Below are 143,491 nucleotides of genomic sequence, written 5' to 3'. Positions count from 1 at the left end.
GCAGAGGTGCCGCCACCGTGGGACCCACAAGGACTGCCCCTCGTGTGGACAATGCCCTTCTCCAGAAAGGCTCCGTCACCTGAAAGCTCGCCACAGCACGCTGGACTTCATTCTTCTGCCCTTTCCCTTCACTGTCTTTCACTCACATTCCGTCTTCTCCAGGAAACCTTTAACACTTTAATATCAAATAACATGATATGACATAATTAATATACCTCCATTGCCGGCCCTCTTTACACCAGCAGATCACAAGGTCACAAGCCCTGAGGGACGTCCTGATCCAACTCTTTCATCCTTTGACAGATGAAGAAACTGAGACCCAGAGAGGGGAAGGTGAGGAACTCAAGTTCATGAAGCAGTAAATCTAGGCCCTTTGGACTCTAACTCTAGTGGGCTCTCCACCACTATGCCAATCGTAAATGGTCCTTTATTAAAATCCATTTCATTTTTGGAAAAATATTTATTAAGCACCTACTGTGTACACTCCTCCACGTCCTGGGAGATACACAGAGTTTAGATAAGAGGCAGTCCCTTCGCTCCTAGAGCCCATGTTCTAGGTGGGAGATGACTCACCAATGGCTCTAACCCATGGCTTATTACTGATGCTCTGAACTCATTGGAACCAGGTTCCATCTTGAAGCCTTCTCAAAGTTCATGTTCTTTGGTTCATGCCACTGGGAACTAGCTGGCACCCAGGGGATCTAGTTGATAGATCGAATGTCGCCTCAGACACTTACTAGCCATGGGAACCCGGTCAAGTCCCAACCTTTGTTTGCTTCAGTTTCCTCATTTATAAAGAAGATCATAATACATACTTCCTTGGATTGTTAATCATTTGATCTCTTTCTACCTTAATTTCTCCATCTATAAAATAAGGATAAATGTAGTACCTATCTCTAGGGTTGTTAGTCACTTAGCTTCTTTCTGCTTTAGTTTCCTTATCTGTAAATTAAGGATAACAATAATAATATCTATCTTTTAGGGTTGTTAGTTTAGTTTTCTTATCTGTAAATTGGGGATAATTAATTTGTTTATTTCTAAAGCATTTTGAAAAATTTCTATTGCTATAAGCCAAGTATTTTATTATTATTATTATTACTATTATTACTATCTGACTAGTTACTAGCTCTCCTTAAGGATATTCAGTCCCCCAGCAAGCAGTCTCCTGATCCCCCCCCCCAGGCTGGGGTTAAGTGACTTGCCCAGGGTCACACACCAGGAAGTGTTAAGTGTCTGAGACCAGATTTGAACTCGGGTCCTCCTGAATTCAGGACTGGCGCTCTCTCCACTGTGCCCCCTAGCTGCCCCTGTGAAAAATTTTTAAAAAATCATTTTTAACTCATCCAAGTTCATATCCCCATTGAAAAATATAAATGGGTCTCTGGGGGAGGGTTTTTTTTTCAATAGTATTTTATTTTTCCAAATACATGAAAAAATAATTTTCAACATTCATTTTGGTAAGATTTTGTGTTTCGGGAGGAACGGGCAGCAGAGGCGCTGGACTTGAGAAGATGGCTCCCTCTCCCACCAAACGTAAAGATAGAACAGATGACAAGTCAAAGGATCGGTCTGAAGATAAAGGGGCCACTAAAGAATCAAGTGAAAAGGATCGTGGAAGAGACAAAGCTCGTAAGAGGCGCAGTGCCTCCAGTGGTAGCAGCACCTCCAGGTCTCGATCCTGTTCCACTTCCAGCTCTGGCTCTAGTACTAGCACTGGCTCTAGTAGGGGTTCCAGCTCTTCTTCTGCATCTAGCCGGTCTGGAAGCTCTAGCACCTCCCGAAGTTCCAGTTCCAGCAGTTCCTCTGGATCTCCAAGTCCCTCTAGAAGAAGGCATGACAATAGGAGGCAGTCCCGTTCCAAATCAAAACCACCTAAAAGGGATGAAAAAGAACGGAAGAGGCGAAGTCCTTCACCCAAACCCACCAAAGTACATATTGGAAGGCTTACTAGAAATGTGACAAAGGATCACATCATGGAAATATTTTCCACTTATGGGAAAATTAAAATGATTGATATGCCTGTAGAAAGGATGCATCCTCATTTATCTAAAGGCTATGCATATGTGGAGTTTGAAAACCCAGATGAGGCTGAGAAGGCATTGAAGCACATGGATGGAGGACAGATTGATGGTCAGGAGGTAACAGCCACTGCAGTGCTGGCCCCCTGGCCCAGGCCCCCACCCAGACGATTTAGCCCACCCAGAAGGATGTTGCCACCACCCCCAATGTGGCGTAGATCACCGCCACGAATGAGGAGAAGGTCCCGATCTCCTAGGCGCAGATCTCCTGTCCGCCAACGATCACGCTCCCCAGGCCGTCGGCGCCACCGCAGCCGCTCTAGCTCCAATTCTTCCCGATAAAGCAGGGCAGCGCTCACTTTGTAACTTAAATTTGATTCAATACAAACAATATTGGAACATTTGTACTGAGGGTAGGGGAGAGAAAAAATGGGAACCAAGCACTGACTAGCAAAGGTTTAATGCATTGGATGTCTCCCTGTCCTTGAAAGCTTCTAGACAACAAATTTAATTGATTTCTTGGGGCTGATTTTGGCTCACAGGAATATTGAAGGTTCGGAATTGCAATCTAAATACTTTTTTTCTGGCCCAAACAGAACGCTCAGCTGTTAACTTCTGAGAAAATCAGGAAAATAGCAGAGCCAGATCAAGCAAAGAAAAGATCAAGATGCTGAAGCCCTGTCCACCCCAAAGAGGCAGTGTTTTGTGTGTGTGTGTGTGTTTCCCCCCCCTTCTCCCTAAGTAAATTTTTGACAAATATGAAGACTTGATGCTTGCTTTTTGGCCAGGCTGATGTCCACTTTATCTCCTGCTAAAGCGAGGCCAACAATCAGTCTGCTGCTTTGAAATTTTTTTTCTCCTGATTTTGAGGTCCAGAAGACCCTGGGAAGTATGGATTTTTTTCATTTCACTCCTTACTCATTGCTGTAAGTGGTTCTTTACACACACCAGTGACCACCTCTCTCAAAAATTAGTAAACAGATTATAGGCCAACCCACTGGTGCTGCCTCATCAAGGAGCCAGCCCTTTGAGGCTGTGGCCTCTTGAAAAACTAACAGGTTAATTTTGCAAATGTAAATTGCATTCTTGGCTTTTATTGTACAGTTGATACTAGAAAATTTCTGTTGAGTTTTGTATCTTTGTAGTATTTTAGATAATGTGTTTGTACTTTTGTTGTGTAGAATGGAATAAAATCGTATTGAATAAACCTCAAGGGTTGAAATATGAAAAAAAAAAAAAAAGATTTTGTGTTTCAATTTTTTTTTCTCCCTGGGAGAGGAGTTCTGTGGACCCAGGTTAAGAAATACTTCCCTAGGACACTGATACATTGTTGGTGGAATTGTGAATACATTCAGCCGTTCTGGAGAGCAATTTGGAATTATGCTCAAAAAGTTACAAACCGTGCATACCCTTTGACCCAGCAGAGTTACTACTGGACTTATATCCCAAAGAGAACTTAAAGAAGGGAAAGGGACCTGTATGTGAAAGAATATTTGTGGTAGCCCTCTTTGTAGTGGCCAGAAACTGGAGACTGAGTGGATGCCCATCCATTGGAGAATGGTTGGGTAAATTATGCTTTGTGAATGTTATGGGATATTACTGTTCTGGAAGAAACGACCAGCAGGATGATTTCAGAGAGGTCTGGAGAGACTTACATGAACTGATGCTGAGTGAAATGAGCAGAACCAGGAGATCATTGTATACTTCAAAAACAATACTACATGATGCTCAATTCTGATGGACGTGGCCCCCTTCAACAATGAGATGAACCAAATCAGCTCCAAAAGAGCAGTGATGAACTGAACCAGCTCCACCCAGCGAAAGAACTCTGGGAGATGACTATGAACATAGACTTCCCAATCCCTCTGTTTTTATCCGCCTACATTTTTTATTTTCTTCACAGGCAAATGGTACACTATTTCAAAGTCCAATTCTTTTTATACATATATTATATTTAAAATATATTTTAACATATATAACATGTATTGATCAACCTGCCATCTGGGGAATGGGTGGGGGAAAGGAGGGGAAAAGTTGGAACAAAAGGTTTTGCAATTGTCAGTGCTGAAATATTACCCATGCATATATCTGGTAAATAAAAAATCATATTAAAAAAATACTTTCCTAGGTTATCCGAGGTGGCTGTCCGGGGCTTTAACATTAATTGTTGATAACCCACTTAATATTGAGTTCATACATGGCTCTCTTCAATAGTGAATTGATTCAGACCAGCTCCAATTGTTCAGTAATGAAGAAAGCCATCTACACCCAGGGAGTGGAAACTGAGTGTGGACCATAACATGGCATTCTCACTCTTTTTGCTGTTGTTTGTTTGCATTTTTGTTTTCCTTCTCAGGTTGTTTGTTGTTTTTTCTTTTTCGATCGAATTTTTCTTGTGCAGCAAGATAACTGTATGGACATGTATACATATCTTGAATTTAACATGTATTTTAACATGTATTGGAATACCTGTCATCTGGGGGGGGGGAGAAAAGTTGGAAAATTACCCATGCATGTTTTGTAAACAATTTAAAAAATTAAAAATATATATAATAAAAACTGTGCCAAAAATATTGAGTTCACAAATTGCGTATTTAGGTTTAGAAAGAAAAAATGTGACTATATTATATCACTTGATTCTTATCACAGCCCTGGGAGGTAATATTTGTATTTAGCAGAGTTTGGCATACAGTAGTTGCTTAATCATTGCTCATTCTCTCCTTGCTGTGTTTGCTCTCTGAGGCTCTAGAAGCTAGTGTAGGGCTATGGGGGGCCTGGGAGGAGGGGCTTCCTCAGTCTCCACCCTGACTGTGCTCCTGGAATTCGAGGAGACTACAATCAGTAGGAAGGGGGTTGTGGGGTGGGGGGAGCTCTGAGGCTGAGAACTTTCCAAGCTTCACTGGAAAGCAGCTAAAATGGGGGCCCAGGGCTGGAGTAGGGGCTTACCAGGGGACAGAGGCTTGATGTTAGAGCCTGAGACTCAGTCCCAGGGCTTAGTCCCAGAGACAGGGGGTTCATGGCTGGTATGAGAAAGGGAGAGGAAGTTAGTGTGGGGCCGTGGCAAGGCTCAGGGGTGGATTTGGAAGCCCAACGCCAGTGGGTGGTGGAGAGAGGGGGAGCTCGTGTGGCTGAGAAGGGCCCAGCGCCAGGAAGAAGACCTCAGGGGAGACATGGGAGCTCAGCACAGAGATCAGAGCTCAGTGATGGGGCCATGGGGGCTCCATGGGGGAAGAGGAGCTCTAAGAATGGAAAGCTCTATGGAGGGCCTGTCCCAGGTCCTTCCACTGCCCTCACTCTGGGCAGGTTCCCAGAATCCGGTACAAGGTGTTATTCTCTGGATCGTGGGAAATGCCATCTCAGCCCTGATGCTCCTTCCTACACCAGGGTCCCCAGGGCTTTGGTTGAAAAAGGATCCCTCCTTTGAGCCGGTCCTCTTCCTGAATAACAAGGCCTCTAGTGCTTCCCATTATCCCAGATCAGTGTGGGGCTCCCTCCTCTCTCTGGGGGTGGGGATGGGGGCTCAAGGCTTCTCTTGGCTTCCCATGGGCCTGCTCAGTGAGGGGAGGCTGGCTGAATTCAGCTGAATCCATAAAGTCCCATTCCACCTTCCACCCCCTCCATCACCAACCCTGGAACAGAGAAGTGGCAAAGGAAGAAAAGGAACTTCTAGCCTCGTGGAGGATGGAGGGTCTCACATAACCCTCCGTCCTCCACGAGGCTAGAAGGACCTCAGCAGCCATTCAGAACAACTGTTTGAAAGTGAGAAAACTGAGGTTCAAAAAGCATCACAACCAGCAATGGAGGGCCTGGAGCTCCCTCCCATGTCATCCTGCCTTGGCTCAGCTGTACCTGGGCACGAGACCACCAATGACCCACAGGCAAGAGGCAGCGTAGGGGAATGACTGGGAAGGAAGGAGGTTTGGGATTAAGAACGGGGGGCTCACAAGCCCATGGAGCACCAGCATGCTCTGCAAGGATTGATGGGAGGAGATGGACGAGAATCTCACAGGTGGAGAAGGCGTGATGGGCTGCAGGGAGAGAGGGAGAGAGACCCCCCCAGCTCTGGAGCACAGATCCCCGCCCCAGCCCCTCCACTACCCCAAGGCTTTATCAGAGGGGGTTTGAGCTTGGGATATCTCTCAATAATATCTTTGGCATTTGACCCCGCCTGGTTTCTCCTGGGAAAAACAGAATTTGCTCCTGTCTAAGTCTCTCTCCCCCCACTCAAAAAAAGTGAAAGGTCCCTTGAAAACTCAGGCTAGTGAGCAGTAAAATTCACAACCCTTGTTGGCAAGTCTGGGGAAGTACACGGGGCTCGTTCTTGAGAATTAATGCATAAGATAGAATGCAGAGTTACTAAGGAGACCAATTTTATTGAAATGCAGTCATCAAAATATTAATAAAAAAAATTCTCCAACCCCAAGTTAAGAATCCTTGGAAAACACGGGTGGGCTTTCCTCCCCCCAAACAAAATCCAGGGGACACACACAGGAGCCCATAAGCAGATGGGACAGTGATCACTCTGCTGCCTTCCCAGGTGCATCCCTCAGCCATGTATTAGCCCTGGAAGGCAAAATAACTCAGGATCCACAAAGAATTGATCCCTTCCCCCTCCTCCAACCCAGCCCTTCACAGAGCACACAACTCACAGCGTCCATCCGCCACAAGCTCGGATTTGACTCTTGCGCACTCCCGGCCCCTTTGAGATCTCCTTGGCCTTTTTGGCTCCGGAGCTGACTGTTGCTATTTATTATGGCCATGAGCTTTGCGGGAATGAGGGCAAGGGAGGGCGGCTATCACTGACAATCCCCATCCACTCTCCAGAATTAGCTCCTGCGCTTCTCTCCAGCAACTAGCCTTTCCTTGCTTCCAGCTCTTACTTTCTTTCTCTCTATTTTTTTTTTTTTACACTTCATTCATTTCCTTGTAACAATTCTCCCACTTAATAATTCATGTTTTATTTCTCTCTCTCTCTCTTTCTGTCTCTGTCTCTCTGTTCTCTCTGTTCTCTCTCTCTCTGTATCTCTCTGTTCTCTCTCTCTCTGTATCTCTCTGTTCTCTCTCTCTCTGTCTCTGTTCTCTCTCTCTGTGTCTCTCTCTGTTCCCTGTCTCTCTGTCTCTGTCTCTCTTTCTCTCCTCTCTTTGTCTCTCTCTTTCTTTGTCTCTCTCTCTCTTTCTCTTTCCCTCTCTGTCTCTCTGTCTCTCTATCAATCTGTTTCTTTCTGTCTCTCTCTGTCTCTTTCTCTTTGTATCTCTCTGTTCTCTCCCTCCCTCTCTCTCTCTCTGTTTCCTGTCTCTCTGTCTCTGTCTGTCTCTCCTCTCTCTGTCTCTCTCTTTCCTTCTCTGTCTCTCTCCCTACCTCCCACTCCTCCCTCCTCCTCCTTCTCTTTCTTCTTCTTCTCTCTCTCATTCTCTCTTTCTCTGTCTCTTTCCATATATGTATATGTATATATATATATGCAAATACACATCACATATATGTTATATATACACAGAGAATAATTGGGCAAAATCAGTGTGCACTTCACTATAGGTCACTTCCCATATCCATATAATCCATAACCTCTTTGCCATGAAAGAAGGAAAATATGTTTCATAAGCCTCCACGCCTCCCTTAAAAGACCAAGTCTGAGGGAATATGTAGCTCAGGTGTTAACTTCATTGGCAGCGAGGCGACAACTGAGCAGTGAGAGACCTTGAACTTCTTCATGAAGGTGGGACTGATCCAGTTGTGTCCAGGACAAAGTGAGCTCACCGCCCGGCTGAGGGCTGGCCCAGGCAAGGGGATTTCACACCCCATTAAGTAGATGTCTCTGAGCCAAAGGGAAGCCCCCTCACGGGCCACTCTGGCCCCTGGCACAAGGTGTTTCCTACCCAGCTCTAAGACAATGTCTGGTACATTCTGTAACATATATATATATATATATTTATGTGCGTGTGTGTGTGTGTGTGTGTGTGTGTGTGTGTGTGTGTACTCCAGGACTTTCTAAAACTCAGAATTTCAGAAGAGAAGGAGGGACTTCCCTCTTGTGGGAGTTCCCCATGTCAATGGCATCATAGGCCCTGGGCCAGCTCGGTGGCCCAGTGGTCAGGGCACTAACTTTGGAGTCAGAAGGACCTGAATTCAAATCCAGACTCAGACACTTCCTGGCTGTGTGACTCTGGGCATGTCACTTAACCCCAACTGCCTCGAAGAAAAAACCCGACAAGACCAAATCAGGCCAAGACCAAGTCAGGCGGGGTCCCTGTCCCTTGGACCACACATAAGGATTCTTGACTTAGAAAACCGCCTTATCGCTGATATTTTCCTTCATTTTGGTAGCTAGAATTTAATCTGTTTTTGCCCAGGCTTGGTGCAACGGCGGCCAAGAGTCTGACTCTGCCTTGGGCTGGGGGCAGTGGCTACCGCCTTAGCAAAATGTCCCCGAGTCATGACATTTAAGTCCTACTTTAAAAGACACGTGGCCCCGCCCAGGTGTCCAAGCTCCCCGGGCCCGCTGGGCAGTGGGCACAATGGGCACTGGGCTGGGCAGCGGGACCTACCTGGGCCCCGGGGGGAGGGGGGCCGTGACCCCGGGAGCTGCCGGGCTCTAGGCCGAGAGGGCGTCTGGGAGGGCAGCGCTCTGAGGGCAGGGCCCTGGTGCGGGCCGGACAGGTCCGGGACAAAGCTGACATCAGCGGGCCTTGCCCTAGAGGCTGGGGAAGGGTCCCGTTGGCAGACCGCGGGCAGAGGAGAAACAGCTTTCCTCGCCCTCCCCTCCTCCCCTGCCCAGTACAGGGCGTCACCCACCGGGAGAGTCCCCTTGGAGGGGAGCCCTGCCAGGCGAGGACCGGCCAGGAGGCCGGGCCCCGAGCCTTGGGCATGATTCACCCCCAGGGGGCTCTTAGTCAGGCCGTGGGCTAGGGATGGGCACGGGACGGGGCAGGAGCGCAGGGAGAAGGGCGCCCCCCCCTCCCCGCCCCTCCAGGAGGCCCGAGGAGAGCCCCCTAACACTCTCCCCACAGCCGCGCTCCCGCCCCGGGCCCCAACCTGACTGTATTTGTTTATTTACTTTGGAAAAGGCCCCGAGCCCGGGCAGGAAATGGGGCTGATTCCATGAGGCTGCTGGTCGCGGCCGGGAACAAGGAGCCGCATTGTACGGCCCGGCCCGGCCCTCCCTCCACCCTGGGCCTGCCTGCGGGAGCCCCACCGAGGGGGATCGGTGCGGGGGGATCCTGCGGGGGAGAGAGGGCCGGGCCGGGGGGGCGCGGGGAGGGGCCGGGACGAGGGGCTGCCAGTGAGCGGAGCCAGCCTGGCAGAGGAGGCTGTGCGGAGGGAAGCCATGAAAGGCCCTCTGTCTGTCCGGGCGAGGGGCCCGGCCCGGGGTTCCAGCATCCCTGCAGCCCCCTCCCCCAGCCCAGGGTAGGAGCCGCGGAGGAGCCGGGCATCCAGGCCAGGGAGAGTCCGCTGGGGAGGAGCTCTGAGCGCGCAGGGCCACATCCCGGCCTGCTCCCTCCCTCTTGTGGCCCCTCCCCAGCCGGTCTCTCTCTGGGCTTCAGCCCCCCATCAAGGGCCAGGCCCCCACCAGCGGAGGGACCAGCTGCCATTCTCCCACGGCCCTCGGGACCGTGATTCCGGGCCTTGTGATTCCAGGCTAGGACAGAGCCGCGCTGCCTTAAGTGTGTGTTGGGGGGGGAGTCCTCTTCACTCTCCAAAGCCCAACACCCCAGTTCGGATGGCTCCTCCCGCGCCGGAGCGCTCACCTGGACTTGTATATATACATACTCTGGAGCAGCAGCCCTAAGTCAGGAGGCCCTGAGCTCCAGTCTGGTCTCAGATACATTACAGGTCCATGTGCAAGTCCTTTAAGTCACTTCAAGTCACTTCATCCCAATTGCCTCAATAAAAAAAAGCAAAAAATAGTATATATATATATATATTTTTCTGATAAGTACCCAAATCAGAGAGATATAATTAGCCAAATTTGGTTCTTTAAGAAAAAAAAAAAATATATATATATATATATGTACATATATATATATATTCTGATAACTGTATTTCAGTATAATTACTTGAATTTGATTTTAAAATATGTATATACATATATATGCATATATATTCTAATAACTGTATTTCAGTATAATTACCTGAATTTATTTAAATATATACATATATATATTCTGATAACAATTCAATATAATTACCTGAATTTGAATTTAAACTATATATATATATATATATATATATATACACACATATATTCTGATAACTGTATTTCAATGAAATTATTTGAACTTGTTTTTTAAATATATATTCTGATAACTATAATTCAATATAATTACCTGAACTTATTTTTATATATATATATATTTTTTTTTTTTGTAAAATATGGGCCAGCTCCCTGGAGGGCCTCAGGGTCAGCCAGAGTCAGGATAAATCAAAGTCCTTGGTCTTTAGGGGGAGAAGTGAAGGAGGCAGGAAAGCTGCCACGGGACTTGCCAAAGACGAAGCCTGGATTCTTGAATCTGGAGTCTCCAGCCTCTCTCCTCCTTGTCCTGCCACCACGTGACTCTGATTTCCCTCCCCCGCCCTCCAATCCTTGCCTATGATTATCTTACTACCAAACATTCAGGAAGCACCAATGGAAGGAGAGCCATCATCCAAGTACATGTTAATAGAGCCATTGTCTCACATGGACTAGGTAACCTTAAGTGCTCTCTTGTCTCTGATAACTAATTCAACATAATTACTCGAGCTTGGTTTTATATATATATATATATATATATAAACTGTATTTCAATAGAATTACCTTTCTTTTTCATCTTAAATATTTTATTTTATGCATTTAAAAAGCCTTCTCCTGGTCCTGTTAGGTGGTACACTGGGATACAGCACTGGCTCTGGCGTCAGAAGGATCTGAATTCAAATCCAGCCTCAGGTACTTAACTAACTTATGTTACCCTAAGCAAGTCACTTAATTCCAATTGCCTCAAAAAACAAACAAAACAAAATAAACAAAACCACCTTACTCTTGGAAGGGTTCATAGGCTGCACCAGACCATGACACACCAAAAGGCCAAAACCCCCTGTCACCTGTTAGAGTGTAACCTCCTTTTAAATTTAATTTATAACCCCATTTATTACCATATCATATATATATAATACTACATATAATATAATAATAATATACTACTAATAATATAACAATATAATATGCTGATATAATACATATAATACCATTATAACCCCAGGGCTTAGTACTTGCAACATAATAAGCAGTTAACAGGTCCTTTCTGATTCATTCATTCCCTCACTCTGAACCACTATTTGAAAAGAAATTTCCTGCCACCAGATTCCCACCAAAGGGCCTATGTCCCCATGCCATCCATCACTCACTACCTATGAGGCCCAGGGCAAACTCCTCCTCCCATCCACTCTGGGCCTGGCTCCTCTTTTGTAGAAGGAGGGTTGGGACCCCTGGGCCCTTTCCAGCTCTAGGACCTTGAACCCTTCCCTCACTGCCTCTCCTCTCTCCTCTCAAGAGCTGAGAAAGGACAAGTCTTCCCTCCCACACGCTGGTTTTTGGCTAGTTCTGCCAGTAGTCACAGGTGATTAACCCTCTCTCCAAGGTTATCAGGGTTTGATCTCCATGCCAATCAACTCACCTCCCAGAGAATGGAGCCCATTTGTCAGAGGGCAAATTGACCCTGATCCAAGAAGCTCTGAGTGCTAATCCAGACCATCCACCCAGGGATCCTCTCAGGAAAGGGCTCATCTCCTATCTGGGCTACAGACAGACCCATAACCTTGATCACAACTTGCCCTCCACCTCAGCCTGGCCTCTGACCCTAGTGGGCACATGGAGCCTAATGACATTGCCACAGACGACCCCCTCACTCTAATCCCAAAGCTAGTTTTTTTCAAGGCCATTAATCATATGAGGAAAGAGTCTTACCTACTGTCCCTCTCCACTGATGAAAATCCAACCTGTATTCAAGGTTTCTCTTATTAGAGCCTGAGAGCTAATTTTTGTAAGGAAGAAATGCAACAATAGCCTTACAATCTGCTTTTATCCAATCAAAATATGTGTTCTCATGCTGTCCTTCTCTCCCAAAAACCAGATTCTAATGAAAATGGAATAAAAATTTAAAATGGAGACCCGAAAATCCTAGAACAGTTTCTACCTGTCACTTCACTTTCAGCAAGTTCTTTCCCCTTTCTAGGCCTTGGTTTTCTCATTTCTAAAGAGAAAATTGGACAAGATGTTCCCCCGAATCTCCAGCATATTTTAAAAATTAGAATATAAAATTATGAAAGGAATATTTTACAGATTTAATCAAGCTTCACATGTGAAGATCCTTATTTATATAGAAGATAAATTATCAACATACAACTCACTTTACAAAGAACTTTCCACAATGTTATAAGTTTCCTTTGTTCTGGATTTCCTCTTTTGTGGCCACTCTACACCAGACAGATCCCCTGAAGGGCTGAACTTTTAGCATTCTTGCTTATGAGCCCCCACTGGTGTGTTTCCCCTTAACAAACTGCCAGTAGACTTAGTTTTTAGTAGGAGCATTTACTAAGATTGTCTAGTAAGAATAGTTGGTATATAATAATGAATTCCCTCTTAAAAGCCCAAGTCGTACTGTACCACAAATATATATATACAGATCCCCGGGAAGAACGGATTCATATGTAGAGTAGAAAGATAGTGAGTCACGGATGTAAGATACACATGTGACAAAGGAGCAACTCACAGCTTCTTTCCTGAGTCCTCTCTATTGTAAGAGGTCATTTTCCTTGAAGTTACTTCTCTCTATGGGTGATTTTCTTTCCAGTGTTTTCCTCAGTGTATCACTTTGTTTTAGTCGTCTCCTATTCTTCCCAGACATAAATGGTCTGCTGCTAGTTCAGTCTCTCATTTGACATGATCAATTGGAGACAGAGAGAGACAGAGACAGAGAGAAAGACAGAGACAGGCAGAGAGACAGAGAGAGAGAGAGAGAGAGAGAGAGAGAGAGAGACAGAGAGAGACAGAGAGACAGAGACAGAGAGAGAGAGAGAGAGAGAGAAAGAGAGAGAGACAGAGAGACAGAGAGACAGAGAGACAGAGAGACAGAGAGACAGAGACAGAGAGAAAGACAGAGACAGGCAGAGAGATAGACAGAGACAGAGACAGAGAGAGAGAGAGAGAGAGAGAGAGAGAGAGAGAGAGAGAGAGAGTGAGAGACAGAGAGAGAGACAGATTCTCATGGACTCAGACTTCAAGCCTCCAAACTGAATCCTCTACCACTGAACTAGTACTGAAATTCTTCTAACTTTTTAAAACCCCCAAAGGCATGGTTAGTTTGTTTGGTTAGCCAATTAACTATTCCTTTCTTGACCCAATTAAAGAGGTTCACACCTCATAAAGAAATAACGGGGTATAAACCATCTTGTTTACACATTTAAAACTCCAAAATACTCTTATACTGATTAATTGAGGTGAGGATGTGGAAGTCCCTCCCTTATAGTTAAAATCCGATTTTATTTGACAAGATTTTACAGAGAGTGCAGAGTTGTGGGTAGGGAACTAGACCCAGGTGACTCTGGAAGAGAAAGTAAGGCTGGTGACTTCACACACTTAAATCCAATTTACTTCGTGTCATGGCCTCAGCTCCCTGATATCCCGCTCCTATTCAAGAATAAGGGACAGATCACAACAATAGCCAGAAGGAACTAGGCTCAAGTCCTATCTCTTGACCTGTCGTGACCTGCACAACACAGATGGGCTAGTGGTGGTTAAAAATAAGGAGTCGGGGTTGCTGATAATTCATCAGAGCGATTTATTAAGAGAAATCATTCTGCTTCTATAGCTTAAAACCATATGTTATTATGAAAGGCATTGTTCTGTGACTAGCCCTGGTTTCTGTTTTCTATGATCTAACTCTCTGAAGTATGTTGTTAGTTCCTAGGGACTCAATCTTATGTAAAGTTCACCATGCCCCAGTAATTGGGCCAGGACCTTATGTTTTCCCATGATTTCAAGCTTAAATGCACTCTCGATTAATCTTAGGAGGAGGGGAGCAGGGTACAGAAGTTTCTAGCTTCCTAGGAGTTCTCTACATTGATCCACACAGGCCAAGTGGACCTGAGAAAGTCACTTAATGTCTCAGTACACTAGGCAACTCTCCTAAGAGTATAAAAATTACAGAGAAGTTGCTAACTTGCATTGATGGAAGGAGTTTCCTCATCTGGGAATTCCCCATGCAGTGAAATAAACAGTCCCGTTCTTGTCCTTGACCAAAAAAAAAAATAACATTTTTTAGTTTTCAAATTTTTTTTCAAGTTTCAAGTTCTCTTTCTCCCTCTAGCTACTATCCCACCCACTGAAAAGTAAAGAAAGATGATATCGATTATGCATTTGGAATTATACAAAAATATTTCCATATTTGCCAGATTTCATTAAAAAAAAAATAAGAAAGATAAAGTGAAAAAACATGCTTCAACCTGGGGAAGTCAATTAATGTCTCAATACACTGGGCAATTCTCCTAAGAGTATAAAAATTACAGAGAAGTTGCTTACCTGCACTGATGGAAATAGTTTCCTTATCTGGGAATTCCCTATATCTGTGAAATAACGGGTCCAGTTCATAGCCTTGACAAAAAACAAACAAACGAACGAACAAAACAAAACAAAACAAACAAACAAAAAAAAAAAACTTACCTTTTTTAGCTTTCAAAAAACTTTTGAGTTTCAAGTTGTCTTTCTCCCTCTAGCTGCTATCTCACCTTTTGATAAGTAAAGAAACATGCTATCGATTATGCATTTGAAATCATACAAAAATATTTCACATTTGCCAGATTGAATCAAAAAAATTAAGAAAGATAAAATGAAAAAACATGCTTCAATCTGCATTCAAGTTCATCAATTCTCTCTTTAGAGGTGGTTAGCATTTTTCATCATGAGTCCTTTGGAATTTCTAGTGATCAGAGGAACAGAGTTTTTCACAGGCAATCATTATTCCTATAATGTTATTACTGTATACAGTGTTCTAGTTCTGCCGATTTCACTTTCCCTCAATTCATATAAGTCTTCCTAGGTTTCTCTGAAATTATCCCGCTTGTCATTTCTTATAATACAATAATATTCCATCAAAATCATATACCACAACTTGTTCAGCCATTCCCCAATTTCTGGGCATCCCCTCAGTTTCCTTTTCTTTACCACTACAAAAAAGAGCTGCTATAAATATTTTTGTACATATGGGTCCTTTCCCTTTTTCTTAGACTTCTTTAGCATACACCTAGAAATGGCAGAAGGTATATTGAGTATAGTTCCAAAACGTTCTTCAGAAAGGTCAGACCCATTCCCAGCTCCACTAACACGGCATTAATGGTGTCCCTGCTTTTCGATATCCCTTCCAACATCTGTCATTTTCTTTTTCTGTCATGTTAGCCAATCTGATAAGCATGAGATAGAACTTCAAAGTTGTTTTAATGGGCATTTCTCTAATTACTAGAGACAGAATATTTTTTTCCATATGACTATTGAGACTTTGATTTCTTCTGAATATTACTTCACATTTTTTAACATCTGAAGAAAAACTTTTAAAGGGGCATGTATTTCATATAAAGTGAATCCCTTGGATTCTATTTCTCTGAGGTTCACTGACTAATTCTATTAGTTACAGAATTTTGGGGCTAGTAATCTTTAAAGGATGTCTAATCTGGTGTTCACCCTTATAATATCATCCACAAATTGTCACCAAACTTCCACTTTAGAGGCCCAAATAAGAAATAGTCCATTGCCTCCCAAGGCACAATATTTCATTTTTTTTACTGTCCTCTTTTTTTTATTATTAAAACTTTTTATTTTCTTTTTTTGAGGCAATTGGGATTAAGTGACTCGACCAGGGTCACACAGCTAGGAAGTGTTAAGTGTCTGAGGTCATATTTGAACTCAGGTCCTCTTGACTTCAGGGCTGGTGCTCTATCCACTGCCCCACCTAGCTGCCGCACAATATTTCATTTTTGAACAACTCTAATTACTGGGAAGTTTGTCTTTACATCCAACCTAAATATGTCTCTGAAATTTCTACTTTTTGCTTCTTGTTCTTTCTACTCCCAAGCAAAATAAGTCTTCAAGTAGAGACTGATATACCATCTTCTCCTAATTCTTCACTCTTGACGAAGCATTCACAGTCTCTTCAGTGGCCAAGTCTTCATTCTCCTGGATACCCTTCTCTAGAAATATTTTGTCTTGTCCTTCCTAAATATGGTACCCAGAGCTGGACTCATTGACCTGACCAGGGCAGAAGACACAGGGGAACTGCACTGTGTGATGTGCCCTTCAGGGCAGTCCAAATCAAATTAGTTATCTCAGCATTGTAAATGAGCCTCCTGGTTCTGCTCACTTCACTCTGCATGAGTTCATAAATGTCTTCCCATGTTTCTCTGAAAACATCCCTTTTGCTATTTGTAATATTGTAATACATTAATCTGCCATGATTTGTTTAGTCATTCCCCCATTGATGGAAACCTCCTTACTTTTTGCTACTTTTTAGCATTTATTAGTACTATCTCTTCTTTTTTTTCTTTTTTCTTTTTTCTTTTTTTTTTTTTTTTTTTTGACTACTACCAAAAAAGCTGCTATAAATATTTTTATTTATGTGGGCACTTTTCCTCTTTACTTTGAGGTAGAGTTCTAGTACGGTCAAAGAGTAGCCATAGAGTAGGTATTGCTCTTATTCTTAAACATTGAGGTTACTGAGTTCACTTCTGTGTGCCTAACATGTTCGACTATCTGACCTTTGCATTTCTTTTGTTATTTGGTCATTTCAGTAGTGTCCAGCTCTTTGTGACCCCATTTGAAATTTCTTGGTTAAGAGTGTTTTGTCATTTCCTTCTCCAGCTCATTCTACAGATGAGGAAACTGAGGCAGCAAACAGGGTGAAGTGACTTGCCCAGGGTCACACAGCTAGTAACTATCTGAGATGAGACTGGAACTCCATCCACTGCACCACTTAAATACCCTATGTATTTCTCAACCAGTAGCAAATTGTTTTGATGATTACTGCTCTGTTGGATAGCTTGAGATCTGGTCTGGTACTTCGAGGCCCGTATCCTCCATCTTTTTCATTATTTCCCTTGAGATTCCTGGCATTTTTTTCTTTTTCCAGATGAACCTTGTTCAATCTTTTCTACACAAATAGGTTTTTTTTTTTTTTTTTTTGGGGGGGGGGTTGTTATCAAGTACTTCTATGTTGACCTGTGTATGTATTACTTCTAAATCTAGATAAAGATTTGCTTTGCCTGTGGCATTTCTCTCCCTCCTAGTCTGGTATCCCTGTCAAGACTGATGTGTTATGACCTTTTCTTGATGAAGTTCATGCTGGTTCTTCCTTTATAAATGCTCACAACATGTGATCATTTTTGCCAGAAATCAAAGCCAGTCTTGCTGGGTTTAGAGTTTATAAAATCTATCCTTTCTCTCCTTTATCTTTGGAAAATTGGGACATTTGACTGTATTCAGGCCTCAGAGTCTCTCCATGATTTTTCATACATCACCAATAACAGATCAGCAATCCCATAGTTATTACCCTAAGGCTTGGTCTATCTGAACTTGGTCATCCGAAGCTAGTGGCAATGATGAGGGGCTCTCTTACTCCCTATGTCTTGGGCATCTTGGGTTTTTAACTCACCAGTTATCATTTGTATTCCATCCTTCCCAACACCAAGGTCCTTCTCTTTGGAAGAGGAAAAAATAAAAGGCAAGGAAGCATCGAGTAGTTCAGTCTTTTTCTCAGCCCTCCTTTTGTTCTCAACTTAACACCTAAAAAAACAAACCAAACAAAAAACAACCTAAGTATCTCTGTTTACAAAGTAAGGCACAAAAGTAGGATAGTACATGAAACTCCAAAACTGTATTCTATACTGCTTCTTTTTCTGAAAACAAACAACAAATTCAGTGCATTATTTTCTTTTCTTTTATTTAGAATTTTTTTCCACAGTATATATGCATGAGTAATTTTTTAAAATAATATTATCCCTTGTATTCATTTTTCCAAATTATCCCCCCTCCCTCCACACACTCCCCCCAATGACAGGCAACCCCATACATTTTACATATGTTACAATATAACCCAGATACAATATATGTGTGTAAATCCCATTTTCTTGTTGCACATTAAGTATTAGATTCCGAAGGTATAAGTAACCTGGGTAGATAGACAGTAGTGCTAACAATTTACATTCACTTCCCAGTGTTCCTTCTCTGGGTGTAGTTGTTTCTGTCCATCATTGATCAACTAGAAGTGAGTTGGATCTTCTTTATGTTGAAGATTTCCACTTCCATCAGAATACATCCTCATACAGCATTGAAGTGTACAGCGATCTTCTGGTTCTGTTCATTTCTCAGTGGATTATTTTCAAAACTGTCCTGATTGTCTGTGCTTCCTTCTCGGTTTTATGCACTTAAAAAAAGTATTTCAATGACCCTCCTCTTTTTTTCTTCTTTATTTTTTTTGGGAGGGAGTGAGGTCATCCATTATCATTATTTCCTTCTGTCTTGCCCCATACCCACCTCCAAATTAAAAACAGAAAAAAAAAATCCCTATGTACAATCAGGAAAAAAATCCAACCATTGGCCATATTAAAAAATACACATCTCCTTCCACTCGCAAGGTAACTTCTCTTCCTCCATTATTTTTGTCCCATCTAACTAAAATTCCAGTGCTGTCCTTCTAAGCTTCACCCTGCCCACGATACAGCTAGAAAAAGTCTTCTTGTCTTTATCATTCATCACTAGCCTCAGCTCATTCTGGACTTTGATGCTCCAACTGGATCCTGACAGTAAGGATCACACCATTTTTTTGTATGCCTTCTTATTCTTCTTGGCCCTAGTGACTGCTTTCTGGATGAGAAAATGTGGAGTAGTAAACAGAACTGGCCTTGGAGACATTCCACATCAGTGGGAAGTCATTTTCCCTCTATGGAATTTATTAATCGGAATTTTTAAAAAATTAAGGGTTGGGTTCAATGTTCCGTAAGGTCTAGCAATCAATCTATGAGCCTCTGTGTGTATGTTTTAAATCGGAATTAATTAATAAGTTCCTGATGTCTCCACATCAGTCTCTTTAGATAAATCCCCTTTTCTTCAAAGGAACCATTTCTGTCTGTGTCATTAGAATTTCAGTCTCTGAGTTTAGGGGTGAAGTTGGGCGCCAGATGGCAAGAACACACTCCTGACCACGGTGACGTCCTTCCCTCAAGTCAAAGGAGCATCTTAGCCCTCCCCTTGTACCTTTGGCAGTCTATCAGCAGAATCAATGGCACCACAGTGTCTGAGATCTTCACAAGAGGGATCTGTGAGATGCTCCCAGCATTCCCTTCATAAGAGTCCAGGAACTTCAGCCTCAACGGGGCAAATTGGTTTATCTCAGTCTAGCAAGCCAACCTTGCCCCAATTTTTACCTTTTTTCCTCTCCTTTCCTCCTTTTCTGCTTTATTGCATTTTTGTTGATACCTTCTAGGGTCATGAAACCTTTATTTCTCAATCAAGCCCTACCCCCACCTCTTTCCAACAAGCTATTTTTTTTTTTTTTTTTGCAAATAAGATTTTAAAAGACAGAGAAAACAAATCAGCAGGGTAATAAGACCAGCCAACATTTCATCAGCCATGAGTCCCAGCTACTTCAAAGAAGGGAGAGAGGGAAGCAAAGAGGGAGAAAGAAAAAAGTGGAAGAGGAAGAAGAGAGGAAGAGAGAATAAAGAGAGAGAGAAAGCACTTATTAAGCATTTCCTCTGGGTTAGATACTGTGCTAAACATTGAAAATATAAATACAGTCCCTGCCCTCAAGGAGCTTCCATTCCAAAGGTGGAAGTCATCAGGTCAAAAACTCAGCAGCGGCATCTGCCAGACCAGAGTGTGATAGAAAGAACACTGAAGATCTGGAGCTAAATCTTGGCCCTGGGTGGTGTTTTTCCCCCCCTAAAGACTGGGTCTTTCTATCTTGCCCAGACTGGAAGTACAGCAGCCGCCCCTGGGCCATTCCCACTTTGAATGGCACAGGGCTGCCATTTTGTCATCTCTCCCTCCTCTTTCAGATTTCTCCATCCTTCCCCAACGGCTTCTTCATCATTTCAGCTCTGGAAACCTCCCCTCACAAAGACCCTTCCCTTGTCCCCCCGCCTCCTATTGGATGTTTCCTCCCAGAACCTCTATTTCATTTCCCATTTGGCTGCATTCCTCCAACCCAGCTGAGATTATAGAACAGAAATTGGTGATGAAGCCCGAAAATGGAGTTATCGAAGATTCTCTCATGGTGTCTAGCAGCATGTGAACAGCCGTGAGGGAAGGGGAGGGTGGAGCTCACCCAGAATTGGGTTTTAGCAGAATGCCAATAACAGAAGGAGAAGGGGGACAGGAAATCTCCTGGTATGGACAGGAACCAGTTTCTTCCGGGTTAGAACAGGGATGATGGACTGAGAGAGCAGGGAAGGAGAGACTTGTGGTTCCGATGAAGAATAGGGTTTGGAAGATAATGTAGTACAATAGAAAGAGCATTGACTCTGGTCCTGAGTTCAAATTCTGCCTCTGATGTTTACCACCTGTGGGACTCTAAGCAAGTACTACCTACATGGGCTACGGTTTCCTCACCTATAAAATAAGATTGGACAAGATGGAATCTGGGGGCCCTTTTGGCTCTAGACCTATGGTTTTATATACTTCAAAAAAAATTGAGAATTCTGATCAAAGCAGTGCCCCAATCATGACCTCAGAAGACTAGGGATGACTCTCAATAGAGGGATGACAGTGTATCAATGCATCATGGGACGTGCTTTTTTAGACGTGACCAATGCACTCATTTTAAAAAATTTGTACTGCTTCATTAAAAGGGAGAGTTTTATTGGTAATGGGATACTCATTGGAGAATGACAGTGATATAGAAACAGAAAGGAGTATCCACACAACATTTAAAAAGAAAAAAAAAATTAGAAATGAGGGCAGAAGGAAATAAAAAATTAAGTGGATGCCCATCAGCTGGGGGATGGCTGGTTAAGTTATGGAACAGGAAAGTAATGATATATTGTTGTTCTGTAAGAAACAATGAGCAAACTCATTTTAGAAAAGCTTGGAGAGACTTACAGGAACTGATGCTGAGCGAAGTGAGCAGAACCGTGTTGCACATGGCAACAATAAGATTATTGTGATGATCAACTGGGATGGACGTGGCTCTTCTCAACAATGTGGTGATTCAAGGCAATTCCTTTAGACTTAGGGAAATGCCAATCGCATCCAGAGAGAAATCTATGAAGACTGAATGTGCATCGAAGCATGACAAATATGGAAATAGATTTAAATGATCGCATATATTTAACCTTTATCAGATTGCTTGCTGTCTTAGAGAGAGGGAAGGTAGGGGAAGGAGGGAGAAAAATTTTAACACAAAATCTTATAAAAATGAATATTGGGGACAGCTAGGTGGCACAGTGGATAGAGCACCAGCCCTGAAGTCAGGAGGACCTAAGTTCAAATCTAGTCTTAGACACCTAACACTTCCTGGCTGTGTGACCCTGGGCAAGTCACTTAACCCTAATTGCCCCAACAAGAATAAATAAATATATTTTTAAAATGAATGCTAAAAACTATCTTTACATATTAGAAAAATAAGGTACTATTAAGTCACATACACACAAAAGAAATAAGACCAGATGAGAGATGGGAAGACTGGAGGTTATGGTCAGAAAGAAGAATTTAAAGGTTCTGGGTTGTAAACTTTAGAATGATGATGGTGCGAGGTGGGGTTGCACATTCTTATGTGCGGCTAAAGTGGGAAGAAAGGGAAGTGACAGTAAGCCTGGAAAGCTAGCAATAGATGGTGGGAAAAGATACAAGAAATCAATTTTATTTTCTCCACCAAAAAAAAATATATTTTTTAAAGGGGAAAGAACAAAATGGCTAAGATGGAATTTTTTAAAAGATAGAATTAAAATCTTCTTTAAAATAAATAAAAATAATTTTAAAAAAAGACAAACTCCCCTTCTCCCCCTCAAAAAGTGAGATGCTAATGAGAACCTTTAGCTCTTCTTAATTAATCTAATGGATGATATCACAAAGTACTAAAAGTCAAAAGAAATCATTAACCCACTGCTGGTGATGGCTGGAATGGATCATGACTCCTGACTAGAAGTGAGCTTAGAGACATTTGGCAGGAGGCCAAATGGTCAGAGCTCTGAACTTGGAATTGGGAAGACTTGTCCAGCCTTAGGAACTTACTAGTTGTGTTAGTGACTTCTGTATGCCTCAATTTCCTCAACTGTAAAAATGGGGATAATAATGACACCTATTAACCAGGATTGTTGGGAGGATCAAATGAGATAATATTTGTATAATATAATATATTATGTATTATATAGTATATAATATATTATATTTCCCAGGATTGTTAGGAGGATCAAATGAGATAATATTTGTATAATATAATATAATATAATATAATAAATATCATATAAGACATATTATGTTATATCATATTATATATTATACATTATATAATGTATTATATAGTATCTGTAAAAAGGGGGATAATAATGGAGCCTACTTCCCAAAATTGTTGGATCAAATGAGATATTTGTTCTCTTTGCAAACATTATCAAAGTACTATATAAATGATAATTATCGTCATCATTGTTATCGTTCTTTTCCCCCCTGGGAAGGAGGGATGTTAAATAACTTGCCCACAGTCACTGGGATAGCATCAGAGGAGATCCAGGACTCCCAATCTCCCAATCTCCTGAAAAGAAAGTATGTCCACTTCAGAGTGGTCTATGACTAGAAAAACTGCCATGGATTCCTAATATTCAAGGGACAGTTTAGAAGCAATTAGAAAGGAAATAGGTGAGCACTGGGAGAATCCAGGGTTCATTAAGAATGAGTCATGTCAGATTAAGCTCATTTACTCTTTTGACTTTAGTACCGGAAGGGTAGATTAGGGAAATGCCATGAATAGAGAATATTTTCATTGCAGCAAAGGCGGCTCACAAAGTCTCTCGTGCTAGCAGACAAAATGAAGAGATGTGACTTGTATACTAACGGGATTTGGGAATGTGAGACCCCATTGTCTGAGCAGACCCAGCAAGGAGTGATGAATGGATGACTGTTGATTTGGAGGGAAATCTCTACTGAAGTCTTTCAGGAGTCTTTCCTGTTCCTGTTTCTGTTCCACATGGAAACATAGAATCATGGACTTTAGAAGTGGGAGAGACAGTATAAACTCCTTTCTGCAAGCCCAGAGGCAGTAGCATGTGTGGTCTTTGGTTACACTCAACAAAGTGTCTTTTCTAGAGACCAGTAGTCCTTCCCTACTCAGACAGGTCAGAAATTAATACTGGGGGGGGAGGGAAGGATAGCTAGGTGGTCCAGTAGATAAAACCAGCCCTGAATTCAGGAGAACCTGAGTTCAAATCTGGCCTCAGACACATAACACTTTCTAGTTTTGTGACCCTGGGTAAGTCATTTAACCCTAATTGTGGAAGGAAAAAAAGGAAAAGGAGGAAAATCAGACCTGGATCCAGTCCTTTGTCTGTCCCCCTTCTGGGGCTTCTTCCCATTCCCGACATCAATCATTTATTCAGAATCCACACAGTACAAGCATGTGCATTCCAGGCCCCAGAGGTATAAAAGGTATAAAAGCAGACATTCTCCCAAAGGTTTTACATTCCCGTGAAGGGAGTACATCACATAGTGTGTGTGGGGGGGCGGGGGGGGGGGGAATCTGCAAAGGGAAAGAGCCTGAACAACTCAGAACATCAGGGAAGACTTCCTGTAAGAGGTGGTCCAAGAAAGTGGCAGGTGCTAAGGGCTAGGAATACAAAGATTGGTACTCCACCAATATGGATGAAATGTCTACCGGATGCAAGGCAGACTTCCTGCTAAACTTTTCAAGCTAACCGGGGTCCTACCATGTTGGAAGAGCCGTGAGTCCAAACTGGACAATCAGTTATCAGATAATAAGCCTCTGTTGTTGGAAGTGGTTTTCAGAGTGGCGGATTTTTTGGCCACAACATTTCTTGAAAACCTTCTATTAAATCATAGAGAAGTCGTGCTCTGCACCTTTGGGAAGACTCCCATGAAGCCACAGGTTGTGTCAACACTGAAGAAGCATTGACAATGTGATAGAGCAGTCAGGGCTCTGGGTTTGGAGACAGGCAGACCTTAGTTCAAATCCTGTCCCAGACACCAACGGCTGTTATTGGTTGGGTAAATCACTTAGTAAGGAGACAAAAAGTCTACTCTAAACTTCTCAGAGACTCACCTCCCAAGTCAAACAGGGTTTGGCATCTTCCCCAGTGGAGGGGCTTACATGATGGCAGAGCGCCCCCCGATAACCGGATAGGGTAGGATGAGAGGGATGGGGTAACCCAACAAGGGATCCACATTGGCGAATGAGCGTGTGTTGGGGAGAACACTTCCAGCCGAGGGAAGACGTCATCAAAGATGTGCACTTAAGCCAAACATTGGAGGACTTCCCAGAATCTGACTTTCCATCTCCTACCTCCACACCTTTGCATCTGGGTGCCTCCTCCTCATGCCCGAAATTCCCTCCTTTCTCCTAGAATCCTGCCTTCTTTCAAAGCTTAACTCTTGGACCACCTCTCACAGGAAGTCTTCCCTGATGTTCTGAGTTGTTCAGGCTCTTTCCCTTTGCAGATTCCCCCCACACACACACACACTATGTGATGTACTCCCTTCACGGGAATGTAAAACCTTTGGGAGAACGTCTGCTTTTATACCTCTGGGGCCTAGAATGTACATGCTTGTACTGTGTGGATTCTGAATAAATGATTGATGTCGGGAATGGGAAGAAGCCCCAGAAGGGGGACAGACAAAGGACTGGATCCAGGTCTGATTTTCATGACCAAATGGTCAATTGATAATGAGGAGCCTAGGAGCCTGGAGAAGGAGAAGTAGAAAAAAAGGGGAGGAAGAGGAGGAAGAGGGGAGGAGGAGGAGGATAAGAGGAGGAGGAGGAGGAGGATAAGAGGAGGAGGAGGAGGAGGAGGAGGAGGAGGAGGAGGAGGATAAGAGGAAGAGAAGGAGGAGGAGGAGGAGGATAAGAGGAGGAGGAGAAGGAGGATAAGAGGAGGAGGAGGAGGAGGAGGAAGAGGATAAGAGGAGGAGGAGGAGGAGGAGGATAAGAGGAGGAGGAGGAGGAGAAGGAGGAGGAGGAGGAGGAGGAGGAGGAGGAGGAGGAGGAGGAGGAGGAGGAGGAGGAGGAGGATCTTCCCCTCCCTTGGCCCTCTAGGTCTCTACTAATAAGACCCGAATCTGGGGGAGGACCAGGGGCAGCCAAGAGTAACGGTGACATCTGAAAGTGAAATTCACCTCTGGCGCTACCCTGGGTTGGGGAGGGGAGAGGGCAGACCCTGCCTCATGTGAAGGGACTCGGTCCAGGCCAATTGGGCCATGGTTATTGGTTCAACCTCCGAGCAGACACAGGGGCCACTGCTGGACCTCCCATCGGAGCACAAACTGGCCTCTAACCCCTGACCCTCCACCCCAGCCACAGTGTGACACAGGCCCATGGCCGGCAGTAGCCTCCTAAGCACATGCTCAGACAGGGGTGAGGAAGAGTGGGGATGAACGCCTGCAGTCCCTCCCCTAAGACAGAGGCAGCCCTTCCGCCCCTGCTGATGGAGGACCACTGAATGCAGAGAGAGGGGGCCTGGAGGAGCCCCCACCCTCCGTGGGGGTGGGGGCGGGCCAGGGGGCTGGGGCCAGGGCTCCCCTCCCCTTGTGGCCAGCCGAGTTATTTTGTTTTCCCTCCACCGCTGCTGAATTTTCCTTCAAGTTGGATAAATAAGTGGCAGGTTCCAAAGTCAACGAAACAGGAGCTCCTGGCCCAGCATCTACAAAGCGGCTTTCAGGAGGAATGGGAACCTCGGCCCCCAGCCCTCAGCTGCGTATGGGAGGGGGACTGGGCCTTGGAGGCTCTTCCTCCTGCAGAGGCCGGAGAGTCCTCCACTCATCCTGTAGGCCCAGCAGACTTTCCCACTAGTAACCCGCCCGGTCCACCTTGACACGGGCTCCATCCCTGGGAAGGCAGCCCGGTCCCCTCAGACGGAGTCACAAAGCAAGGCTGGGGGAGCTGAGCCCCATCATCTTGCAGAGGAGGCATGGAGGCTCAGAGGCGGAGGCCACAGAGACAGTGGGGTGGGATTTGGCCCCGGCTGTTTCTTTCCCAGGTCCCCCAGGACTTCCCCAAGAAGTCCTCCCAGGCAGGGACATGCCCCCGCCTACATGCCAAGGCTAATGGGGGACGCCTTGTTCCCCCAGCCCCCGGGAGACCAAAGATACTCCCACTGGGGCGACTCTTCCCTGACAGAGAGGACCGTGCTCTGACATCAGTGGGACTGAGCACTAAGGCAAGAGGCTGGAGCTTCCCATGGGGGGTTGGGGGGGAGATACAGGGGAGAGCCAGGGACTGGGGAGAAAGCCTTGGCCTGGAGTTCAAATCCAGCCCCAGACACTTCCTCGATGTGTGACTCTGGGCAAGTCACTTCACTCTGCCTCAGTTTCCTCGTCTGTCAAAGGCGCTGGAGAAGGACGTGGCCAACCACGCCAGTATCTGCCAAGAAAACCCCAGGGGGATCTAAAGAGTCAGCCACGACTACTGAATAGCCCAGGATCCCCACTCCAGAGTCTCAAATCTGGAGTCAAGGGACTTGAGTTCAAATCTTGACTTATTACAGGCGTGACTTTGGGCCCTGCTCTAAAGTAAAACGAGGGGCTGAACTTGGGGGGCCTTGGCTCCTGCGATGAGGTCCGTGAAGATTTCATCAGGGTGCGGAGCTTCTCCTGGGAAAGCTCCTTCCAGGCAGTTTGTCTGGGGCTGGGTGGGGGTGGGGGTGCCAGGGGAGCGGGGTCTGTGCAGGTCAGAGGGGCCTCCCCGAGCCTGGGCGCCGGCCTTTCCTCCCCCTGCGAATGACTAGTGCCCAGATGTTTGTCAGCGGGGACGTCCTGCCCGAGGCTTTCGGGGTGGGGGGCTCCGGGCCGGTCATCCCGCCATTAGTCCGGAGTGAGACCCTCGGAGGCCCTTCTCCTCAGAACTCAGCAGGTGGAGGGGAACAAGGAGAAACGGGGGGAGGGGAACGCCACTGACAGAGGAGCGCCCCACCTGAGTCAAACCTAGCGTTAGTTTTCTCATTCTTAACCTTTCTGGGACAGTGAGGCTGTCTGGGGAAGCCCCCTCGGAATCGTGCTCTTAAATGCATAAAATGAGACATAATGATTTACAAAAGAAGCTGCTGAGGTTGGAGCATTTACCGAAATATTAAAGAAGTTCATGGAGCCCCAGAAATCCAAGTGTGGGTCTCTTCAGTGGCGGCTCCGAGACCTCAGGTGCAGAACTCTGTACTAGGTGGAATTTGACATTCTCTCTCTCTGTCTCTCTCTCTGCTCTCTCTCTCTCTCTCTCTTTCTCTCTCTCTCTGTCTCTGTCTCTCTCTCTCTGTCTCTCTGTCTCTCTTCTCTCTTTTCTGTCTCTCTCTCTCTCTCTCCTCTCTCTCTCTCTCTCTCTCTCTCTCTCTCTCTCTCTCTCTCTCTCTCTCTCTCTCTCTCTCTCTCTCTCTCTCTCTCTCTGTCTCTCTTTCTCTCTGTCTCTCTCTCTTCCTTTCTCTTTTCCCTCACTTTCTTTTTCTCTTACTTTCACTTCTTACTCTTTCCCTCTCATTATCTCATTCTCACTTTCTCTTTCCCCCTCACTTTTTCCCTCATACTTTCACTCTTTCTTTTTCTTTCTTTCACTCTGTTTATTTTTTCTCTCACTCTCTTATTCTCTCTCTCACTCTTTATCTCACTCTCCTTTTTTCTCTCTCTCTCTCTCACATTTTCTCTCTCTTTCTTTCTTACTCTTTCTCTCTGACTCTCTTTTCGGGTTTGCAGGTTTAACCTTAGTCCAGGTGACTACAACATGCGCCTGGGGGGTTGGGAGGCTTGCTCACACTTTCCGGGCCTGAGACCCCGACCTAGAAGACTGCCCCAAACGGGGCGGACAATGGGCTCTCTGCTCCAGATTTGGGCCGGACCAGGCTCGTGGAGCCCTTGGCCTGGGCCAGTAGAACCGCCCGATTAGCCCTCTATACATCAGGGGAGAGGCTCCCTGCCGTTTTCCAGGTGTCCCCCAGCTCCAGGTCGGGGATGCCGTGAGTCAGGGCTCTCAGCGCTGTGGCTTCGAGTCCAGCAGCCTTCAGAGGCTCTGCCTTCCAAGGGGGGAGGCCGGGCGTTTCTGAGGGGGGGGAGGGCCTGAGAGTCACGTCTGCCCAGGCCCCTGGTTAAGCTAACTCTTGGGCTCTGTTCCACCTGGGCCTGGATGGCGACCCAAGTCCCCCAGGAAGTGGGGCTGGGGGGGTGGGGAGCCTCGTCTGGGAAGGAGGGGAAGCCATCTTGGTTTTCATCCCCCTCCCTCTCCACCCCCCTCCATAGTGTCCCTTTCAGCGAGAGCCACGGTCATTGTTCCCCCTTTGTGAGGAGAGGCAGCGAGGAACAAAGCCGGGAGGGAGAGGGAGAGCCGGCTCAGAGGGATCCTTTTCTCCTTTCCCTCGGAGTCCGCCTGGGCGAGGGGCCGTCCCACCCCCCAGAGCTCTTCTCTCCTCTTGTCTTTCCTGGGAGTGGGCTCAGTGCCATGGCAACAGGCCCCGGGCTCGGGGATGGGGCTGGATCCGCTCCTGGCTAAAGGAGCCCGCCCGTCCTCCCCACGGCCCTCGATGGCCCCCGCATCCAGGGGAGACCCCGGGGGGGCCGGGCCCGACCCTTGGGCGTTCGCTCTGGTTGCTAGCGACCATCTTCAGCGTCTCAGGACAGACTCCTCCACTTCCTTCTGGAAAGCCATCAACAAGCACCTACTGGGTGCCGGGGGGAGGGGGGTTCCTTTTGCTGGAAAATACTCTTACAGGTGTAAAATACACAGGCTTCTGGGAGAAACCAGCTCTATCGACTTTAGTCTCTTGGTTTTTGTATTGGTTTTAATATATTTAAAAAGTTACTAAAATATAAAAAAACCCAAAGCCCCTGGTCAGAGCTCTCGGGTTCAAGGCACCCGTCAGAGAGAGAGGGGCCACTGGGCCTAGTGTGGGCCCCTCAGCTCCAGGGGCCCCGAGGGGACAGAGTCACGCAGCAAGTCCCCATGGGAGGCTGGGCGGGGCCCACGTCTCCTGGCACCCTTCTCTACCCAGTAGGGCGACGGCCTTCTCTCCCCGACCGCTTCTTTTCATTCTGCAGAGAATAACAGGGTTTTTTTTTCCTGAAAAAAGTGGGAAAATCCCCATCAGTTGGAATATACATCCTATCTTCCTGGGACCAGGAGAGCAGTGAAGGTGACTCTTTTGAGAAAGCACCAAAGCTTTGGGAAGCAGATAATTCTCCTTGCTCTATCTATTGGGAGGCTCCTCCTCTGACTGTGTGTGTGTGTGTGTGTGTGTGAGAGTGTGTGAGTGAGTGTGTGTGTGTGAGTGTGAGTGTGTGTGTGTCTGTGTGTGAGTGTGTATGAGTGTGAGTGTGTGTGTGAGTGTGTGTGTCTGTGTGTGAGTGTGTGTGTGTGTGAGTGAGTGTGTCTGTGAGTGTGTGAGTGTGAGAGTGTGAGTGTGTCTGTGTGAGTGTGTGTGTGAGTGTGTGTCTGTGTCTGTGTGTGTGTGTGAGTGTGTGTGTGAGTGTGTCTGTGTGTGTGAGTGTGTCTGTGTGTGTGTGTGTGTGTGTGTGTGAGAGTGTGTGTGTGTGTGTGTGTCTGTGAGTGTGTGTGTGAGTGTGAGTGTGTGTCTGTGTGTGAGTGTGTGTCTGTGTGTGTGAGTGTGTGTGTGTGTCTGTGTGTGTGTGTGAGTGTGAGTGTGTGTGTCTGAATCCAAGCCAGCAGCAGGCTTTGAATCAGTGCCCACAGCAATGATAATGAAGAGATTACTAGCAGGAAGCCAGACTTGGAGTAACTGAAAGACCAGAGCAGACCCCAGAGAGAAAACAATGATTCCCCGGGGGGCTCCGGGGACGGTCAGTGAAAGGCGTGGGGGGCTCCTCTTTTCCCTTAAGCCTTTATTTTTGTCTCCAGGAGAAGCTGGGTTCCAGAGGAGGATGGGACAGGGACGGGGATGAAGAAATGGAGACTGGCCATCCAGGGTTTTGTAAAGACCAAAGTCATGGAGGAGACTCATTCTTAAACACAACCGCCAGTGTCTCTGTGTCCTTTCAAGCGTCAGTCAGTCCCTCTGTCTCTCCCAGGGTTGGGGCTGGCCGGCTGCCCACAGACGCTCTCTTGGCAAAACAGTGGGCACAGAGGAGCGCTTCACTGCGGCCTGGGATGAATCCTGGCTTTGGTGCTGCTGGGAGAGGGGGAGGGATGGGAATGTTGGGGCGGGGGAGGTGGGGAGGGGGTGGTGGAGATGGGGCTGAGGCGGTGAGGGATTGTGGGAGTGGGGGGGCTAAGATGGGGCTGAGGATGGGGTGTGGGTGGAGGAGGGGAGTCAAGATTGGAGTTGGGGGCCATAAGGAAAGGAAGAGAAAAGGAGGGGGGAGAACGCAAGTGGTTCAGGGTTTTGAGTCAGGATTCGGCCTACATACATACAAACAAAAAAAGGCTGTCCCTGTCCTCAAGGGGCTACAGTCTGTGGGGAGGGACAACCCGGGAACGGGAGCTGGGAGGGGGTAAGGGAGAGGGGTCCAGGGGTGGGGGCAAGGCGCCCGGGGAGCTCGAGAAGTTCAGCAAGGAAGGAGGGGAAATGTGGGTGACTTGCTCACGGTCAGAGTGACTGACAAAAGCAAGATTCGAATCCAAGACTGGGAAGGGATCGCTCTCTGAGTGCTCCGGGTGAGGGCGGTGATCCCAGGGGGCTGAATGCTAAAGGTGGGGGCCGGAGATGGGGACCGGAAAGGGCGAGGAAATGAGACAAAACACGGGTATTGAGGAGATCCGCGCTGGAGGAGAAGGGTGAAGGATGGGCGCGGTGTGACAAAATATGGCGACTCTCCCGGCTCCCTCCCGGAAAATGAAGAGAAAATCACAGATTGAGGAGAGGGCAAAGACAAGTCTCCCCACCGGCCACAAGAGTTTGTTGGGCTCTCACGGGGAACAAGCGCTTGGGCCTCTCGCGTCCCAGAACCTTCACCTTAGCACAGGGTCTCCTCGTGACCACTCAGTAACTAGTGATAAGGGCCGCGAATCCCCGTCGGTGCTTCTTCATTGGATCCTCGGAACCTCCGGGGACTAATTAGGAGCCACTAGATCCCTACTCGGAGATGGAGAAACCGAGGCTTGGGGACTTGCCCAGGATCACCGAGTCTGAAGCCGGGCGGGAGGTCAGGCCTTCCGGAGCCGGGCCGCGCGAAGGAGCGCAGCGCTCCCTCCGCACCCCTCCGCCTCAGTTTCCTCCTCTGAGGCCTTTCCGGGTCTAGAAACATCAACTGGATAAAATAGGGAAAAGGAAGCCCCGATACACTGGGACAGATAGACAGGGAGACAGACAGACACACAGACACTAGATACAGACACAGACGCTGACACAGTCCTCTCCCCCTCCCCCCGCCTCTCCAGGTGCGAGCGCCAGCCCTCCACCAGGCGGTGCCCGAGCCGAGCCGGGGCTGGAATCGAGCGCGGCGCCTTTAAGCCCCCGACCGAGGGCGTGTCCTGCGCCCCGGCCCCGCCCAGGCCCGGCCCCGCCCCCGAGGTGGTAGCGCCGGCCCGGAGGGGGCTCGGGCGGCTCCTGGCTCCCCGGCTCGGGCGGTGGTGGCGGCTGCTCCTGCTCCTGCTCCAGCTCTTGCTCCGGCTCCGGCTCGGGCTCCGGCTCCGGCTCCGGCTCCGGCTCCGGCTCGGGCAGCTCCGGGCGCGGCGGTTCCAGCGCGTGCAGACCCAGACCCGGAGCCGGAGCCAGACGCGAGCGCGGCCGGAGGCTCGGGGCCGGGTCCAGCCGGGCCGGGTGACGGCGGCGGAGCCATGGGCGGCCCCGCGCGCGGCACCCCGGGGACGCAGTGAGCCGCGCGCTCTCCCCCGCCGCCGCCGCGTCCTCCGCGGGGCGGCCCCCGGCATGGCCCCGGGGCCGGCGCGGGCCGCGCTGCTCTGGCCGCTGCTGGTGGCGGGCGCGGCGGCGGCAGCGCTGGAGCTGGGGCCGGACGAGGCGGAGCGCGAGCGGGGCCGGGGCTGGGCGCGCTGCCAGGCCGTGGCCATCCCCATGTGCCGCGGCATCGGCTACAACCTGACCCGCATGCCCAACCTGCTGGGCCACGAGACGCAGGCCGAGGCGGCGGCCAAGCTGCACGAGTTCGCGCCGCTCGTGGAGTACGGCTGCCACGCGCACCTGCGCTTCTTCCTGTGCTCGCTCTACGCGCCCATGTGCACCGACCAGGTGTCCGCGCCCATCCCCGCGTGCCGGCCCATGTGTGAACAAGCCCGCCGCCGCTGCGCGCCCGTCATGGAGCAGTTCAGCTTCCCGTGGCCCGACGCCCTGGACTGCGCGCGCCTGCCCACGCCCAACGACCCCCACGCGCTGTGCATGGAGGCGCCCGAGAACGCCACGGCCGGGCCCGCGCCCGCCGCCCCGGGGGGCGCCGCCCCGGGGGGCCACGCGGGCCACCAGGGCCTGGGCATGCTGCCCGTGGCGCCGCGCCCTCCCCGGCCCGCGCCCGGCCCCGGGCCCGGCGCCCCCTCCTGCGAGAACCCCGACAAGTTCCAGTACGTGGCGAAGAGCCGCGCGTGCGCCCCCCGCTGCGCGCCCGGGGTCGAGGTGTTCTGGTCGGGGCGCGACAAGGACTTCGCCCTGGTGTGGATGGCCGTGTGGTCGGCGCTGTGCTTCTTCTCCACGGCCTTCACCGTGCTCACGTTCCTGCTGGACCCGCACCGCTTCCAGTACCCCGAGCGGCCCATCATCTTCCTGTCCATGTGCTACAACGTGTACTCGCTGGCCTTCCTGATCCGCGCCGTGGCCGGCGCGCAGAGCGTGGCCTGCGACCACGAGGCCGGGGCCCTCTACGTGATCCAGGAGGGCCTGGAGAACACGGGCTGCACGCTGGTCTTCCTGCTGCTCTACTACTTCGGCATGGCCAGCTCCCTCTGGTGGGTGGTGCTCACGCTCACCTGGTTCCTGGCGGCCGGGAAGAAGTGGGGCCACGAGGCCATCGAGGCGCACGGAGGCTACTTCCACATGGCGGCCTGGGGGCTGCCGGCGCTCAAGACCATCGTCATCCTGACGCTGCGCAAGGTGGCGGGCGACGAGCTGACGGGGCTGTGCTACGTGGGCAGCGCGGACGCCAGCGCCCTCACGGGCTTCGTGCTGGTGCCCCTGTCCTGCTACCTGGTGCTGGGGACCAGCTTCCTGCTCACCGGCTTCGTGGCCCTCTTCCACATCCGCAAGATCATGAAGACGGGCGGCACCAACACGGAGAAGCTGGAGAAGCTCATGGTGAAGATCGGCGTCTTCTCCATCCTCTACACCGTGCCCGCCACCTGCGTCATCGTCTGCTACGTCTACGAGCGGCTCAACATGGACTACTGGCGCCTGCGGGCCACGGAGCAGCCCTGCGCGGCGGCCGCGCTGCCCGGGGGGCGCCGGGACTGCTCCCTGCGCGGCGGCTCCGTGCCCACCGTGGCCGTCTTCATGCTCAAGATCTTCATGTCCCTCGTGGTGGGCATCACCAGCGGCGTCTGGGTCTGGAGCTCCAAGACCTTCCAGACTTGGCAGAGCCTGTGCCACCGGAAACTGGCGGGGGGCCGGGCCCGGGGCAAGGGCTGCGGGGGCGCGGCGGGCTGCGGCCGCGGGCCGCACTGCCACTACAAGGCCCCGGCCGTGGTCCTCCACATGACCAAGGCGGACCCGTACCTGGAGAACCCCACGCACCTCTAGAGTCGGCCCCCCCCCCCCCACTCCCCGGCGCGCGGCCTCCCGGGCCCTCCCCGCCCCCTCCGGCGGGCCCGGCGCACACGCTGCCTGCCTTCTGGGACAGCTGAAGTGGCCAGCCAGCTGTCGCGGCCGGCAGGGCCCGGGCCCGGGGGGGGGGCGGAGGGGGGCTGCCCCGGAGGAAGGCGCCCCGGAATAGGGGGACGGAAGCTCCGTGTCCCCGGCCCCCGAGGCTGCGGAAGAACCCGGGACGGAGGGGAGGGCAGAAGGCCGCGAGCCGGGCAGAAGTTTATTTAATGATGTAATTTATTGTGAAGTTCCTTTGGAAGCATGGACTGGAATAAACCCCCCCGCCCCCACCCTGTGTGCCCCCACTTGCCTGGCCCGGTCTGCCCCGGGGCTCGAGGTTTGGAGAAGGGGGGAGGTGGCCCGGAGGGAGGCGGTGGGGGCGGGGCTGAGGCGACAGCTGCGTTTCTCACGGACCCTTTGGGGCTGGGAGTCCCCCCTTTCTTCCCTGGGACTGCAGAAACGGAGGTGCCGGGCCTGCCCCCCAGAGGTCCCGTTGCCTCCAGGGGCCCGTTAGGGATGCCCCCCCCCCCACGCGGCTCCCCTCCTGTCCCATTGGAAAGGACACCAGGGCCCCTTCACTCTCTCGCTCTTGGTCTGGGGAGGGGGGAGAACAGCTCCAAGTCAGACTCCCTCCCCCAAGGCTGTGGGATTCCCGATTTTCTGGCAGGAGGAGGGGGCGGGGAGCCCCCTGGGGTTAGGTCCATGCGCCACGCGGGGGACCCGGGCTGCCTGCTGGCCCCTCCCCAGGAGGACGTGGGAGCCCCGTGCATGGGCTTCTGCGTGGCCTGGGCTGGGGCCACCCCCGGGGTCAGAGGGCACCGGCTACTAGGGAGGGATGAGGTTTGGTCTTGGGACTAGGAGACCCGCTTCCCCTCCGAGCTCTCCCGGGGTTCTGGGCGTGGCAGATGGGGCTGGGGGGGGCTCCCTTCTTGGGGAGATGGGACGGGAGCAGTTACTTCCGCTGCCTCTTCCTGCTCCTCCTTGCCCCATTCACACCCAGCATTTGGAAAAGGTCGGGCTAGAGGAGGGGGAAAGGAAATGCATCTCCATCTGAAGGGAGGGATGGAGAGGGACGATGATCCCCGGGAGCCCTCTCAGGGCACTTGGCTAGATAGGGGCACCCCGCTCCGGGCAGTGTCCGGTCCAGGAGTACATCCCCATGTGTGCTCCCTACCCCCGCTCCCCTTTCCTTTGCCCTATTTGTTCCAGGGAAACAACTCCAAGTTCATAGATTGATGATTTTTTCAATGAGGATGAAGGGGGGGTGATTATGGTCAGTGGAACCCCTGAATCCTGGCTGCTGTCAGGCAGGCCCTGGGCTCAGGGCAGATCTAGCTTTGGAGAAGTGGAACCGTAAAGATGTCTTTCCCCTTGCCCTCCAGGGTCTGACGATGGGGTCCCAATGCTGGAAGCAGAGTTCCGCTGGGAACCTGCTGGACCAAGGTGGAGTCAGTGCTCTGCCTGAGGCTGAGGGTGAGGGCAGGGTGTCTGGAGCCTTCAGTCCCCTTTCCCAGGTTCCCCATTTGTGCCCGCTGAGCCAAGGTGGGCTCCAGTGCACCCACTCCCAGCCTGGCTCTCCCAAGCGTCCTCCCTACTCAGGACTTGCTCATCCTCAGCCTTGTTTTGGGAAGCAGGAGGCACCTTGGAGCGGCTCCTGTTACCACCTGGAGACCTTTTTTCTCCTACTTCAAATGAATAACCTGGTGGCCTAAGGTTATATGGAGTTAAGGCTGAGCACAACGGTTAAGGGTAGAACACCGCAGTGGCCCCAAGCCCCTGAGGGGGGCACCAGTGGGAGTCCCTCACTGCTGAGGGTCAGCAGCATGGCCGCCACCCACAGGGTATCCCAGAGTGGGATCTCGCCACCTAACGTCAGGGGAGCTTAGAGCGGACTTTCTGGCCCCACCGCATGTTCCACCAGGCAGGTGAGCTGTACACAACAGGGTGCCAGGGCAGGCAGGGCGCCCCAAGTCCAAATTTAGAGCTTTGTGGGTCTTGGTCCTCTCCTCGGCCCAGATTCATTTCATGGGAGGTTGAGGGAAGCACTTTGTAAACTTTCTGGGCCCAGTTTGGTAAGAGAATCCTGAAGGGGGGGGGAGCACACCTTCCCATCTGGGGGAAACCGCTCCTCCCAAACTCACCAATGCTCTGTGCCTAAGGCCAGGGAATAACTTCCATCTAGAGAGCCCCGACCAAGAAGACATGGCCAAGGACACCTCCTGAGGCCTGTGCCTTTGGTGAGTTATGCCTGAAGTACATTATTTTCTTAAAGTGAAACTTCAGGACATCGCAGTGAACGGTTCACTGGCTCACCATCCTTGCCCAAGCCCGACCCGTGGCTAAACCGGCAGAAGACATCGCCTCGCTGGCTGCCGGGCCAAGTAGGGCCGGCCACTGGCGACCAAGACCCAGAAGGGACAGCCGCAGCCGGCCACTAGCGATGACCCCTGGGGTGCCCAGAGTTCTCTTTTAAACAAACACAAGCACATGACGTTTATTGTTTGAAATTCCGATTTATTACAAGCCTGGTCTTTGGCAGACCCTTTCCCTCCTGAATGACAATTTTTAAAAACAAAGAAAGGCAACATACAATTCGGACGTCACTGAAGCAACATCGGGCGCTCACTAAGGAACAAGGATTGGGCCTACGGGGGCAGAGGGGAGCGAGGGAGCCGCATCAGCCACCGGCGGCGCGCTCCCCAGCCGTCCTCTGCCACCAAGATAAGACGTACGGGGACACACACCTTGCAGTTTAGTAGTAAAGGTTTTATTCTCAAATCCTAGGCGTTACATCGCTTCTGTGGGTGTATTTAAATAGGTACATTAGAGCTGGCTGGCTCAGTTTCCAAATTCAAACTTGATAGAAAAAATTTAACCCTGTTCTGTATTTTTTTTTTGTTTTTTTTTTTTAATCAAAGTTGGCCATAAAAGGGAATCAGGACTACAAACTTTTGCCTAAATACAACAACTAAGGACTCACCGAGGAAAGGGCTTCTCCATCCGAAGCCACTGAAACCCTCTCAGATTCTCCAAACCAGAATCTGGGGCCTCGACACTTGGCAAGAGGAGGGAGCTGGGGTGGGGGTGGGGGGTGGGAGTGGCGCTGTCAAGGAGCCAACACTAGCCCCTCCCCCCATCCTTCTGGCTTTCAATGAGCTGGGGGGGGGGGGGGGGGGAGAACAAGGATTAAGCAAACACAGCTTTCATATAAATTGTCCTGTACATGTGCCAAAGCAAGACGACAATTATTTTACAAGGTGTCCTTTATACAATATCACTGCTGAAACAAGCAACTTTTAATAACTAGAAAAATCAATTTTTAAAAAAAGTTACACTTTCAAATTCTTCCTGCTTTGTTCTGCCCTCCAAACCTTGTCTGGCTGAGAGATGGGCTGAGTGCCAGTGTCCCTCCTCTGGCCAGAGTCATCCAAGGGAAGGACTGGCTGGCTGCATGATTATAAGCCAACTAAGGGAGCAGGAACCTCCAGTCTTTAATAGTGAAGTGCCTCAATTGGATGGGGGGAGGGGGCGGCGCAGGGTGGAAGGGAAGGGAACGTGCCCTCGGACCCACCAAGATCACCTCAAAGCCAAATTGTCTCATGATGCTGGTGAAAAATGAGGGGGGATGTACCCATTTTTACTGGGAGCAGGAGAAAGTTTTTCCCCAAAAAAAATCAAGACCATATATAAATATATATATATATATATATATGTATGTATGTGTGTATATATATATATTTTAAAATCAACAGCCCATTGGCCTGGTTACTCTTGGTCCTGTGTGGCAAAGCAACCCCTTCCCTGGTGAGAGGGAGGCGTGGGCTCTCGGGCAACCCCCCAGGGGCTGGAAAGGAGGAGAGGAGAGAATTCTCAGCAAGGGGCAGGGTGGAATTTCCAGGGAACTCAGCAGCATTTCACTGACTTCCTAACAATTTCAACATGGCGGCAAGAGCGCCCACCCCCATCCCCATTGCAAACCTCTTAAGATCACTCCGGGCACAGAAGCCAACCTAGTACCAACATTGCCTAACAATATTTATTATATCGGAAGCAGGCGCTCAGTTCTCTGCAGCGGTGGCGATGAGGTCTAGGGAACGGGGCCCGGAGAAAGAACACTCCCCCCCTTCCCCCCAAACCACCCCTGGTAGGCCTGCCGGGGGCTCTCTCCCCACCGCCGCCGCCCGGACGCCGGCCCCGGCCTCCTTTTATTTCTTCCTCTTCCGCCCCCTGGAATGTCCCAGCGGCTCGGGGTCACTGTCCCCCGCTTCCCCCTCCAGGGGCTGGTCCGGGAGCTTCTTGCGCTTCCTGCGGACGTACGGGTGGCCCGGCAGGTGCTTGTGCACCAAGGCCACGAGGCACTGTTCTGTCTTCGCCAGGCAGGTCAGCACGTGGCTGCCGTGGCAGTTGTAGTGCTCCGCGTTGGCAAACACCTGCTTCATGTCGGACAGGAACTCCTGCACCGAGCGGTAAGCGCCACACGAGCATTTGTTCTTCATCGTCTGGAAGTCCATGGGGTGGCTGATGACGTCAAAGTAATCTTCCGCCTCCTCTGTGGTCACCGGCTCCCTGGGAAGAAAGGCCCGGAGGGGGAGGAAGTCAGCCTTGGAGGCCCAGGGATGAGCCTCTTCCTCCCCCCCCCACCCTCCTGCGAGCCCCAACCCAGGGACAGGCCAGGGAGAGCTGGCTGGGAGGGGACAGGAGGCCAGAGAGAGCAGGCATGGGGTGCCCGACCTGAAAGGCCAGCTGAAGCGGAACTTGATGAGCTTGGTGAGGATTTCTTCACATTTCTGCAGCTCCAAAGTCTGCCTTCTTGAGCCTCTTTTGGTCTGAAGCACCTGTTTCCGAGCAGAGGAAAGGAGGTGACTCTTAATGAACCCCGAGCATAGCATGGGAATCGGGGGACCGGACAGAGGGACAGACACGGGACAGCAAGCTCGTCCCAGATGAAGCAAACGCCAGCACCGAAGGCCGGCGGGGGCTTTGGGGGCACAAGAATCCTAACCAAACAAGTGAGGCATCTGGACAGAGGCCTGAAGCATGGCCCCGCTTGGCCACAGCCCCATGTGCCTTTACTCAAATAGCTGGACTAGGGTAAGAGTCAGCTTTTAGCAGGGCTCAATGTGCCATTCCAAGCCGTCACCATAGCTGCTGGACCCTGGGCCTTGGCTGTGATAGGGAGAAACTCAGGGGAAAAGCAGAGAGTTGAGGGGAAAGGAGCAACCAGCGGTCCTCTGGAGCTGTGGGGCAGAGGGGAGTGGGGAGCAGAGCAGGGCCTGGACTCTGCTGCACCAAAATGCCGCTGCCAGTTCTGACCAAGGCAAAGGGCCATGTATGTAAGAGCAGGCCCTACAGGGCCTGGCTCCCTCTCCTCCTACCCAATCAGGCCCAGTGCCACTGATCCAAAGCTGGGGAGGGCCCTCTCGGACAACTGTCAGAAAAAGCACTCAGGCAGCCGGCGCAGCTCTGGCATTGCTGGCATTCTCACACTCACAAACCCCGGCCCTCCGACCCACCCCACCCTCTGAGACAGAGAGACTATTTAAAACCAAGCCGCAGACAACGTGTGATCGCGAGTGCTGAGGGATTCCGAGCATAGCTGGTCCCCGGAGGTCCTGCGGTCCCAGCTGGCTTGGGCCCGCTCTAAGTCCCCTTCCCCCAATTAGATGGACATGGGGGAAGGGGAGAAGGGGAGGGGCATCCCCACCTGTTGCCTGAAGCAATTCCAGCTTACCAGCTCATCCACTTCTGCCTCATCGACTGGTAGAGCCCTAGGCCGGGGTCTCCGGGGAGGATGGAGCTTCTTGCCGGGACGCCGGCCCTGCCTCGTAGAGGAGATGCCCCCGTGCTTGCCCCGGGCTGGTTTTCGGGGCCGTACTTTAGGAAAAGAAAAAACAGGAGTGATTTTAGACCAGGTGGGCAGGCGGGACCCAGGCCAGCTTGAGGGTCCTGACCCAGCAGGGTCCCAACAGCCTCAGCCACGCCCCCCCCCCTCCTGGATGGGATGTCCAAGCTCAGGTACTTTCAGGTACAAAACAAACCAAAGAGGAAAGTGGAGGATAGAGAGACCCTGCCAAAGTCTCCCCCAGCCCCCATCAGACTCAAAATTTCAGGAAATCACAAAGCCATCAAGAAAGCAAAGAGCCATCTGGAGGACTCTTGGGTAGGTACCAAAAGGTCCAGAATTCAACAGAACTTTCCAAAGAAACATAGGTCAACCAGATGCTGGGAGGTGAGGCAGGCATCTTCTGCAGAGAGCCCAGAACATCAGGGGCCGATTTCCGAGCTCTGCCTTCACCCCGGCCAGCCTGGGAGGTGTCCATCTCTGGCTGCTGGGCCCACCTGGGCCACAGAGCTCGGAGAGGAAGGTTCTGGCCCAGCCCGAGTCAGGCCCGCAACAGAGCCATGGCCTAGCATTGGTGCCGAAGCCGCCCATGGGGGACACAGACACAAATGCTCCACAAAGAACTAAGCTCTGGGCCTTTCCCACTAAACCCAAGTCTTGCCACAATGATTTTTCCAGGCTCACATCCTGAATGCTCAGCAGCTGAGATCCCAGGCAGGGGGCGGGGAGCCGAGGCAGAGCCTGGACAGGCGACATCTCACATTGTATTTTTAGATCACAGGCCTGTCTTCTGCTATTGTCAGAGCACTGGGCTCAGGGTGTGGCTACTCCCAGAGGTCAAGAACCCCAGGCCAAAGCAGAGGCCTTGAAGGCAGAGGAGTGCCAAGGGAGGCCAGCACAGGCTAGGCTAGCCCCAGGGGACTTCAGGACCCAGTCCAAACTGTCCCACGTGTCTTAGTGAAATCCAAGCCCAGAGAACAGCGGTGGGGAAGACGACACCAAGACGACGTGGGAATCATCTGAGGAAGCTCCACCAGCCACTTCCGGAGGCCCCGGTGGGGAGCTGGTTGTAAAGAGCTAGGAACTGGTTCGAGTTCAAAGCAGACCCTGATAGAGGGTTCAAGTGACTAGAAGTGGTTATGGGGGCAAAAGGTGATCACAAGTTCATAGAACTTTCACATGAATGGCAAAAGAATGGGGAAAAGCCTACAAAATCCACTCCCTGACACCTCCCCCCTCCTCGGGTTGCAGGATTTTTCATTCTCTTAATAAAAGGGACAACATTTCTGGCTCGGGCAATTCTGTCAAAGATGAGACATGGAGCACAAGCCTTTCTGATCATTACAGATAATTATATGGAGAGACAGTTATAGCCGGTCCAGCTGACCACCTTCACCCTCCAAGCGAGGCTGCCCTGTACCTTGAGTGCAAAGAAGAAAGGACAGACTAGAGGGGGCTAAAATCATCTGGACAAACCAATGGCTTCCAAACCATCTAGAGCAAAATGATTTGACCCTGAGTGTCCTACAGCTGACATCCGTCCAGGCTGTGTCTGAACTAACTCGGAGAGCCATGACACGCAGGAAAGTAGGAAGAGAGAGCCCAGGTAAAAATGAGAAGCAGGCGCTCCCTGCAGTCTTTGGCTATGGGAAACTACAACTGCACACCAGACAAGCCAGGTTCAATCAAAAACTCACGTCGTAGTCCAGCCACTTCATAGTCTTCCTCCTCCTCTTCCTCCTCCTCTTCTTCCTCTTCCTCTGAATCCCCCTCTTCCCCATCATCCTCATCATCTGAATCTTCAGTATAATTCCTAATTGGGAAAGAAGGGGATAAAGGAAGACTGACTTGGATCCTAAATGAGTCCAGAGGACACAGGCCGTGGCAGTATCGGCTCCACATGACTAAGAATTCAGTTTGCTCCAGGAGGGCCAGGAATGACCCCAACTAAAGCCAAGAAGGGCTCTTCCCCCAAGAAACAAAATGGTGATCCACCCCCCTAGCCTTGGCCAGCTCAGTATTTTAAGGGTGAACCAGGAGATCAGCAGCCGACAGGTGTTAGTTCACCTGATGGCTCCATTCCAGGAGCTGAGACAGCTTGCAGGTGACCAAGACATCAAAGCCAGTGGAGTTCTCCCTGCACCAGCTGGCTAAAGGCCTGACCTTTTGGGAAGAGACCGGCTCTTCCCTTTTGTTCTCTAACCGTAATGAGATGGAGCAGGATATAACTTTATGGGGACAGGTAGGACAGGCTCACACATCTCTGCCCTCTGCCTCCTCCACAACTCACAAATCCTCTCAACCTTACCAAGGCCATAACAATGGCATCAAAACTGAGCTCGGTGAGAATACCCCAAATGTTGGCTGCAAGGGTCTACTTGCCAGGCTGCGAAGTAAAATGAGACTCCCTGCTTCCCTCCAGGCACTAGCTCAGGCTCACTCACCTGCCCCTACAGCTCCGTCGGGAGGTCGCAGGCTGGCAGGCTGGGCATTGCCACTCTCCATCTGGAATCTCATACAGTGCCGGCCTCAGACAAAACAGGTGGAAGGCTTTATTGCACTCATCACATAGGATCAGCTTGTCATCTTCACCTGCAAAACCCCGACCCCCAACAAAAACAAACCACCGCAGTCATGTTGTCTGCCAGCACAGCAACAGACATTTGGGCTCCGATGGAGCTCCTCGGGGAGACTCTTTGGGGCCAGAACATTCTACTGGGCGACTGGGCAGGAGCAATTGCCCAAAGCTCAGCTAACTCTCATGATGTGGCGATTCCTCATAAATTTTTTTTTTAACTCACAAATTCATGGAGTTAAGGGCTGAAATAACTTTAAGCTCTCTGGCATGCAGAAGGACTAAAGTGAGACTTATTTTAAGTCATTTATCATTAGTTTCAAGTCCTTGGGATTTTTTTTTTCTTCACCCATATATCATTCCCTAGCATGGAACAGAACTTTTAAGAAAGAAAGAGAGAACCAGCAGACAGGATCTGGTAATGAGACAAGTGGGCACAACCAAACCTGCCCTTGCAAAGGTCAAGCAGGGATGACTGGCGACTAGAAAGGGGATGTCCAAAGCAACTGAGCTTTGCCCCTGGACTTGTCTCCCCAAATTCTGTAGCTAACCCTAACCAAACTAACAAATGCTAGTATTAAACAACAGAAACACCTAAGAGAATCTGTCATTCTAAGTGGAAAGGATTCTGGATCTCAACCCTCAGAACCCAGGGATTCAATTTCTGTTTGAATGTATCGCCTATGTAAGCCTGGTCAACTTGTGGGTCTCAAATCCTCATGGGAAGAGTATCGGAGGGGTAAAGGGGGAGAGGGCAAGAGCGCTCATGCATAAAAGCATTAACTAACAGGACTTCCTCATACACATAAAAGTCACTGGTCTGGGTCAAATAAAATTCCTTTCCTATCACTCTGAATACCAGCTGTATTGAGGGAGTCAAGTCAGGTGATGGCTTACTGTCATTAGTCCTCTGGTTCTGAAAGACACCCAAATGGACATGCTAAAAGAGCTTGCTCCTTAGGCTCCAAGAGTTGAGGGTAGAGTATGTGTATGTGTACATGAAAATGACCCTCACTGTGAGAAGTATTTCATTTTCCAGGTGATCAATTCAATGAAGCCTGTATTTCAAGTTAGTGAAAAAGATCTTAGATTTGAAAAAAAGGACTTCCTGTTTCAGAAAGCCTTGAAAAATCAAGGATTGTTTAATTTAAGCTTTCAAGTTTTCTTACTTGGTATCGTAAGCTCAGCTATTTCTGGAGTATCTAGTGTGTGTGTGAGTGTGTGTGTGTGTGTGTGTGTGTATATATGCTGGTGTCAGAGGTGACTACTTTGAGTAAAGAAATCCTAAGGATGATAAAGAAAGGCTTAACAAGGGCAAACTCCCACCCTCTCTATGCACGGCCCTCCTCAAAGTGGCACTCATTGTCTTACCTTTCTTCCGACACACTTTGCACCGGGCATTCTCTGCAGACATGTCCCATTTGATGCAGGCATCAAGCATCCCAAGAAGCACATGCATTCTAGAGAAGGTCTGGGCCTCTCGGATGGCTATCTTCCATTTTTCCAAGGCTGAAGCAACCTGGGGAGAAAACAAAGTGCTCTATGGACTAGAAGATGAGAGTCTTACTTGGAAATCTTGCTGTGGTATGAATAATGACATCTCTCTGTGCAGGAGAATGAAGCAGAAAAAGAGAAACACAAGGAAATTACAAAGGCCATTCACTTTTCCCAGCATGCTTTAAGCAAACCAATAATAAACCCATGGCTATACAAGGTGCTCGGCCTCCTGCCAGTACCACAGAGCCACTTCCCTTTAGGGAGGCCTTCTTGGGGAGCTCAGGGAGTCCAGGACTACTCCATTTAGAGAGCATCACATTTATTCATTTTTTTCCACTAGCTCCATCCTATCTAAAAAGCCATCTGAAATTCTGCCTTGACATTTTATCTGTACTGTGGCAAAAGAAGGAAGCCTTCTCAGCTTGAGATCCTGTGATCCTCCTCCTATCTCTAGAGCTTTCCAAATGAATGGATGGCATCCTCCTGTCCAGCTGCATTTAAGGTCCAAGTCCTGTCCCTCCTTAAAGTACTCACAAGCTGTGGCCTCCAGGACAGTAAGCAGGACCAGGCCAAGCTTGCCAGTCTTTCCCACTGGTGTCTCACCTCCCCGCCCTACCCCCGATGCCACTATTAGTGCTTTCCTCTCCAAAATCTGAGGGACTGTTCTTAAAGAATTAAGAACTTCTCTCCCTTCACCCTTCTGCCCCAGTTTTGAGAAGGAGACTGAAACAGGGTGCAGTAACTTCAGCCCGTGTTCCATGGCCTGCACCACATTAATTTCTATGTACCTTCCTCAACAAAGTAGAAGCTAACCATGGGCAAGAACTGCTTCACTTCTGCTTTTGCAACCCCACAGACAACACAATCGCTGGCACAGAGAGCTCTGTTAATGCCCATAACACATAGTACAATAGATATAAATGCTTCTTGAAAAAAGGGTAAAAGGTTCCTCAGATGCCAAAATTATCTCTAGCTGAACTCTTTACAGCAGAAAAAAAGCAGACGCTTATTCACAAACTGTAACGGGGAGATGGGGAGGGCATAGAAGGGTGACTCGAGGCCCTTGGAATGAGGGAAGATCCGCACGAACTGATTCAGGGCAAAACAAGCAGAGCTGGGAGAACACAGAGCCACATATCAAAGAGTAGAAGGCAGGACCCTGGCATTGAAACTGGACATCTCCAACCAACCCTGGGCAAAGGCAGGTCTATTTTAAGTGGTCCTACCCTCCCCCTCGTGGAAGACACTCTAGAAGTCAATTATCCTGCAGGGCTGCAGACCTTAAAATAGAGCTGTCAATGGCTGGGGTGGGTCATCGAGAGCTCTAACCCTGGCTGCTATGTGGGCATGGATATGCTCCTGGGCAGATACGTGCCCACATAGAGAGCCACAGGAGGAGAGGCCTCTAAAAGGCCGTACTACAGCCCCCCTCCCCTTCTGTGAAGCTGGCTGCATGGCAGGGGCCACCCCACACATGGGAGAAGGTCCATGTCCCCGTAACCCCCCAGGATAGGGCCACCAGGGCCACTCCCCGCTGGACAGACCCCCAGTCACGAGGTCTAATGGGGTAGCTAGAGAGCCAGCAGTGCCCTCTGGTGGCCGTGGGCCGGTACTGCATGCACTCTCTCCCCAGGGCCCTCCTCCTCCACTGGCCCATGTCACTGGGACAAGGGGCTGGCCCAGAGCTATATCAGGACGAGTCCAGGGAGGGGGTCCCGGGTCAGGAGTTGAGACCACCCCCATTGAGGGAGTCTGCAGGCTTCCCCAGTCCTCCCCATCCTAAATCAGAGGTTTTGGTCACCCTGCAGCAGGCTGGCCTGGAGTGGATCACCAAGGCACCGGGAGGTGTTGGACAGAGTTCCTGAAGGGGCAGCCGCATGCAGGAATCTGCCACCACTGGGCTCCGTGACCGAGGTGACTCAGAAAACGATACAAACCTCTGGGCCCACTCACCTCTCCCAGAGCAGCCAGGGAAATGACTGCACTTTAAATCAAAGCTCCCTCCTCTCTTCAGATACATACTATTTCTATCTTTTGACTGGGAGAAGCTTTTCCCTGACATTCATGTCAACATGAGTCAGAAAGCCAGCCGCAAGGGAAGATTGGGAGAACTGGAAGACAATTCACGTTATGAGTCTCTCTCAAAAGCAGGTGAAACAAAAGACCCGGTGAAAAGTACAGGAAGACAGCACATCTAATCACACTTGTTCAATCCCTTCTTTGACACCTGATCAAGGCTCTGCCAAGTCCATAACACAGTCAATGTATTCTTTCTCCTCCCAAGAGAATGTGGAGAAAATTGAGTTAAGGAGCCTTGAGGGAGTCACATAAAAGCCAGGATTGGGCCGGACTACCCCGTCAAGGCCCCTCAGGCAAATGGCCCCGTGCTACGGAGCAGGAACCAGCTGGAAGGAAACAAAGAGCTGCCTCTGTTGTCTTGGGTGGGGAGTGTAGGGAAGAGCAGGGATCTCAATGTACACCACCATTGGAGGAACTTGGTGACAATGTTTCTAGTTTTTCCACTAAACTCTCCTCCGGATCTTGCTCCTGTGCCAGGTCTTGGCCCCGATGAGTAAAGCCCAAGAGGAAAGGCTCTCTCCTCTTCCCCTATGGCCCAATAGAGGCCCTCTTTGCTCAGCCCTCCCATCCTGCTCCCAAAGCAGGCTCAAGGAGGATGCCAGATCAAGGCCTCGGCTTCCCATGGGCTGGGCAGGAGGTGGGATGAGCTTCTAGTCTCTCGCATATGAAACCCAACTGAGAAAACAGTTCTGGGGACTCACCATTGACAGGAAGCCCCTCAGAACACCCCAACAGCTTCTCCCACAAATCCAACAGGGCAGGGAGAAGCTCTCACTCAATAGGATTAAAAATCACTGATGTAGTGACTGTTAACAGCACCACATCACCACCGAGGAGGGGATGGGTGGGTAGTGTACTAATTATTTCCATCATATAGCCCAGAAAACCAAGGGAAACAGTTCAAGGAGATAAAAAAAAGTCTGTCAAGGCCAGTCTTTTCCCTGACACTTGGTTGCATCTCACAAGCAGAAGGGACTAGCTATTTAAAAGAAGCCAGGTGGTCTCTCAGACACACCAACGGACTCTCCCCTTTATCCTATACAAGCGCCTAGTGCTCTGTTGTGACTAAAGTAGCCCACTGTAAGAACATCCCAAACTACTAAACCTAACTTGCTTCTGCACACTTCTTCCTCCCCTCTAAGCAGAGGACGACGATAGAGGCAGCCTTCTGCCCTCAAATGCGCCTCCTGCCCACCTGCCTGCAGAGCCCCCCCTGCTCAGCTGCTGCTCCCTATCTCAACCTGCCTGTGGCAACTCTGACTGGGATCTTGCACCACCTACAGCTGGGCCCTTGTTCTTCACATCCCACAGCCAGTTCCCTGCTGTCCCTGAGATGACATGACCTGCTGTTTCACTTCCATCTTGAAAACCTCTCAAGCCCGGGCCTGCTCCACTCTCAGCAATGGCCACCCTCCTGTAGGTCCTCGATATCTCTGAACTCTCTAGAGGGAGGCTCAAAAAGCCCAAAAGGCAGGGGAAAGAGTCCTGAGTGCCCTCTGTAGACCTCCTGTCTCCTAGTGACACAAGTGGGCAACAGGAGTAACCTGGGCTGAGAGGGGAAGTTTGCCATTCTAGATTCTATCTAATTAAATATCATTTTAAATAAACTAACAAAATCGATAACAAAACTGTCATGGTGTGTGAAGGCAGGGCTGCCTGGTCCCACCTGAACATCCCCCAAATCTGGGCAGCTAGTGTTGGAATGGGGAGAAGCCTGAGAGAGCACTGAGAGGGAATGACAGCAGGCAGCCAAGCCAAGCCAAAAGACAAGAAAGAACAAGATGAGGCAAACTATCAAGGACTTGAGGAGATAGCATTGGCCAGAATAATGGCAAACAAAGGTGAGGGGCTTTAAAACTTCAACCACAAAGAACAAAACAAAAACCCCTTCTTCTGTCTAGAATCAGCAATGGCTTTCCAAGGGGTGGATACCTTTGCTTCTTCCGCTATTTTCTTTTCTTCATCTATTTCCTCAGTCTTCGCTATTGAATCTTCTTGGTGTTTCCTTCTCTTTTGTTTTGGAGCCATGAAACCTTGAAGAAATTTCTTGATGACACTGGCCTGGAGGGAAATCACACACTCTCCAAAATCCTTTAGATTCTCCAGGGAGAAAACCTGTAAAGAACCACAGAAAGCCAGGGTGAATAAGGATACATTATTGTCAATCAAGGCAAGTTCGGTTTAAGGCAAACATCAATGTTCTAGATGCTCTTCTGGAAGGGTAGTTTTCTAGGAAAGCTGGAAACCCAAGAGCAGTCCAACTGGTCCTGATGCCATGTTCCATTTACATACAACTTCCTCAAAAAACAGAACCCCCTCCCCAACTCATCAAAAATGCAGACTTAAATGTTTAAGTATATCTTGCTGATGGTGTAATACTTCTCCAACAAGTTGTTTCCTAGAATAGGGATCTCCTTAAAGCAACCTGGCAGGCTCCCAAGTATCTGAGCAGATCCAAGAGGCAAGGACAAGTCTCACTTGTAACAACTTAGTTTCTGAAGGGAAAGCTGACAAGGGCCCAGAACATTAAATGGCCTATTCTGGTCCACCTGCTGAAGTCTCATTTATAGGTAGAGAAATGACCCAGGGTTTCATCCTTCTCCACATACACATAGATACGCATAGCAAACCCTCTTTCTTCCTTCTCCATTCAGCAGCTCCCAGGGTGTCCTCTCGGAGGACATCCCTGTGAATCAAACGAAGCCTCGACAAGTTTGTGGATACAGAGTCACTAGTTCACAAATTCAAGATTCCAGGTAATGAGTCTTTAGAATTTGATTGAGCCTTGAACCCAAGACCAAGCACACATGTCACTTTTGGCCTTTAGGGCAGTTACTTCAAACCAATAGTTCACTAACAGTTTTAAGTGTGAAAACAATGCTCATTCTATCACAACTTCTCTGGTGGCTGGCTATAGGAAAAGCAGGATACCCCAATGCATGCTAAATGTGATGAAGGCAGGCAGAGAGGATTTCAAAACAGAAAACTTCAAGCCACACAGATCTAGAAATTGCTAAGAAAGGAAGCTTGATGAGCAGACACTCACAAAGGCCAGGCCTTTTAGACACCAGCTAGGAGAGGGAGAATCCATGAACACATTCAGGGACATTCGTAACAAAAGGCTGGTCTCACATTGGTCTTTTCTTGCACATCTACATGCATGGATCATAAGGACTCTCAGTGTCTGTCATCTTTGAAAAAGGTGAAACAAAAAGAAAAAGGAAATTCCAAGCCAAATTTTTCAAAGCAGAGACTGCTTTCCAAGAAAAAATGATTTCCTGCCCGCTCTCACCCTGGCTTCAAACTCTGATGTCTCCTCAACATAACCAAGGCCCCCTTTTTGCAATCGAGTCGCCACCTCAATGAGGTCACTGCGGAGGAAGTTGAGGAGCTCCTGATTGCCATCACAGGATTTCAGACCCAGGTTCTGCTTCCGGGCCAGATGGATAGAATGGGTGATGTCCTGGTATCTGGAAAAGTGGAAAAAATATGGCAAAACCCAAAATATTTAGAACAGCAAGTGTTGTCTGCCACAAACCTATACTAGTATTCAGGTAAGAACTGGTCGAGATGGAGCCTTTCAGCTATTGACACATGCCTGGAGAATATACCCTAAAAAGTGAGGCGACTTGAAACCTTTTTTTGATAATGCCATGTGCTGGCTGTCTTGCTCCATTCTTGCTCCATCTAGATATGTCAATATTAGAAAAGAAGCAATTCCTCTATTTTGCATCCAGTTATAATATCATCTCCAGTCAACAAATTGATGTATGTAATCAGCTGGCTGATGGAGCACTGTGGGAGTACAGATTTAGTTTTGCAGAAGGTCTCGAAATATGGTAAGGCACAGGGGATGGAATCCCCTATCCAGAAACTCAGTGGGAGGGCCTACCACAGGTTATATACAGACATAACCCAGACATGTATATGGATGTAAAGCAAAGAAGTGATGCTACTATATCCCCAAGAAGATAACCAGTGCTCCAAAGAAAAGCTCCTGTGGTTAGGTGAGTGTGGAGTCTAACAAAGGGGTACTGATGCTCATTTGGGCAGACCCAAACTTCCCACAGCAACAATTTTTGAAGGAAAGCCCTCTGTCAGGCTCCCTGGGCAGAGATGATAGCACTCTGAACCTGGCATTCAATGTCCACTGAATGGTTCTGAGAACAGAGTTTAATGTGCCTTTAAATATCCATAGGCATGGTTCTCTGAGATGAGCAATGAGGGGTTCAGGACAGAACTGGCAGAGCTCCCAGCTCGGCGTTGGTGGGCAAGGAGAGAGGATCCAGAACCGGAGGGGAGGCCCGCTCTCACCTTTTCTGCAATCTCTCCTTCAGCTGGCTTTCCCTTATTCCCTGAGGGTGAAGGCAGTTCAGTAGCTCATCCAGTTCCTTTTGGCTATCACACAAAAACCTGCAGGACAGAAAAAGCCTGAGTCCCAGAAAGAAGTGGGGCTGGGAGGGCCAAGAACCCACCCCCCATGACAACCAGCCAGCTGCTACCCTCAAGTCCAAGCCAAGGGCTATAGCCAACTCCATTCTTCTTACTGATTCTCTAGGGACAGCTGCCTTAGCCAGCAACAGCCTCACCCAACTCTCATAAGCCCCCATGTCCCTAGGGCTCCCAAAAGGGAGCGGGTGCAGCTGCCACTAATTCGTCATTTTTTGTTAAGAAAATAACAACGGGGGCAACGTGCTCTCCATCTTACCACAGGTTCTGTCCTTGCTTGGGCACAGTGCTCTCCACGGAGCCTTCGGCCACACAGCCAGGGTGAGAAGGTACACCTGCATTCTTCCCAAGGCTTGCTTTCTTACCTAAGAAAAATGAACACAAACAGCATGGACTCTCCCATTGTGCTCTGCTCTACAGTGCGGCCCACCAAGCTGTGCCATGCGGAGAGCATTTCTATATTCAGGTCCATGAACTAAGTGACAAGGTGGAAAGAACAAGGGTTTTAAAGAAAGAAAACAGTAGAGAGTAGGGTGCCCCTCGGCCCCTTCCTGGTGACTCATCTACACAGCAGGAGCCACATCCTTGTGCTGTCTGCCTGCCAGGGAGAAGGAAGCTTCAAACACCAGTGGGTAGTTCCTGGTAGTCATACACCGGAGTTGCCCTGAGTCAGGAGAAACTATAGTACACTTATATCTGGACCTGTGTAGACCTGGAAATGGCTTTGTTCATGTGGCCAAGGATGAGAAAGGGGGTGGGATGTGGGTGAGAATGGGAATATCTGAAGGTAGGGATCCCTGAAACGAAGGAGCTGATCATTCTAAAGTTAAAAAAAATAATAATAATTTTAAAGGGAAAATGAAAGAAACTGTCTTTTCAATTTAGAACCCTGAGAATGACACTATCTGGGCTGCTTATTCTGGGGCCAAGGTGAGAGATGATACAAAGATGCGATCCAAATCATGCTATGATGGGTGCAGAAAAATGAGCCCAAATATAAACTTCTATTTCTTCATTATAATAATATTCAGTTTACCAAGAAAGAAAAGTCTCTCCTTCAACCAAAATAAATATTTCTGGTGAAGGAAGCTTTAAACACTCTCCAGAGCCAAGGTTAAATCTTCAAAGAATTCTGATTGTGAAGCTGTTCACCTTTCCCTTCTAATATTTAAACCATTTAGAATCAATTTGTCCTTCATCTTCAAACATCCTGTACTGGCTCACCAAATCCCCAAGGCTAATGATTCTGCCTCTACCTTTTCATCTGTCACAAAATCCAACTTTATCATCACTCCTGGGACTTTCACAAAACTTAAGAGATTTTGCCCTCAACATATAAGATTTACTGTGTGTGTGTGTATGTGTATATAAAAAAAAATGTTACATGGTGGCATAACATGACTTATTTTAACTGGAAAACACCTTGAAAAAACAGCATTTTGGAGGTAGACTGAAATCAGTTTCCTAACTCAGTTCATTGCTTTTTCTATAGCATCATGCTTCTTATTCCTAAAAGAACAGGATGATCTTTGAAGCTTGCTAATCCAAATTCCCTTATTTTAGAGACAAAGGGGGATGATGGACTCCAAGAAGTAACATGATTCACTCATTGTCACACAAATAATGAAGCACCCTGCAATAGGTATCAGAAGAGGTTCTATTCTAGTGACAAACTTGGAACAGCTGCCAAAAGCCCCACACAGACCAAGGACTGCTCACGATAAAGGAATAAAAAGAGGAAGATGTAACAACAATTATGTTGGGCAGCTATTATTTCTGCTTAACCTAACCCCCCAAAAAAGGCAAGGGATCTGAGGGGTGCATTTACTTCGGGGATTGCAATCCTCATCCAAGCAGTCGGGCCGTTCTTTTCGAGGCGGAGTATATCGGTAGTCTATACTATCATGGACCCAGCCTTTCTCGATGAATAATCCAGGAACTTCATCTGAAAACAGCCAGTACCTGAAAACCAAGCACACAGTAAGGCAAAGAACAGAGAAGTATTAACAACCTGATGGGAAAAGGCTTGACAAAAGACCAATGAACATTCATCTCCTCACTGCTAAAGCATTTCCATTTTGCTCAGAACTCTAGAGAAATACTCCTCAAGGGGGCGACAAAGGAAACCATAAAGGAGCTCCTAGAACTCGATTTCATGTTCTCCCTCCTCCCCCAAGGTTCTTGTGAAATTATCAAAAACGCACTGTGGGCATTGGAATTTTTAAAAGACTCATTTCTAATCAAGGAGAGAGAGTCAAGGCTCCACATTTCCACTCATTCTCTCTTGAACAAGCAGGCTTATCTCAAAAAAGAAACAAAATCCACTTTAGCAATCCTCACTGCCATGAAAGACACTGTTAGCCCACCTGTTGTGGTTCCGGTCTGTGCCAATGGGAGTCCTGCGCATGACCAGCTTGGCTTTGGCAATTCCCTCTTGGAAAGCCTTCTCAGCAGCCGCTTTGTGCTTCCGGATTCTTTCCTCTTCCGCTTCTCGCTCTAATTTTACTATTAAGAAGTAAAAGTGGATTATCTAGCTTTCTTTACACATCTATTGTTTGGAAAGTAATTCTAACAAGTAGTGAAAATTATTTTATAACACTACGTAGAACAAATTTATGCTGGATTCCCTCTCTCTCCAAAAAATGTAATCAAAATAAAAACTTTCTAAAAGAACATCCCAAATATATCAAAATTAAGGTTCTTCTGCCTATGGAGATAGCTAAAAAGAAAGCCATCGTGTCAAATTAAACAATCTCTCAAACTTGTGTGAAAACTTCACGGGAATTTTTTCATACCAGAAGTGAACTAAGTTTACTGATCCTGAACACAAAAGTTGAGTTACATAGTTGATACTTATACAAGGTGCACATATTAGGTATTTATTTGTTAATACTAGGGCAAGGCGGGGCAGCTAGGGGGCGCAGTGGATAGAGCACCAGCCCTGAATTCAGGAGGACCTGAGTTCAAATCTGGTCTCAGACACTTCCTAGCTGTGTGACCCTAGGCAAATCACTTAACCCCAGCCTCAGGAAAAAAATAAAAATAAAAATACTAGGGCAAGGCAAGTAAAAGACAAATGGCTCTTCTGAAAGCTAAAATAATTAACAAATTATTGATTCTAGTAAACTGAAAATTAAAACAATCATTGAATTCATTTGTCCAATTTGTTTTACCTGAGAAGAAATATGAAAAAATATCGAAAATCAAAGAGCCAAGTTACTCATTTCCATAAAAGAAAACAAACACCTATTAATTTTAAATCTTTTCTCTAAACTTTCAACTTTAACTTTGAAAATGTAGAAATGAGTGCACTCATTAAAGGCAATACATTTAACCCTGGTTCTAAACCATATAGTACTAGTGAAAAGAACATTAGTAAAGATCTGGAAAAACTGAGGATTCCAAAATAAGACTTGAAAACAAGTGAAGGCAATCTTCATCTTCTGTTTAAATGTCCTGATGGTTTCTAGACCGAACCAAAATATACATTTGGAATCATGTGAGCAAAGTCAAGATTGGGAGGGGGGACACTGAGTGCCACCAGGGGGTATGCGCATCTTAGAGCTGACCTCCCCAAAGGGGCAGGAAAAAAAGGATGAAATACAACATCCTGTTTTGCACCAGACAATAACCAAAGTTCTAACTCTCCATTTAGCATTAAATTTCACATGCACCAAGGCCTGTATCAGTTCTGTATCTTGGGTTTTCCCCAATTTCTTTATTTGCAAATTCTCAGATTAGTGCTTAGAATATCTGTTGGAAAAGGACCATTACTTTTTTAAAGAAAGCAAGTATTTTAGGAACAAGGCCTTTTTTCACCCTAGGTGCATTTTGTGTAACACAGTCTTTCTAGGTATTACAACAGCTACCCTCAACACCTTACTTAGCATGATAAATGGAAGTTATTTCATTTCAAAGATATAGAACCTGAATTACAGAGAGCCTATAACAAGTAAATAATTGGCCATTTGTGACTTACTGTACTTATACAACATAGGAGGTACTTTCTCTGACTCAAGTCTCTCTACACAAGTAGAACTGAGCTAATTCATTCAAAAGCCTTGAAAAATATCTACAACATGCAAAATACTGCTTTTCATCAGAGTAGGACCTGATTATTTGTTAATCACCACTTATCCAATGCTATTTGAGGGCTCAAGGATCCTGACAGGCCCAGGGTGCGGGAATCCAAGTGCAGCCAAAGTCCGAAGGTTGAAAGGTTACCTTTCAGCTGGCGCTCCTGGATCTCTCGCTCCTTCTTGGCCTGGATGGCCAGTAGCCGCCTGCTCTTCACGGCACTGATCATGTCCTCTGCTTCCACTTCCACTGGGGGCTCTATCTTGACCACTTCTTTTTTCCTGTCAGATTTGGCCACCCCATTCTCCTCCTTCCCGTTTTCTTTGTTTTTGGCTTCCATCTCTTTCCGCTTCTGTTTCTCGGCCCGTCTCTTGTCGTTCTCCTCCTTCAGCACGGCAAGACGCTCCTTCCACAGCTCAGCTGACATCTGCTGCTTCGCCTCCATGTGGTCCTGCACAGAGTAGGTCATGAGGATCCTGTGGCAGAGGGCAGCTAGGATCTGCAGCTTTTCTTCTGATGTCAGCTCAAAGAACTCAGAGGTCTCAAGCTTCTCCAGAAATTCATCCTGGACCTCATTGTCCTCAAAGGAGGCTGCATCTTTGCTTTCATCCACCGTGTCTGAGCCTTCACTCTCCTCAGGCACATCCGTCCTACGCAAACAAAGGCGCACAAGCTCAGAGACAGAGTGCAGGGTCAGGGGAATCTCTGAGAGTTTCATGCCCAGCTCCCCGTAGTCCTCGGCAATCTCGTCTTGAAGCAGAGTTTGTAGCAGGATGACCAGTACTCTGTTCAGATACAAGAAACCCCCCTTGTCGGCGCTCAGGGCCTCCATTAGGGATACTGCAGTGATGGGGTACTGGGCATCAGGAAGAAGCAGCCCCGAGTAACAGCTCAAGAACTCGACCACCATGGCGACGTCCCCAAAGAGGGTGTTGGGGAGCCCTTCGGGAGTGTCTACCAGCCGGAAAGAGGGCAGGCTCTTGCCTGTCAGCTCTTGGTCCTCATAGCGCCTCTGCTTCTCCAGTCTCTCCAGCATCTCCTTCTCCTTGCGCTCCTTGGCTTTCTCCTTCAGCTTCTCCTTCAGTTCTTCCCGCTTCTTCTTCAGGTACTCCTTGCGCTGCTCTTCCGACATGGAAGCCCACTTCTTCTTGTGCTCCAGAAGCTCGTAGCGCTTCTGGACCAAGACCCGGAGCTCCTCGGGAAGGCGGGCTCGGTCCTCATTAGACAGCAAGCGGGCCGTTTTGGAGATGACACAGGATAGGGCGCTCTTCTTATCCTCCCGGTCTTTGTTCTCCTTGTAGTAGGCAATGAGGTGGAGAGCAGCGGGAGGGAGGTGCTTATGAGGCTTGTTGGAGGACCGGGGTGTGCCCCCAGAGCTCCGCGGAGTCCGAGTCATTTTCTGGGTGCCCTTGGCCATGTCCAGCAAGGTCATCTGCTTCATTTTGGTTTTAGGTGCCTTCAAACCCTTTTTGGGGGATTTAGACTTTCCTGGAGATTTCTGTCCATTTAAAATGCCTTTGCTTCTACCCTTGGTTTTCAAGGGTTTGTCCCCATTCTTCCCTAATTTTTTGGAGATGGGGCCCTTTTTAGGAATGTGAAACGTGGTATTTAATTTGCCAGGAGACATAATCTTCATCATCTCTTCTAGCTGTTCCTCAGGAGACTTGGGATTCTTTGAGTTCTTCATTTTTAGGGGAGAGCCATTCAAAGATTTCTTTAGGTGAACATGGCACCATAATGTAGGATTCAGCACCTGGTTCACTGAAGAGCTCTCCGTCTTAAGCTTCTTAGAGGGCTTTCTATCAGGAGACGCAATGTTCTTCCTCTTTGTTGAAGGATTGAGCGTCATGTACTAGAATTAAAGAAGAGAAATGAAATTAATACTAGAATAGCAGTGATGAATAGCTAATGTATCCTCTTAATTAACTATTCTGATGTGGTTAAATTATTTCTCTTCAGAGACAGAGAGCCCTGACAAAGCAATAGGCCAATGCCAATGTTCCACAGAGTCTGCCAGGGAAGGCTTTCATCATGTCTAATGGATTAACTGTAATTACTTTACAGAGCTAGAAAAAAGTTATAAATTCATCTGGAAGAACAAAAAGCCTAGAAGCTAGGCCACTTTTTTTTTTTTTTTAAATACAGACCAGACCTAAAATTATATTTTAGAGCAGTGGTCTATCAAAACCATTTGGTACTGGCTAAGAAATATTGTAGTTGATCAGTGGAATAGCTTAAGTTCACAAGACACAGTAGTTAATGATTATAATAATCTGGTGTTTCATAAACTCAAAAACACTCCAGCTTTTGAGACAGGAACTCATTATTTTGACAAAAATTGCTAGAGAAACTGGAAACTAGGCATTGAGAAATCCAAATACCAGAAGTACATCCAAAGACACTGATCAATTATATGGATCTTGAACAATCTACTTACCTTCTCATAGCCTCAGCTTCCCCAATAGTAAAATGAGGGTAATAATAGCAATTTTGTCACATTTGAGGATCAAATGAAATAATATTTTCAAAGTGCCTGACATATACTGATGCTACATAAATGTTTATTCTCTTTTCCTTCCTTTAATATTTAATTAGTCAGTTTTGCTTAACCATTTGTGGAAAATGAACTTTTTATCTGGGAGTAAGAGAAAAGGAAGAAGGATTATTTGGGTGCTGATTAGAAAACATCTGCTATGAAATTAAGTTAACTCTGAGGTCCCACTTCACACCTCACAGATTGGTTAAGATGACAGAAAGATGATAAATTTTGGAAGGGATTTGGGAAAAGTGAGACACTATATTACACTGTTGGTGGAGTTATGAACTGATGTAATCACTATAGAGAGCAATTTGGAATTATACTGAAAAGGCTTCAAAATTGTGCATAATCTTTGATCCAGTAGTGCCTATCCCAAAAAGATCATTTAAAAAAGGGAAAAGAACCTTCATATGCAAAAATGTTTGTACCAGTTTTTTTTTTTTTGTTGTTGTTTTTTTTTTGCAGTAGTAAAGAACTGGAAATGGAGTGGATGCCTATCAATTAGGAAATGGCTGGATAAGTGAAGGTCTATGAATGTTATGGAATATTATTGTTCTGTAAGTAACAACCAGCAGGATGATTTCAGAGAGGCCTGGAGAGATTTACATGAACTGATCCTGCGTGAAGTGAGTAGAATCAAGAGAACATTGTACACAACAACAAGATTATTATAGTCAACTGTGATGGACATGGTTCTGGACAGTCAAGTGATTCAAGGCAATTCCAATAGATTTGTGATGGAAAATGCCATTCATATCCAGAGAAAAAATTATGGAGACTAAATATGGATCAAAATACACTATTTTCACCCTTTTTTTTATTGTAGTGTTTTTTGCTTGTTCTTTTCTTTTTCTCATGTCCACCTTCCCCATTCCCTCTTTTGACCTGGTTCTTCTTGGGAAACATGACAAATGGGGAAATATGTTTAGAAAACTTGTACATGGCTAACCTATACTGGGTTGCTATCTAGGGTGGGAGTGAAATGAGGGAGAGGGATAAAAAAATTTGGAATACAAGATTTTTCAAAGGTGAATGTTGAAAACTACCTTTCCATATATTTGGGGAAATAAAAAGCTGCTATTAGGAAAACAAACAAATCAAAAAATTAAAAAATTAAAAAAAACTTCAGAGCACTATGCTAGCTACTCCATTACTATACTCTCTTCCATCAATACTAAAAGATGGGACAGTGTTATATCCAGGCAAGACCAGGAGGTCTTTGTGGCTGTATGACTGTGGGAAAGGCATATTCCCTTCTCTGGAATTCAGACTCTTCATTTGCAGAACAAGAAGTATGGAGTTAACAACTTCTTTCATACTCTAAAATTCCATGGTATAATTTCTTCTTTGTTCCTAAAGACTGCACAGAATATTGGTATTACTTGATATAAGTCTTACTTATATCAAGTAATACCAATATTACTTCAAGGATGAGGATCACAGTACCACTCTAATAGCTCAGTGGCCTTCACCATCATGAAAGGGGTTCACTGAGTACCTTGGTTTAGAATTATAATCTTTATGTTCTGAAACTACTTCTATTCTAGTGTAAGAGATGCAACCACACTGTTAAAAGACTAAATCATGCTCTAGAGATTTACAGTAATATTAATATATTTGAGGCACATGAACAATGAATAAATTTAAGAACGACTTCATTTTTTAAATTGTGCTATTTAAGCCCTATCTGATAAAGAGAAGACTTCATAAAAGCAGCAGTAACATCTCATGTATCAGGATCAACATAACATCACAATTTAAATGAGTATCATTAAAGTACTTGAATAATCAAGGAACAGAATTAAAACAGACAGTTTTGATTAATGTAAAATTTAAAAGGTTTTTTACAAGGAAGATCAATACAGCTAAAATCAGAAGGGAAGCAGAAGATTTTTTTCTAGAGGGGGGAGCAAATTTGATTATGTTCATTTCTAAGAAAGAAGGAACCAATTCAAATTTATAAAAACAAGTGCCATTCCCCAATTGGTAAGTGGCCAAAGGTTATAAAAAAGAGAAGATGTTCACTGGAAGAAATCTAAGCTCTTTATAACCTCTATTTGTAGAAGTACTTTTATTGTGGCAAAGAATTGGAAACTAAAGGAGTATGCATCACTTAGAACAGGTTTAACAAATTATGATACAATATAATGAAATATCATTGTGTCGTAAAAAGTGAAGGAGTGGTTTCACAGAAACTTGGGAAAACTTTTATGAACTGATGCAGCATGAAGCAAGCTGGGCCAGAACAATTCACACAATGACGTGAAAACAAACAACTCGGAAAGTTTTAAGAACTCTGATCAACACAATGACCAACTGTGATTCCAGAGAGTAAATATGGAGGGTAGAGAACTATTTTTTATTTTATAGAATACTACTCTTTGGAATTACAAACCCTAACCTAATTTTATTTGTGTTCTATATGGTCTCTTTGGATAGGGAGTTCTTTATGCTGTCCTATTTTGTCCTTGAATATCTTCTTTGGTTTCAAGGGGATTTCCTAGAGGCTGCTAAGATGTCCATGGATAGAGCACTGGGCCTAGAATGAGGAATACAATCTAGCCTCAGATACATACCGATTATGTCACCCTAAAGGCAAATTTTCTCCAACTTTATAAAATGAAAATAATAATAGTATCCACCAGGGTTGTGAAGTTCAAATGAGATATTTGGTTTAGGCCAAGGCCTAACACACAGCAGGCTTAATAAATACTTGTTTCCTTCCTTCCAATATTCGAATATGCTTAAAATACCATTTTGGAACATTCTTTCTATATTCCTTTTAATTTTGGGGCAAAGTACTTTCTAACACTTAGCTGTGCAACAAGGCAAGAAATTTAGCTGCCTCGTGAGATTCAAACTAGATGGGATAATCATTTTTCAGGGATACTGTAGGATTTCTGTGTGAGATTAGATGACAATGTCCTTCCTGGTGTTAAGAATCTATTAATATACTAATTGTATAGAAAATACTGAACAATTTCTATGTGTCTCATATTCAGAGAAATCATTCAAAATGCTTTAAAGGTGGAATCATTAGTCAAAAATCATGACTGCTGGGTACAGTTTAACAGTTTTCTATTGTTTATAAATAAATCTCCCATACATTTACAGCTACAATTAAAAATATATTCTGACATCTCCAAATATACTAAAACTGCTAGAAAAAGATCTTTTGTTACAGACTTCACACACACATTAAAAAAAAAAAAAAAAAACCAACTTGTGATATTTGGTTTTATGTCATCCATATTTCTACTTGAAGCCTAGCCCCTCTTTTCCCCAAAAAGCCTTCCTGTGGACCAAAGAATATACTTTAAACAGAAGAAAATGAGCAAATTATATTCCATATTTGTGATTGAGATTTCTAAAAGTTTTCCATTCGGAGGGAAAAAAATAATCCAAATTAGTTGATTGAAAAAGACACTCTTGCATAAATCAAGAAATTCTTAATTAAAAAAAAAAAAAAAAAAAAAAAACCACAGAAATGTACCTGAGAAATTTCTGTTTGAACTGTTACTGCATATATTTCAAGTCTACAGCTATATAGATTGGAGCAACAAACCATAAAGAGAAGAATACAATTTAGACAAAGCAATTGGGTGTTTCTTGGCACAAATCTGATTTTATATGGCCTTTGTCTTTATACTTTTGTATAAAGAGCTTAAAACTTAATTATCATGTCATGTGTCAGTTATGTCTCTGGATGATCATATAATATTGCTGTTCATATCAGTACCAAAACATTAGCTGATTACCAGTTATGGCATATATTTGTGATGGAATACTATTGTGTTCTAAGAAATTACAAGGGGGATGGTTTCGGAAAAAGATGGTAAGACCTATATAAACTAACACAAAGTGAAGTAAGAACAATAGAACACAGTATACATAATAATATCAATAATATAATGATAGTAAAAGATTTGGTAATAACTGATCAATATGATGATCCACCATTGACTCCATAAGACTCATGATAAAATATGCTACAGACTTCCAAACAGAGAAATGATGGATTCAAAAGGGTAGACTGAAGCACATCTCCCCCACCCCTTAAAAATGGGGGAAAGATCTGGGGGGGGGGGGAGTCAACGTTGTAAAATTACCCATGCAAATATCTGGTAAATAAAAAATGTTATTAAAAAAATGGGGGGAAGGTAGTTTGGGGGGAACACAAGGCAAATTCAGATGTTTTGCATGACTGTATACATATGAGTATTCTGTTCATATTTCTTGCTTTCTTAATAGGTAGGTGATAGAGTAGACAAAAATAAAATTTAAATTAAAAAAAAGCAAAATAAAAAAATAAAGGCTATGAACAAGTAGCTCAAGAGAAGGAAAGTGAGCTACTAATAAACAATCTGGGGAAAATGTTCTGAATCCCTAATATTAAGAGAAAAGCAAAACAACTGAGCACTAATGAATTAGAGAAGGACCCCCCTCCCCAATCTAGCCATGACTATGGTGCTTAAAAACACTAAACTTCAAATTGGTGAGTGTGACCACTAATTTATTTTTTTTTTTTTTTTTTTTTTTTGCTGAGGCAATTGGGTTAAGTAAGTGTTAAGTGTATGACATCAGATTTGAACTCAGGTCCTCCTGACTTCAGGGCTGGTACTGTGCCATCTACTTGTCGCCACTAAAGGAATTTTTAAAACCATATTAAAGCATAAAATTAGTGGGTGAAACAAAGCTTGTCACCTATTAGATAGCAATCTGGAAAATGGGGGACTTCTTTGGAAGGCCTGGAACATGAACCTCTAGGGACACAGCATTTAAGGTACATTATCTATACCTCCAACTCCAAAGTTTCCTGTTACTAATGGCACCATGACCCTGCCCTACCTTTGCCCTTCTTGAGTCATCCAAGCTCAAAATCTAGTTCCTTCTTTTCCTTCCCACTGTGACTAATTAATCTAAATTCTATAGATTTAAAAGAATATCTTCTTAGTGCCACTCCTTCCCATTCTTAGTAACCCAGTCTACTAACTTCAAGCCTGAATGATTATGTGACAGATTCCTGAGGTCTCCCTCCCTCTAATCTCCCTTCTAATACATCCTGTAAAATTCCTGCCAAGTCAATCTTATAACAGTACTCATTTAAGCAAGAATCTTCATTGGGTTCAAAAGGCCCAAAGGAAAAAAAAAAAAAAAACTATTCCTGACATTTTAAGTCTGGCAAATAATTCATGAGGCTGGACCATACTCAAATCCTCCTACACCTCTGTTCTTCTAATCCTTTCCCCTGGAATAACTCTTCAAACATTTTCCCTTGAAAGCTCAGACCACTTCACACTACAATATCTAGCATCACACAATACTGTCTTTTAAGTTAGCAAAGGGACTCCCTTCTAATTTAAAAGATTGTATTATCTTTGATAATCAGATCATGGAGTAATTATGGACTTATTACAGAAGATGGTGTAAGATACTGGTCTAAGGTTAATTTCTGCCAACTTGCTTTCAGGTTTTTCCAGCAGCAGTGGAAGAGCACAAATAGGAATGGAATGAGAATGCCAAACGAAGAGAGGGAGAAAGTAAAATGATAACCTCAGTTATGCTTTCATTTTCTTCAAGAAAACTATCTTTAACTAAGAACAAAATGATTAACAGAAAATTGAACTTCAAAGTGGATATGACCTCAATACTAAATATATAAAAATATTAAAAAAGAATCAAATCATATACTCTCATAGCTAAGGACAGGAACATTCTTAACCCAAAAAGGGATACAGGAAATTACAAAAGACTAAACAATTCATTCTGATTACAGGAAAACAAAGTTTCTACGCAACTAAAATTAATATAACTAGGATAAAAGGGAAGAGAGGTTGGGGGAGGGGGAAGGAGGAAAGTAGATTCCTTTTAGCAAATTTATTAGACAAATTTTTGTCATAAGATATATACAGACACTAACAGAAATAAGATCAAAATCTGTCTTTCGATGTAGGTAAGTGGAAAAGGATACAAATCACTCTCAAAAGTATAAAACTACTAACGACTATAAAATAAGGCTCTAGATCTCTATTAAGAAAACTAAAATCAAAGAAAATAAAAACCTTGGCAAAAGGTGGCTTATTGAGTGAGGAAAAAACTGGGAGAATATAGGTGGAAAAAGTAAAAAGATAGCAAAAAAAAATTTTTTTTGTTAAAGAAAAAAAACTTATAAAAGTGCTTTATATCCAGATCTCATCTGACTTGTACACTGGGATGAAATAATATCATTATTATTTTTGTGTTGGAGATAAAGAAATTAAGTCACCAGTAATGAAATGTCACACTCATGGTTAACTGAGAAAGTAATCAGAGGTAGTACTAGAGGTTTACTCTTCCTGGTGAGAATGTAAGCACTCAATCCACTAGGCTAGGTCATCTCTCAAAGCAGTATACTGAAGTAGAGGCAACAATCACTTCTACCCTGGGAAGCTTAAGGGAAAAAAGAGACCTCTATTCTCTTCTGTACAAATTTTAGGAAAATGAACCACTATCTTCAACCATAAGAAAGGGCAGCGATGTGGAAGTGCGCCAGACGTGGAGTCAAGGAAGCTTATTTTCTGAATTCAAACCTGGCCTCAGTCACTTACAAGCTGTGTGACCCTGGGCAAGTTACACAACTGATACGCCTCAAGTTTTCTGATTTGCAAAAAGAGTTGGAGAAGGAATTGACAAAACACCCAAGTAGCTCTGCCAAGAAAACCCCAAATGGGGCCACCAAGAGTCAGAAAGGATTGAAAAAGTAAAGGATCAGAGGGCTTAGATTATATTCCAGAGGGCAAAGAATCTAGGACTTCCTAGCTAGCAAAAGAAAAAAAAAAAAAAACTTTCAGGGAAAAACAATGGACATTTAATAAAAGAGAGGACTTACAATTGTTCCTAATGAAAAGACCAAAGCTAAAGAGAAAAGAGCTGACAATCAAACCGAAAACTCAAAGCATAAAAAAGAAAGGGTTTACATGAAATCCTAAGGGATTCAAAGTTAAACTGTTTAATGCCTATATATTATATGGGATGATACAATAGTACTTCTTAAGAGTTACATGTTATACATATATTGTATTTAACTTATACTTTAACATATTTAACATGTATTGGTCAACCTGCCATGGGAGGGGGGGTGGAGGGAAAGGAGGGAAAAAATTAGAACAAAAGATTTGGCAATTGTCAATGTTGTAAAATTACCAATACATATATCTTGTAAATAAAAACTATTAAATTAAAAAAAAAAAGTTACTTGTAACAGAAAGGAGTCGACAGAGAGGATGTATGTTGTTCATTTTGGTATGATCTCAAAAAAAAAAAAAAAAAAAAAAAAAAAGCACATAAAAGTAATAAAAAAAAGTGGAAAGGAAAAGATGGAATAGGGAAAATTTTCTCCCATAAAATAAGGAAGAACTTTCTAGTGGAGAAGGAAATGAGAGGATAGAGGATAGGTAATGCTGAAATCTTACTCTCATTGGACCTAGTTCAAGGAGAGAAAATCTATTATGTATTATAATCCTTTATTAAAAAAAATTATGTTTAACAATATGATATGTAAATGTAACATATAACAGTTATATATTTTACACACCCTATTGAATAAAAAAAAATTATCTTAACCAATAATAAAGAGGGAAGGGGATTAACATTAAAAGGATAGGAGGAAATGATAAAAAGGAGATCAAATAAGGGCAGGCAATGGTCGGAAGCAAAAACAGACTTTTGAGAAGGGACAAGATAAAAAGAGAAAGAGCAGGATAAACCAAAGAAACTTTGATGAAGGGAAATGCACAGGTAGTGATCCTATCTGTGAATATGACTGGGTTGAGCTTACCCATAAAATGGAAGCAGATAGTAGAATTGATTAGAAACCAGAATCCAACAATATATTGTGTACAAGGGACACTTCAAATAGAAAGATAGATTCATTGAGTTAGAAAAAGCACTGGAGAGGAGTCTATTATGCTTCAGCTGAAGTAAATAAAAAGCAGGAATAAGCACAATCATGATCTCAGAGAAAATAAAAGCAAAAATAGATCTAATTAAAGGAGATAATCAGTGAAACTATATTTTCCTTCAAAGGTATCTTAGAAGAATGAAGATAATCAAAGAATTTTATATAAAGTTTCTTGGATAAAGAATTCCTATCTTTAAATTCATAGGAAACGCAATCAAATTTATAAAAGTAAAGAGCCAGTACTCAGTAAGAGATGAAAAGAATAACACTTGGTTTCCAGGAAAAAAAAAAAAAAAAAAAAAAAAAAAAAAATCAAAGCTATATATAAAATCATAAGTTCTAAATCACTACTGACTAGGAAAAAAGAAAAAGAAACAATACCACCTCATACCCACCTATGAGAAATGGCAATGCTTAGGAGAGAATGAGGAAAAATAGGTACGTTAATGAACTCTGGTAGAGTAGTCAAGCGGTTCAACTATTCTGGAAAACAAGCTGAAATCATGCTCAAAGGGTTATAAAGCTATGTATACCCTTTGACTCAGCAATACCACTACTAGTTTGTACCTCAAAGAGATCAAAGGAAAAGAACTCATGTTCAAAAATATTTATAACAGCAATTTGTGTGGTGGCAAAGAACTAGAAATTCAGGGGATGTTCATCAATTGAAGAACAGCTGAATAAGCTGTGATATAAAACCATGATAGCATACTACCATCCTATAATAAATGAGCAGGCTTGCTTTCAGAACAACCATGGGAAGACATGAACTGATGCAAAGTGGACTATGAAAGCAGGCGAAATCATTGTGCATGGTAACAGCAATGTTGTAATGAGGGTCAACTATAAAAGACTTGGCAACTCTAATCAATACAATGATCCAAAACAATTCCAAAAGACTCATACTATCCACCTCCAGAGAGAGAACTGATAAATGAACTCTCACTGCAAATTCGAGTATAATTTTCTCACTTGTCAATTTTTGTGATACTTCTAATATGAAAATGTTTTGCAAAATTTCGGTAATGGGGAGAGACACACTAGAACTCAAATTTTAAAATAAAGCTACCCCTGGCCCCAAATTAATATCACTTGATAAATTTTTCAAAGTTGATATCAGGTTTTCCAAAGTCCAGTTTTCCATTCTAGCCAAGCCTAAAATGTTTCAGAGTTTTCTCCAAGGATACCAGAGCTGCTGGAGGAGCTTGGCTTTGAGGGTAAGCAAAATTGTCCAATAACCCCTTTTATTTAGAAGGTGTGATTTTTTTTTTAAAGCCACACCACATATTTTTAAAAAGCAAAGAAATGGACTCACCCAACCCCCTCCCAAATGGCCGGCTCCCTGGGTGAGCAGAGTCCTTCAGCAGCTGGATCATCTCAGCATGGGGCATGCTGGGCAGTCACAGCCGAGTGGGAGCCGGCTTGGCTGGACTCAGGGGTATCTGAAAAAGTATAAAACCACCCCCCACTTAGCATAATCAACTCATTGGGAGAGGTGGGGGAAGGGAATTCCTACCTGATTGCTTGTTTCACACTCCCAAGAGAAGCTTCTCTAACCATACCAATCCTCAAGCCTCCTACTTCTCTTCCACTACTTTACCCTCTCTCAAGCAAGGACTTCTCTTCATTAAGAAAAGTAAGGCCAACAGCCTGAACCATTTTGTCTTCTTTACTCTTCTCAAATAACGGAAAGCACCTCCAACTCTCTCTCCTTGGAAAAGGCCCTTCATTTTACCTTGTACTTGAACCTAACCCCTCCCTCCACCTCCAGTCTTCACCAGCAAACTAAAGCCTCAATTATCCTCTCTAATGTTCACACTTTTCCTAATGCATCTATCACTGCTGCCTTCAGATAGTTCCAAGTGATTTCAGAAAACCTGGAGACACTTACAGGAACTGATGCACAGTGCAGTAAACTTAAATCAGAACTTTATACACAGCAACAACAACACTATTGGAAGAAGTTGCAAATGACTTGACTATTCTCAGTAATGCAATGATCCAAGACAACCTCAAAGGACTCATGATGATACATCCTGTCCGCCTACAGAGAAAGGACTGATAGTGTCTGAATGTAGATTGAAACCTGCTGTTTTTTCCTTGAATTTGAGTCTTCATGTACAAAATGACGAACACTGAAACATACATAAGTGCACATGTATCATCCTTATCCTACTACCTCAGGAGGGGAAAAGCAAGAAAGAAGTCAGAGAATCTGGAACTCAAAACTTGTTTAAAACCAATAAACAAAACCACCACCTTCACTAGATCCTGCTTCTCCAAGGTGGCATTCTAAAACTTTCCTCCCTTTCTCTGCCACTCTCTAGCTCCATTTCCTCTCATGTCACTCCTCAGCCCTTTGCAATCTAGATACTGACCTTCATGCAAATGAAACTGTTCTCCAAAGTGACCAAGTTCTCTCAGTTACCAGCCTGTTGCTCCTTCTCCCTGCTCACCTTATTGCTACCCTAGTTCAAGGCCCTCATCAACTCCCGCCCTGGGCTCCTTCTCCCCCTCTCTCCAAGCCACCTTCTACTCAGCTGCTAAGGTGGTTTTCCCAAAGAACAGAAATAGCTGCATCAACCCCCCACACACACTCCATTGCACCCTAACATATCCAGGATCAAATTAAAAACTCTTCTGTTTGTCATTTAAAACTATTAACCGCCTCAGCACCTCCTTCACTTCTGTCCTCCTATCTTGCACTTGTGCCCAGAATACTCCTTCTCCCCCCTTCTAACTTCCTTCCCCTCTAACTTCCTTCAGGAGTCAATTCAAACCCCACAGTGAAGGAGGCTTTTCAGATGCTAGTTCTTACCACCTATACCCCAACTACAATGCAGGCTCCCTTAGGGCAGAGGCTTTGGTTTTTCTGGGAGTCGGGGTTTCAGTGGTTGCTGGTTGGCCTCTTCCCCATCCATGTCCTTCCCAAATACCCTTCTCTTCCTGAATCTTCTCCCTCCTCTGTGGGTTTCCTTGACCTCCCTCTTCCCTGGTTCCCTCCTTCCCCATCTGTCTCAGAAGCCTTTGGGTTGCTCACCATATTTCTTTTCCGGGCTCCCTAGATTCTCTCTTCAGTTCCTATAAATTTAATTCTTGCTTTCCACAGATGACTCACAAGCCACCACTCGCCTAATGGACATTTTCAGCTGGATGTCCTAAAGACATTTTCAAAATAAACATATTGAAACTACCCCCCCAAAACTTACTCCCTTGACAATTCTCCCAGTCTGGGACTCTGACATGATTTCTAAGAGTTCACTCATTGGAGATGACTGGTCAGTGCTCTTGCTTTGGTTATCCCCAACCTGTGGAGTGCCCTCCCTCTCACAGAGCCCCCTCCTCTTTCATGAAGCTTCATAAAAGACCTTGTGGTTTGCCATTTTGTACTGTCTCTTTATTCCAGGTATTGATGGAGTGCTTATATCTTTACTGTTCCTTTTCTTTGTAGCCCCAGCACTTGATGCTCTGACATGCCTGACACACAACAGGTATTTAATAAATACTTGATGGTTTGTTAGTAATGGTCATCATATAAGCAGAAGCTGTCCCTAATATCTAGACACATGTTTTAGCAATCTGGATCACACTAACAAGAAAAGCCAACTACCTCTTTCACCTGCCATAACCGGCATTTGCTTCAAACTAAAGTATGTCCTTATTAAATGAATTATATCAATAAAACCACTGTTAGTACTAGATTCACTTATGAAATTTAACTTATGACATTCACTGGTCATTACTTTTGTTGCCAGTACCATCTCTTCTACAGTTTAACTCACGGGAAAAAAATAAGATAAAAAACTAAGAAAATCATGACACTTAACTTTTAGAGATTAACATCTCCTAACACAATTCCCCCAAAAACTGGCAAAAAAAACCAACAGAGTACTGCCCAGGTTAAGGTAAAAAGTGATGTGCTAAATGGAGCTCCATACCAAGTCTGTAGGAAATATGAAGAGACCGGGGTGGATGAACTGGGAAGGTGACACAGAAGAGCCAAGCCCAGAGCTAGGTCCTAAAGAAAAGTATTTCCAGAGACAGAGATGAGAAAGGAACGTCAGCTGGACAGAGGGGCTTAGGAGGGCAACAGGATGTAACCAGAAACCAGCTACTGCAGAGCTCCAGAAAGTGCCCTGCCAGAAAGACCTGAGGGGGTGGGAGGTGGGTGAGGACAAGCAGAGGATTCATCCTAGACAAACACTCCATTCACAGACTACCTTTAGCGTCCCCCAACACTTAGCTTTGAAATGCTGCCTCCCTCAAAATACTTTTAAATAAGCCTGCCCATCAGTGGACAAGGTGATTCCAGAGGCCTCACCAATGGGGTTGCTTTGGGTCAAAGAGAATGTGAGGACTTCCATGATGACCACAAAGGACAAAGGGTCACCTGGAAGTCTAGATCTGTCAGGATCGAAGAAGTGCTGGGGGCTGGAGCAGTGAGAACCTAGCACTTTATAAGGAAGGTGGGGAAGCATGTGGTTCTGGGCTTTGAAATTCAATCCCTCTACCAGGAAAGTTTCAAATTAAAATATAATTTGGGCACAAGAAAGGAAGAACTATAACAAAGGCAAGTGACCTAAAAAACATCTAGAAAAATATTTTTTTACATGATTGCAATCCCTAAGGAAAAAAAGCAGTCCAGATCACTTAAATTCAGAATGCAAAGTAAACATAAAAACAAATTCATCAGTCACCTGAAAGAAACCTAAAAGTGAAAATTCCCAGGAACCTCAGCTTCTAGAAAACATGAGAATTTCACCTAACTTACACTGAATACCGGTTGCCTCTTGGAAGAACTGCCAATAAGTGATTTTGTCTGATTCACAGAATTGGTTTTTTAGAACCACAAAGCACAAGAATGAGGAAAAAAGACAATAAATGTTGCTAAAGGCATTGAATGAAGGAATGTTTCACCAACTTATTTGCAAATCACTACAACATATAAATTCAGTTTTTACATTTAGGAAACCTTTTAAAAACCCCAATGATGACTGTAAAATAGACTGAGGGACTTATTACAAAAATGCAATATAAACAGAACAAATGATTTAACTTCCTTTTGTTTCAGCAAAAGATTCACAGATGCTGATACAAAATACAAACCCTAATGAACAAGTATTTTTCCTAACTAATGATGTTTCATTGGGAACTTCTAGCTTTAACCCCAGAATACCAGACACAAATTCTCAATATCTCTTTTCCCAGTGGGGTATTATTAGTTTCAAAAGTTTCGACGCCTGAATGTCATCCTTGCTGCAGTAACTGCTCCTGTTGTATTCCCCCTACCCCTACTCCCAAGAACTTGACTTAATGTTCTCTGTTCCACAACCAAGAATCCTTACCTTGTATGGATCAAGTAAGAAGTCATTGAACTTGCTCGGTAGGGCATGCTTCTTCACCAGTTCATCCTCTACCACCCACGGTGCATTTTCACCTGTGCCGGCACGGAGAGCATTATGGCGGATAAAGTATCTTAGAATCTCTTTGTTGGGTGGCCGCTCAGTGCGAATCAAGCTATCTGCAGGGACATTGCTGATGATCTAGAAAGTCAAAACAAAATTCGTTATTGGGGCATAAACGGGATTACCATGTAGAGCAAGAGCAACATGGCAATTTTGAAAAGAGAAAAACGGCTCATTTCATGATTCTGAGACACAGGTTATTCTCAAAGACTTAGATCAAGGGTCTCAGACACTAGATATCTAGTCTCACCCTAATCCTAAGACCTACAATGCTGGTGATGGGGGCACTGGCCCCTTTAAGATTCTTTTTCTGATCTCCAACTTCTTTTAGGACTGACCTTTGATTTACAAGATTTGGTCAAAACTACCCTTTTGTATTCCAAGGGGAGAGATCCGTATCTGAATTAATTTGGGCTGTACCCAGCCCCCATTCTAATGATCTGCTCAGGTTTCCCCAATCCCCACTTGGTGGGTTCTAGCCCTCAAGGAATCAACCTGGAACTCCATCCTAGGCCCCTTCAAGCAAATAAAAGAGCCAAGCTGGAATCATCTCGGGGCAGAGAGTTGAAACATGCAAGCAACATGCTTTGCATCACAGACTCTCTGTTCGCCACTATCTAAAACCTTTTACTAATCAGACTTTAACCTTACTTCCAAACCCTACAATAAACCTATTTTTATCAATCTAGGTTTTTGGGCCTGTAAATTCATTTACAGGGGACTCTCACCGCCACTAGACCTCATTTAACTTTGTATCCTTGCGCCGAATCCAAAGGGGTTGCAGGGAAGCTCTATTTGACTCCCTTTACCCCAAACCTGCCACTAGGCTTCAATTAATCCTAATTTCATTTAGGTATAGACTTCAACATTTGGTTATACCTCATCACTGGCAAGTGGTCATCAAATATCTGCATGAACAGGCAACTCACTAAGGGAATGTCTATTCCAGTTTTAAGCAGTTCAAAATATTAGGAAATATTTCTCTATACCGAGATCCAGGTCCATTCTCCACAACTGCTCACTTGTGATACTCTGTTGTCTACTCTCTGGAATTGCAAATAGCAATCCTTTCATGAAAATCCTTCAACTATGTGAAAAGAGCAACCACATCCCTATTTTTCCTGTAATTTGTTATTCTCCACACAGACCCTAATATCATCTGTAGAACATTATCAGCTGACATGGAAGAACAAAATGACAAGTTTAAAGATAAAATGTCATCTTAAGTCAAGAAAACTGCCTCTCTACTACAGGGATTATATATTTAGCAATAGCAGAAAATTTCCAAAATTCAAACCATCAATCCCATTATTTACTATTTTAAGAAATAAAATTTGAAGTAGAGTGATTCACAACAAAAATCCATAATTTGATAAAGGCTATGCTTATTTAAGTTACACTTCTTCCTCTTAAGTATTTTAGGACAACAGTTATCCTGATGCAACATGGACCAAAGATAAGTTTTCAAAGGTGGGACCTCTTAAAAGAAAAATCTTACCAACCTAAAAGCAGGATTGGACAAAAGGTTCCTTTTAGCTCTAACATTTATTATAGCCTTTCAGAAAGAGGGGACTATATGAACAATCCATAAATGGCTATTTTAGATCAGCTGTTCAATAAAAGACTCAGCAATGTTGGAATTGAGATCTTGGACCTCTTACAAGTTATCATCTATTTTGATTTGTTCCATTTTAATTAAGGATTTTTTTCCCCCTAGGATTTCCAAAGATAATCCTTTAGTATTAAAGTTCAATAGAGAGAGCCAGTATTTGTTGGATGGAAAAATATTTGTGGAGCCAAACAATGAGATGAGGTAGTAGATTGTAGTAGAGCATTGGCCCTGGAGTCAAGACCTGAATTTAAATCTGACCTCAGACACTTAATAATTGTGACTCTGAGGAAGTCACTTTAACCCTGATTGCCTCCTCCACCCTCACTCCCCCCAAAAAGAAAAAAAGAACAATGTCTTTCCTGTTAATACAAAAAATAATTGGGTGATTATGTATGTGTATATGTCATGTCACATGCACATACACATAATATACATATACATTTTTTCTTCTGGTTCTGCTTACTTCACTTTACAACAATTTCATCTTCTTATCCTTATTTGAATCCATTATGGCCAACATTTCTTACAGCATAATATTCCATCACCAATGGATGGGCTTTTATCACTATCCAGTTCTGATCCCACTCAAATACTAGTAGATAGTTTTATTCTTTATACATATCCTAAGTATTTAAAACATAGTAAATGCTTAATAATCAGTGATTGGTGTCCCTGGGGCACTTGCTATTCACTCCTAGAATAAGGAGTGCCTAACAATAGAATTTTAGCTTCTTTTTCTAATTTACAAACTGCATTGTGGAATCATCACTCCAATTCACAATCCAACCAACTCTGTGTTAGTCTTTTTACAATATGACCAGTTGTATCTTGTTATCTTTGACAATTTGATATATGAACATGAGAATAAGTTTGATTTGCAGTTTTTAGTAGCTGAGAAACTTTCTGAGAACTGTTCATTCATATCCTTTGACCATCTATCTAGTAAGGTTTTTACTTTTACATATCATGTGCTAATATATCTTCAGATGTATTGACATAAAGGGCTTCCTTTCCAGAGTTAATCCCTTCCCTTCTTAAATTAGTTGCACGATTTTTGTTTGTGTAGATTTCAAAATTTCTTACAGCTAAAATGCCCAGTTTATCTTTCATAATTTTTATCTCTTTGTTATACATTCATCACCAGCCAAGAAAGTGGCTAATTTAAATGGCTGAATAAGTCATGGTATATCAATGTTTTGGAATGATTGTTCTATAGAAAACAATGAGCAGGATGATTTCAGAGAGGTGTGGGAGAGATTTGCATCAACTTATGGTAAGTGAAGTCAGTAGAACCAGAAGATCATTGTACCCAGCAAAACAAGATTACAAGATGATCAATATTCTGATGGACGTGGCTCTTTTCAACAATGGGGTGAGATTCAGGCCAATTCCAACAGACTTGGGACAGAGAAAGGCTTCTGCATCTAGAGAGAACTATGGAGACTGAGTGTGGATCAAGATAGTCTTTTCCATCTCTTTTGTTGTTATTTGCTTCCTTGCTTTTTTGGTGTTGGTATTTGTTTGCTTGGTTTTTCTTTCTTAATGGTGTGACCTTCAGTATCCCAGTTGAATAACCACTGGGTTAAATGTGGTTATATGGTAGAAACTGTTCATCTAGATCTAATTTTGTGCTTTCGAGCTTTCTTAGACAGTTCTATCAAAAACTGAACTCTTCCTGAGATCATTCTGTAAAGTGAATCTAATCCGTTGTAATGATCTACTGATGAATTTCCAAAACCAGTACTACCAAATAGTTTGATATATTGTTGGTGGAGCCATGAACTGATTAAACCATTCTAAAAGACAATTTGACTACACATACCCTTTGACTCAGCAGTGTCTCTAATGGAATACAGATACATCATAAATCATAAAATAAATCATAAAAAAGGAAAAAAGACCCACATGTGCGAAAATGTTTGTAGTAGCAAGGAACTAGAACTGGAGTAATTTTTGTTTTGAGGATTTTTTGTGTGTGTTTGTTGCTAGGTAAATAACATTTCTTTCTAGCATTTATGCTCATATAGCACTAAATTTCTATGTTAATTATGGTAGTATTGTCATGAACAGGCATGAATATGAATATCTTTCACAGTTATCTTATTTCTTGAAAAAGCATTTTTAAATTATAGAACTACTGAATATTTTGGATACATGTATGCATTTGATAATTATAAATAGGTCTTTTGTCTTTTTATTTCCTCCTAGATTTTGTGTTGCCATACAAAAATGTCATTTACTTTATAACCTGCTACATATTACTGAAACTATTAACTATTTCAATTAGTTATTTTGGTTTTTGTTTTTTGTTTTTTTTGCTAATTTCCTAAGTACATTGAGGCGAACTTTTTCAATGTAATTAAATTTTACTAAATCATTATTTCTCTTTCTAAAAGGAAGGTTCACTGACATCAGAAAGAATACACTGGTAAATTCAGGCAAAGTAAAAAAAAAAGATTCAATAAAAATATACTTTAAAAAGTAATAAGTTAAATATGTAAAATTTAAAAAAGATACTGATGACAATAATTTTGTTACAGAGGAATATTATTAATTTCTACTTATAGTCAATCCCTTTGTAAAGAAATAATACCCTGAAATGAAGCAGAAACTCCAGTTTCCTGCAGCTGCCAGCCTCCCTACCTTGTGGTTGGGCAACTTTACCCCCTGTCCTCCCATTTATTACTATAACTTTCTCAAACCTCTGATGTAGTTAAATTAGGACTGTGTTAATCATTCCTACATTAAATAACAGAACTCCTTTCAATTTTCAACTCTTTCAATTTTCCCTGATACTTCTGAGAAGGAAGGTGAAGAATCAACATACCTTCTCTTCATTTTGAAGTTTCACATCATATTTGTGAGGCAGAAATTTTGGAGGAGCCCATTTCTTTTCCCCTTTCTTCAGTGAGGTGGGGAGTTTTCTAGGAGACCTGCGTGCCCTGTCACCTGGATAAAAAAAAAGTTAAGGAAAAAATAATAGAAAAATAAATCTCAGGTCTGAAAATCACACTGTCCTATTGATCCTAGGCTACTAGTCTAGAATACAACTCTTTCCCCCTGAAGAATTCAAGTATTTATTACCTGACTCCTATTCATATGATAAAAATACTTCCAAAGAATGCTTAAATTTAAAATTTGCCAAAGCCATGTAAAATATCATGTAATAATTACCATTACTATAATATCCTTATACAAAGCACATATATCGGCATGTTATTGTCGCATGATAATTCTAATTTTTAAGACAGAACTAAGTTATTTAATTTTGTAAGAAGAAACATTAGAATCTAAGGGCTAGGGGCAGCTAGGTGGCACATTGGATAGAGCACCAGCCTTGAATTCAGGAGGACCCGAGTTCAAATCTGGTCTCAGACATTCAATACTTCCTAGCTGTGTGACCCTGGGCAAGTCACTTAACCCCAGCCTCAAAAAAAAAAAAAAAAAAAAAAGAATCTAAGGGCTAAGTTGTTAATGTTTAAATGAACTGGTCCCCCCAAATTAGTCTATATTAGAAAAAGTTGGAAAGAATATCCCCCAAAAAAACTGAGTCCTAATTTCCTAAACTTTAGGATATTATAGCATTTTTAATATTCTGAAAGATCCTACATAAAAGGGATCAAAACAGAACAGTGGGGATGGCTGATAACTATTCAAGTCATTTACTTATTAATTTTATTTTATTATTTATTGTTTATCAATTTATTATATATAATTTTATATCATATAGGATATATTTTACATTATATAATATTATATATAAATATCATTTATTATTTGTTTTTATTTTCTTTTTCAATTAAAAAAGAACAAAGCCTCAATTAAAAAAGATTTTAAAATAAAATAAAAAAATAAAAGGGACAAAAAAGATCATGAGTTTATGCCATGATGAATATATTATTCAAGAATTTAATAGGTTAATAGATGAAGTATACTTTATGATGTCACTCTTTCAAGCATATGCTACTTCTAGCTTCCAAACTTATTTGTAAAAATACTTTTTCAGGGACAGCTAGACAGCACAGTGAATAGAGCACTAGTCTTGAAGTCAGGAGGACATGAGTTCAAATTTAACCTCAGACACTTACTTACTAACATTTAATCTCAACTGCCTAGCCAAAAAGAAAAAAAATTAAAAAAAAAAAAAAAAAAACTTTTCCAGAAGTAGAAAAGTTAAAAGTAGTGTTAAATATTACACTTGAATAAAAATGCTCATAAAAATTAACAAATTTGTGTTCTTTTAGTGGGAAGAGGAGAAGAAGAATAGTTTGCCTCGACAATTTTGATTAACAACCACTTAGCTGGACTGGGAAATGCTGGTGGGAAAAGGGAAGCCCAATTTAGTTTGTACCTTGCTCAAAAAGAGGAAAAGCTGAATTAAAGTCACAAATGGGAATTCCCTGCTAACTCCTATCTTGGACACTAATTGCAGTCTCCTAGGTTTCAAATCAAAACCAAAGACAGATTTTATTAAACCATATACCACCAGGCCAAGTTTTTATCAATTCACGAAAACTTTATATGCCAAAGAGTCACAAAAAAAAGTGAAAAAGACCCATTTGTTTACAGCAGCTCTTTTTGTGATGCAAAGAATTGGAAATTGAGGGAATGCCTATCAATTAAGGGAACAGCTGAACCAATTATGGTATATGCATATGATGGCTCTATTGTTCTCTAAGAAATGATGAGCAGGATCATTTCAGAAAAACTGGGGAAGACTCACATGAACTAATGTAAAGTGAGCAGAAGATCACTGTATCGGGAGGCAGAAATATATGATCAATTGTGATTGATTTAGCTACTCTAGTGAATGTCAACACCTCCAGATAAAGAATTAATAAATGTCTAACTGCAAATTGAGGCATGTTTTTAAAAAACTTTGTTTTATATGTGAATTTTCTTTTTTTGCCCAAGGCTAATATGAAAATATGGAAAATTTGCATGACTTTACATATATAAATAATACACTGCTTGCCTTCTCAAGGAAGGAAAGGGGGCAGGAGGAAGAGAATTTTTTAACAACATTTTTTTTTTAAAGTCTTCTTTGTATATAACTAAAAACAAATTAAAAACTTTAAAAATTTAAAATTAATAAATTTAATAAAAATAATTAATAAATTAATAATTAAATTAAAATTTTAAATTAAGAAATTAAAAAAAACTTCTGCCATTTAGTTACATTTTTCTTTAGTTGAGTCTCATTCTTTTCTTTAGGGCTTCCTTAGCAATTGAGGTACTCATACATTCACAAAAACACAGGAAATACACAACAAATGGACTTCAGGGCTGCCGCCTTGTTCAATTGCCCTAGGAAGATTTAAGTGTCTGCTTCTTGTTCTATAAACTCATCCCGGAGGTTAAATGACAAACATTTCTGAATAGCACAAAATGAACTGGATTTTGATTACAAACCCTTGATTAAAACTAACACCATACATACTAATACTATCTTTCCTGCCTTCATCCTCTTTTATGATGGGATCCTTCTTCTGATGATCCTGGGCCACCTGACCAGAGTTCTCTTTGTCACTTGATGGAGAATCACAGGCACCATCAGATTTCTTCTCAGTGGTCTCCTCATCTACCTTCTCCAAAGGATGAATTTTCACAATCTTTACTTTCAGCATTTTTTCCTTCCCAACCTATGAAAAGAAAACCAAAACAAAAAAAGAAAAGGGTCTAGTAAATAAGATAGACACAGCTTGTTACTGAATTAAGTCATAGCACCTGAATATCTTAGGTGTTTTCACAACAGAAATGGAACTATATCCTGGAGGGCAATACCTTTTGTTTAAGCCCCTAGAAGCTTTTTCCCATACTTCAGAGGTAAGCTGAGCCCACTGCACACCCCCTACCTGGACACCACAGGAGTAACTTCAGCAGCTTCAGACCCAAGCAGATACTCACCTCAAAGTCACACTCCTCACCCACAGCATACTTGGTCATGATCTCAAGCCATGCAGAATCGACCAACTTCTCTAAGGAGATTGTGTTGTGGTGGACCATTTCCAGCACAAGCTTCTCATACCAGGCAGGGAACTCCTCCTTCAAGCTAAGCAAAGATGTCATTATTAGTTAGAAGAATGAAAATTTAAAACGACTGGCAACTTCAGCCATTTGGTCAAAGTAATGCTATTGGCTAGCACTCAAGTTAGACCTGTGGCCTAAATTACCCCAGTCAGAAGTATCCTTTGCTACTTAGAAATTAACAATCCAAAGTCACTTTCTATCACAGCCGTGTGAAATGTGTACAGTCCAATGCTTAATAGCTATGAAATTCTTAGTAAGTCATTTTGCAAAATTGTTATAAAGGACAAGTTAGAAGACAGAACATCAAAAATTACAGAAAGGGTTTTACAAAAATTAACGATACACACAAGTATTCCAAAAGCAATCTGAAGACCACTGGGTAGATGGTTCAACAACAGTCAGCCAAACCAAAAATGTCCTTTTGTGGGACACTGAATCCTATAGCATTCAAGTTTTATTACCGGAGTCTGGGAAAACTTAGGATCCATGCTCTCATTCCTAACCTGCAAATGGGCTGCTCTCTTCCCTAGGGTCCAAAGTTAGTTTTCAGGCTGGAATGTGTAGAGAGATCTAAGGCTGACCAGCCCAATATTCCTATCCAAGTCTATAAGCTCAGCCAAAAAGAAGCTTTAAAACAAATAACAAATGTCAAAAATTGGGAACTTGAGTCATCAAAAAACATAAAATTAAATTCAGAGTAAAAATAAATATCTAACTTATGGTTTCTTTAAAGTTTATGCAACATTTCATATGCAATAACAGCTACTTACAAAAGAGAAAAGAACACGAATCATACTATATAGAAAAATAGAAAATTTTCTAAAATAATAAGTAACAATAGCTAAAATTTAGAATTTTTGGCATTTAAAGATTTATCTTCAAGCTATCCAGAACTACCCAAAGGATTCTGATACTACCAGATGTGATTCAACTTCCCAGGCTTTGGAAGGTTGGAAGTTTCTGAAGGAAGAAGAGAAGGATTTGAGCTGAAGAAGAAATCAGAATATAGTCTTGGAGGGAGAAGCTCAAGACCAAGAATCAAGAAGGATAATTAATAAAAGAGAATATCTTTGCCAAGATAAAGATGGTGGGTGAAGGAGGTGGGGATGACTTACTAACAGCAAATAAAGACAATGACAGCACAGAAAGTAAAAAATCCCCCCAAAGCTGCTTGCAACAATAGCTAGCAGAGAGAACACCCAGAGAATGAGAACTAACGAGGATCACACTTTCAGCAACTAAAGATGAAGATGCAAGGACCAGTATCCTTTTAGGCTTGAACAGTAAGTATCTGACACACAGTAGGTGCTTCTTGAGAAATGTTTGATTAGAAAAGTAAAACAAGCTTAAGAAACAGCTCTTTGCACCCTGATATTAAGATGAAGTTGTTCTTAAAACACCCCCCCAAAAAAAAAACTTCATACTTGACATCTAACACTTCTGATGTACTAGTGAGCAGTTTTTTCTTTGCCTGAGTTCTAAGTAGTTCATTCAGAGAATGCAAAAACAAAAGACATCACAAACAGAAGCTGAGACTTAAGGAGGCTTGGATGTAAAAACAAACATCAAAAGAGGCAGGAGAATCTTGACCATGATGACATGGGAAGGACTGTTAGAACTAAGAAAAAAATGAGATTCTTTTTGAAGAGGAAAAATTATGTCAATTCTTGGGGTCTCTCGGATCAAAGATGATCCACAGAGGGTCAGAAGAATTGTGCAATGGGGACTGGTAATTTCACACAGTCACATTGAAAAAGTGATGTGTTGTTCTCATAGTAGGAGAGGTCCCCAAATGATCAAAAAATAATAATAATAATAATAACTAACACAGAAGACATTGTCAGAAGAAATTTAGAGAGTATTAATAAAGGTTTTGAAATATGGAGCAAGAAAATGAACATATAATTGTATAGATAAAACATTTTGGAAGTGAATTACTAGTTAAAAAGAAGATATCTAAGAAAAAGATTTGAATTTGGAAGCTCTAGAATAAAATTCAAGACAGTTTTCTATCCATGGAAGCAGTAAATAATGACATGAGATGGAAAGATTGTGTCTGCTTAGTCTGGCAAATCTAATCAAGGGGCCTTTAAAACTAAAAAGAATAGTGGAAGTGTGTATATATTTCACCAAATTAGGAAGCAAAAGAAAGAATACATCAAATAGTAAGATCCAACTGGATTCATTTGTCTCTATAAGATTTAAGAGTATGGTTAGCTAGCAAGTAACAAAGCACAAGTCCGCAAATTTGACCTCAAACCCCAATATATTAGAGAGTAGAATACCATAATTACGATACATTCAAATAATCAGAATTTTTTTTTATTTGACAAGAATTGCTGGGAAAACTGTTAGAATCAGGTTTAATCAGACCAACAAATTGCAGGATATGTAGCAATAAACTCAAAATATACATATAACCTGAACAAAAAAAGATCTTGACACATCTGGATCAGGTATTTTTCAGGGAAAGGAAAGTATGGGGGGAGGTAGAGGAAAGGGGGGAGACAGCCTTTCACTGAAAAAAAAATTACAAAAATATTAAAATCAATGTTCATATGAAATCAAAAACCTTTCGCATGAAAAAAAATACAAAAACAATGGAAGCAGTTGAGAATATTTTTGCAAATATTTCTAAGGGATAACAAACTAAATCAGACAAGATCAAAAAAAGACACTCCCTAATAAGTGATCAAGGGACACATTTCTCAAAAGAAGGAAAACTATTAATAATTGCTTCAAATGACTAATGCCATCAAAACTGAATTACATCACATCTAGCAATGGAAGAGGGACTATGGAAAGGATATACCAATACCGCTGAGGTTTTTAATTGGTCCAACCATCCTATTAGATTTGGAGTTACATATGTTAAGTAAATGATTAAAATGTTCATATTAAGACTGCTCTTCTCAGACCACAAGAGAAGTCAAAGAAAAGCCCAACATACATCAAAAACTTTATACTGGCAAAGACTTGGAAACAAAGTAGATGCTCATCAATTGAAAAACAAATAAACAATTTGTAGGATGTGAATGTAATAGAAAATTACTACGCTATAAGAAATAATTCCTGTGATAATGAAGTATGAAAAGAGCTATACAATGTAAAAGAAAGAAACCCCCCCCACATACACACAAAAGGTAAATATAACAAAATTATAAAGATCAAAGAATTCAAATGAAGATATAAGAAGAAACGCTCTACCCATTACTTTGGGAGGAAAATCCAAACTACTCAAAGCTGGTTTTCATTCCTGAATTATAAACTACCGATAAAGGTATATGCCACTCAAGGTCCAAGAGATGAACATAGTATATATTGTCCATAAAAATATCATTGGCAGTTTTCAATGTGGCTCAGTTTTACCCCTCAAGTTAAAGATCTGTTTTTTAACAAAAACTTTAACCAGCCTCATTCCAATTATTCAGATAGTAATAATCTCATAAGAAAACGATCAATACTTCTTACCAACAGTCAAAAAGACAGCCCAATAATTTAGAAACCATCAGCTGCTTTCTGGCACGGAAACCAGAACAAACTCGGAAGCATTTGGCTTTGTGGGTGGCTCTGTTGGTGACACAGGAGGAAGATGACTGCATTTGGAGGTAGAAGCACTGGGTTTGAATCATCTATCTACCACTTAGTACCACTGAGCTACATAAACTTAAGTCATTTGCTTTACTCTGATAATCTATAATCCTCTTGGGGGGAAAAAACAAAAAAAAAAAAAAAATGTAGTTGCTGAAAGATCTCCCTCCAGCTCACCCTAATATTAGGGCACCTTTTGTTCAGCAAAGACCACCAAAAGACTGAGAGAAATGTTTTTTTCCTACGGATGATATACACCATACACAAAACCATTATTTTATTTGATTCAACAATTGTTTTTGTCTCCCACTTCAAAAATGAAGAAACTAAGGTTCAGGAGACTTTGTTAAGATCAGGAATTAATGCAGGAAGCTACATTATCTGCAATGACACCAAGTCAAGAACACAATAACTGAAGGAGCCCTTCCGAAACCCCAGACAAGTGTTCCAATCCAGGAAAATGAAATTCTATTCACTGACCAAAAAAAAGAAGTAGAAGGAACAATTTCTCTTCCATCCCAGGGTGGGGTTCAAGATTCCTTCACTCTAAGAAGCTTCTTTACCTTTTAATTCTACCTTCAAATTCCAAGTATCAGGGGCAGCTAGGTGGCGCAGTGGATAGAGCACCAGCCCTGAATTCAGGAGGACCTGAGTTCAAATCTGGTTCTCAGACACTTAACACTTCCTAGCTGTGTGACCCTGGGCAAGTCACTTAACCCCAGACTCAAAAAAAAAAAAAATTTCCAAATATCTTCTTTTAAAAGGCAATCACAATTTTAGAGATGGAAAGGGCCTGAGGGACTATCTTACCTAAGTCTTTTGAAGAGGAAAACCTAAGCTCCCCCACCCCCTTTTCTTTTCTTGGTCTTCTGGTGATAATTTTCCGAGTGGTGGAACAGTCAATGAGACCAATTCAAGCCTGGGATGGACCCACCCATACAGCCACAGGCAAAGTTCAGCAACTTTCAGCCCCTGCCATTGGAAGCTAAGATGAAGCTGCAGAGCAGGTGCTCATCCACACCTGTAGGAGCAGTTTCCTCCAAGACAAAGGAAAATAATGAGTGCTATTTTATACAATAAATGTCAAGAAGCACAAGTAAACTGATATGAACTAGGATAAAGGGAAGTAAGCAGAGCCAGGAAAACAGAAGCCATGTCTCCAAGGAACAACAGATGCATCAAACCAATATCAAAATTGAATGCTGTTCAACAATAATGAGCAAGGTCTGTCCCAAAAACTATTTAAGGAAGGTCCCGGTTCCTCCCTTCTTTGCAGAATTTGGTGAAATATGGATGTGAAAATACTACCACCCAAAATCCCACTATTGAATATTATCAATTTATTGATCAATTCTACTGAACTTTTTCTCTTCTTCTGTTATAAGGGATAACTCTGAGATGAGGATGAGGAAGAAAATGCCAGGAAATGCTGGTGATGTAAAAGTAACACATTAAAAAAAGAAAGAAATAGCTAAACAATTATTACAGCCATTCTTCAGTTTGTATTCTAATGATTATGTTCCACATTTCCTAACTTTACAAGGAATATCAACAATATGAGTCCTTTTATTTGTCTTGTACCAAAGTACTTTCCTGAACCATGGAACAAATATCAATTCTTTGCCAAGAACTCCTGGTTCAAACCCTGGTTACTTTCTAGATGTGTCAAGCTGCCCTCCCTAAGTCTGTTTCCTTTCTTAAGGATGTCACTACATCTCACTTACCTAAATGTCATGAGGTATGTAAGTACTCTATCATGCCAAATCATCATCCCTACCTTACAAATAAGGAAACTGAAGTCGGATAAGTAAAACATTATACTGCTCTACATAGAACTCGCATTCCTAAAAATGACATTTTTTTTTAAGAAAATGAAGTTCAAGAACTCTCCTAAGTTCTCAATTCCTGACTTTTGAACACCTCTGTACCTACACATGATTGACTTAGGCTGTAGCAGGGATAAAATGGAGCTACCTACACAGCCTCAAAAGCCAGTAATGGATACTTCTTACTTCCCCATCTTCCCATGTATTTTCCTATAGAAACAAATGTTTCAAATGATGCTTAAGTTCCCAGGCTTTAAGCCCTAAAATATTGTTGACACACAATATAGCCCAAAAGTAATCATCTGTAACACTGTTTCCAGGATCCAATATTTTGATGAATAAAACAGCTTATCTATAAGAGCCGCTTTCCGAACCCATTTAAGCTTGCATTTAAGCCTGAGTAGTCCTTACAACTGAAAATATAGAGAACAAGGTTTAGCAGCAGGAGCAGAGTCTGCTTTACTTCACACCTGGAAAAGCGGGGTAGATGGGAGTTCAAGCCTCAGGGCCATAAGGATACCAACTTTCAAATGTCAAAGAGCATTTGTGAGATTAGTGCTGGGCCCCACTTCCCCTCTGAACCCCGAACCCCAATGCTACTTACAGTTCAGCCACTTCCTGCTCTTCCTCCCAGGCCTCCTTGTGTGTCAGCTGGCTGCTCCCAGTGCTCTTACACGTCCAAATCCGTTCACTGTATCTTTCCAGGCGGGCCTCATACTCTCTGGGGTGGCCCAAGTTCAGGAAAATGACATCAAATAATGATATCTGCCTTAATTACAAGAATCACAGAGAGTCCAGGGCATCCTGACCCAAATATACCAAGCTAAAGGGGCTCCAGGGTCTTGAATAAGTACAGAAAAGAGCTGGGGCACAAAATCACCATTAAATGACTCAGGCTTCAGTCCATAAGCACAATACTCCTTCTGAGTACAGGTGCCCTTTTAAAACTACTAAACCCATCACAGAGGAGCAGACAGGCTCAAGCAGGTGCCTTATAAGACCCTGGTTCAAGTCCTAAGCCTGGCACATGCTTGCTGTGTGATCTTGAGCAAGGAACTTCATTTTAATGCCTTAAGCAGGGTCAAGGTACAGAGCTAATGTCTCTCTGAATTGGTAGAAGTTTCCTGGGACATAGAGTTCTGGTCTAGGGAAAAAAAAAATCTACCAACCTCAGGCAAAGTAGAAGTTACTCAGGACCCCAAATGAAAGCTCCAGGCTGTCTTTCCCAGAACACATCCAGAGGGCAACTCTGGCTAGAGGCCAAAGCTCAGCCTCAGGGAGAAGTGGAGAGAGAAGGAACAGCCTGAGCAACTCTTGTTTAAGGAGAAAAGCCAGTCAGGAGCCAGATGTAGAAGTCAGATAATACTCAGACTTACAAGGCTCCAATCTTTATGCCTGAGAGGAGGAGCAACAGCATGGTGGAAAGGATGAGAGATTTGAAGAGGGAAGAGGAAACACAGTTTCAATCTTGAGGCCAAATGACCTTGGATACCTCAGTTTGCTTCTCTAAAATAAAATCAATCCCAATCCAGCTGACTTTAGGGGGAAATGCCTTAATCTCCTTGGATTAAATTCCTCAACAGTAAACTGAGGGGAATCGAACCAGAAGACCTCCCCTTTGATCTCTTAACTAGCTAAAAGAGGAAAAAGGGATTATTTGAAAAATGTGAGATGAATTTATGAGCAACTTGCAGTGGGAGAAGTTAATTCAATTCATTGACTTTGTACTGACAGCTTTATGCCTGGAAAAAGACCCACAGAATCCTCCTGGAAATGAAATCTCTCTTCAGAAAGCTGCTAAAGAATCTTCTGAGAGCCAGTTCACAATAATACCCTCTCTCCTCATCCTTCTGGCTGTCTGCAAAGAAATGACATACTTTAGCAACAACTTTTTAGAAGCTAAGCAAGAAAAAATTAGTTGAAGTTTTTTTTTCTTTTTAACTCTTTCTATGCTATCTCAAGGCCAAGTTAAAATCATGCAGCATATGCAAATCACAAGCTATCCATGGCTGGTAACTAATATACTTATAACTTATAGCAACATAAAGTACCCCTACAGTCACCTTCTGCCAACCTCAGTACCTTCCAAGTGACTGCTTTAATAATGACGGGATAAAAACCTCTCTGTGAAACTACCAGAATGTAACTATTCCCTTCCAGTCAACAACTCACTTGATTAACCAGGCTTATAATCATGAGAATCCAGGAAAATGGGCAAATCAAACTAACAAAACATAAAACTATGAGGGGTTCAACAGTTTCTATTTACTCCCTGATTTTTCTGAATAATCTGTAACATTTTTATTTTCCTACCACTTCTGACACTCTGACTAACTAAAAATTAGTTAGAAAAAAGATCAGAGATGGAGAGAAGCACTATGACCCACAGGTCTCATTTCCATGCTAGGCAAGAGATCCAGTGACCAGAAGTCAGGTGACCTAGACAGGATCAAGGCTTCAATACCTACTTAGCTATGTGATCATAGACAAGCTGTCATTTGCATCCAGAAGAAGAGCTATGCAGACTGAAGGTAGATAGAAGTTTAGTATTTTCACCTTCTGTTTGTTTTCTTTCTCGTGCTTTTTCCCTTTTGTTCTCACTTTTCTTGCACATGACAAATATAGAAATATGTTTAAGAGGATTACATATATTTAATCTATAGCAGATTGCTTGCTGTCTTAGAGAGGGAGTGACAAAAATTTGGAACTCAAAGTCTTGCAAAAATGAAATGTTTAAAACTATTTTTGGAAAAACAAAAAATTACTGATCATAGATATGTCACTTAATTCTCAATTTCTTCCAATGAACAATAATGCTTAAACTACCTACTTCATAGGATTGTGGAGAGGAAACCCTTAAAAGTGCTATGCAAATTTACTATTAATCAATAAACAATTATATAAGGTATGGGGAGACAAGAGAATATGTATGCAGCTCTAGAAAGAATTTCTAAAACAGTCAATGGGGGGAGCTGTAGGGCAGAAGGCTGTATCTACTATCAGACACTATATATCAGCTATGTTTTTTAAAACTTATTTTTGGTTCCAAGGATTTATTTTTGTGTGTGTATAGAGAAGCATTTCTTGAAATATTTTTAAAATTTTTTTTAGAGTTTACCATCTATTGCTATTCTAACAAAAAACTAAATTGCCATAAGATATCAAAGGAAATACTATTTCACTGGTAGGAAATAAAGGGATATCAAAATTACAAATCAAAACCACAAAGACTTCTCCTAGAGAGACTTATAGCAATTCTTTATACTTAAAGGAGCTGGAAGAAGTTACATGTTGGTTGGTGAAAAGTCAGATTGATCAAGGGCAGTCAGAAAGAAAAAAACAAGAAAACATCAATAAAAGATACAATGTACAGTGAAATCTCCAAATGACATCAAAATTTTCAGAGAGTAAAATGGCCAAGTCAACAGGAAAGATCAGGGCTTCCAACAGAACAGTAGGTGAGCTTTATCTGGGCAGGTATAAGGTAATCCATTTAGGATAATCCCTACTATGAGAAATAGCACAGCATGATGTATGTACAGAAAGCAGGCCTCAAGAGTAAGAAAGAGCAAGGCAGGTTCTGTCTGACTCATATGGACCTATGCTTTCAAAGCTGTAAGGGCCATCATAACCTGTGATCAGTTACTGATCTGAGCTGGGGAAAAAAAAAAAAAAAAAAAAAGTTTCTTCACTGGGAATTCCTTATACTAATGAAATAATAAGAGCAAGAGGAAAGGGTGGGTAATTCTGATAACTCAACATAAGCAAGCAGCCAAACTAGAGGGGGAGGAAGGAGGCAAAGATTAGCTTTCTCAAGTCTAGAAAGATTAAGAAAACCTCTTGAGGAATGGGACAAAAATCTACAAAAATCTACAAAAATCACAAGGCCAAATTTGGGTTGGCTAACTATAATCTGGCTCAGATACCAAGAGAACTGGAATGAGAAGGTCCTGCTTGAAGTGCATTTGTCCAAGTTTTCCTCCTCACAGATACTAATTCTTATTTCAAAAGGCTAAAAATGTATGACATGCCAGAGGTCCCTTAATAGTTTCTTTTGGGATATCTTCTAAAGATTGTCAGAAAACAATCATGTCTTCCTATAAAAGATCCCTACTTTACCAGAATGGAACTAAGTTATTCTGCTAATTGCTATAAAGAACTGCATATTACAAGTTAGAAGGACTTGGTGTGCTACACCAGGGTCATGGGGTCATGAAGAGTTGGACATGACTTGAACACATCAAGTGCCTGGTAAATACAAAAATGTCAACAATAAAACATAGTAAAAGAAAAAACAAACAATGGCTGCTCTTAGGGATACTGCATTCTTTTCATAAGAAATTGTGCTCCTGCTAGGAGAATGAAGCTAGGGGTTCTAGAATATGGTGAGTGGGAAATAGCCAGAGCAAAGGCCTAAAGCAAGGAGATGGAACCTGAGCAGAAGAGCATCGAGCAATTAGGCCAGGATGGCAGAAAAGCAGTTACTAGGAACAATCCTGAAAAGAAAGGCTGAGAAGGCTATAGAAGCCAGGGGCCAAGCATTTACTTGGCAATTTAATCTCCATCAATTCAGTGTTAAATAAAAAACCAAATAAAACATCTACCAGTATTCCAAAAGTTTGGAAGGGGGGCAAAATGACTTCAGCTACATCCTGTCTCAAGGCTGATAGGTTTGGTTTTTGGTTTGTTTCTTTTTGTTGTTGTTGTTGTTGTTTTTAGTTCACTTTAATAGCAGTAGGGGAACTAGAAGAAAAAATGAAAATGAAAGAAAAATATCCATTTGGCAGAAACTGTAGCTATTTCAGATTTCAATTTTTCCAAAATAAATCTACCTTTCCAAAAACCACTCACAAAATCACAATTTGAAGTTGCCATGTTTCAGTGATTCCTCCACAGGCAGTAAAACAAAATCTCACAGCAACATCCCAGCCCTTTAGTAACTACTAGTGAGAAACAGGTTTAAATACAGAATGATTTTTAAGTGCATTTATGCTAAGAAAGGCCACAATTGGCCTTCCTGCCACTCAGCCTTTTGGGGGGGCGAGGGGGGTGGAGTTAAAGAGCCTTTGTTCTCCTTAGCCTTGTAATGTGATTGAGCTTCTTTCAGAAGAAAGCTTGATGGGAAGAGTAGGGTAGGGAGAGTGAAGGAAAGAGGCAAGCACAGCACACCTTATCCTCAGTCAGAAAAGCTGAAACTGACATTTCCTCCAGCAACAGAAAAGCAAGAAAAATAAAGTGCTGCATTATTAATGGTGAGGAAAAATAAAAGAATTTCTAATTTGTCTTTTTATCTTCTGTGTTCTCACTAACCCAGTTCACTTTCACATAATCTTATACTTCAAATAAATTAAAATATTAAAGTGAGAAGCCATAACAGCTCAGCATTCCAACTGCCCAGTGCAATTCTGGCTGGTAACTGCAACTTAACTCCATCTCCAGCTGCCTAGCTTTCATCAAGACAAACCCGGGGTCACATTCTTGTGCGGTGCAACTACAGATTAACATTCAAAGAGTCCTTGCTCCTTCCTTGTGCCTCCTATAGCTTCCATGCACACTTGGAAAAGTCTACGGTTTGCAAAGTGCTTTATACTTGAATGTTTACTTAGCATAGAAAAAACCCCAGCTGAAACCAAGCAAAAAATGATCATAACCAGAAAATTAATCTGACAGGTTTATTTTAACGAGCTCCACGGGAAAAACTAAACTTGTTTATATACAAAGTTCAAAGTAACACCCAATCCTAACCCAACATATTCAAATTCAGGAATGATTCTTATCAGCGTTTTTTTTTTACAATTCTCAGTCTCAAACCACACCTAGTCTGCTCATTTGAGTTAGATTTCATATAAATCACCATTACTGACAGGAAAAGTCAGTTATATAACCGAAGAACATTATTCACAACTATCTTTTTGAATTATAAAGAAGCTGAAAGCTCTACATCTATATATTTCAACACACACCAACAACAGCTATAAATGAAGTGTTTTGGACTATTTCCTATGTGGTCTATACCAACAGGTAAAGAAACTAAAAACCAAAAGTAGCAGAGCCTAAAAAATCTGAATGTGGAACTGGAGATTTATGTGCAATCACTGTTAGCCAACCCAGGGACTTATTCACTTCCGGGAGACCACTAAGGACCTCGGGGACATCGATTGTTTAAAACCCTGGAAGAGCTTCCATTTGTAGCAATCCACGAGAGAGCAATTTTTCATCTATAAAATGCAAACCAATTAAAACCTTCCCGTCCAAAGGCTTCTTAAGAATAATGGCAGGAGACATAACGTTAAGCTTCAGCACATGTCCCATTAAATGCTTCGGGAGGCTTCGGCTCTAGGACCCCAGCACCACCAGAGCCCTCACGGCCAAGGCTACGCCACTTGTCTCTGCATTCCCCCTCGGACCCCGGCCCGGCACTCAGGGCACCCCGCCGGACTTGGCGAGGGTGGCCGGGGCTCCCGAGCCCCCCCAGCCTTCCTCACCACTAACAGCAGACTAACAGGTTGGGGGAGCCCCTAAGTTCTGTCTCACAGAGAGGGGAGCGCGGCTCGCAATGACAGCCCGTGCCCAAGAAAGTAAGGCGGGGGGGCCAAAACGAGGCGCCGAGCCCGCAGCAGAGTCGCCGCCGAGGCGGGGACGGGACCGGGGAAAGTCCCAGGCTGCCCAGCTCCGGGCCGGCTCCGCTATCTGCGCCTCGGCCGCGCCGGGCACGGCCCTTTGTTTTGGCGGCCGCCCTCGCCGGACTACTTCCAAGAGAAAAGTGACCCGAGGGCTCCCGGGCCGAACAAGTGCCCCTCAAGCCCTGGGCCCGGAAGGGTCGGCGGGACCCCGGCCTTTGTTAGAGCTGCGGCGGGACAAGTGTCACCGGAGTACCCCGGAGGACAAACTTGGAGGGGGCCCGGGCCGGGGGCGCTGACAACAATGGCCAGTGGCGGCGGCGCCGAGAACTAGGAGGAAGCGGCCTCGGGGCCGCCGCGTGGTCCTCCCGCCCCCTCCCCGGGGCCCCGGCCGAAGCTCCAGGCTCCACCCGAGCGCACTTTGCTCCCGCCAGGTCCCCCGGCCCCGCGAGGCCGCGCCCGCCCCCCGACCCCACTGACAGCCGCCCCCGCCGCCCAAGAACCAGGCCCCAAAGGATACTCCCGGGTCCGGAAGGCCTCCTGCGTGTGCGGGATGACGAAGAGCGGCTCCTCTCCGGGCAGCGGCTTCACCAGCGGGAAGGGCTTGCGGCCCAGCAGCGGCGCCATCGCGGCGGCAGGAGCCGGGCCCGGCCCGAGCCGGAGCGGGACCGAGGCCGGCCCGGGGGGGAGGGGAGAAGGGACAGGAGCGCAGGGCGAGGGAGGGGGCGGCTGCTCCGCGAGCCCCGGCCGGCGCGCGACGCTGGGCCTAGCTCTCGGCCCGGCGCGAGCTGCTCTCGCGCGCTCTCCTGCGCGCGCTCGCTCGCTCTCCCTCCCTCCCTCCGGGGCGGGGGGAGGCGGGAGCCCCGACTCTCGTCGCTCTAGTCCCGCCGGCGCGGAGGCCGCCGTGGAAAGGACCCTCGGGAAGGGAACGAGGAGCTCTGCCCCACGCCGCCGCCGTCACCTCCGTCGCCGCCGCTCTTCCCTGGCGTCTGCCGGCCTCCCGCGGAGCTCGGCCCAAAGCCCCGGAATCCAGCGTTCGCCGCGACTCCTCGGCAGCCCCGGAGGAAATTATTGAAAAATGGCGGGAGATTGCCCTCCTCCCCCCGCCCGTCCGGCGCTCACACTAACTTGCTCCCCCGTGGCGCTTCTGGCGACGGCCGCAATAGGCGGAGAGCCAGCCGGCGCTCGCGCCTGATTGGTTCCCGCTGACCGTCGCTCAGCTCTCGAAGGCCCCGCCCCTCCTCGGCTCCTGCCGGGTAGTTGGGCTGCGGCGCAATAGAGGGCAGTGTGAAGAGGTGAAAGGTCAAGTTATGTAAGCGCTGGACGCCGGCTCTCGGTTTTCGGAGGGAGGGAGGGCGCCAATGAGGGTGGGAGGCAGTGGGTGACCAGCGGAGTCGGGGGCTAAGTGAGGGGGAGAGGGTCGGCGGAGGGGTCAAGCAGGAGAATCCCCTCCTTACGGACACTGCGCCATCTGTCACCGACGGCGACACCGACATCCGGGCACTACGGTCCGTGCGCCGGAGGGGAGGGGGGCGGGGCGCGCGCGTCCGGGGGCTTTGTCTTTCCTCCTGGGCCCCGCCCCCGTCTTAAAGGAGCCGCGCGCGGCGGGAGGCGCGGGGCCACACCCCGGGAGGGTGCCATGGGCCAAGGCCAAGGCCCAGTTAGAGGCGTCAGGGCCCGGAGGGGCCGAGCGTCCCAGGGCTCCAAAGGCCGCCTGCAGTCGCTCCCTGGGGGGCCCTTGGGAGGATTACCGTTAAAGGGAACAAAGCCCGTTCTCTCCGTCCTCCGAGCCGGGGGAGCCCCCTTTTGTTATGGGAGACCCCAAGGCGTCCCCTTGGCCACAAACTCTGGGGCTCGGCTCCCGGGACCCCGGACCCGGGCCCCTCCTTTCTCCTCCAAAATGCCCCGCGGACACATTCCAGAGCTAGGGCTCCTTAGAAGGTTCAGTGCATCTGGGAAAGGCCAGACGGCGCTCTGGGGACCTGAAGGATCACCCCCAAAAAGAGAGGATGACCAGACCGGGGGGAGGGAGGGTGCTCGCATCCTGCTCCCGCCTCCAGGTGGTACTCGGAGCAGCGCAGGACCCCAGTGGCACTGGGGTGTTGGGGGGCCGACAGTGTCGGGGTGTCCCACCCCCCATCCCGGGGCCCCCCGGGCTCAGTGACTGCTCGGAACCACCCTTCTCACCAACTTTCGTTTTGTGACTCTTGGAGGGAGTCTGCGAGCATCTGGATAAAGTCCAGAATCGGAGTCCTGGCCCCGTGTGTAAGATGAGGGGCGAACCCGCTGTTCTGGCCCCTCAGTCTGAGTGCAGGCTCGGTAGGGAAGGGAGGCAGAGCCCCAGCCTCGGCTAAATCGAGCCTGCCTCCTCCCTCCAATATCCCCGGGGGCTTTGCGCCTTCCCTCAGCCCTTTTTTACTAGGACAGTATTCGATCCTCACCATCCTGTGCTCTTATTCTCCCATTTTACGGATAGAAAAAAAAAAAAAAAAAAAGACAAACCTCCGAAGGCCCACATCTAGTACCCCAAGGCAGTCTTGTCAACCCGGGCCTCTGCTGCCACACTCAGTAAAATGTTTGTCAGGAGTGTCCCCCGCCCCCACCCACCTCTGCCATGTCCGAGTACACTCTGAGGGAGGGAGGGAAAAAATAACCAGACCCACACCAACTTGCCAGAAAACTCTAGACTCTAGAACATGATTTGGAGCAGCCTGTCCATATCTGCGTCCGTTTTGTTAGCCTAGCTGCAGACTCCCAGCAGGGAGCCAGCTCTCCCGATAGCCCTGGATTAAACGTGATCTCTTGGGGAGGCTGTGGCCATTTTGGTTTTGTTCTTTCCAGTGTGTAGCAGAGGGTTTGGTAAAGAATAGATTCTTATTCAGTGCTGGATTCTAGGTAAGTAACTGGGTAAAAACAGGCTAATGTTTGTAGTCAGCCAGAACCACTAGCAATACTAATCTGCACGGGGACAGCTTCTCCACCCTGGAAGGAAAGAACTCCTCAGAGGTGTTAAAGCACGAGAGCCAGAACCTTCTCCTCCCCAGCCCCTGGGCCCTAGCAGGCCGAGGTTCCCCCTAGCAAGTCCATCTCACCTAGAAACTGGAACCTTAGTTTAAGACCTCATTTGCTTACTTCAAACATAAATCTGTCTCTGCCACAGCTGCTTTTACTTTTAGACTCAAACTTAGGAAAATCAATTCCCTTCACTGGGACAGCTTTTTAAATTCTCAGATCTCTAGGATGTAATCTAAAGGATCAGGAGAGTTGGGATTCAAAGTTTTCTTTTTTGCAGGCTAAAAGTCTGCAAATCTGCCGGCTTTATTGGAGGAACCTCAAAAGCAAAACAAAACTCAAACTGTTAAGCCCTAGGGACAAGAAAAGCGAATGTAAGCATGATGGATCACTTATTTGAACTTTTTAAAAGAGCTTTATAATGCTAAATACTCCAAACAATAGCTGACATTTATTCTGGTTTTAAAGGTCAGCCAGTCATCCCTCCAGAGTTTACATTGTCCCTTACACAGATCTAAGCTCTCAGGATATTCAAGAAAGGCCCAAATTGGGATTCCTGCCCCCAAAGGGCAGACATTCTATAATGCAGGGAGAAAACCAAGAATCAACTGTGTACAAGTAAGACATAAACATAAATGGAAGTTAACTTCTAAGGGAAAGCATTGGGGACCAGGAAAAGCTACCTGCAGAAGGCGGAATTTGAGGTAAGTCTTGGAGGTGAAGAGGAGAGAAATATTCCAGAACCGAAAAGGCCGCCAGTGCAAAGGGATGGAGCCTGAGAATAGAGAGTTATGTGAAGAAACGGCCCGTGGGCCCAGGATTGGATTGTGTGGAGAGGAGTTGAGTATAACCCTGGTAATAATGGTAAGCCATTGAAGATTGAGCCCCGGAAAGAGCGGTGACTCGAGTATCAGACCTAAGTTTGGGAAATCACTGTCATCATACTGGACGATGCATGGAAAGGGGAAGAGGTTTGAGGCGAGGAAACCAATTTTGATGTTTAAAAAAAAGATCAATTTCTTCCTAGTGAGCCAACTTTGTTGATCATTAATGAACTTCATCCACAAGGTGGATTTGGTGTTGGAAGATACCTCGGAGACCATTGAATTCAATATACCCTTATTTTTAATAGATGAGGAAACTGAGGCCCAAAGTGGGTGGTGGTGTGTTGTCATGAGATCAGGTCCCTAAGATCCTTTGACTCCAACCAGACTTAGCAGTGTGACTTTGGGGTTAAGCCAAATTTTCTTTTCAGTGGGCAGAGGACTGCTTCTGAGGCAATTTCTGGCCAAGATGAGTCTACTTTTGGGAAAGAGAAGCTTTCCTGTTCTCGGACATAGTAAAGGACTTTGTTTCTAAAATTTGACTTCTAAGAATTAGGGATAGGGCAGGGCACTATTTTGGCCAAGAATCCTGAGGGTCTTCCCCTCCCAAGTTTATTCATTTAAAGGCTAGGTGAAAAAGGCCACTCTTTAATTGGTATTTAGCCTTAATCACTGAATGGGGTGTGGTCTTAGTCTGACTTTGACGGGTTACAGACCTTAACTTAAAAAGACTAACTTCTCCCTCTGCTTCAGGGCCATCTCCAATCATCCTGGCCATAGACCTTGATGGCTCTGGAGGGGAAAGTGAGCAGGTGACCTTGCACAGCCCTTAAATCTAATTCATTTGAATGTCATGGCTTCACCTTCCTGAATTCATGGTCCCCTTCAACAACCCCAGCTTTTTTTTTTTTCATAAGCAATAGATGGTTAAAATCTAATTGAGCTATTAAATTGAGGCAACTTCCTTTCCCGAGGCTACTCTGAAACTTCCCATTGGTTCACCTTAGCCTTAGGGGATAATGACCTAGCTTTCAGAGCTTTCCTTAACCAGATGCTACTCAGCAGTCCTACTTTCTGCATCACTTTTAACTCCCCAAGAAGTAGCCAGACACCAGGCCCATTCCACTCCGGAGCACTTTATGTCCGCTAGAAAAGCACGTTTTGGGCCAACTGTGCCTTTCAAAGAGTGCCAGTCAATGACAAAGAAAAAGCTAAATAAGAATACAGGGTACAGGGGAGATAATCAGTAGAGGGAAGGCACTGGTATTAAGATCAGGAGAGACTCAGCAGGCCTTCCCTCTCCTTTTCACTCTCCTCAAAGTCTATAAACCCTCTTCTGTCCACTCCTTTGAAAGTGATGTTCCATGATATTCATTTGGGAGCAGTCAGGACAAGTTAGGAACACTGAGTTGGGAGCACAGCCAAGTATATAGAGACCAATGTAACTAAATACTTAAATCATTAACATGAACCCTGCTATTTGACCTAATCCAGTTATTTAGTTTCCTAGATCCTAGTCTCATCTTGGAGTATAAAATTACTAAAGGGCAGGGACTATTTGCATGGGCACAAGGGCCTCTACTAATGCAAGAGTTTAAGAATCTACAGAACTGGGATGAAAAGTGGTCACATTATTCCTGGGAATTGGGCTGAAGCAGAAGACTCTAAAGAGATACCTAGAGCTAGCTAATCTGCTGGAATAAAGAGATCCTTAATTGTGTTGGACCCCATGATAAGAACTAAAATAGGAGTGTGGGCATTTTTTTTTAATTTTTTTTTTTTTTTTTTTTTTTTTGGCCTCTTTGAGAGGCAATCTGCCATAGTTTAGATTGCTGGGTTTATAGTTAGTATTGAATTGAATTAGCCAATCCAGTTTCAGCAATGAAATGTATTCTAGGAAAGGGGAAAAGCAGGAAGGACAGAGGCACAAGATGGAAGAGTACAGAACAAGACGGAATAGACAGACTCCTTAGCAACTGGAACAGAATGCCTATTATGTGCCAGGCACTATGCTAACCACTAGGGGTAAAACATGAACAAAAAAGTCACTGCTCTCAAGCTTACAATCCAGTGAAGACAAAACATGAAAGATAAAAAAAGGGAAGACAAGGGGCATGATGGAAAACACCCATATAAATATAGCTCAGGTAGGAAATGAACTGTCTGCTCAGTGTCCCCTTAAATGGAGCTTGAAGAATTTGTAGTCTTCCAATCAGAAGAGGGTTCTGAAGAAGCATGAAAAACAAGATTGATTGGATCTTGCTGGATATTTCCCAGTGGTGAGAGAACACGGTGAATAAAGTCAGAGTCCAAAAGGAGTGTATCCAGGTGGGAAAGAGGCTTGTGGATGGCCCTGTAGCCTATTTCAGGGCCTTGCCAAGAATGTCAAGGATGTAGTTTCATGGATGAGCAGGATCTGCCTTTGTTTTGCACAACCTCTCCTTGATTTGTCTTCAGCTGGCCACTACCATGTTCTAAACTCAGGGAAGCTGTCAGAACCAGCAGACATTCAGTTATCAGTGGGTCAGACTTGGAAATTATTCCAGATGAGTAAGAGTTGCTGGCGCCTGAGCTTTACTGGCAGAACATTCAAGACTTCACAGTCACCATAACACCAGGGTCATCAGCATGATGATGACTTACTTAAAAAAAAAATGGATTTTTCTATTCCACAGGCATTTATTATAAATCTTTACTTTGTGCAGAATAAAGGGAAGATAGTTTAAATAAAATTAACCCTAGAGTAATATTTACATTTTAATAGGGTAATACAGTAGTTAGTATAGTGGAAAAAGCTCTAAACAGGAAGGAAGAAAATAACTTGGTTTGGATCCTACCTTTGCCAAGTCCTTCAATTACAGCTACAGTTTTCTCATTTGTAAAATGAGACGAGTCAGGGAGCTGAGTTCAAATCCAGACTCAAACACTTGAACACTCACTAGCTTTGTGACCCTGGGCAAGTCATTTATCCCCAATTGACTTCCCTTTCTCTCCCCACTCAAAAAAAAATAATAATAACGGGTAGGGATTGGAAGGCATCCCAGACAGGGAAGAATGTGAATAAAAATTCAGATCTGGAAAAGCAAAAAGATAAACAGAAATCAAACAAGCAGATTACATGGCATGATATCAATGCAATGTAATTACAGAAGTATTTATTAAATGTCTGTTGTGTGCAAGGAACTATTGTGCAAAATACTATTCTAAGCATTAGGAATATAAAAGTTTTTGTCCTCAAAGAGAACCTTTAAAAGACAAGATTAAAATCATATGTGTATACATATGTAGTAGATATGTATATGATTATACATATTTGTGTGTATGGGCAAAAAAGATTTTTGATGGCTAAGTGGTACAGCGGATAGAGTACTGGGCCTGAAGTCAGAAGACTCTTTTTTTCCTAAATTCAATTTTGACCTCAGACACTTACTAGTTGTGTCATCCTAAGTAAGTCACTTAATTCTATCTGCCTTAGTTTATTCACCTGTCAAATGAGCTAGAAAGGAAGCAATACATCAGGATTTTTTCCAACCCCAAGTAGGTACACAAAGAGTTGGATACAATTGAATAAAAACAATAATTGTAAAGATTTCTGTTCTCCATAACTTTTCAACTATCACAGAATTAGGGCATTTTCTTTCTTTGTATAGTGCTGACACTGTAATAGCAAATGTTTATCTTGTGTTTGTTATTACTATGTGCCAAGCGCTTTATTTGATCCTCACAAGAATCTTGGGAGATATGTGCTATTTCCCCTATTTTGCAGATAAAAAAACTGGGGCAAACAGGGTAAGTGACTTGCCCAGAGTCACTAGGGTCAGGTTGATTTTAACTTAGGTCTTCCTAAATCCAGGGCTAGGCCTCCATCTGCTGTGCCTTTTAGATATCCTAAATGCTAAAAAAGCATTTGCTTTTGACTGTACCCAACTAGTACAACTTAGTATCCAATATGAACAAACAATTGTCAAAGAAATTAAAGTCATTTCTAGTCATAAGAAACAATGCCCTTAATCACTACTGATTAGAGAAATGCAAATTAAGCCAATTTTGAGGTACCACTTCACACCCCTCAGACTGGCTAAGATGACAGGAAAAAAATGATAAATGTTGGAGGGAACGTAGGAAAACTGGGGCACTAATACATTGTTGGTGGAGTTGTGAACTGATTTAACCATTCTGGAGAACAATTTGGAACTGCCCAAAGGGCTATTAAACTATGCATACTCTTTGATCCTTTAATGCTACTCCTGGGTCTATATCCCCAAGAGATCATAAAAGAGGGAAAAGTATCCCCATGTGCAATAATGTTTGTACCAGCCTTTTTTGATGTGGCAAGAAACTGGAAACTGAGTGGATGCCCATCAGTTATGGTTTATGAATGTAAGGGGATATTATTCTATAAAAAATGATCATCAGGATTTCAGAAAGGCCTGCAGAAACTTACAGGAACTGATGTTAAGTGAAGTGAGTAGAACCAAGAGAACATTGTGTACAGCAACAACAAAATAATGTCATGATCAACTCTGATGGACACAGCTCTTTTCAACAATGACTGATTCAAAGCAATTCCAATAGAATTGGGATGGAAAATGCCAATCACATCCAGAGAGAAAACTATGGAGACTGAATGTAGATCAAAGTATACTATTTTCAACTTTTTTTTGTTTTTAGTTTCCTTGGTTTCCCCCCTCTCTTGATCAGATTTTTCTTGCACAGCATGACAAATGTGGAAATACATTTAGAGGACATTGCACTTGTCTAATCTATATCAGATTGCTTGCTGTCTAGGAGAGGGAGGGGATGGAGAAAAATTTGGAATACAAAGTTTTGCAAATGTGAATGTTGAAAACTCTTTGCACGTAATTTTGAAAAATAAAAAGCTGTTTTTTAAAAAATCCCAAAACAACTTATCCAAAAATGTCTTGTGCCTATAAGTACTCGTCATTTATCAGAATTAGTATTACTTTTGAGGAATTTGGCTAGGGAATGTCTAATTTTATAAGTAATTTGTATTAATCCAATACACAGACTCCGCCATCCCACACCACAAGCATTCTTCTCTAGGGTTCCCTGGGGGAAGACCTTGTGTCTGTATGCCCAGGGATTCAGACATGCCCACTTAGTGTCATACAAAGTGAGAGCCTCAAAGATTTCTTTTCCTAACTGATCAATGGTGGTTCCTTCGTATCTTCTCTGAACTTCTCCTTCACCACTTTGCTTTTAAAAGAGATGGTGAAAACCAGGACAACTTTGGATAGTGCAGTGGAAAGAGGGTTGGATGAGTCTGGATGATTTGGAAACCCCAGCTTTGCTACTGATAGTGCCTATGTGACTGGGCAAATCCCTCTGGGCCTATTTACTCAATTGTCAAATGAATTGGAGAATGATAAACCACTACAGTGGTTTATCTCTGCCAAGAAAACCTCAAATGGATCACAGAATTAACTGAAAAACACAAGGATACATCAGCTACCCAGAGTATCCAAGTGCTTCCTTGCTTCCTAGACTAGTTCAAGATTCAGTATAGATCCAGCTCCCACCAAAGCTGCTTACTTCCTTTAGCATTTCCCTGACTTTATGGGATGTCCTAAGGCAAGGATTAATCCAGGGACTTTGTGAAGGTGGAGGTTGGTCCTTTACCTGCCTGGACTGCACTGTGGAAAGGCCTCAACATCATCTTTTCCACTTTGGGGTACAACTCTTTGAACCTGAAAGATGCTTAGAGCCAGGAGAGGGCTTATGCTGGGCAAATTCAACCACTTCTACCTCCCCTCAGATCCCAAGGGACAGAGCCTAGAGCCCTGGCAGAAACATGGGTCTGCTTCTCATCTGGCCCCCACAGCCTTCATGGAAGGGAGGAAGCACCGTGGAGAAGGGACCATCTTCTGTACCCCCTAAATGCCATGGACAGGTAGGTCAGCCCAAGAAGCCTTGGCAAGAACCTCTCCAAAAGCACAGGTCCCACTTCTAGCCCAACCTCCCCAAGGCCATGTTTGGGTAAATAACTTCCACCCAGATGCCAACTGGCAATGACTCCGGCAAGCACTGCGGCCCCAGCTCTTGGAGATCCAAAACAATTTCACTCCACCAAAATCCTTGGCATTGTCAATTAGTTCAGTAGCAAAAACTAATCGGATTTAATAAGAACATTAAAGATCCATCCAAAGGACGATGGGAGCCTTCTTTCTGACTTGCAAGTGAAATATTATATCCCTCATTAGAATGTGAGCTCCCTAGGAGGTGGGGTAGTCTCTTCCTCCCAAGCTTTCAGCAGGACAATTTGCACACGGCCAGCACTTAATAAATGCTTTCTCATTCTCCAGTATGTCTGTGACCTTTTTTTGGTCTTCAGAGCAATGGTCCAAGCTAGGCTTTCTAAAGTGTTACGAAGGTGGAGAAATGAGGCCTCCCAAAAGGGACAAACAGCCTCTTTGAAGGCAGAAATTCTCATTCTCTTCCCAAGAAAGATGGAAAATAGGAAAATGTTTATCAGAAAGAAGTAATTTGTTTTTAAATTGTGATATATTTACAATTATAAGGAACCAGATGGACTAGTGAAGCAGGTTGAGTGAGAAAAGACTATAGCCATAGAATCTAGGCTCAGTCATGTCTGAGAGGAGCCTCATGTGGCTCCAGAGCAGTCCCTCAGCCTCCACTTGGAGCCAAACAAAGGGGGTTGACTTAATTAAGTTATCTCTGAGGTCCCTTCTAGTTTTAAATTCTGTTTTCCTTAATCCTAATTGTGCTGGTTTAGCATAACTAAATAATAGCCTAACTCATCGGCTCCCCAGTGGGAAATCTTGAAAGGCTGACCAAAAAAAAGTCTTTGCAGTGAGATCCTTGTACCATCTACAGAAGCTTCCAGCGGAAATGGAATCCCCCCATTTATCTTGACTCCTCAGAGGCAGGGAAGCTGGGCTCCTCCCTGGTGTTCAGAGAGCCCAAGACCAAGAGATATGAATCCTTCTGGAATACCCTATCTGGTACTCTCTCACTCATGGAGTCTCCCAGCTGCCTCACTACTTGTGTGACCTCAGACTAGTCACTTAAATAGGGGGGTAAAAGTCAGTTTCCTAATTTTCCACCAGGGCAATTGTACTAGATGCCATCTGAGATCCCTTCCTTTCTTTTAATCTTTCAATTCTTTCAATCACCTTTTCAGGGAGTGCCAGAGCTTCAGGCCCTGATTAGCCAGCCTTCTGTCAGAGAAACGGAAAAAAACCAAAGCACTCACACAACAACAAAGTGTATTTCAAATAGTTTAATTTTAAAAATATTCTATTCAGTGCTAAAATATGTCTTCACTCATAGTCGCCCATTTCAATTTTCTTAAACTTTTTTTAAAACAAAAAATAATATCACAAAGTTCGATTCAACATGCAGATTTCAAAGAAAAGGAAACTTTCCAGAAAGTCTGAGCTGAAGAGGAATTGGGTTCGGTGTTCCCAGAACCTCACACTCTTGCTGGGACATAAGCTGTAGCAGCAGTGCTGACCCAGGACTGGGGACAGGAGCCACACCAGAAGGAAGGGAACAGCAGGAAAAGGGGGTGTGTGAGGGAAGGGGATTTAGAGGAAGAGAGGGAAAGGAAGAGGAGCAGCCGGGGGAGAGCTCAATGGGAGACAATTGAGGAAGAGGCACAGGGGCCCAGGCAAATGGAAATCCATGTGATCCACTTCCAAGCTCAATCAGGTGATAAAGAAGCCTCTCCTTTTCCCAGAAGCCTCCACTAGGCCATGGCACGCAATCCTGACCTCTCCTCTCCAATGCCGGCCCCAGCCCCACTCCTACCTGAGGCTGAAGGGCTCCACTCTTGCCCTTTCGGGGAGAGCTCGCCAGCTTACGGGCTTTGTCCACAGCCCCAACAAGGGTCACTAGGATCCCCTGAAGTGCTGTGTCTCTACAGGGCACTTAGCCCTCTCGGCACTGTACTCGCTGGCCTAGCAGGTCAGCCTGAGAAGCAGAGGCCACACAACTAGGGATGACGGCTGATGCGCCGGGCTTGGCTACAAAAAGGCAGGGGCAGGACCTGACACCCAAGAGGCATGAACTCCACTTGGAGGCCCCAGTGCCCGGTGCTTGCGGAACTCCTGGGGCCAACCACTTGCAGCTTGAGTCCCCTAAGGAAAGCAGAGGGGGAGAAGCAGCCCTCTTCCTAGGAGCAAGCAGACAGGTACCAGGGACACAAAGATGACGCCATACCCCACATCCTTCTGGCCACCTTCCCTCCTGAGGCCTTTCAGCCCCGGGGGCTGAGACATGCAGTCTCCGGACCCCAATGCTTGCCTTCACCCCAGCAACACAGCACAGCCAGGACCAGAATTCAATAAATAGAGACTAGGGGCCAAGCGGGCAGGGGTGCCAGGGCGTCGCTAGCTTTCTGACGCCGCCTGCAGCACAGCAGACTGCTCCACACAGAAACGCTTTAGTGGTGGGGCACCTGAATCCTCTTCGTCCTCTGCAGCCTAGGGAGAAGGCAGAATATCAGCCTGGGGCTCCTAGTCGCTGCTCAGCTTTCAGGGGCCTCAGCCATGCCTTCCAGCACACAGCCCACTCTCCAGTCCTTGCTGGCCATCAGGCACCTCCTTCGCAATCTTGCTTCACCCCACCTTCAGCGTGGCCATTCCCCAGACCAAAAAGCAACCATCTTTTCAAGGATTTCTTGGGCACTAGAAAATCCCCTGACTTTCCTTACCTGTGTCTCCAGTGGGACGGGTTCTTCCTTGGTGAGGGTGGGAGGTTCATCAGCTACTTCAGAAGCAGGCAGGGATGGTTCTGAACAGGGAACAAGGAGACCCTAACCAAAGGCCCTTGATGAGGAAGCTGACCTCTCCAAATCAGGGCCCTTTCCAATTCATCCTTCAATATTCCCCTTCAAGGACCTTGGGCTCCAGGCACACAGAATTACTTGCTATTTTCAAATGCAAATGATAGTTTCTGATTTCTACACCAAGGCCCCAGGACCTTCCCTGTCTGACACATTCTACCCTTCAGGCAGCATGGCACAATGGACAGGGCACAAGACCTGGAGTCAGGAAGAGTTTTTTAAATTTTGTCTCAGAGACTACCTGTGGGATCTCGGACAAGGGCCTCGGTGCTCTAATTCTATAGTCCGGTGGTCCCCTATAGGCTCTGCCTGTGGCCATTCCTTCCAATCCTTCAAGAAATATTCCCTGTTCCCCTCTCCTCATCCAGAAAGGTTGCCTTTGTTCCCAGACACAGCACTTGCTACTTGTCATTTCATTTTCATATTGACATTCACATTCAAATCTGTCAGCATTAATTGTAACATGACAGCAAATCCACTACATGCTGAGATAAATGCCCCCCATGTTCACTGTTCCCATCTGTTATCAATAGCCGGACAACTTTCAAGTGGGAATTAAAGCATTAGCCAGGCAGCCCATCCAAAGTGACCTGTCAATACCAGTTCCCCAACCCGTCCTCAGTTATTCTTCCCAATGCATGCTGGGTAATTGAAAGCTTCTACTCTTTGGGCTTTGGTCAAAAAAAGCAACATAGTGACACCTTCTGCATTGGTATCCCTCAAAGACACAGCACTTACCCTCAAGGATCTCCTGGCCTAATGTGGGTGGTTGGGAATCATCTGTTCGGAAATCTGAGGTGTGCGCTGGGCTCAGTGACTCACTTTGCTGGGGGCTGGGGCTCGAGTTGGTGCTGCTGTCCACCTTGAGCTGATAGACATCAGACATGGAGCTCTGATTGCTGTTCTCATCTGAAAGCCAAGTACAATCAAGGAAGGAACTTAAGGGAAAGGCAGGTGGCTGCAGAGTAGGCATGTAGGAGTAGCTCTGAGTTAGGCCAAAGGTTTGGCTCCTCTCTGGACACTAGAGGGGGCCCCTGGGGCATGAACTTTCCTGGGTATCAACTGCACCTCGAAGCCCTGCAGAGTGTTATCAGGTCTGTCTTTTTACTAATTCAAACATGTCTTATTTTAGTGCCAGGGTAGAATCAAGATGGATTTCTAATCTTTATATCTGTAAGCTATTTCTGTTTCAGGAGGAAGATCACTGTCACAAAGACAAGATCCATTCCATCCTCCCTCCTGGCTGTGGCTCTTCTATTTTTATAAAATATTATCCAAGCACTTGGGTAGACTTCACAGAAAGCAGAAGCCAATCTCCCACCTCTGGCAGAAATGGTCTCCAAGGTATCAGAGTGATGAAGTTTTTCCTCTCAGCTTTAATACTACCAGTGACAAGGATCTCAGTATCTCACTACAGAAAAGGCCACGTTTTTATAAAGTTCTTCCTTAAGGAGTAAAAGGATCTACACTCAGTATTTTGGTAAATTAGATACAACCACTGGAGAGGAAAAAAGGTTTCTGACTACAAGATTTCCTCCAGTCAAATGAAAAAGGCCTCATTCTCAAAGCCATTTTTAACTTGAATTTTATGGTAATCACCAAACAAAAAACGAACTTTCCCAAGCCCCAAGTACAAAAGTTTGTACAATTATTAAAAAAAGAAAGATGGAAGCTACAGTCTGTGGCGCACATATTCTAGGAAAAGAACAGTCTTTCCCAAAAGTAAGGAAGCTTCCCTTATGGCCTACTTAAAAATACACAAAAGGGATACAATCTCTACAGTGGGATTAACAAAGATTTTCTGTCTAATTACCAGTTATTGACTATTTTAAGTAAATCAGGTATGAACTCCTAACTTTAGATTCACAATCTAATGTTTTTGTTAAACTATATTTGCAATATGTGGGGCCTAAGATGAACTTAGATGAAACGGAAATAATTAGTAGGGGTAGCAGGTGTAGTGTTATTAACATATGCTCTCGGGTGAAAGTAGGTTTGATAGGATTTATGTGGTGGGTAAACTTGTACACCCTCTAACTTGATTAGGTCTTCAATTCCAGAGTGAGATCCTGCTAATGTATCAATTTAACTTTTGAGTACCTAAGAGAAGCTTGGGGTGGTAGGCTTTCAATGGTCAAATCAGTCAATAATCATTTATGAGGATTCACTATGGGCGGGCATTGTGATAAAGACTGGGCTTTCAAAGAAAGGAAAAACCAGCTCTAGTGCTCAAGGAGGAGCAAGTAAATAACTGGGTCATCCAGCAGAAAGTAGGAGAGCAGACTGAAGTTCAGCTGAAAAGGGAAGGGTCTCCAGCTAAAGATGGAATTTGAGTCATCTCAAAAAAGAATAAAGGAGCTCTTCCACGTTCATATGGAGCGAAAAATTATTCTATCTCTTCTCTATATCCACCCCTCAACCAAACATGCTCAGGTCCTTTAGCTATTGCTGAATCACACTGACTGATGGACAGCATCAAATCTATGAGGGAGACGAGAGGATGCATTGAGCATATAAAGTCAATCACCAAACAGACTGTTATTAGCCATTCTTGTCTTTCTCCCATTTCCCCCACTAAACAGTTCCTGTATGGTCAGGACCAGAATTCTGCCCTCTGGGCACAAGAGCAAGTGCATGCATCAAGAAGCAGCAATGACTCTGGCCACTCTGTACTTAAAAGCTAAGAATAGAAGATAGGTCCTGCAGTAAAAAACAAACAAACAAACAAACAAACTAGAACTTACCTTGGAATTCCAGAAGGAGAGAAGAGTTGGCAGAGGCGTCAGAAGGAAAACCATTAGGTTCTCGGGCTGCTGAATTATTTGATTTTGATTTCTCCTTCTGGGAAAAGAAACACCCAGGGGTCATCAGGCAGAAACTTGACTGTGAGTTTCACCAAGTCTGTTGCTGTCACCTGAGAGAATGCTTGGGGCACCAACAAAGGGACATGAGCATTTTTGGAGGAGGGCCTGAGTGAAGGATGACAGCAGCAGAAGAGAATGTACATGTCTTCTACTCACCCTGCTCTATCTTTCCAATTCTACCTTTGAGCTCTCTCCTCAGTCAAAAATCAGTCAGTCAATAATCATTCATTAATTAAGTATCTACCATGTGCCAGGAGCCATTTACTAAGTACCAAGGATACAAGGAAATAAAATACAGTGTCTGCTCTCAGGAAGTTCACATCATTTTTTTTTAAATTAATTTTATAATTATAATTTTTTTTGACAGTACATATGCATGGGTAATTTTTTTTTTTTTTTTACATTATCCCTTGTATTCACTTCTTTTTCAAAATTTCCCCTCCCTCCCTCTATTCCCTTGAAGTTCACAATCTAATGAGTGAGATAGATGCAAACAAGCTAGAAGTGAGAGATAACCAGAAATTTCTTCTACTTAGCCCAGGCAGAGAAGTGAAGCTAAGCAAGACTGTCTCTGGCTTCAGGAAAAAAGGAGGTGACTTTTCCCCAGCAACAGCACCTGGAATCTAGCCAAAGGAAGAATGGCCAAGGGGCCCAGCAGGGGGTACAGGCCCCAGAGCCCCAATTTTATAAGATTAAAGGCTACTTATGGGGGAGATCAATAGGAAAAAATGTCTTCACTTCCAGGTTCTGGTCAACAACCTTCATTGACTAGAACAGTAGCCCACCCCAAACCCTTCCATATTACTACTGGTCAGGATAAGGAATAATCTCAACACAGAAACAAGGAGGCAGGAAAATTGAACTGTGGTTGTAAATTCACTCACCTCTTTGCTGTCGGCTACTGGCACCCATTTAAATATCCTAAGGGATGTGTCACCCACAGTTACCCACTTCTTCTCCCTAAAAGGAAAGCACTGGTTAGAGATGACCAAGGAGACCAAAAGGAGCATGAGCTTATAGAATTCCCTCCTTCTCTTCTTAGAGCTTCTTACCAGGGAACACCTCTGCTAGGAATGCTCTTTAAAACAAAGACTGCTTGGAAGTCACCTCCTCTTGGGAGAGTTTTAAGTCTAACTACATATGGCCACATTTCCAACATTAGGCTGTTTGCACTGAAATATAACTTGTACAAAGTCTTTTCTTCTCCTCCTAGAAGGCAGCAAGAAACACCTTTCTAGACTCAACCACCTCAAGGCCAGAACTGGAAGAGATGGGACACATTTCCCCCAGGAAAGCAAGATGTTAATTCGCATTTTCTTATGCAGTTGCTAATAGAAAACAACACAAAAATCTGCTCCAGGGACATAATTTCCTTTTCCACCAATGTACAGTTTGTATTCTTATAATTAGATTACAAAAAACAGGACCGACCTTTCCATTTCCTCTCCTTCCCCCTCCTATCACAGGAAGGGGTCTCTAGGCAGAATGAGTGCTAAGTACCTGGAAACAAGTAATGAACCAGCTTTATCACAAGAAAACACTTCTGACAGCAAGCTAGTGAAATGACAGGAGGGAAGGAAGGGATGGTGAATCCCAAACCTGCCCCCTAAAGTGCTTTATGAAATAGCTGGCTCTGTGATCAGTAATGTCACCTCAATTTATCATCTATTCCATAAAATGAAGAAAATTCTTGAACTCTCTCTACAGATGATTAACAGAGAGAGATGGGGGGGGTTGTAGTGGGAAAAAAAGAATTGGTAAACCACAAAAGTGTTCTCTGCAGGTGTTATAATAACGGCTAATTTAAATAAAGGGAATTGGGGCAGGCAGTCACTCTGAAAAGGATCTGGGGGTATGAGAAGACAGGTTTCATATGAATCAGCACTGCAATGTTGACCAAGAGCCGATGTGATGTGGGGGAGTGGGAGGGACACTGTGAGACCGTTTCCAGGAACAGGGTGTGCTGCTCTCTCCCCAGATTCACATGGAGCCACAGGCTAAGGGTGCTGGTCAGCTGGACAGCATCCAGAGCAGAACCATCACAGGACAGAGGAGCTAGGGATTTTTAGCAAAGAGAAGTCTGCAAGGAAATGACATCAGCCTCCAAGAATCTGAAGGACTATCCAGAGGATGAGATACTAAAAACAAAGGGTAGAACCTGCACATTTAAGCTTGACTTCAGGGAAATCTAGGATCAATTAGGGCAGTGCAGGATTGAATGAGCTGTGGTAACTGGGAAGGCAGATGGGGGCCCCACAGTGCACGAACACAGCTGGGAGTCAAGAGAGACCAGAACTCTAATAAGACCTCAGACACATTTATTTAGTGGCTTTTCTCAGCTATAGAATGGGAATGATAAAAGCATTGACTTCCCAGGGCTATAATCGGGACAAAATAAAATTAAATAACATTTGTAAAGCACCTAGCACAATGCCTGGCACATAGTAGGCACTGTGTAAATGCCTGGTCCCTTCTCTGAGAAGTCTTGGAGCAGAGGCCGCACAATCACTTATTGTGGAGAGTTTTGAACACCGGTTGGGCTAGATGCAGCTCTATAGTCAAGTGCTACTTTTGAGTCAGGAAGACTTGGATTCAAATCCTGCCTCTGACACTTACAATCTCAGCCTTGGCTACATCCCTTCTCCAAGTTAAGTCATCTATAAAATTAGAAGTGAAAACTAGATCACCTCTTAAGATCCCTTCCACTGAGATTCTATAATCCTCTAAATTCAACTCAAATTTTGAAAAAGTTTTTCAGTTAATCGCCCAATTCTTACTATGGTTCCTAAGGTCATGGCCTTTTCAGTATGAAATTAAGACTGCTATTTTGAAATTTTCAATTTATAACTTCTTGATATCAAAGACTTCAAAGCTACACAGACATCTCAATAGTTCATTCTTTAAAAGGAAAAAAGCGGTAGGGAAGGGAACCTACCTTCAGAAGGTAGGGGAACAATGAAATGAAATACCTGTCCAGGATCATTCATTAAGTCCTTAATTAGATCAGGAAAATAATCACGTCTCAGGTTCTCTAATCAGATCAAGATAAGTCAAAAGGAGACTCCCTAGTAGCTCCAAACATCAGTATCCTGAACTATTATTTAGTATACAAGTTAGGTGATAGCTTTTGCTAACCTGTTACTTCCCTCAACTTCACAACGAGAGCTACTTCAGAAACAGAAATAAACAAACAAAAAAACCCTTAATTCTAAGTAGTAAGAAGGAAATTTAAAACTCTGAGATCTCTCATGAGGAACAAGTAAGAGACTGATTATTCTCAGAAATCTTCCCCCACATACACAAAGAACAGGGTTCTACAGATGTTGACTTCACAAAAGGGAGGGGGAGCAAGGAAGTGTCTGGGATGAGATGCATGGCAAGTACCAGGAAGCACAGTAGAATGTGCAGCACATTGGCTTAGAATGCCGGGACAATATGTTTGGAGCTCAGACTCAGAAGGAACTTTCCAGGTCAGCTAACCCAATCCCTTACTGGGTTTTACTGAAACCCAGACATTTCCTTCGTTTGGCCAAAGTCGAGAGCTCCACGGTAGCAAAGCCAGAATTTGAATCAGAATCCAGCTCCCTCTTTCCACAATTCCACACTGTTTAACTGGGTAAGTCATAAGCTGAGCCTCAGCTTGAGCATTTTTAAAATGAAAAGGCCAAAAAGTGACATTTCTTACTAAAGCAGGGCCCATCCAGTGCAACTCTTTCAGCGGGTAGCGCCAAAAGAAAGTTCTTTTGTATATTACTTATCTCACTGGCTACAGCCTTCCAAGGAAAAGTTACTTCGTATAAATTTCGCATTTAAGTTTCTACTTAAGACTTTGCTCTCTCCAAAAGAATGTAAACTTCACGGCAGGTTTGTTTTTGGGGGGGAGGGGTCTTTTTATTGCTTAACATTAAGTAGCGGGCTGTACGGCTTTATTTAAAGCCTTGCTAGAAAATCATCTGTCAACAAAAATTAAGCCGAGCCACACTAGCCCTGGGGATAAACCCCAGCTCTCAAGGAAGTTAGTCCAAAGGAAACACTTGCACAAAATAATACAAAGTAATTTCGGGGAGAGACTACTTGCTAGATGGGGGGAGGGTGATTAGGAAGACTCGTGATTCAAAAAGGTGGCGCATTCAAGTTGGCCAAGCTACGGAGACAGAATGAAGACTAAAAGGAGCGCTGACGTGTCTGACTTGACAGGGGCTGAAAGCCGCCCCCAGCACGGGAGATACCCCGAGGGCCAAAACGGGCAGCGGCAGGGAGAGGGGGGAGAACCTCGGGCCACAGCCCTTGAAGGGAGGGCCGCGGGGGTTCGGAGTCCGGGAGAGAGGACCGGGCGCGCATTTTTTGGAGCCTCAGCTGCATGCACCTGCTTCTCACGCAATCCCGATCGGAATAATCACCGGCTCCGAAGGGGCGGACCCAGCATCACGTGCGAGGGCGGCTCCGGAGGCCGGCGGCGCGCTGATTGGCTGAGGCCGGCGCGTCCTTTTCTTCGGCGCAGGCGCAACAGCAGATGGCTCCGCCTTCCTCCCCTTTCCCCCCGCCCCCCGCCCCCGGCGCCGGCCGGCTGGCTCCCACCCTTCAGCCCGCCCCGCTCCCGCTCCCGCTCCCGCTCCGCCGTGGCCCCGTGCCCTGCCCCCTCACCCGACACACTTCATCCCCCCTCCCCCCCGCACCTTCTCACCATTTCCGCACTTTTTCGATGGCCGCCATCACCTTTTTGATGTCGTCTTTGGCCCGGCTGCGGGTCTCAGCTCGGACGGACCGACCCGACATGGCGGCGGCGGGAGCGGCGGAGGCCGGGGCTCTGCTCCCAGGACACGGAGAAGCGCGCGCCGCACGCGCCGCCACCGCTTGCCCGCCGCTGCCGCCGCCTCAGCCGCGTCACCGGCACCGCCCCCGCCCTCGCCCTCGCCCTCGCCCTCCCCGCCTCCCTCTGCCTCTGCCTCCGCCTCCGCGCCCTCCTCCTGCGCGCGCCCCGCGGGGCTCGCGCTCAGCCCAGCGCGCCTGCGCGGCCCTCCCGGGAAACCCCACCCCCCACCTGCTCCCCCCAGGTCCTGGCCTGGAAGCCGGGAGCCGGGAGGGGCCAAGGGAAAAGGGAGAGGGAGGGGCGTGGGCATGTGCACGTGCCGGGCGGCTGGCACGTGTCTCTGAGGGGGCGGGGAAAGAGGCACGAGGACCCTCCTGCTGGGAGCCTGCCGTGGCCACCTCCGGAGTTTCTTTGGCTCTCCCGCCCTCCCCTGAGCCCGATACCCGGGGTGGGGGGAAGTCTTGACCTTGTTCTGGCTGCCTGGAAGGAGCATCCGTCTCCCAAAAGAGTCAATGCTCCAAACCCTCCCTGAGGTGCTGGAGCCAAGGGTTCCAAGCCTTGGAGCCCCTCAGAGTCACGCTTTTTGTAAAAATGCGAGGAACACATGCGATAGAGAAGGAAACTGATTCTACTGAAATATACATCCAAATGATATTTACAAGTTCTCAGGGCTCCCCCAGAAGCCGGGCTGCCCAGGGGCTAGAACCCCCGGAGGAGCTCTCCAAGCTCATACCCGGAGCCCATTCCTTTGGACGTAGCTTTCCAAGTCCTTTATCCGGGAACGAACTGCCTCTGTCCCTTCCCCGGTCCAGCCTGCCCGAGCTCTCCTCGCCCGAGGCATCAGCGGAAGAAGGGATATGTATTTGTAACTTAAGAGATAAATATAAAATATAATTACATACTTTAAAGATTGTGCATTTGTTTAATGGCCTCCTGCTTTCCCTGCTTCCAATCACTTTTCGCACTGCCTACAAATTCGTATTCAGTTCAAAAAACTACAAACCCACAGTCTACAGAATGACACGCAAAGCATGTTATACACAGGTATTGTAATAATGTAGCCAGGTCTCCTTCCTGTCTCTAACAGACCAGCCGGGTGATCCGTGCGATCTCTGTGCCCTCGGAGGAAAGTCCGCTCTAAATCATAAAGAGATTACCAATGGGGGGCAGCCAGATGGCTCAGTGCCTAGAGCGTGGCCCTGAAGTCGGGAGGACCAGAATTCAAATTCATACTCAGACATTCACTCAGAGTGACCCTGAGCAAGTCACTTCCCCTTGTTGCTTTCTAAAAGAAATTACCATGTTGCATTGGGAGGACGTTTCCACACCTGGAGTGCTCCTAAAACTAAATTTCAGCTAAGTTGACAAATTGCTTTGATGGACAATGCTACCCTGCTGTAATATAGCTATAGGAAAAAACTGACAAAAACTACTCTTAACAATGGGCCCTTGCAAGTATTCACCTCCTTTTACGTATGACCTAACTGGAAAGTTGTGATTTAACACAAGGTCAGATAAATAGCAGACCTGAAATTCCAACCAAGTCAAGCATTCTTTTTCCTGTAGCAGGCAGCAGGCAACCTTCATGTGCTAGCACCTATTGGGTGTCAGATGCTGTGTTAAAGGGTGGGAGACAAAGAAAGGGAAAAACAAGAATCCAAACTGGCTTTGTCCTTTAAGGATCTCCTGGATTAATGGAGAGAAACACATGAAATACATATGAATAGGATAAATTGGGTGAACTTTCAGAGGGAAAGAAATGAGATTAAAGAGGACTAGGAAAAGCTCACTTTTGTGATTCTATCATTTTTTTTTTTTAATTTGTCATTTACTTTTTTATTGTTTTGGGTTTTTTTTTTTAGTTATACATGATTATTAACTTTTTAAGAATACATTTCTTTATGAATCATATTGAGGGAGAAAAATTAGAACAAAAGGGCAAAAAAGAGAGAGAGGAAAAAAAAACAGAAAAGAAAAGTAAACATAGCATGTGTTGATTTACTTGCAGTCTCTGGATGCAGATGGTGTTTTCTATCCAAACTTTATAAGGATTGCTTTGGATCACTGAACCACCATAACTGATCAACACACAATCTTTTTTTTTTTTCTTTTAATTTTAATAGTTTTTATTTACCAGATCTCTTAATGGGTAATTTTATAACATTGACAATTGCCAAACCTTTTCTTCTAATTTTTCCCCTCCTTCCCCACCCCCCCCCCCCCAAGATGGCAGGTTTACCAATACATGTTAAATATTCAACACACAATCTTGCTGTGTGTGTGCAATGTATTTCTGGTTCTGCTTGTTTCGCTCAGCATCAGTTCCTGTAAATATTTCCAGACCTTTCTAAAATCAGCTTGTTCATCATGTTATAGGATAATAATATTCCATAATTTATTCAGCAATTCCCCTATTTATAGGCATCTAGTCATTTTCCTATTCTTTGCTGTAGTTCTATCATTTTTTAAGTCCTATTTGAATCTCTGTGGATCCTATTTGGGGGTTTTCTTTGCAAAGATGCTGGAATGATTTACCATTTCTTTCTCCAGAGTCCCCACAACTGAGGCAAACTATTTGAACACAGATTCTCCTGACTCTCCAAGGTCGGGGCTCTCTCCAATGTGCTAGGGACCTACTCCTGTCTTTTATTTATTTTTTTTTTTGTTTACCCACCCTTTAACAGAATGTTAGTGTAGAGTAGGTACTTTCTAAATGCTTTGACTAATTGACATCTCCCATTCAACCACATCATTCATTCAACAATCACTTTAAAGTGCTTTGTGTGCTAGGGGCTGAGAAAACACAATTTACCTAAGACATCCCTGCCCTCTCTAAGCTGCTTCTTGTCTTTTGTTTTCCCCATTATGAGATGATATCTTGATTCCCATTTGAATTGGACTGAAGAAAAGTACAGTTGCACAAAGTTAGCAGCCCACACTTTCTTCTCCAGAGACATCAAAGTCCTGGGTCCAGGCAAAAGCCAAGATGACCCAAGATGGCCCCGGACGTGGTGGATGAGCTTGGGCTCCTCAATGATGGAGACAACTGTCCCCATCCTCTCATTGTGCTGGGAGAAGCCTTCTCATGCTTGGGGTAAGTATCCCCCTCACTCACCTATGGCTGTGAGGCCTGTCACAAGGTTTACCATCTTTACGCTGATGATTCTCAGATCTCCCTCTCCTGCCCCAGTTTTTCTACTGGCCTCCAATCTTGAATATCCGACTGCCTTCAAAAACCTTAAATTCAACATATCCAAAACTCCTGACTTTTCCAAAACCCTGCATGTTTCCTATCTCCTTCCCTATTCAAGGGTATCCTCCTCCTCCTCCCAGACCCTTAGGCTCCAGAGCTTGGGTTCCTCCTGGATGCCTCCCTGTCTCTAACTCTCAAACAACTGCTGAGGCCTGTCATTGTCACTTCTGTTCAGTCTAATAGGCATAAAATGTATTTTTCCCAGGAGGGAAATCAAACACAGGTGTCTTAAGGAAAGAGTAGGATACACTAAAAATAAAGGACAATATGAGGTCCAAGAAATCTTGGAGGGTGGGAGGTAGAAGGGAGAATTGGAAATGGTTTTTTTAATAGCAGGGGACATTTGTATAAGGACTTAAGGAAAAGGTAGTTCAGCAGTCCAAACCAAGGTCTAATCTTTCTTGAAAAAGGGCTGCCTGTTCTACACACACACCCTCTTGCTGGCTGACACCTCTGGCCGGCTCTGTTTCCAGAACACTCCATATCTGGAATTGAATCTGTGCTTTAAGCTCCCAGCCCCCTGCTGTAGCTCAGGAGTCATCCTTTGGCCGTTACCCAGCACCTCCCTGCCTATGACATCAGAGGCAGGAAGCAAATCGAATGTTTGAATGAAGCCTGTATAACCTGTGGACCCATTTCTGTTTCCTTGCTGCTGGGGAAGATGTATCCTAGGCTGCCCAGGTGTGGAAGCTGTGCTGGTGTAGGTGTGATGCACTCTGGAAATTGTTAGCTCCCTAGCCCTGGGGGCTTGGGTGGGTGGGGAAGGAGGGGAGGTCTGCAAGCTGCCTGGAAGGAAGGAATAAATCCCAGCGGTTTCTGTGTTATGATGGAATAGAGGGATTTGGAATCAGGATCTTTATTCAAATCCCAGTTTTATCATTAGCTGTGATCTTAGTCAATAAATCAACAAGCATTTATTAAGACCTCATTGGGCTAGGAATACAAAATAACATAATACAATATACAAATAATACAAATAACAGCTAGCATTTACAGAGAGCCCACTGAGTACTTATCTGACCTCACAACCACCTTAGGAGGCAGGGATATTGGGTCAGTGGCCTGTAAGGTCCCTTCCAGCTTCAGAGTTGTAATCTCTTGTCACTTCCTACCTCTTGACTCTGCTCTGTAAAATGAGGGAGGGCCTCACTGGCCACTAAGATCCCTTCCAGATGTAACCCTCCCATGCTTTCTGATCTCATAGAGCGGTGACTACATAGGCCAAGACCAAGGCCAAGGTGACAAGACTCTGAAATCCTATCCTCCTCCTACTGTGACCCTTGTGCCTGATCAGCCTCCTGGTGATTTTGTTGTCCCCACCTCCTTACAAATTTTCCCCTTCACAAGCCCAGCACCCTTGTAGTGAGCTAAATAAAGACCTATTTCTTTAGCCTTAATGGAGGGGGCATTGCTTCTGTGAAAGCCTTGAGGTTTCAGTAGCTGGGGGAGCAAAAAGCAAAGGGAAAAGGAAGATGTTCTAGGCTGAGGAAAGAGCTTGAGCAAATGCATGGAGGCAGGAGAGCTCAAATTGTGAGGACAAGTGATAAGAGAGCAAAGGGAGGAAAGATAAGAGGAAGCAGGAAAGACCACATGACTATACTTTGAAAGATTAGGGATCTTAGTGGGCACCAAAGCATTCCTGCTTGGGTTCTGAGCAATGACTCAACCAGCTCTATGAGTAAGAATGATGATTCTAACATGGGTATAAAGGTGGGATTAGAGAGGAAGTGGGAAAACCTGGCAGGTATTCTGGAAGGACCTCTGGGATTCTGGCTGTCCTAGGCCTCCTTCCTCCCCTACCTATTTCCTGGAGCCTTCTATATTTGGGATCTTCCGGCACAGAGAGACTTCCAGTTCCAGACTGATTGCCAATGACCTCGGGGGAGTGGGAAAGCAAGTAGAACTGTTTGAAAAAGACCCCTTCACTCACTCCAAAACCCTCCCCTTCTTAGAGTTGAGTCAATTGGCATGAAGGATTGATGCACGAATCCCAGACCATCATGGACTGTCTGGCTTTGGAGTCCAAAAGATCTGAATTCAAATATGGCCTCAGCCTCTTTCTAGCTGTGTGACTCCAATGGGCCTCAGTTTCATTATCTGTAAAGTGGAGATAATAATAGATTTATTTCCCAGAGAGGATCAAATGGGATGATATTTGTAAAGGTAGAAAGCTCCCCATGAATATGGCCCAAGGCCCATTGGAATGGGATTCTTTTCTCCTTGGTAGATAGCAATGCCCTCCCTGCCCCTACTTGAGAGTTGAGTGAGGAAGAGAGCATCCTTCCTCTTCATGCTCAGGAGATTCTTTGAGTTTCTTCTGGACTGTTGGCTCTGGGAGTCACTTGGATATTTTTAGGTTTTGGATGTTTCTTTTTGGATTCTGTCAACCATGTTGCTGAAGACAAGGCTCTGGAAACAAGACACCATAAGAGTGTCTCCATCATGTCCCCATCCTCAGCTTGCTACACTAAAGACTTGAGGCAATTTCCCTTGGCTCTAGAACTCTCCAGATTGAGTTAGCTTACTCCCAGGAGGAGCACTCCTTCAATCTGTGTTGTCTGGTTGGTTGGCTGTTGTCCTTCGTTCTCGAAGAGGACCAAAATGACATCACTGTGTTAGAGTGGAGCTGCAGTGTGTCTGTAGCCGATCAGAGCAAAAGGAGCTCAGAATGCTCTGCCCCAGGTCAGACACGAAGAGTCCGTGTTAATGGTTGAGGTGGTTTCTCTAATTTTGCACATCTCACATTTCTTTTAGGCTAATTCAGTTCTTTGCTCCTCGAGCACAGCGCCTTCTCTGATGAGGACACGCCATGCTGGGCAGTCCTGTGCCAGTGTCTCCCATGTCATACAATTGATTCTAAAGTTCTTGAGAGACCTTGAGAGCGTCCTTGTATCACTTTTTCTGTTCGCCGGTCGAGTGCTTGCCTTGTGTGAAGGTCGGCAGGGTCACTGTGCTAAACTCATTGTTGTGTGCCCGTGAAACATACCAGGGCCATGCCAGGAAACAGAATCACTTCCATTTGAATTGTCTTAGGAAGATGACCTGGCAGGATAAGGTACCAGACACTAAGTCCTTTCTCAAACTAATCTGTCAAGCATTCCAACTCTACTGCAGAGAGCACAACTCCACTGAGCCGGCCATTTTGTTCGAATGCCAAATTATTGTCTGATATTTTTTCTTCTGCATATAACTTCCCTAGTTTCTGATTGTTTTTTGTTTTGTTTTGCTGTTCTCCTTTGATAAACGGATTTCCTTGAGAATTACTATGGGTGTTCAATGTGGAGCTGATGGGAAAGGGGTTAAGCCTTGGTTATAAAGTTTGGGATCCTCTCTCTTCCATGAATGAAATAATGATCAGGTATTAACTTGAAGACCACATACAGTTTCTGTACTTTAATACTTTAAGGGAGCAGCCTGGTACCCCCTCTCTCTGAGAGACCAGAGGGGACAACTTTATGATTCTTATCTCTTGCTTTCAGGAATTAAAATGTCCTTTAAATAATGGCAAACATTATGTGGCCCTCACTGGGGCTAAGCAATCCTTCTACACCTCACTTATTAACTTACTGTCTCACTTTTCCATAGCAGTTCTTTCAAACCTTTTAATCCTTTCTCAAACTTTCCATGGCTTCCCCTCTTCTTATCCTTTCAATTAAAAATCTTATGTCACATTTTACAGGGAGGGGAAGGAAAATGAGGTCATTTGCTTCGGTTTCCCACTTCTTCCTCACATCACTTCTCTGCCTTGTGCATTTATCTCCTTTATCTTTGTCTCAAATGAAGATGTGACCTCACTCCTTGCCAAGGCTGGCTATTTGCTATCCCATCTCCAGCAATAGATTAATTCTTCTGTCACCACTATTTCACTTATTGTCAATCTCTCCTTGTCTACTGGCTTCTCTACTGCCCATAAACATGCCCACATCTTACCTAGCCTCAAAAAACCTTCACTTAACCCTTCCATCTACTAGCTACATGGCAGCTAGTATCTTATATCTCTTCTGGCTTTTGTGGCTAAATTTAAGAAGGCCACATACAAGGAAATTGGAAAACGAGTAGATGTCTATCAACTGGGGAATGACTGAATAAGTTATGGTATAGGAAAGTAATGAAATATTGTTCTCTAAAAAGTTGATGAACATGGTTTTAGAAAGGCCTGGAAAGATTTACATGAACTGATGTTGAGTGAAATGAGCAGAACCAGGAATACATTGTACACAGTAACAGCAAAAATATGATGATCAGTTATTAAAAATTTAGTTCTTCTCAATGGTTCAGTGATCGAAAGCAATCCCAATAAACTTTGGATGGAAAATGCCATCTTTCAACAGAGAGAGAAATATGGAAACAGAATGTAAATCAACACATGCTGTGTTCTCTTTTTTTTTTTTTTTCTTTTCTTTTTTTTCCCCCCCTCTTTCATGGTTTTTCGCTTTTCTTCTAATTTTGTCATTAAAGGGAAGACAGAGATATAATAGCCATTGGCCAAGGGGAAGCATGATAGAAAAGATGCTAGATTTGGAATCAGAAGATCTGCATTCAAATCCTGACAATGCTAAACACTATATGATCTTGGGGAAATCAATTCTGTGCTTCAGTTTCCTCTGTAAAAATGAAAGAGGTGAATTAGATCAGGGCTTCTTAACCTTTTCCACTCAGGACCCTTTTCGCTAGAGAAATTTTTATTCTACCCCATCTTGAACCTGAGCTGAGGAGTTTCTGGCAGCATTCAGGCACGCAAGGTTCAAAGTATATTCAGAACCCAGGCTGCAGTGAAGTCCAGTGATGCAACTTTGGCCAGAAACACACCTTGGGTTCATTACAAGTTAGTAATTTTTGTTCAATGTGGTCAGAAACCTTTTACTGTTGCATATTTTTCTTAACCCTCTATATTCAATTATATTTCGCATTTAAGACATTTTGGACTTTGGATCTCAGAGACTCCTTTCAATGGAAAATGGATGAGCCTATGATCTCCAGGCATTTTTGGAAACCTGACTTTCTCCAGCATCTCATTCTCCTTGAACCTGTCTTTCAGGCTAACACAAGCCCCCCCTCCACGCCCCTGTTCTCCTAGGCCCTTGACCTATTTGTGCCTCATCAGCCTCCTTTCAGTCTTGACGTTATTTTAATACTCTTCTATTCTGGAATGCCTTGATCTTTTGACCTTTCTGTGTCCATCCCTGATAATTATCAGAAAATAGGTCAACTATTCTCTTTTTCTAGCTTTTCCAGTATGTCAGCAGGCTTGAGGTTGGATTGTGTTTTGACCTAAGTCCTAGCTTTATCATTTGTATCAACATGGTTTCCAATCCTCAGGAGCTACAGTTTGCTAAGCTTGTTTTCCATCTGGTTTCCCACTATGTAAAAGTCTGTGGTTAGTGTCTTCTCTTAATCCTATCTTCATACTGATTATTTTAACAGAAACTTCCCATTTTTAGCATTGATCTTCCAGATAATTAAAAAAAAATCTATAAGCTTGTTTTATTCTTGTGATTTTTTTAAAGAAAGAATTTTTTTAAAGAAAGAATTGTTGCCTGTCTGTTTATCTAATCTCTGTTTTTCTGTCTCAGTGTCTCTATCTAATCTGTGTCTTTCAGTATCTAATCTGATGGATGATTTCATCAGTGTAAGGGTCCTGAGATTTTATCAGGACTGAGTTGACATCCAGATCAGCAGTTCATTTTTGTTGTGCAGTTATTTTCAGTTGTGTCTGAATCTTCAGGAACCCATTTGGGGTTTGTTTGGCAGAGATACTGAAATGTTTGCCATTTCTGTCTCCAGCTTATTTGACAGATCATGAAACTGAGGCAACAAACAGGTGATTTGCACAGGGTCATGCAGCTAGTAAGAGTCTGGGGCCAGAATTTTGCAGCTGTGAGACCCAGCTCTCTATCCACTTCATTAGTCAGTTGCTCCAGTCATCTAATAATAATTCTCACCACTCTATCTTACAGAATTGTTCAGGAGCTCTCTGAAGTTGAAGAGACTTCCCCATGTTTATATGACCATTCATGACAGAGGCAGGATTTAAATCCAGGTCATATTGACCAGGACCAGGTGCCGTACCCACCTCCACTGCCATGGGACTTCCCAGTTTTTGTCTAAATTCTTTCAGTGCTTTGATCCACTTGAGAATCTTTCTCAGGATATTCTTGCCTATGTCTTTTGGCATGGCTTCTGCTACATTATTTTAGTAACTTCCTTATTTTTCCACACTCTTCTTTACTTGTCTTTTGACAATTGTTAGATCTTGTGTGTATGTATGTAAATATGTGTGTATGTGTGTATTTAAAAATTGGACTGTCTCTTTAGAGTTTTGAGGGGTTTTTTGCACCTATGATTTCATTAGTTCAGGGAGCTCCTTTATAAGGAAATTCATTCCAGTGAATATCTGTACTCTTTCAAAAATACCCAGACTTGGGGCAGCTAGGTGGTGCAGTGGATAGAGAACCAGCCCTGAAGTCAGGAGGACCTGAGTTCAAATCTGATATCAGACACTTAACACTTCCTGGCTGTGTGACCCTGGGCAAGTCACCTAACCCCAATTGCCTCAAGAAAAAAAAAATACCCAGACTTGGACTGTTTGGGGACTAAATAATCTAAAAGGTAAAGGGACATGCTCAGGGTCACACTGCCATTGAATATACAAGTCAGGACTTAAACTCAAGACTGTCTAACTCTGAGATTAATTTGTTATCCATGAAATCATTTTGCTTCCCACTGGAATTTCTCTTGTTCTCTTTAGTTTTTTTGGAGGGGAATGTAACTAGCTCTACTCTGGCAGCTTCTTCCATTCCATTAACAATTACCTTGAATAGACCTGACTACTCATTTCTTCAACCAATTGATAGCTTAATGCTATATATCCCAAGGAGGTCAAAAGCAGAACAGAAGGTTCTCCCCTCCCTCTCTCCCCGCCACCGCCCATGCAAATATTCCTATCACCACTTTTGTAGTAGCAAAGAATTGGAAATAGCATACTTGGCCATTAATTGAAGAATGGACAAAAAAAAAATTATGGTATACAAATATATTAAACTATTACTACACTGGAAAAATAACCAATATGAAAAATTCAGAGAAATGTCTATGAGCTGATAATGACATAAGCAGAACTGTAACAAGCTGTTGTCTCTAGAAGCTGCTGGATCGCGCTCTCTGGGAAGAGATCTGCTGTGTCTTCTACTCAAATCTCTCCGACAGATTCTTCTTCCTGTAACGAACCGTTGTCTCCAGGCAGTTGCTGTTAACTCTTGTCCAAAGAAGTGACTTCCCTTCCTGCAGAGAGCCCCGTCAAGCCTGATGCAATGCAGAGTCTTCCTTCTTGAATCCTGGCTCTGAATCTCCTCCAGCTCTTATCCTTCTCCAGGCCGATCTGCTCTCTGCGCCCAGTGCTGTCTCTTTTTATCCTCCCAGAGAATGGGCGTGGGATAATGCAAGGGCTTCTGGGAAGAACCACCCCAGCCAATGAGCTTGCCCCCTCTATCAAGTCAACCTGAGTTCTCACCTTGTAATTGTCCAGAAAACCTGAATTCTCACCTTGTCACCATCCAGACAACCCCAGTCCTCACTCAGCAATCCCAACATCTCCCCCTTTCTTTTGATTTAGAACATAGGACAGTCATGACCTTGAAACATAAATCCATCAATATGGGAAGTATTACAGATAATTACATAAATTACATAAGCACATAGTAACATAGTAACATAACACATGCTAGAAGTATATAACATAATCATAATCATAAATTGAAAATTTATAAATGTCCATAAGTCCATTGTCCATTAGTCTCATCTTGTGTGAGGAAGTCCAATGATTCCTGCTGGTTTTTAAAGTTCTTTAACAGTCTTCTTATTATCCATGCTCTTTCAGTGTCAGATGTTTCTTAGATCTTCTCCTTTATTTTGAGATCTTTCTCTTTTTCTGTCTCTCTCTGATGGACAAGGCGAATATGACTCGTTGGCACCCATCTGATTCCTTCTCCTGCTGAAGAAATACAAGCAAACCCTCTCCCCCAGGCAGTTAACCTATCTAATTTTCTTCTATTTACCACTTTCTAAATCTCTTCTCATCATCTGGCAATTACATTGGAATTGTTTGCACTGGACATAGCCCTGTTGGTTTAAAAGGCCTGTATTCTCCCCAAGTATAATCCATTTTTGCAATCTGATTGCCTTTTGACTCACTTATCAGGTAATCCCTTTCTGCCATGTGATTGCTTTTCTGCTGGTTGATTAAATCAGAGTCCTGGCCTTCTAAAGACTCTTTGGGTATAACATCAGCTGCCATCATGCCCCAAGTCTTTTTTGCCTGGGGCCCTGGACCTGGGCCCCTCATCCCATTTCCCTGAATTATTCTACACTCTGATGCCCAATGGAGTGCTCTGTTGCATTTTGGACATGGGGTTTTAGGTCTTCTCTCACCCTGTCTTCTCACTGTATCTCCATATCTACACTGAGCTCTTAGATGCCCAATTTTTCCACATTGAAAACATCGCCGAGTTTCTCTAGAAGGCCCTTGCCAGGAGGGACCCTGTCTTTCCACATTCATCATTGTCCGGGTGTAAAAAGCATTTGTTCCCACTGTAGCACAGCGTCTTATGATCTCCTCTAAAGGAGCATCTTTGTCTAATCCCCATATAATTCTTTTACAAATCTCGTTGGCATTTTCCTTAGCCAGATGTCTGGTCATTATTTCTGTAGCTGCATTTTCTCCAATAGTTCTTTTGACAGCAGTTTGCAAACGTCCCACAAAATCTGCAAAAGGTTCATTGGGACCTTGCTGTATTTTAGTGAAAGCCTCTCCGCGATCTTTCTGTCCAGGGAGGACACCCCAAGCTTTTATTGCAGCCTTAGCAATTTGCTCATATATTGTCATGGTATAATTAATCTGTTCCGAATTCTCTCCATACCGACCTTCACCAGCCAAGTGCTCAAAAGTGAATTGTGTGTTAACTCCTATTTCCAAATTGCATCTGACTTGAATTTTACATAATTCATGAAATTCTGCAAGCCATAATAAATTTTCTCCAGGTTCCAGACATGTCCTTGCTATGGATTTCCAATCATTCGGGGTTAGGACTTCATAAGACAAACCATCTAGTAACATTTTGACATAAGCTGATGTAGCCCCATAAAGGGTACAACCTTTTTTCAAATCCTTAATTTTATTCAAATCTAAAGGTGCATATCTTCTCCTTTTTTTACCTACAGAGTCAGTATTTTCAATCACAGGATATGCATGTATAAAATCACTTATATCCTGTCCTTCTCTCTTAGCTTTAACCAATGCTTTTTCTAATCTTGTCATAGGCTTAGGCTTCTTCACAGGCAATTCTGTTTGTGTTTCTGCCTCTTCCCCTCTTTCTTCCTCCATCTCTGAAGGTGGGGTTGATGTGGGCCTGTCAATAATCTGTTCTCTAGGCAGGGTTGAAGCTTCTTCAAGAGAATCATACCATAATTCCTCATTTAAATCCTCTTGCTCTAGGGAAAGATCTTGATCTTTCCTTTTTTCCTCACACTTCCTCCTCTGTTCATTTTTAAAACTTTTCCTTCTCCTACAACTTGCTTGATAGTTTAAGGCTAATTGAACTATGTTGTAGATATAAAATACTTCTGCAGAAATTGAACGAGGCCCATTTTTTGCTTGAAATTCTTTCATTTCATATCCCACTAGCTTCCATTTATCTACATCTATCTTTTCTTCCTCTAAGAACCAAGGGGATGTACGTCTTAATGCAGCCAAGAGTTTAGCAATCTGTACCCAGGTTACAAGTAAACTCTGCTCCTCAATTATCTTGATTATACTCTCTATAGTACCACTCCTGAATGGAGCTGAGGTTGCTTCTGGGGCTGAGGTTGAGTCAGCTGAGGTCCAGGGATTGAATATAGCTAACATCTGCCCCATTTCAGCTATAAGAGATTCCTGGTTTAGCCCTTAACAAGTTAAGTTCCTTATTTATCTATTAGCACGCTCACTTAATCTTTAACAAAGTTTCCTCGTTACTCACGGTTCTGGGTCAGAGAGACTGAGATCTAGATCTGAAGCTTTTCCACTAGAATCAGGACTGTGTCTGTCCCTGTTTGGGCGCCAAATTGCGAAGGTCTGGTCTAGCTCCTCTTGTCAGGATAAGCAAAAGTCCTTGCCCCACGTTGGGTGCCAAATTGTAGCGAGCTGTTGTCTCTAGAAGCTGCTGGATCGCGCTCTCTGGGAAGAGATCTGCTGTGTCTTCTACTCAAATCTCTCCGACAGATTCTTCTTCCTGTAACGAACCGTTGTCTCCAGGCAGTTGCTGTTAACTCTTGTCCAAAGAAGTGACTTCCCTTCCTGCAGAGAGCCCCGTCAAGCCTGATGCAATTCAGAGTCTTCCTTCTTGAATCCTGGCTCTGAATCTCCTCCAGCTCTTATCCTTCTCCAGGCCGATCTGCTCTCTGCGCCCAGTGCTGTCTCTTTTTATCCTCCCAGAGAATGGGCGTGGGATAATGCAAGGGCTTCTGGGAAGAACCACCCCAGCCAATGAGCTTGCCCCCTCTATCAAGTCAACCTGAGTTCTCACCTTGTAATTGTCCAGAAAACCTGAATTCTCACCTTGTCACCATCCAGACAACCCCAGTCCTCACTCAGCAATCCCAACACAGAACCATGAAAGCAATATGCACAATCACTAAAACAATATAAACAGAAAGAACTCTTCCCCTCATAAAAATAATGGGATTCTTTATAATTAAAATGAGTAAGCTTGTTCTGGAGAAAAGTTGGGGAAAGAATCTTGTTTCCTTCTCTGCAGAGAAGGGAACTATGGGTGTGAGACACAGCATATGCTGTCAGACAGGCATATTCAGTTTTCTCTTTTTAGTTTGTCTTACAAAGGATGGCTCATTGATTAGGAAATGAGGAAATGAAGGTGATTTCTTTTTTAAAGACATTAGTAAAAATAAGAATTTTTCTTTTAAAAAACCCTACCTAATTATAATGACTAGCAATTTTTTTTTTTTTTTTTTTATCCCAAAGGCAATTAAACTTAAGCGACTTGTCCAGAATTATACAGCTAGTAAGTGTTAAGCATCTGAGGCCAGACTTGAAATGGTCCTCCTGACCAGGACCAGTGCTCTTTCATAGAACCTTTTGACTACCCTCTTTCTAACAAATCTAATACACAGTTTGTTGATATGTATAATTCCTCCTGTATCTTATTTCAATCCTATTCAAGTTCAATCAAATCTTAAATCTTTGCCTCTCTTGGAACTGAACAATTTCCAAAATCTATTTGCCAAGCATAAACTTCTCTGAACCCTTCCATTCTCTCACACTGAACCTATTTTTGGTTCTTGTGAACTATGGTCACTTTTTGTCATTCTGTTGTTTTTTAGTTATGTCAAACTCTTCACAATTCCACTTATGGTTTTCTTTCCTTTTTTACTTAATTACCTTTAAAGATACTTTTCAATATTCATCTTTGTAAGATTTTGAACTCTAATTTTTTTCTCCTTCCCTTTCCAGCAATTTGATATATTATACATGTACAATCATGGAAACATATTTCCACATTAATCAGGGTGTGAGAGAAGAATCAGAATGAAAGGGAAAACCATGAGAAAGAAAAAAACAAAAGTGAAAGAGTTCTGCTTCGATCTGCATTCTGACTCCATAATTCTTTCTCTGAATGTGGTGAGCATTTTCCATCATGAGTCCTTTAGAATATTCTTGGATCGTTGCATTGCTGAGAAGAGCTAAGTCTATTATAGTTGTTCATCATACAATATTGCTATTACTGTGTACAATGTTCTCCGGGTTCTGTTCACTTCACTCAGCATCAGTTCATGTGAATCGTTCCAGGTTTTTGTGAAGTCTGCCTGCTTGGAATTTCTTATAGAACAAAAATATTCCATTACATTCATATACCACAATTTGTTCAGCCATTCCCCAATTAAGGAGTACCCATTACTCATTATTGAAGTGCTTTGATTTTTTTCTCCAGCTCATTTTACAGATGAGGAAACTGAGGCAAATAAAGTAAAATGATTTACCCAGGATTACTTAGCTAGTAAGAGTCTGAGGCCAGATTTGAACCCGGTAAGAGGAGTTTTCCTGACTTTAGGACCAGCATTGTATCCACCTTGCCTCCTGACTGCCATTTTGGACACTTGTCTTAACCTTATTCTCCCAATCCATTTTCCTTTTTTTCTCTTCATTTACCTACATAACCCAACCTGTCTCCATGGTCTGCCCCTTTAATGTCTCACTACTACTCTGGAATCTAAGGACCCATTCTCTTCTGTCATTCAGTATGTGTGTATCATCTGTTTTAGTGTCAGAGATAATTACAAATACTGTCGCTATTTCTTTAAGAGTCAAATGGAATACCGTGGAAATGGCAGTTTTAACCCAGTTTGAAGAGACCTTTGAATTTGAGAGAATTTAAGACTGTTTTCCTGCCTCAGTTGAAAAAAGGATAAAGAAAATGAAGCAGGCTTTTTCTCATGTGACTGAACTTTTAAAATTTTTATCTTGCAAAGAGGATGAAAAAAATTTTCAAGAAGATACTTTATTCCATATTTCTGAGTGGTAGAACTGTGTTTCCAGAAGTAAGAAATCTTCTGCAATTACATTGGTGTTTAAAGTGACTCTGAATGTGATTATTCTCACAACTAAAATGTCATAAGTAGTTATTTATGTCTTTGTGTTATAATTGATTACACATTAAATTGTATAGCCAGTAACTTTGATATTAAGTTAATCCATACATATACATATATAAATGTATATATTTATATTTACATATATAAATAAGTGTATCTTTATATTGCTATATGTAAATGCATGTATATTGAGGAAGAGATACAGAGATAGAAAGAGAGAAAAAGAAAGAGATACAGAGAGACAGAAAGACAAGGAGAAAGGGAAAGAGAGAGTGGTGGAGAAAGGGAGGGAAAGAGAGAGGGAGAAAGAAAGAAAGAGATGAGGAACCACTGTTGGGAAAGGAGGTATCTCCATTTTATTAAATACATTCTATTTAATTAACTAGAGTGGAAGCTATGAGCTTACTTGATTGAGAGATATGTTGAAATTTTATTAATTAATGAAAAAATATGCAAATGTATCCTGGATTACCCTAGAGCTCAAAGCTATTACATTAAATATGGAAATGAGTCAAGTACCAGATTGAATATGATACAATCTAATAACCTTGTTATACTAGTAAAACATCCCCTGGTAACCCCCACTCTATCATTTCTTTAATCTTGTTCCAGGATTGCTAAATGTCAAATTGTTCTTTTTAAGGTTACCAGTGATCTCTTAATGGCCAAATCTAATGACCTTTTCCAAATCCTTATTCTTCTTGATCTTTTTGCAGCTTTTGAAATGGATCAAGATCCCTTTTGCCTGTCTTTTCCCCGTGTTTTCAGACTACTACTCTTTCCTGGTGCTCTTCCTGCCATCTGGGCTTCTCCCTCTCAGTCACTTTTGCTGGACTCTCATTGGTGACTCAATTCCTATGTGTGATGATTAAAAAAGGTTCAAGAAACATCGTCTCTGGGTAATTTAATCATTTTATTAATAAGATCAGCATGTTATTAATAAAAAGATGGCATCTCTTTTTTATAGAAGTTTTTCTTATTTTCAAAACATATGCAAGGATAATTTTTCAGCACTGACTCTCCTTCCAATTCCCCCTTCTTTCCCCCCACTCCCTCCCCTAGATAGCAAGTGATCCAATATATGTTAAATTCAATATAGGCAGATATATTTATATAATTCTCTTGCTGCCCAAGAAAAATCAGATTAAAAAAGAAAAAAATGACAAAAAAAAAAAAAAAAAAAATCCAAGCAAACCACAACAGAAAGAGTGAAAATGCTGTGTTTTGGTCCACCCTCAGTTCCCACAATCCTCTTTCTGGGTAGAGATGGCTCTCATCATCACAAGATTATTGGAACTGGCCTGAATCATCTGATTGTCGAAGAGAACCATGTCCATCAGAATTGATCATCATATGAACTTGTTGCTGTGTACAGTGATCTCCTGTTTCTGCTCATTTCACTCAGCATCAGTTTATTTAAGTCTCTCCAGGCCTTTCTGAAATCATCCTGCTGATGATTTCTTATAGAACAAAAATATTCCATAATATTCATATACCATAATTTATACAATCATTCTCCAACTAATGGGCATCCATTCAGTTTCCAGTTTCTTGCCACCACAAAAAAGGGCTGCCACAAACATTCTTGCACATGTGGGTCCCTTTCCCTTCTTAAATATCTCTTTAATATATAAGCCCAGTAGTAACACTGCTGGGTCAAAGGGTATGCACGGTTTGATAACTTTTTGAGCATAGTTCCAAATTGCTCTCCAGAATGGCCAGATTTGTTCACAGTTCCATCAACAATGTATTAGTGTTCCAGTTTTCTCACAAACTTTCCAACATTAATTGTTATCTTCTCTGTCATTTTAGCCAATTTGAAAAGTGTTTAGTGGTATCTTAGAGTTGTCTTAATTTGCATTTCTCTGATCAATAGTGATTTAGAGCATTTTTCATGTGACTAGCAATAGTTTCAATTTCTTCATCTGAAAATTTGTTCATATCCTTTGACCATTTATCAATTGGAGAATGGCTTGAATTCTTATCAATTTGAATCAATTCTCTATTTCAGAAATGAAACCTTTATCAGAACCCTTGAATGTTAAAAATAGTTTCCCAATTTATTGCTTCTCTTCTTGTCTGCATTAGTTTTGTGTGTATAAAAATTTTTTACTTTAATATATCAAAATTATCTATTTTGCATTTTATAATTTATTCTAGTTCTTCTTTGGCCATAAATTCCTTCCTTCTCCACAGATCTGAGAGGAGATTATTCTTTGTTCTTCTAATTTGCTTATAATATCAATATTTATGTCTAAATCATGAACCCATTTCAACTTTATCTTGGTATATGGCCATCTCTCTTAAACCAAAGACAATCATGACAGTGGGCTCACCAGTTTGTATATCCTTCAAAGGGTAGATATTCAATGAGGAACTGAGAGTGACATCATGTCACCCTTGGACAGAGATACTCATTTCTATACCCAGACCACCCCCAGCCTCTGGCAATCTATTCAAAGAATTTGTCAGCAAGCCAGCTGTAAAATATGATGACTACTTGACCATTGATTGGATTCTTGAAGAAAAAATGTTAGTGCAATCTCATTATCAACAATGCCTTTCAAGAGGCTGAATTTTTGTTAAAATCAGTAGTTTAGAAGAAGGGAACTCTGAATATCTCCAAATCATTGGTAATTTCTCTCATATGTAAGTGCACACACTCTAATGCTCTGTCCAATAGACTCTTCTGTCTATACTGTTTCTGTCCTATGAATCTAACTCTCCTCTCTACACAGATATTTCCCTAATCTCAATATGCAGCTTGAGTCTTCCTGTTTAAGTTCAGACTAACATCAGCAAATATCTAATGGATATTTTTACCAGCATATCCAATTTTTACAATGCTTCTCAATAATTTTTTGTTCCATAAACCCCTTTTTAAAAACAGAAATGTACAGCCAAGATAATTTAGCATTCTAGTCATAATATTCTTTACAATTATTTGCTATTTAAAGCCCAGCTTAAACTGAGGATCCACAACCCCATAATGGGGTCTTGTAACTGAATGAGGGAGTGAAGAAATGATGATTTATTATCTCTGATTTGTATATCTATTTTATATACTTGGGATCATGTAAAAAAATTTAGGGTGAAACAGGTTCATGAGTAGAAAAAAGCTGAAAAGTCCTAAATTACCATTAAAGAACCTCTTGGATCATCATTTCCAACTCCTCCTCCCCTTTACCCAGGATTCTTTTGAACCTAGAAAGAGGAACCTTCTCATAAGCATCTCAAACTCAACAAATCTAAATTAAAGCTTGTTATCTTTTCCCTACCATTGGGGAAGGGACCTCCTTCCTGTGAGTCACCTAAAGCCTTAGTATTATCCTTGACTCTACCTATCCAATGGGCGGTCCCATCTCGCTCATTCCCTATTCACAGTATTTTTAAGATAAGTTGCCTTCTCTTTATTCACATCTCCCTCGTCCCAATTAATGGGACCTCACCATCTACTACAAACCTTTTTAGCTCTGCCCAGCTTCAAGCTGAGCTTCCGAAAGCCCAGATGACCCTGTCATCGCCCTGCTCACAAAGGTCCGGTGGAAACTTGTTATCTATAAGACAAAATGCAGGAAAGCCCTTTACAATTTTGGCTCCAGCCTGTCTTTATAGAGGTTATTGAATGCTATTATTGTCTGGGGATTAAATACTCCAGCAAGCAGGGATGTACATGACATTCCATCTTCTGTCTTCATGGTTCCCAAGCTACAACTTTCTCACATTTTCCTCTTAGAATTCCTAAGACTTCCTTCAAAACTCAGGTCAAGCACCCCTTCTTACATGAGTCCTAATCTCATTCATCTCTTTCCAAGTTTTTAGTGCTCTCCCTCTTGGAAATGATATTGTGAATATATATTTTTTAATATTTACTGTGTAGTATTTTGCCTTCCCTCGATAGAATGTAAGCTTTTTGAGGGCAGGAATTGTTTCATTTTTATCTTTGTATTCCTAGCACTAGTATAGACAGTACCTGGAAGACAGTAGGCACTTAATAAATGCTCATTGAGGAAATGAATTCAATGACAAATTCAATTTATTTCAGCCATTACAAATTTACAATGGGTAGCATCAGCTGGGTTGTTGCCATAGTTCAGGCATCTTCCCACTCAATCGCCATCCACACAGTGATGGTTCCTGTCTCTCTTTTTTCCTGTCCCCAACCACCTCCACCCACACTTAGAGAAACCCAGAATCATGTTTCACAAACAAGAATGAGGTCATCCAACTTGAACTCCCTTCTTTAAAACTTCCCACCATCATTGCTCACTCTTCTCTCCTCTCTGATCTTGGGAGAAAAGATTCCCTGATTCGGTCCTTTTTGAAGAATTATCAATGTATATTTTGATGTCTTTGAGTACAGTCATGGACGGGAGTTTAGAAAAGGGAAGAGGGGCTTAGTACTTATAAAAGGGAACACTTGGGAGAACATGAAACCGCTTTCCCTTGGAAAAGCAGGGGCATAAGTGGCCATAAGGATGCAGGAGAAGGAATCAGGTACCCAGATTTCCCTTCATGTTGGATGGACAGCTGCCTTTATGTGCTTTTGAGGAGTCTGGTGTGCCACCAGACATGAGAATAGATTCTTTTGGAATATTCATCTTTTAGTATCCCTTAGTTGTATCCTGAAGACAGAGAACCCAAGTTCTCATGGAAGTATTCAGGTGGTTGAGAGTCACAGCTGTGACTCTTGGAAAATCTTGGGTTTCCTCCAAGGAATTCCCATTCCTGGGGGAATGGGAAGAGATTAATTCAGAAGTCTAGTAAATACCAATTAAAAAAAAAAATTATCTGAAGTCTTGTAAGCTTCCCCATCCCCTGGGAACTCAACCTCTGACCTTCCCTTAAGTATAATGTATCCTAACTCTCCCACATTTTTTAAGCCAAGATATTATCATGCTGGTCTCAGCGGACATCCCTGACCTTCTCACAAAACATTCTGTTATATTCAGGTTTTCTGAGATGAAATTCTGAGAAAGACACAAAATAAGGTGGAAATGTATGAATAAACATCCTGTTTATGGCTCTTCCTTACTAGATGATGAACCTAAAAAGGAGGCAGGGCTGGCGGCTGCCTCCTTGGTTCTGGACTCAGAAAGACTGGAGTTCAGATTCTACATTCTGGCTCCTTTGTGCCTCAGTTTCCTCAACTGTAAAAAGAGGAGCTTGGACAAGCCTCTGACCTTCCTTCCAGTTCTGGATCTATGGTTTTCCTCACTAAAAGAACGCCCACCATTTCCCATTATTATTACCCTGTCTGGCCACCAGCTGAAATGTTATTAGCATGGGCTTCTTTGATGCTTGGAAATGGCACAGGCCAGGGGAGCAGCTAGCCTGGGGCTTTTCTGTAGAATCAGAATCTGAAGTTCTCTGGGGCTTGAACCCTTTGATCTCCTACCCTAATGGCTACAAGACTGAAAGTAACAGGTTTGGCTGGCTAATCTCATCTGCCTGTGTGGGCTCTTGCTGCCTGATCTGGGGGAGTTTCTCCTCTTTCTGGGAGAAATAAAATAGCTTAGTCTTCCCCTCTGGAGGCAAAAACAATTCTTTAAGTGCTGGGGAGTGGAGAGAAAAACATCCTGTGAAAAAATGTGCTAGAACTCTGTGTGCCTGCTTTCCACGGTGACTAAACCCCTGGAGCTCAGCTGACTCCCACGGAGGCTGTGTGGGCTGGAGGCAGCCACTGGTTCAAGGAACCTTTAGATAAATTCATGCTAAGGGAAAGGGGAGCTGTGCAGGCTATGGGATACTGGGAAAAGATAGCTGCCGTGGAGACCTAGGGTCTGGAGACCAAGATGGGCTCCTTGTGTAACCTTGGTTACACACACACACACACACACACACACACACACTCATTTTATTTCTACATATGTACACACACAGACAGATACAGACATACACACAGACATATATATATGTATGCATGTATACACACACACACACACACACACACACATATATATATAAATCCAGATTTGGATGCATACTAGCTGTGTGATCCTGGGTAAATCACTTTGTCTCAGGTTCTTATCTGAAAAATGAACTGGAAAAGGAAATGGCAAACCACTCCAGTATCTCTACCAATCTACCACAAAAACCCCCAAATGGGGTCATGGAGAATCGGACGAGACTGAAAGGACTGAACAAAACCATGGCCATGCACAATGCAGATATTATTTTGCAGGTTTGTATGTGCACAAGCACACATACCAGAACATGCTTATATGAACCTAGGTGCACACGTGTGTGATGCACACACTGAATGAATAGAACAGAGGAAGTACAATAAGTTATGAATCTAATAATTCCCCAGAAACCCAGGTTTTGGGGTGGGGGGTGAGGAGAAAGCTAGTCCATATACTTGAAGCTTTTAAAGCACAAATTTATACTTTTTGAAGTTTTTTTTCCATCTACCCCAGTATGATATATGTATGAATGCATGTATACATACAATATGTACACACACATATGTGAAACAATGGTGCGGGGCAGCAGGAGTACGGGTGTGAACAAGCACTTAGTGCTTACCAGACATCTAGGGGAGTCACATTAGGCGCCTCATTTGAGGTAATATGGAGTGGGTACAGCCCTGGACTCGAAGTCAGCTGGGTTCCAATCCCAGTTCTGCCATTTTGCAGCCACAAACAAGTCCTTTCCTTCTCTGGGTCTCAGTAAAATGGAGAGAATTCAACCACCTCACAAGACTTGGATAAGTTAAAGATAAGACAGTGAATATAAAAGGTTTTGCCACCTTTAAAGCCTTTATGATTCTGTTTCTTCATCTGTAAAAGGGAGGTCTCTGATAAAACTTTCTGAGGGCTGTATATATATCTCCACAAAAGTGGCAAAGGATCATTTATAGTCATTCTAACTGTAGCTAGCATTTATATAGCACCTTCTGTGTGCTAGGTACTGTGCTAAGCTCTTTACAATTATTCTTAGTTGATTTTCACAATGACCTTTTGAGGGAGGTGCTGTTATTATCCCCCATTTTACAGATGAGGAAATTAAGGCAGAGATGAAATGACTCACCCAGGTCACACAGCTGTTAGTGTCTTAAACATGGATTTAAATTCAGGTCTCCCTGATTCCAGGCCCAGTGCTATCCAGAGCTGGAAGAGGACTGGGGACATCTAGTTCAACCCTTTTGTGGACCCTAGGCCCAGAAGAAAATGACATTTTCCCTTTCTCTTTAAAAAAAAAAAAAAAAAAAAAAAATTTGTGGAACAAAACATTTATTTCCATAACATAGGACAAGTAAAAAAGATAAAGAAGCATTAAGTCTATCAGAATTGATCATCACATAATCTTGTTACTGTGAACAATGTTTTCCTGGAATAAACCCATTTTAAATATTCCACTAACAAGTACCAACTATATTCTAGACCCTGTGCTAGGTGTTGGATATACAAAGATGATACCTGTCCTCAAGGGGCTTACTGCTTTTTGGGGAAATGTATTTGCAAAAGAGATACAATGTGATTTTTGCAGGCAGGACATCAGGGCTCCTGGACAGGGAGGTGATTCCTTGAAGATGTTAAAAACTTTTTCACTTTCAGGTCAGGTGAGCTCTGTTAACCTCAGGTGTTAATCTCTATCAGAGAATTCCCCTTCCAGTAGATAAATTCAAATCTCTTTGTGTGTTGGGGCCAAGGGATGAGAGGATGGCCTAATCCAACAGCTTCTTAGAGTGTTCCTTTTGGGCGGGATATGACTGTAACACATTACAGTTTAACTAAATTTATGGAGCAGATTTGTTTCTGCAAAAAACTTGTAGATTTTGGCACAATGAGAATTTTACCATTGACTTCCATTATAAAATGGAAATATGTTCCTCTGGAAAATAATTTTGGTCCTAAGATATATGCATTATTTTTTTTGCAAGGTAACTGAGCTTAAATGACTTGTCCAAGGCCGCACAGCTAGTAAGTATTAAAGTGTATGAGGCTAGACTTGAACTCTGGTCCTCCTGATTTTAGAGTAAATGCCCTATCCACTGCACCATCTAGCTTCCCCTAGGAGATGATATACTCACATCCAAGAAGGCAGCAAACGTTGTGAAATCTCATATTTTTCTTAACATGGGAATTTTCTTTAAAAATATTTTTATCTTTTTTGTCTTTACATAACCTTACTTTCTAAATATATCCCTTCTCCATCCCTAGCCGGACAGATTGGGAGATATCTTGGAGTCCCTCCACCCCAAATCTCACTTGGCCATTGTTTGGACTGTGATGGAGCAGGGTGAATGTAAATAGCATTTGCTTCTGTTCTGGGAGGACTTTCCCTCCCAGATTGAAGTTCTGTTTTTTGACTAGGTAGAAAAGGCCATTCTCTCCCTCTTTTCTTATCTAACTTTAATCACCTAATGGGTGTTGCCTTAGTCCTACTGAGACCTTTTGAAGACCTTATCTTAAAAAGCCCTAGGTCTCTCACTGCATCCTGGGCCATCTCCAGTCATCCTGATTCATATCTTCCACCAGACCCTGAAGTTCTGGAGGAGAAGGCAGGTGACTTTGCTCAGCTCTCCCTCACTTAAATCCAACTCACTTGCAAATCATGGCAATGTCAAGATTCTCTCTGAGAATGAAGGACAAACAATAATGACCCAGATAAAGAGCAATAAGTAAAGTCAACTGATCAGGTCTGATACTCTATGCCATATGGATACCATACCCATAGTCTCTCACCTCGTAAAGAAGGTCAAGAAAAAGATTTTCTGATTTAAAAAATAGAAATTATATAAGAATAAGTAAAATGTTAAAATATCTCAAACAAATAAGATAGAATAAAACAAAAATAAATAATAAAACCTTTTTAATTACAAAACTTTGGGGAGGTTTTTGGCCAATGTGTTCTGCATAAAGATGTGATAGATTATTAGGGGCAAATTCATGAACAATGAGTATTTTCAGATACAGAAAGCATTTTGACCTTGGGCTGAATCAGAGGAAGAATCAATGTATCCACAAGTTCAAGCAGGCGGACTTCTTCCTATGACCTTGTTTTCAGGCCTTCCCTTTCCCTCCCTCCCTCTAGCTATGAGGTCCAGTGAATGCAGGAAGAGGAGGATGCTAAGGAGATGAACTTCTAAATACTATTTTGGTTTCCAAGTTTTCAACATTTCTATAGGTCCCTGATCAGAATGATGGAGGTGCTCCATTCAGAGGGGCAGATCTCAGAGTGACTATGCCTTCTCGTCCTGTGGGATGCTTTATAGACTTCCATAATCCCTTCTTACCTCTGTAGAAAATTTCCTTGAGGCCCTAGAGGAAGGGGCTTTTTAAGTTGCTTGGTGATGAGTGAGCTAATTAGCCTGCCACATGTCATCCCTAGTCCTTGCTAGCTCACTGGGCCACTTCTTGTCAATGCATTAAATAAACAGTGGGTATCCCCAAACCATTAGGTTTTAATAGTTTAAAATTACACTAGTAGGAATTTTGAGATGCCCTATATTTTGTGCCACTTTATTCATGGAAATCATCTTGGGCAAGATCCTGCAGTTTATACCCAGTATACATCTGAAATTGTAAAAACAGATACCCATCAATCAACAAGCATAGATTAACTGTCCAATATGTGTAAGGCACTGTGCCAAATGTCAGGGGCACAAAGACAAAACATCTGCATAACTTTATTTATTTATTTATTCATTCATTTATTTGTCTTTCTTTTTCTTTCTCTCTCTTCCTTCCTTCCTTCCTTCTTTCCTTCCTTCTTTCCTTCCTTCCTTCTTTCTTTCTTTTTTTTTCTTTCTTTCTTTCTTTCTTTCTTTCTTTCTTTCTTTCTTTCTTTCTTTCTTTCTTTCTTTCTTTCTTTCTTTCTTTCTTTCTTTCTTTCTTTCTTTCTTTCCTCCTTTCTTTCCTCCTTTCTTTCCTCCTTTCTTTCCTCCTTTCTTTCCTCCTTTCTTTCCTCCTTTCTTTCCTCCTTTCTTTCCTCCTTTCTTTCCTTTCCTCCTTTCTCCCTTTCTTCCCAGGGAATTGTGCTTTATACCAAGGACTTTTTTTTTTTTTATTATTCTGTAAAGGTGAGGGAACAAACAGTTCAGCAAAGTTAACCAATACCTCAGTTGGATCTGGGTTCAGGGACCTTGGGTCCCAATTCCTCTCCTGTGGTTTCTTACCTCTATAACTTTGGACAAGTTGGGCTTTTCATCTGTAAAATGGATTCACAGGTCTTGGAGGTCTATTGTCTTTGACCCTATGGATCTAAGCAGAACTGGTCAGCTGAACACCTCTGCAAGGGAGAGAGGGAGGCACATTCTCCTATCTCTTCTTCTGCAACAAGCTTGGCCATTATCAGTACACTGTGTTCATCAATGTTATACTTGTTCTTTCCATTCAGATCATTGGTGGGGTCTGTATTGTTTTGTCTGATTTGGCAAATTTCATTTCCTTAAAGAGAGCTACTGAACTGGGTGCCCCCTCTTTTAAAAATAGTAATAGCTTTTTATTTTTCATAATACAAGCAAAGACAGTTTTCAACATTCACTATTGCAGAATCTTGTATCCCAAGATTTTCTCTCTACCTCAGTCCCTGTACCTCCTTTTTCTTTTTTTTTTTTAATTTTTTATTATATATATATTTTTTATAATATTATCCCTTGTATTCATTTTTCCAAATTATCCCCCCCTCCCTCTATTCCCTCCCCCCGATGACAGGCAATCCCATACATTTTACATGTGTTACAATATAGTCTAGGTACAATACATGTGTGTGAATATCATTTTCTTGTTACACAATAAACATTAGAATCCGAAGGTACATGCAACCTGGGCAGACAGATATTAGTGCTAACAATTTACATTCACTTCCCAGTGTTTCTTCTCTGGGCGTAGCTACTTCTGTCCATCATTGATCAACTGGAAGTGAGTTGGATCTTCTTTATGTTGAAGATTTCCACTTCCATCAGAATACATCCTCATACAGTATTGTTGTTGAAGTGTACAGTGATCTTCTGGTTCTGCTCATTTCACTCAGCATCAGTTGATTTAAGTCTCTCCAGGCCTCTCTGTATTCCTCCTGCTGTGTACCTCCTTTTTCTTAACAGCAAGGAATCTAATATAAGTTAGAAATGTGCAATTCTTGTCATATTTCCACATTTATCATGCTGCACAAGAAAAAAATCAGATCAAAAGGGGAGAAAATGAGAAAGAGAAATGAGCAAGCAAAGAACAAAAACAAAAAAGGGGAAAATACTATTTTGTGATCTATATTCAGTCCCCATAGTCTTCTCTCTGTATGCAGATGGCCTCTCCATCACAAGTCTATAAGAACTGGCCTGAATCACCTCACTGTTGAAAAGAGCCACATCCATCACAGCTGATCATCACATAATCTTATTGCTGTATACAATGTTCTTTTGGTTTTACTTTACTCAGCATCAGCTCTCCAGGCTTCTCTGAAATCATCCTGCTGATTGTTTCTTACAAAACAATAATATTCCTCAACATTCATTTGCCATAACTTATTCAGCCATTCCCCAACTGATGGGTAGCCACTCATTTTCTAGTTCATTGCCACAACAAAAAGGGCTTCTACAAATATTTTTCTACATGAGTCCTTTCCCCTGCTTTTTATGATCTTTTTGGGATAGAGGCCAGTAGAGTAACTATTGGATCAAAGGGTATGCCCAGTTTATAGCCCTCTGGATATAGTTACAAATTGCTCTCCAGAATGATTGGAATAGTTCACAACTCCACTAACTATGTATTAGTGTTTCAGTTTTCCCATATCCCCTCCAATATTCATCATTATCTTTTCCTGTCATCTTAGCCAGTCTGAGAGGTGGGTAGTGGTACCTCAGAGTTGTCTTAATTTGTATTTTTCTAATTAATACTGATTTAAAGCATTTTGTTCATATAAGTAGAAATGACTTTAATTTCTTCATCTGAAAATAGTCTGTTCATATCCTTTGACCATTTATCTTTTTTTTTTAATTAAAGCTTTTCATTTACAAAGCATATACATAGGTAATTTTTCCAACATTGACCCTTGCATAACCTTTTGTTCCAAATTTTCCCCTCCTTCTCTCTATCCCCTTTCCTAGCCGGCAGGTAGTCTAATACATGTTAAAGATGTTGAAATACATGTTAGATCCAATATATGTATACTTATTTATACAGTTAATCTTGTTGCACAAGAAAAGTCAGATCAAGAAGGAAGAGAAAGAAAAACTGAAAAAGAAAACACAATGTAAGCAAATAACAGAGAAAATAACAGAGAGAGTGAGAATGCTATGTGGTATTCCACATTCTGTTCCCATGGTTCTCTCTCTGGATGTAGATGGCTCTCTTCATCACTGCACAAGAAGAACTGGTTTGAATCATCTCAATGTTGAAAAGAGCCACGTCCATCAGAATTGATCGTCTTTGACCATTTATCAATTGGAGATTGGCTTGAATTCTTATAAATTTGAGTCAATTCTCTATATATTTAGGATATGAGGCCTTTATCAGAACCCCTTGGATATAATTTTTTTTTCTCCAATTTTTGCTTCCCTCCAAATCTTGGCTATGTTGGTTTTGTTTATACAAAAACTTTTTAAATTTAATATAATCAAAATTATGCATTGTGCATTTCATAACGTTCTTTAGTTCTTTGGTTATAAATTGCTTCCTTCTTCACAGATCTGAGAGAGATTATTCCTTGTTTTAATTTGCTTATAGTATCACTATATTTAAATCATGAACCTATTTTGACCTTATCTTGGTATAAAGTACAAGGCCTAGTTTCTGCCATATTGTTTTTCAATTTTCCCGGCAATTTTTGTGAAATAATTTTTTTTTTTTTTTAAGTGGAGATTCTGGGATGAACTGTCCATCAGATGAAGGGGTCCCAGTGTCAAAAGACATCTTCCTGCTCTTCCCTATTTGGAAGTGTATCTTTTTATCTTTATTTCTGTCCTGGCCAGTGCTTGGAATGTAAGAGCTTTGTCAATCCCTAAATCATTACTTTCACTACTTGTAACATGGTTTTCCTTATTTTTCCCCATAGTTTTAAGCATTTAAATACTAATAATGAGAAGTCCGAGAATTGCCTTAGGGTCACACAGTCGGTATGCATCAGAGATGAGCCATGCTGAGTGTGATTCCCTGGGTGACATAATAAATTTATAAACAAATATATATGTTTATATTTATTTATTTATGTTTATAAATAAATAGACTAGAATAGATTCTAATTTATATTAGCAGAAGGATTGTCTTCTCTGGGAATTCCTAATACCAATGTAATCCCAGACTTGGTTAAAATATAATAGCAGCACAATTTAAAAATAATGCAATTTCAGATTCTTTGTGACCTGGCAAAATGGTTTTGCCATTTCCTTCCCTAGCTCATTTTATAGATAAGGAAACTGAGGCAAACATGGTGAAGGGATTTGCCTAGAGTGATATAGCTAGTGTATCTGACACTGGATTTGAACTGGGAGAGATGAGTCTTCCTGACTTCAGATCTGCCCCTCTATTCATTTCACTACCAAGCTGATCTTTGAAAAATATAGTGAACCAGCATTTATTAGGCACCTACTATGTGCCAGGCACTGTGCTAAGTCCTCGGGATTGAAAGAAAAACAAAAATACAGTAAGCTTTTCAGAAGCTCACATTCTAATAGAAGGAAACACATATAAATAACTAGGTATCTACAAGGTAAAAAATAAAAACAAAAGCCCAGTATAAGGTGGAATTGATTAGTTTATTCACTCAAATAATTCCTCCCCACCTAAAGTGATAATGTCTTCAATTTAGACTTTAAACCAGCTTTTCTCAAACTTTAGTCTCAGGATCCCTTTACATTCTTAAAAATGATAGCAGATTCCCAATAAGTTTTTCAATATAAATTACTTATATATCAATAACTATCATATGAAGGATGTAAATATCTTAGTATTATTATGAAATTATTTTTGGTCTCTTGTCCCATTGAAAGGGCCTGTGAACTCCTAAGGGTTCCTAGAGCATAGTTTGAGAAACCTAAGTATAAAAAAATCCTGAAAAGCCACTGGAAAAGTAAGATGACTCTAGACAGGAAGTCTATTCTCATTGCCTGAGGGCTTCCATCACACTTTCTGGATCTTGTATAACAACACAGAGTGAGCCAGCAAACAGGCAGTAACATTAAGTGGTGAAACAGGAGAGGGAAAGTTTCCACATATTCCTGAGGGAGAAGCACCTTAGAAAGAAAGGAGACAGCTTGGCTACTGGCTCGGCCTGGATCTCCTTCTCCTTCCTCTTCCCCCTTTGGAGAAATTAGGACCTGGCGAGCTTCAAGGGAAGACTTGGCTCCCCCCTTCTTCTCAGTCAGTTGATTATGTCTGCTTTGGGATGCATGGAGCCCAGCAAAAAAATCATGTTTGCTTAGAGGGAACTGAGCCTCCCATGAAAGAGAAAAAAGATCTGGCAGCCATGAATTGGTACATGTGCTCCCTAAACTTGAACCCACTTTCCCAAGGACTTTGTATGTACTGATGAGAAAGTATGTCCCAGACTTCTGGGGGATTTTTTTTTTTTTATATCAATTATTTCTCCTCATTGTAAAGATACCTCTTTTAAAAAGCAGCTTCAGATGGGCTGATTAAACATGCTTCTCAATTGATAATTGGGGGGGAGCGGGAGTAGACTGGTGGAGTTCAAGGCAATAATATGGAGTCATTCCCAGAATCCCTTCTGGTACCTTAGAAATTTGGAGAGGGGCGCTGTGTAGTTTTTCTCTGTAATCTGAGATTTTTCTGTGGGACAGAACTGGGATAAGAATCTAAGAGCTTCTATGCACAAAAGTGTAAACGGAAGGCAAAAGCTCAGAAGAGAGCACCAAGTTTTTGGTGAGGGGAAAGGGCTGGGAAAGGGCTTGTGAGGAAGGTGGAGGTTAGAACTGTTCTTAAAGGAAATAAGGAAATAAAAAGTCAGAGCTGAGGGGAGAGTGTGTCTAAGCACAGGAGCCAGCCAGAAAAGACATAGTCTGGAGGGTTATATGCAGAGAACAGCAAACAAGGAGGCCATTACATCAGTTTGAGGAAGACTGGACAGGTTGCAACCTACAATTTTAAACGCCCAGCAGAGGAGTGAATAAATATTCACTGGTGGTGATCCTGGTGGTAATAAGGGAACCTTGTTATCTGTTGAATGGTGGACTTCATAGTCACGTTTGAGCTTCAGGAAAATCAACTCTACAACTCTCTGGAAGGTGAATTGGAATAGGGGGAAGGGAAGATTGTCCCAATATTCCGAGCTCTGCCCCAAAAAGGGGTTCAGGTGAGGGTGAGAAAGAGCAGAAGTCCAGGTGAGGGTGAGGAGAAGGGGCAGAAGTCCAGGTGAGGGTGAGGAGAAGGGGCAGAAGTCCAGGTGAGGGTGAGGAGAAGGGGCAGAAGTCCAGGTGAGGATGAGAAGGGGCAGAAGTCCAGGTGAGGATGAGAAGGGGCAGAAGTCCAGGTGAGGATGAGAAGGGGCAGAAGTTCAGATGAGGGTGAGGAGAAGGGGCAGAAGTTCAGATGAGGATGAGGAGAAGGGGCAGAAGTCCAGGTGAGGGTGAGGAGAAGGGGCAGAAGTCCAGGTGAGGGTGAGGAGAAGGGGCAGAAGTCCAGGTGAGGGTGAGGAGAAGGGGCAGAAGTTCAGGTGAGGATGAGAAGAAGGGGCAGAAGTCCAGGTGAGGGTGAGGAGAAGGGGCAGAAGTCCAGGTGAGGGTGAGGAGAAGGGGCAGAAGTCCAGGTGAGGGTGAGGAGAAGGGGCAGAAGTCCAGGTGAGGATGAGAAGGGGCAGAAGTCCAGGTGAGGATGAGAAGGGGCAGAAGTCCAGGTGAGGGTAAGGAGAAGTGGCATGAGTAGCAAGATTGCGGGATGGATGGAATGACAGATTATGATCAGGACATTTGGGGTTCAACTGTTCTGGGTGATGAAGCTCCGGCTGGCTGATGCAGGACACCTGGGAATGAAGGAGTGCAGGGTGTTTACAGGGCAGCTAGGTGGCCCCCCGGGGGCCCCAGGCCCAGGCCTCCTGGGAAGCAGCACCTACTTCACAGGCCTGCTCTGAGGCTCATTTAACACCTGAAAAGGGTTCTGCACACAGGATCTTGTCTATAAGCGATGACTTTTGCATTTATTCAGTCCCGAGTGATGCTTCTGGGCTCTCCTCAGATACAGGGAGTCACGTGCTAATCCCTTCTGGAGAGCAAGTGTCAGAGGCCCTATTGAGTCCTCCTGACTCCCGGCCGGCGCTCCATCCACTGCACCACCTAGTGGCCCCTAAATGTGCGCAGCTATTATTGGGGGAGGGAAGAGGCTGTTTTTCCTCCAGTTGTTTAAAGCTATGAGCGCCAACATTCAGTCTCCATCCACTCCAGATTTAGGCAGAGCAGGGTTGACGTTGGCTGAGCCTATTTGCCGACAGCTGCTTTCTAAATTTCCTTGGTTATTTTCATTATCTTATCCTAAGTAATTTATAGCTTCCACACTTATCGAACACCAAGGTGAGCTCCATTTTTCTGATTCTCCCTCCTTTGACCTGTTTTATTAACCTACTTTTTAACCAGTCTCCATAGTTCTGATTGTAAGGTGCTTTGCAACCGTAAAGCCTTTATATTGGTGTTAACTAGGATTCTTATCGGGTGAGTCAGACTACACCTGGGGTATCGATGATCACTGTCCCCGTTCTACTGCTGATGTGCTCTTAGCGATCCCCAGCTCCATTTGGTCAATTCCCCGACTCCCTTCCTTAGGAGTAATTAGGGACTGACTAATCTTCTGAAGTTCAGTTGACTGGATATTTTCCCAATAAGGATATTTTTTAGCATGAAATAAATCCTGTCCACAAATTAGTAACACACGGTCTTTGACAGGGCCTGCTGGGGTTGCTCCACTTTCAGAAGCCTGGGGAGGCCATTCAACCTCCAGTCTTGACCCTTGGGTTTTTGGGCTTTACGGTCAAGCCAATCCAAAGGGGACAAAACTGAAAGTTAATGGAAGATTTATATGGATTCTTAGTTCAGGTTCATCCAAGAAAAAGGCTACAGGCCCAGCCAGGCAAGAGAACCCACCTTATAACTCTACATGAGTGGAGTCTTCCAGGGTTTTATTTTCTTATACAGGGAAGCTCAGTCAGGTTGTTTCAGATTTTCAATATTGTGTGATTCTTCCTCATCTCTCCCTTGAGAGAAAATTTTCTCTTGCTAATATTAAAATTGGAAGACTCAACCTTTTCT

At 43.8% G+C, this 143,491-nt stretch overlaps 4 protein-coding genes and 1 long non-coding RNA gene across 6 annotated transcripts; 3 read left to right on the top strand and 2 right to left on the bottom strand.

Moving 5' to 3' along the window:
- The first annotated feature begins 1,481 nt into the window (after positions 1-1,481).
- LOC141540278 (RNA-binding protein with serine-rich domain 1-like) lies at positions 1,482-3,254 on the top strand. Its single transcript, XM_074264094.1, has one exon. It carries the CDS (start codon positions 1,512-1,514, stop codon positions 2,358-2,360), a length of 849 nt encoding a protein of 282 aa, XP_074120195.1. The 5' UTR covers positions 1,482-1,511; the 3' UTR covers positions 2,361-3,254.
- Positions 3,255-31,693: 28,439 nt separating this feature from the next.
- FZD9 (frizzled class receptor 9) lies at positions 31,694-37,110 on the top strand. Its single transcript, XM_074264090.1, has one exon. It carries the CDS (start codon positions 32,050-32,052, stop codon positions 33,859-33,861), a length of 1,812 nt encoding a protein of 603 aa, XP_074120191.1. The 5' UTR covers positions 31,694-32,049; the 3' UTR covers positions 33,862-37,110.
- Positions 36,418-91,114, bottom strand: BAZ1B (bromodomain adjacent to zinc finger domain 1B). Of its 2 annotated transcripts, none has more exons than XM_074264085.1 (19): positions 90,586-91,114; positions 84,050-84,166; positions 77,906-78,050; positions 77,439-77,640; positions 74,826-74,947; positions 70,267-70,464; positions 54,591-56,295; positions 52,733-52,871; positions 52,195-52,328; positions 50,626-50,731; positions 50,232-50,330; positions 49,210-49,387; positions 47,850-48,032; positions 43,713-43,860; positions 42,211-42,358; positions 41,464-41,579; positions 39,656-39,798; positions 38,656-38,759; positions 36,418-38,490 (listed from the first exon to the last, which is right to left on the bottom strand). In XM_074264085.1, the coding sequence occupies exons 1-19, from the start codon at positions 90,690-90,692 to the stop codon at positions 38,130-38,132; spliced, it is 4,455 nt and encodes a 1,484-aa protein (XP_074120186.1). In that variant the 5' UTR covers positions 90,693-91,114; the 3' UTR covers positions 36,418-38,129. The 2 variants fall into 2 exon arrangements, with proteins under 2 accessions (XP_074120186.1, XP_074120187.1); XM_074264086.1 differs by having other exon boundaries at positions 77,457-77,640.
- A 10,033-nt stretch (positions 91,115-101,147) lies between these two features.
- On the bottom strand, positions 101,148-110,495 carry BCL7B (BAF chromatin remodeling complex subunit BCL7B). Its single transcript, XM_074264093.1, has 6 exons — positions 110,277-110,495; positions 106,477-106,552; positions 105,473-105,569; positions 103,467-103,637; positions 102,597-102,676; positions 101,148-102,366 (listed from the first exon to the last, which is right to left on the bottom strand). The coding sequence occupies exons 1-6, from the start codon at positions 110,366-110,368 to the stop codon at positions 102,274-102,276; spliced, it is 609 nt and encodes a 202-aa protein (XP_074120194.1). The 5' UTR covers positions 110,369-110,495; the 3' UTR covers positions 101,148-102,273.
- LOC141540276 (uncharacterized) lies at positions 109,024-139,343 on the top strand. The gene is made up of 3 exons (XR_012481511.1): positions 109,024-109,208; positions 113,354-113,496; positions 139,095-139,343. It is a non-coding gene; the product is annotated as an uncharacterized LOC141540276 (long non-coding RNA).
- Positions 139,344-143,491: the final 4,148 nt, after the last annotated feature.

The sequence above is a fragment of the Sminthopsis crassicaudata genome, chromosome 4 (genome assembly GCF_048593235.1).
Source record: "Sminthopsis crassicaudata isolate SCR6 chromosome 4, ASM4859323v1, whole genome shotgun sequence".
Taxonomy (NCBI): Eukaryota; Metazoa; Chordata; class Mammalia; order Dasyuromorphia; family Dasyuridae; genus Sminthopsis; species Sminthopsis crassicaudata.
This window is presented reverse-complemented; position numbering and strand designations above follow the sequence as displayed.

Bases quoted from the DNA above. Each gene is read 5' to 3' on its own strand.
- LOC141540278 (XM_074264094.1), top strand. From the start codon at position 1,512: ATGGCTCCCTCTCCCACCAAACGTAAAGATAGAACAGATGACAAGTCA.
- BAZ1B (XM_074264085.1), bottom strand. From the start codon at position 90,692: ATGGCGCCGCTGCTGGGCCGCAAGCCCTTCCCGCTGGTGAAGCCGCTG. The intron at 42,359-43,712 runs GTAAGACAATGA...GGGGTTTTGCAG, and splicing joins CAAAGTGTGTCGGAAGAAAG to GTGAAGATGACAAGCTGATC. The intron at 38,760-39,655 runs GTAAGCTGGAAT...GCTCGGAAACAG, and splicing joins AGGCAGAAGTGGATGAGCTG to GTGCTTCAGACCAAAAGAGG.
- BCL7B (XM_074264093.1), bottom strand. From the start codon at position 110,368: ATGTCGGGTCGGTCCGTCCGAGCTGAGACCCGCAGCCGGGCCAAAGAC. The intron at 102,677-103,466 runs GTAAGTGCTGTG...TTCCCTGTTCAG, and splicing joins AGGCCAGGAGATCCTTGAGG to AACCATCCCTGCCTGCTTCT. The intron at 102,367-102,596 runs GTAAGGAAAGTC...CCTTCTCCCTAG, and splicing joins CCGTCCCACTGGAGACACAG to GCTGCAGAGGACGAAGAGGA.
- FZD9 (XM_074264090.1), top strand. From the start codon at position 32,050: ATGGCCCCGGGGCCGGCGCGGGCCGCGCTGCTCTGGCCGCTGCTGGTG.